The sequence below is a fragment of the Artemia franciscana genome, chromosome 12 (genome assembly GCF_032884065.1).
Source record: "Artemia franciscana chromosome 12, ASM3288406v1, whole genome shotgun sequence".
Taxonomy (NCBI): Eukaryota; Metazoa; Arthropoda; class Branchiopoda; order Anostraca; family Artemiidae; genus Artemia; species Artemia franciscana.
This window is the reverse complement of record NC_088874.1, coordinates 20,244,641-20,383,363: the sequence shown is the minus strand read 5'-3', so window position 1 is coordinate 20,383,363 and position 138,723 is coordinate 20,244,641. Positions and strand designations below refer to the sequence as shown.

At 36.3% G+C, this 138,723-nt stretch overlaps 1 protein-coding gene across 3 annotated transcripts; it reads left to right on the top strand.

Annotated features, from left to right (window-relative positions):
* The first annotated feature begins 47,813 nt into the window (after positions 1 to 47,813).
* On the top strand, positions 47,814 to 138,074 carry LOC136033823 (neurogenic differentiation factor 6-B-like). 3 transcript variants are annotated; one of them, XM_065714753.1, is made up of 5 exons: positions 47,814 to 47,883; positions 55,577 to 55,764; positions 114,029 to 114,182; positions 132,074 to 132,275; positions 137,163 to 138,074. In XM_065714753.1, exons 4-5 carry the CDS (start codon positions 132,238 to 132,240, stop codon positions 137,881 to 137,883), a joined length of 759 nt encoding a protein of 252 aa, XP_065570825.1. In that variant the 5' UTR covers positions 47,814 to 47,883; positions 55,577 to 55,764; positions 114,029 to 114,182; positions 132,074 to 132,237; the 3' UTR covers positions 137,884 to 138,074. The 3 variants fall into 3 exon arrangements, with proteins under 3 accessions (XP_065570825.1, XP_065570824.1, XP_065570826.1); XM_065714752.1 differs by having other exon boundaries at positions 113,053 to 114,182; XM_065714754.1 differs by lacking the exons at positions 47,814 to 47,883; positions 55,577 to 55,764; positions 132,074 to 132,275 and having other exon boundaries at positions 114,011 to 114,182.
* Positions 138,075 to 138,723: the final 649 nt, after the last annotated feature.

Below are 138,723 nucleotides of genomic sequence, written 5' to 3'. Positions count from 1 at the left end.
TCAAAAGATCTAGTCAGGACTTGAAAGAAGAACTCTGAGACATGAGTTCCTTCTAAATATCAAATTTCATTAAGATCCGGTCACCTGTTCTTAGGTTAAACAAACCTCAATTTTTCTGATTTTTCCAAATTAACAATCCCCAGCTCCGTCAAAGAGAATGGATCCGTACCAATTATGTCAATCTCGTATCTATAACTTGTGCTTATTCTTCCCATCAAGTTTCATCCTGATCTCTCCACTCTAAGGGTTTTCCAAAATTTCCGGTGTCCAAGATTTCTGTTTCCCCCTCCCACCCTCTATGTCCCCGGATCCGATTCGGATTGAAAATGGAGCATCCGAGACATAAAATTCTTCTATATATCAAGTTTCATCAGGATCCGATCACCAATTCGTAAGATTCCTCGATTTTCACGTTTTCCAAGAATTCTGTTTTCCCCCTCCAGCTCCCTTCAATGTCACCGGATCTGGTCGAAATTTGAAAAGAGAGTTCTAAAGCACAAGATCCTTCTAGATGTCAAATTTCATTAAGATGTGTTCACCTCTTCGTAAGTTACAAATACCTAATTTTTTTTTAATTTTTCCGAATTACTCTCAGCCCCCAACTCCACCAAAGAGAGCGGATCCGGTCCGCTTATGCTGGTCACTTATCTTGGACTTGTGCTTATTCTTTCCACCAAGTTTCATCCTGATCTCTCCGCTTTAAGCGTTTTCCAAGATTTCCGCCCCCCCCCCAAATGACACTGGATCCGGTCAGGATTTAAGATAAGAGATCTGAGTTTCGAGGTCCTTCTAAATATGGAATTTCATTAAGATACAATCACTCTTTCGTAAGTCAAAAATACCTCGTTTTTTAATTTTTAGAATTAACCCTCCCCCTCCCAACTCGCCCAAAGAGAGCAGATCCGTTCCGGCTATGTGAATCCCGTATCTAGGACTTGTGCTTCTTTTTCCCACCAAGTTTCATCCCGATCTTTCCACTCTAAGCGTTTTCCAAGATTTTAGGTTCCGCCATCCCCTAAATTCTCCTTCACCGGATCCGGTCAGGATCTAAAATGAGAGCTCTGAGACACAATATCCTTCTAAATATTAAGTTTCATTAAGATCCGATCATTCCTTCGTAAGTTAAAAATACCTCATTTTTAATTTTTCAGAATTAACCCTCCTCCCCCAACTCCCCCAAAGAGAGCAAATCTGTTCCGGTTATTTCAATCACGTATCTAGGATTTATGATTATTTTTACCACCAAGTTTCATCTCGAACCCTCCACTCTAAGCATTTCCCAAGATTTTATGCCCCCTCCCCAGCTCCCCCCAATGTCGTCGGATCCGGTCGGGATTTGAAGTAACAGATCTAAGAAACGATATCCTTCCAAAAATCAAATTTCATTAGGATCCGATCACTCTTTCGTAAGTTAAAAATACCTCATTTTTTCTAATTTTTCAGAATGATCCCCCCCCCCCTAACTCCCCGAAATGAGAGCGGATCCGTTCCGGTTATGTCAATTACGTATCTAGGACTTGTGCTCATTTTTCCCACCAAGTTTCATCCCGACCCCTCAACTCTAAGCGTTTTCCGAGATTTTAGGTTTACTCCTCAATTCCCCCCAATGTCGCCGGACCCAGTCGGGATTTAAAATAAGAGCTCTGAGACACGATATTCTTCCAAACCTCAAATTTCTTTAAGATCCATTAACTCCTTCGTAAGTTAAAAATGCCTCATTTTTTTAATTTTCAGAATTAACCCCCCCCCCCCCATCAACTCCCCAAAACAGAGCAGATCTGTTCCAGTTATGTCAATCACGTATCTAGGACTTCTGCTTATTTTTCCCACAAAGTTTCATCCCGATCCCTCCATTCCAAGCGTTTTCCAAGATCTTATGTCCCCCCAACTCCCCCCAATGTCGCCGGATCTGGTAGGGATTTAAAATAGGAGCCCTCAGACATGATATTCTTCCAAACAGCATATTTCATTAAAATACCATCACCCGTTCGTAAGTTAAAAATACTTCATTTTTTCTATTTTTCCGAATTAACTGACCCCCAAATCCCCCCCCCCAGATGGTCAAATCGCAAAAACGACTATTTTTAATTTAATCTGGTCCGGTCCCTGATACGCCTGCCAAGTTTCATCGTCCTAGTTTACCTGGAAGTGCCAAAAGTAGCAAATCCGGGACAGACAGACGGACAGACCGACAGAATTTGTGATCGCTATATGTCACTTGGTTAATACAAGTGCCATAAAAACAAAAATTAAAAAACGAAAGAGTAAGCAATTAAGGATCTAATATCCACTGAAGCCCTCTTTACTATGGACAACGCTTTAGCGTTGCCTCTGACTGGACCGGATACTGAGAAGAATTTAACCTAACATGATTATTCAGAACTTTTGACAGTCTATGATGGCATTCCTTTTGAGTCAAAATTGGAAAGAAAAGGCTTGGGCATGTCACTAACATTGTATAAAATGTAACCAAGATTCCTGCTTCAGTCACTTAGTTTTTTGTCATGGACCGATTTTCCACTCTTTCGAATCGAAAATGACAACTTTGGACGCTTCAAATAATCCGAGCTCAGCTTCCAAGAGTATCTTCCTATTCTTCCAAACTTTTCCCAGCTTTCTTCAACTTCTCTATTCTACTTTTTACATATTCCCCGCATCAACCTGATAATACTTCTGATAATACTTGCCAAGCAAGTGAAGCTATCCACATAATAGATTTTCTCGTTGCTTACCATCACCTTTTCATCCTTATTTTTCACCTTTCACCGTGAAAAGTTAAAAAAATTTTTAAGTCTTCTTAAAATTAACTTTGAAACCAACTCTTGCACCTAGAGCTGTCAAAACCTTCAAAAGTCCTGTTTTTTCCTAACTTTATACAGAACACTAAAGGAGAGTGTAGCCTTCATTTTAAATTAAATAAAAAAACAAGTTTTTTCAACTAAAAATAAGGAACACCACCAAAACCTGAAACAAACAGAAAGTAAATGAAGGTGAGTTACCCCTTATCAGTGTCTCACTCTTCACGCGGAAAGTTTGACTTTATGTTCCAATTGTTTAAGAATGACTCCTGATAGACAAGGACCCTTTAATTAGAATAATACGCTTTTTAAAAAATACTTTAGCATAAAGAGTGAGGTACTCAGGAGGGGGAAGCCCTGCTCATATACATAATACTTTCTGTTCGTATTAAGTTTTAATGCGGCTCCTTACTTTCAGTTGAAAAAAACTTGTTTTTTATTTATATTTATTTATAGTTTCTGGACTAATTCTGGACTAATGTCGGAATTTTACGGATTTTTGGTCTACCAGAACGGAAAACTTGCCATCATGAAGTGGAAACACTGCAGCAGTGGTTGTTTAGTATCTGCCCTTATCTGGGCGTTTTTTACTCTGTCGGTACAGTGGATCACAAAGTTCCTACGTAAGCAATTGTTCTTGAAGTTGAGCAATTGCTGTGGGGGATGGACATGGAAATGAAGGGGAAAGACAAAATTAACTCTCAAAATATAGAGGTAAAATTTAGTTTTTTCATTTTTCCAACAAAAAACGAAAACGGTATATTTTTAAGAAAATACCCAAAGAGAGGTATTTTTTAAAATATACGCAGGGCAAAAAGAGAAGCTTGAGGCGCAAATACTTAAAATTTAATGATTTGAAGAGTATTTCACGTAAATTAGGAATAAATGGGAATATTAAGATGGTGTTAAATAACAAGAAAATTGAAGAGGGGATAGCTTCACATACCGAGTTACTATCATAAGTAAAGAAGCTGGGTATAGTGAAGAGCCAAGATTCAGAATAGCAGAAGCATAATGTTTTTTTTTTCACTGTTGAAAATACTTTTTTATTGATAGGGCTATTACTTTTTAGAAATTGGTTTAGGGTTTTAGAAACAGATACTCCTCTGGTCACTACAACCTCCAAAAGCAGATAAAATACAAACTTAGAACAGATTAAACTAGACATATTTTCCAAAGCATATAAAATTCTGCAGTACCTGTGACCAACATGCCCCAGTTGCACATCATCACTTAAGGCTAAATGTGCAAGGTACAAATTCGTATGTTCCATTTAACGTTTATTGTTTGCAGTTGAATAAGATCGCACCATACAGTGGTAATTTTTGTATTAAGTAGAAGAAACTGAATATTGTTTTTTACTAATACCTTAAGTGTTCCCTGCGTTCATTCGTGTGTACAGCGGTCAGCTTGCGACTGTTAAAGCAAATACTCTCTAAACAATGATATCCGAATAGAGCCCCCGCATGTTAAAGACGCAAGCGATACCTGAGCTGCTGATTCCTACCATATTTAATTGAAATTCTATGAAAATAGAAGGCCAGAATTTAATGCTCCCCCACAGATATTGGAACCTCAATTAAGTATAGACCTATACGTCATATTCCTATTTAGTATAATTCTTTATCACAAAATTCAAAATCTCTAACAAGTAACAATTAAATGGCTTAACAAATGAAAATGTATAGAAAGAAGTCTAATAAAATCAATGAAAATTTAAAAGAGTCTGCCTTTACATTATCATTATCGCGCCAGGTGTGACTTCGATTTTTACTGAATGAGCACAGCTGGTAACAATGGTGCACCTTGCTGAATACCTTTTATCTTTTTAGTCGCGTGCCACCTTTCTATTACAAAGGAAAATTTGGCCTAGTTGAATTGTAGAAAAGTTTTGCCGCATTCTTTAGTCAAGTTTGGGCTCAGAATTACTAATAATTCTACCATCGATACTATTGTTATTCCATCTTGATACATTTCATCGATCAAACACTTGGCGGTAAAGAACTGTGAGTTATGAGTGACTCATACCGAAATAACTGAATCCCTACAAAATCAAGTTTTGATAAGAATATATACATCAAAAGAATGAACTTTTATATTAATTCCAAACAAATACAATTTATTAAGTTTAAAATTATCCACTAAAAGTTACGAGCCTGAAAAAAATTCCTGATTTTAGGGAAGGGGAAACGCTCCGAAAAGGCCCAGTAGTACTAACGAAAATTCCATCATAAAATTCAGTATAATACAGAACCTTATTGCAGACGTTCTTAACAGCAATCCACAGAAAACGATTTTTATGGCACTTGGTATTAACCAAGTGACATATAGAAATCGCCAATTCTGTCGGTCTGTCTGTCTGTCGGTCTGTCTGTCTGTCGGTCTGTCGGTCCCGGTTTTGCTACTTTAGGCACTTCCAGGTAAGCTAGGACGATGAAATTTGGCAAGCGTATCAGGGACCGGACCAGATTAAATTAGAAATAGTCATTTTCCCGATTTGACCATCTGGGGGGGGGGGGGGAGTGGGGGGCCGGTTAATTCGCAAAAAATAGAAAAAATGAAGTATTTTTAACTTATGAGCGGGTAATTGGATCACAATGAAATTTGATGTTTGGAATGATACCGTGTCTCAGAGCTCTGATTTTAAATCCCGACCGGATCTGATGACATTTGGGAAGTTGGAGGGGGGAAACCTAAAGTCCCGGTTTTGCTACTTTAGGCACTTCCAGGTAAGCTAGGACGATGAAATTTGGCAAGCGTATCAGGGACCAGATCAGATTAAATTAGAAATAGTCTTTTTTCCCAATTTGACAATCTGGGGGGGGGGGAAGTGGGGGGCCGGTTAATTCGGAAAAAAATAGAAAAAATGAAGTATTTTTAACTTATGAGCGGGTGATTGGATCTTAATGAAATTTGACGTTTGGAATGATATTGTGTCTTAGAGCTCTTATTGTAAATCCCGACCGGATCTGATGACATTGGGGGGAGTTGGAGGGGGGGAAAACCTAAAATCTTGGAAAACACTTAGAGTGGAGGGATCGGGATGAAACTTGATGGGAAAAATAAGCGCAAATCCCAGATACATGATTGACATAATTGGAACTGATTCGCTCTCTTTGGGTAGTTGGGGGGGAGTAATTCTTAAAAATTAGAAAAAATGAGGTATTTTCAACTTACGAACGGGTAATCGGATCTCAATGAAATTTGATGTTTAGACGGATATCGTGTCTTAGAGCTCTTATTTTAAATCCCGACCGGATCTGGGGACGGGGGCGGGGAGTTGGGAGGGGGAAACCTAAAACTTGGAAAACACTTAGAGTGGAGGGATCAGGATGAAACTTGGTGGGAAAAATAAGCACAAGTTCTAGATACATAATTGACATAACCGGAACGGATCTTCTCTGTTTTGGGGAGTTGGGGGGGCAGGGTTAATTCTGAAAAAAATAGAAAAAATGAGTATTTGTAACTTACGAAGGAGTGATCGGATCTCAATGAAATTTGGAAGGATATCGTGTCTCAGAGCTCTTATTTTAAATCCTGACTGGATCTGGTGACATTGGGGGGAATTGAGGGGGAGGGGGCTAAAATCTTGGAAAACGCTTAGAGTGGAGGGATCGGGATGAAACTTGGTGGGAAAAATAAGCACAAGTCCTAGATACGTGATTGATATAACCGCAACGGATCCGTTCTCTTTGGGGGAGTTGGGGAGGGTTAATTCTGCACAAATTAGAAAAATGAGGTATTTTTAACTTACGAAGAAGTGATCGGATCTTAATGAAATTGGAAGTTTGGAAGTATATCGTGTCTCAGAGCTCTTATTTTTAATCCTGACTGGATCCGGTGACATTGGGGGGAATTGAGGGGGGGATCTAAAATTTTGAAAACGCTTAGAGTGGAGGGATCGAGATGAAACTTGGTGGGAAAAATAAGCACAAGTCTTAGATACGTGATTGACATAACCGGGACGGATCCGCTCTGTTTGGGGGAGTGGGGACGAGGGTTAATTCTGAAAGATTAGAAAAATGAGGTATTTTTAACTTACAAGTTAAGAAGGAAACATGTTTGAGAAGGAAGCATGATAAGAATACAATATGCATAACAATTGTAGCAAATGGATTTTGCATGGAACTCCCCATATTTTACCCCCCCCCCCTTAATGTTCAAATATACAATCGAAATTATATATTTCCCCTCTATTCTCCCAATGCGTCTGTCTTGTTTAATACCTTGTACCTATTAATTGAATTAACTGTTTAAAAGAAGAACCGGAAAACAAGTGATTGGTGACAGAATGCATTGGTTTTATATAATTTGGACTATATTTGCTTTATAAATATTTGGAATATTTGCTTTTTAGGGGAAGGTGGGTTGGCGGTAAAATATAGGGGGGATCCATGCAAAAGGTGTTAGCCACAGCTATTGTGCGTATTATGAAATATTTTCTTAACATGTTTCCTTCTCTAGGCTTATACCCCTAAGCTGTAACTATTGCTGACGAAATTGGAATTCCCTAAGAAGCAAAGTCCTGCGGATGTAACTGTTCCAGTCATCTAAGCAGTCAGCACAGTAAAGGGAAAATATTTTTACACTGTGACAGTCATCAATGATGATTTTACATTCATGAACTTAGCTATTGACTTTTAATTAGTTCCCATGTCCTTTGGGCAGAGACAACGCGGACCCCAGTTATTGCTCACCTGTTTCAAAGGCCGCCTTTTCAATTGCGCAATTTAAATACATATTTAAAACGTTTTCCATGAATTTGATGAGCAGGTCATTCAAAGAATCTATGTCAAAAGATAAGGATAAACTGAAATGTATGAAAAAATTCCTGCCTATAAAGAACGGTATCGATAATTCAAAAGGGCAAGGTAATCATTTTTGATATTATTCTAAAGCCGGGTGTTGAATATTTCGATAGCCTTGCAGACTCAAAGGACTGCAGGTACATACACAGGCTCTTGGTTCGTTTTTTAGTGGGGGGGGGGTGATTAACTTAAAAAAAACGAAAAGTGGTTCTATTAGTCTGCGGCCTTTTGAAAGAAAATAACTGGTACTTATGTATTATACCTAACACACTCAAGAAGTATAGTTACGTTAATCATAATGAAATACACCAAAACATGATGTAAATATAATACTTTAGTTTATACAATAGTATGATTTGGGCTATATATTTGCAAATTAGGGGGGAGAGAATATATCTCAGAAATGGGTTAAAAACCTAACCTTACCCCCACTCCCTGCCTATAATACCCCGAATTTCACGTCTTCCAATATTTCCGGTTTCCCCCTCCAACTCCCCCAAATGTCACAGGATCTGGTCGGAATTTAAAATTAGAACTTTAAAGCACAACTTTAAAGAACTTTAGGCGATGGGCCTAAAACTTGAAAAAACCTAAAACTTGAAAAACACTTAGAATGGAGGGATCGGGATGAAACTTGGTGGAAAAAATAATCATGAGTCCTAGATACATGATTGACATAACCGGAACAGATCCGCTCTCTTTGGGGTAGTTGGGGCTGGGGTTAATTCTGAAAAATTAGAAAAAATGAGGTATTTTTAACTTACGAATGGGTTATCGGATCTCAATGAAATTTGATATTTAGAAAGATATCGTGTCTCAAAGCTCTTATTTTAAATCCTGACTGGATCTGGTGACGTTGGGGGAAGTTTGGGGTGGGGGAACCTAAAATCATGGAAAACGCTTAGATTGGAGGGATCGGGATGAAACTTGGTGGGAAAAATAAGCAGAAGTCTTACATACGTGATTAACATAATTGGAACGGATCCGATCTATTGGGGGGGGGGGGGTTTAATTCTGAAAAATAAGAAAAAATGACGTATTTTTAACTTACGAAGGAGTGATTGGATCTTCATGAAACTTCATATTTAGAAGGACCTCGTAACTCAGATCTCTTATTTGAAATCTCAACCGGATCCAGCGTAATTGGGGGTGGGGGGGGGCAGTTGGGGGGGGACCGGAAATCTTAGGAAATACTTAAAGCGATGAGGTCAGGATGAAACTGAATGGGAAGAATAAAAACCGGTCTAAGATACGTGACTGACATAACCGGATCTGCTCTCTTTGGTGGAATTGGACGGGGATAATTTTGAAAATTGAGGTATTTGTAACTTACGAAAGGGTGACCAGATCTTAATGAAATTTGATATTCAGAAGGATCTTATGCTTTAAAGTTCTTATTTAAATTCTGACCAGATCCTGTGACGTTTGGGGGAGTTGGAGGGGGAAACCGGAATTCTTGGAAAACGTGAAAATTGGGGTATTTTTATCTTACGAATAGATGATCGGATCTTAATGAAATTTGATTTTTAGAAAGAATTCATGTCTCAGAGCTCTTATTTCAAATCCCGACCAGATCGTTTGACATTGGGGGGAGTTGGAGGGGGAAATCTTGGAAAAACACTTGGAGTGTAGGAATCGGGATGAAGCTTGGTGGATAGAATAAACAAATGTCCTTGATACGTGATTGACAGAATCGTACAGGATTCGCTCTCTTTGGGGGAGTTGGGCGGAGGGGTTCAGTGATTTGGTGAGTTTGGTGCTTTTGGACGTGCTAGGACGATGAAAATTGATACGCGTGTCAGGGAGCTGCACAATTTGACTTGATAAAGTCGTTTTCCCAGATTCGACCATCTGGGGGGCTAAAGAGAGAGGAAAAATTAGAAAAAATTAGGTATTTATAACTTACGAGTGGGTGATCGGATCTTAATGAATTTTGATATTTAGAAGGACATCGTGACTCAGAGCTCTTATTTTAAATCCTGACCGGCATTAAGCCTCTTATTTTCCTTTTTAAATCAATCTATTGATTCATAGAATTTTGTTAGAGCTCATACCATATGATCTCTTGGCTCTTAGCTCTTCTCGCCTCGTCACAAGTGCCATATGAGCTCTTAGCTCTTGTTTTTTCTGTGAAGCATGATGATGGATACGAGTGGGTGTTTTTTAAGTGCTCAAGTGCCTTTTTTTAAGCACAAAAAAGATTGTACCACATCGAAGAGTTGCTTTCTGCCATTTTGGAGTGTAATGCAACAATTCAGGCCCAAAGGATTTAAAAAGGCTTTCAAATGAAAATTCCAAGATAGCCAATAGATCTAAATTGATCGAAAGACTACGCGTTGAGCCTTGTGGTTTCAGAGGCCATAATGCTACGCGGTGGTCGAAACTGGTCTCTAATTTCCCTATATTTATGGGAATATTTTTGAACTATGTATTTAATGTGAGTGTTACGGAGAGATTCTCTCTTATTGTGGAATGTCTGTTTTGTAAAATAAAAGATTACATTCATAAACTTACCATAAAAAAGGTTGAAAGGTAGGGAAGGGTTGTATTCACCAAGCTTTATTTTCAAACTTTGTTTTCACCAAGATTTAAATAGGAATGTTTCTAATTTTCTTATTTTTATATATTTCAAAATTCCTAACTGTATTTCATGTTTCCTTTTGGGTATTGCCCTCTCTCTTCTGTCAGCGTCGATAGAGGACATCCCTTTAAAAAGATTCGTTCGGAGAACACAACTTGATAGCATTAGGAATCATGACCATACAATCATTTATTTTTTTACATTTCGAACCAAATCACCTCCTAATGAATATTCGGAGGGGCGAAGTTTGGAGGGATGACTATCATTCTTGAACAATTATAGCATAAATATTAAGCTTGAATGTTAAAAATGTCGGCTGAAGGAGGGAGTATTAGCATCCCTTACATAAAAGAGAACCTGGGTTCAGACTGTTCGTGGTAACGAAATGTAAATAAACAGATACGCTTTCTAATAGAAACCAAAACTCCAAATATAATGTTAGTTACAGAATTGCAACAGCAAATTTTATTGTCTGTACTGATTCTAAATAAGTAAAGCTTATCAGTTTTGAAATTTTCAACAATCCTATTAGCAAATAAAAATTTAAACAGTTTTAGAAACAGGAATTAAGTTCCCCATAAAGAAGCATGATCTTGATGGAAATAATGCAAAGAAATGAGAACCTTTTTGCAATAATCTATAGAACATAGAATATCTTGCTGCAAAAGGTTGTTTCCGTTTTAATAGAAATTGGTATAAGATATAAATAAAAGATTATTTATATTTTGTACCAAATCCCTATTGAATGAAAACTTTGAACATGTTTTTAGTGCTAAATGATTTATCAAAACTTGCTAAATACTTGTTGCAGTATTCAAAAAAGTGGAAACACCTCCAAAAGTCAGGCATTTTTAATGAAAACTAAATGATTAAATTTGCCATATCACAGAGCCCTTCTGTAGAGGCATCAAGTTGTCGGCAACTTGGGAATTTTGCATTCGTTTTTTTTTTCATGGGATGATTGTTTCAAACCAATGTATCAAAATTAATTTTATAGAGCCCTTTTCAAAGTAATCAAATATATTGGAGGGTATTTTGACACGTTAAAGTGGCGTTTTCATTCATTTTGTGGCACCTATTTACGATTTTATCCCAATGAAGGCTAAGTTGCTATCGCTGAAGATTCTGAGATAGCCAATTGATTTAAAAGTGTAAAAGTTATATTCACTGAGCTTCCCATTTGCAGAGAAAATAAGACCGTGCGGTGACACATTCGCTCCTGAAAAGTCACATGGTCCATACAAGATGAATGAATGAATGAATGTTCTTTATTACGCATCTATAAACAAAGATAAGAAAACGAATGAGTACAATAAAAGAAAGGAAAACAAAACAAACATGTCGTAAAGATATACACAGAATAATACCGAATCTAAAATAGTACACCCCTCCACGGGTGAGAAGAGGACTGGTTACTCAGTTTCTGAAACTGTTTATCCCCGGCCTGAACCGGTTCCACCACACCAAAACGGTTAACGATGTGCCTGTTCTTGAACCATCGAGGGGCCTGAAGCAAAAACTTAGCATACTTAAAATAGCACTTTCGCAACGCTCGCCTGTCAGATTCAGTAAAAATGTCCCAAAATGGGGTCAAATATAGATTGTGCGGGGGAGCCACACAATTATACACTCGAGAAAGGGCTTTCCGTTCCAGATTAAGCTGTGATGTAGCCACACTAGTATAAGCGATTCTAAAGTTGCGTTCAACATTCCAAAGAAAAAGCTTTCGTGTATTCTTAATCGAAGACCCAATCGAGAGACCTAAATATGTTAGTACAGTGGTGGGTGCCACCTCATTATCACCTAGACAGACACTATCGGGCACATAACTACCATGTAAATTAAAGAAGAGGACTTGGGACTTCATACGCAGCATTTATACTTAGTCCTATTTTTAGACATCTATTAGATAAATTATCAAAACTCTGTTGAAGGCTATTGACCGGCTATTGACCGGCACGGATTTAACAGATCGTCCGCATAACGAAGCATTAATGTATCCACCCTTTTTGAAATGCACCTAATAGGTTGGCCAATTTGCGCAGGAATTGGTTAATATGTATATTTACCTAAATTTACCTAAATGTAACTAGGTTGACTGACTTGAGTTCATTATGAAAGTATGTTTAGAGATTTATATGTGCACTTCAGGTATTAGAAATGAGGAACGGTGGGCGATTGTACGATCAGGATGACAGTTGCCTAAAAGAGCGTATTTCAATGCCCAAATTGTCTAATTCTTCATTATCCTTCGGATAAATATAGAGTGAGTTATGAGGGGGTTCAGAGTTAGTCTCTAATATCTCTTCATTTAGACTAAGCCTGATAAAGTTTGCTGCGGGGAAACACCTCCCTTCCTAGTGTCGAAAAATGATTCTGATACTTATTTTAAAGCTTCATTTAACTAAACTGATTTGCTTCATTTTAAATAAAACTATAAGCAGTGATTTGTAAATGTACATCATTTATTATGAAGGAGGTATGAAAACAAAGAAAGGAAATATTAAATGAAAAGAGAAAAAACAAATAGTTGAAAAACGAGGATTTTATCAGCCAGTAGCAAAATATGAAAAACAAGCAAATATTTCGACAAGGACCTCCGCCAAGTCGTCCTCAGTGCTCAAAAAAAAAGAAAAAAAGAAACAACAGCAAAATCTAACCTTTTTAAGTGAACTGCACGAGAGGAATAAAGACACTGAATCAAACAGTTCGTGGTAACGAACTGTAGTAAGGAGCGACCCGGCTCAATAGTAACCAAAACTCTAAAAAATGGAATTTTGATACCAATAGCTACAACAAAAGAATTGCATTTTAATGCTGATTTTAAATATATAAGTTTAATCAAGTTTAGTCTTACCCATCAAAAGTTACTAGCCTGAGAAAATTTGCGTTATTTTAGAAAATAGGGGGAAACACCCCCTAAAAGCCATAGAATCTTAACGAAAATTGCACCATCAAATTCAGCGTATCAGAGAACCCTACTGTAGAAGTTTCAAGCTCCTATCTACAAAATTGTGGAATTTTGTATTTTTCACCAGAAGGCAAATCACGGATGCACCTATTGGAGGGCACCTAGGCCCCCTCCCACGCTACTTATTCTCCCAAAGTCAACGGATCAAAATTCTGAGATAGCCATTTTATTCAGCGTAGTAAAAAAACCTTATAACTATGTCTTTGGGGACGACTTACTCCCCCACAGTCCCCGTGGCAGGGACTCCAAGTTACAAACTTTGACCAGTGCTTACATATAATAATGGTTATTGGGAAGTGCACAGGCGTTTTCAGGAGGATTTTTTGGTTGGGGGAGGGGTTGAGAAGAGGGGGGTATGCTGGGGGAACTTGAAAAAATAAATGAAAAAATAAATATGAAAAAGTTTTTTTCAGCTGGAAGTAAGGAGCAGCATTAAAACTTAAAACGAACAGAAATCATTACCCATATGAGGGGCTCACCTCCTCCTAATTCCTCGCTCTTTATGCTAAAGTATTTTTAGTAATGTCAACTATTTATTCTACGGCTTTTGCGATTCACGGGTCATTCTTAATGAATTGGGACAAAATTTAAGATTTAGTGTAAAGAGAGAGGTACTGACGAGGGGGCGAACCCTCTGTAATAAAAACATGAGAATAAAAAGTTCTTTACGTAAGCTAATTTATAAGTTACGTATATCTTTTACTAATAAAAAGATTAGTAAAAAATTAAAAGTACTAGTTACCTTTTTAATTAACCAAAAAATTGGAGGGCAACTAGGCTTCCTCTCCCACTCTTTTTTTCTCAAAATCATTCGATCAAAATTATGAGAAAGCCATTTAGCCAAAAAAAAATAAATATGCAAATTTCGTTTTAAATATTCCTCTGCGGAGAGCCAAAATCAAAACATGCATTGATTCAAAAACGTTCAGAAATTGAATAGAAAAACAAGTTTTTTCAGCTGAAAGTAAGGAGCGACATTAAAACTTAAAACGAACAGAAATTACTTCGTATATGAAAGGGCCTGCTTCCTCATCAACGCCCCGCTCTTACTTACGCTCTTACAACGCTTTTACTGTTTTAAAAAGAAGAGTTGAGAGAAAGAGTCAAAGTTTAGCATAAAGAGCGGGGCGTTGATGAGGAAGCAAGCCCTTTCATATACGAAGTAATTTCTGTTCGTTTTAAGTTTTAATGTCGCTCCTTACTTTCAGCTGAAAAAACTTTTTTTTTTTATTTATCGAACAACAAAAACCAACTTGAAATCAATGAAAGAGAAGTTACCAATTAGATTGAATAAGTATCCTTTGCCTTGTAACTGATTTCGCCTGTCTACAATTTCGGTTTTCATTAGATATGCGGACAGGTTGTCTTAAATTAGACTGGGCGAAAATATTCATAGAGTCTTTTAATATTAAATTATTATAAATTGGGCCCAAGGAAATATATCCCGTGTCTCTATTTATAGCCAAATTTCTATTTATATGTTTTTTTTTATCTCATTTGCCTCTTTAAAAGATTGCGGTAGGCCATTTACGGTAGATATTAAAGTTGCCTCTTCAAAAAGAACTAAATTGTCAGGATTTTCGTATATATACTGGGCCAGAGCTGAATCAAAGTTGTCCTGGATATAGAAAGATCTTATGTCTTAAATGCTCCATTTTCAATTCAAATCGGATCTGGGGACATAGCGAGTCGGAGGGGGGAAACAGAAATCTTTGAAACCGGAAATCTTGGAAAACACTTAGAGTAGAGAGATCGGGAGGAAACTTGATGGAAAGAATAAGCACAAGTTCTAGATACGTGATTGACATAACTGGAACGGATCCGCTCTCTTTGGGGGAGTTGGGGGGTGTTAATTCGAAAAAATTAGAAAACTTGAGGTATTTTTAACTTAAGAATGGGTGACCGGATCTAAATGAAAATTGTTATTTAGAAGGAAATCATGTCTCAGAGCTCTTACTTTAAATCCGGACCAGATCTGGTGACATTGGGGGGAGTTGGAGGGGGTAACTGGAAATCTTGGAAGAAGCTTTGAGTGGAGAGATCGGGATGAAACTTGGTGGATAAACTAAGCAAATTTTGGTAGATAAGTAATTGACGTAACCAGACTGGATCCGCTCTCTTTGGGGTGTTAGGGGGGTCCAGTGTTTTGGCGATTTTGGTGCTTTTTTACGTGCTAGGACGATGAAAATTTGTAGGCGTGTTAGGAACCTGCACAGATTGACTTGATAAAGTCGTTTTCCCCGATTCGACCATCTGGGGGATTGAAGTGAGAGGGGGCTAAGCCTCTGATTTTTCTTTTAAATCAATCTATTGATTCTTAGAATTTTGCTAGAGCTCATGCCATATGTGCTGTTGGCTCTTCCGACCTTGTCACAAGTGCCATATGGGCTCTTAGCTCTTGTTTTTTAACGTTCTAAGAAAATTTACTATAAAGAGAAAGATATTGAAGAGGGAGCAATCCCCTCATATATATAGCAATTTCTGTTCATTTTAGTGTTTAATGTTTCTCCTTACCTTAAGTTGAAAAAACTTTCTATTGCAATTAATTTTAAGAAGTTTTTCCGCAAAACGAGTATTTCAAAGAAACGTAAGCAGCTCCATTAAGCCAAAAATAAGCAAAAATGAAGTCAAATGATCTTCCACGCGTAAAACTATTACAAATCACCGTCGGTAAATACATGAAACTTTAAAACAAACATCAAATAAAGATGAAATTAACATGTGTAGGGATGACAACCCCCATACCTTCTCAAGACCGGAACATAATTTGCACTTCACTGAAAAAAAATGACCCTGGATTTTCAGTTTAATATACACATTCTGATATTTATTCCTAAGAGTGTTAATTTTTTTTATTTATTAAAGAAAAAAGTGGTAACATTTGAAATACATTTATTCTTTTTGAAACCTGGATACACTTGCACTCTTTTGATTTATTTAAATTGTAAGATCAGAAGTAGTGATAGTAGTAACCCCGAAAGTTTCAACTTAACAGCCCCAGTCGTTCTCTACGTATTTCTGAGGTTTCTTATTGGCAACTATACACACGTTGCCTTTTGATGTAGTTTTAAAGCAACGTTTAGTTTTAAAGCATGATGGGCCAATTGCATAATTTTAGGGAAAGGGTTGACTTACCGAGCATCCCTAGAGACATAGTTGCTGGAGTGTTCTACAGTACTTAATAAAATGGCTGTCTCAAAATTTTGACTGGATGTGTTTGGAAATAAATCGACTTGGGAGGAGGGCTGCTTGCCCTCCAATCTCTTTTTATTCTTCGGAAGGGCACTAGAACTTTTAATTCTGGATCGAATTAGCTCCTTTAAAAGTTTTAGTGATAATTCTAAATATTATAGACCGGCACTACCTGTGATTAAATAAAAAAAAACAAGTTTTTTAACTGCAAATAAGGAGCGACATTAAAACTTAAAACGAACAGAAATTATTTTGTATATGAAAGGGGTTGTCGCCTCCTCAACGCTTCGCTCTTTACGCTAAAGTTTACTCTTTCTCACAACTCTAATTTTAAAACAATAAGAAAACTTTGGCGTAAAGAGCGAGGTGTTGAGGAGGGGACAACCCCTTTCATATACGGAATAATTTCTGTTCGTTTTGAGTTTTAATGTCGCTCCTTTCTTGCAGTTAAAAAGCTTTTTTTTATTTAATTTCTGAACGTTTTTTAATTAATTCATGTTTTGATTTTGTCTCACTGCACATGAACAATTAAAAAAAAATTGCATATTAAGTTTTTTGGCTAAATGGCTTTCTAATAGTTTTGATCGGACGATTTTGATAAAAAAAAGGGATGGGGGAGGAGGCCTAGATGCACGCCAATTTTTGGCTACTGAAGAAGGCAACTAGAACTTTTTATTTTTTCTTACAAACGTTTTTATTAGTAATAAATACACGTACCTTACGAATTAACTAACGTAGCGAAATTCTATATTTGTATATTTTTATTACGTATATGAGAGGGTTTTCCCCCTTGTCAATACCTTGCCCTTTACACTAAAGCTTCAATTTGGTTCCAATTCCTTAAGAATGACCCCTGAATCACAAAGGTCGTAGAATAAAATTTTGAAATTACGAAAATAATTTAGCGTAAAGAGTGAGGTATTGTAGAGGAGATGACCCCCCTTATATACGTAATAATTTTTTTTCGTTTTAGGTTCTAATGCTGCTCCTTACTTCCACCTGAAATTTTTTTTAATTTATTTTCTCATTTTTTTAAATAATGCTAGAAAGTTCTGCGGCCCCTTCATGAAATTTTCTTCCCTCATGATAAATTCCTCCATGGAAAGATCCTCCCACATAACCCCTTCTCCCGACCCCCCATTAACGTGAAAAACTTCACCTGAAAACGTCTGAACACGTCCCAATAACCATTACTATATGTAAACAATGGTCAAAGTTTGTAACTTGCAGCCCCTCCCCAGCGGACTGTGGGGGATTAAGTTGTCCAGAAAGACATAACTATTAGGTTTTTCGACTATGTTGAACAAAATGGTTATCTCAAAATTTTGATCCAGTAACTTTGGGATAAAAATGAGCGTTGGAGGGGGCCTAGGTGTCCTCCAATTTCTTGGTCAATATAAAAGGGCACTAAAACTTTTAATTCCGTTAGAATGAGCCCTCTCGTGACGTTCTAGGACCACTGGGTCGATATGATCACTCCTGGAAAAAAAAATTTAAATAAACAAGCATCCGTGATCTGTCTTCAGGGAAAAAAAAATACAAAATTCCACATTTTTGTAGATAGAAGCTAGAAACTTCTACTGTTTGGTTGCATGATACGCTGAATCTGATGGTGTGATTTTCGTTAAGATTCTTTGACTTTCAGGGGATGTTTCCCCCTATTTTCTAAAATACGATGAATTTTCGCAGGCTCGTAACTTATGATGGGTAAAACTAAACTTGACGAAACTTATGTATTTGGAATCAGCGTAAAAATTTGATTCTTTTTATGTAACTATTGGTACATCCATTTTTTAAGTTTCGGTTACTATTGAGCCGGGTCGCTCCTTACTACAGTCCGTTACCACGAACTGTTTGATATTGATTATATGCCCTTTTGAAAACGTGCATGCATACATTTTTTTTTGTTTATTTGAAATTCCACTTAAACACTCCCTAAAAGTTTCATCTTAATACCCTTAGCGTCATTAGTTATAGTGACTGTAGTGATAGTATTAACAGTATATGCACATAGTGCCTTCTCGCTAGTTCAAAATTCCACCGCAGCGTACCCTTAAAGGTCGAACTTAATAATGTAAGCTGTTCTTAAGATACTGCTTTGTCATCGTTTTGAAAATCCACATGCTCATAGTTTGTTTTGATCCTCTTGACAACCTGTGTAGGGTATAATTCGTTTCGCTTTAGTTCCATACAGTTTCAATATATCTAGAATTTTTTTCCTTATTACTCCTAGATTTAATAGCAGCAGTAGTGGTAGTAGAAGTACCAATAGATTTAATAGTCGTAGTCTCAGCTTTAGTGGCAATAGTGGTAGTAGAAGTAGTAATAAAAGTAGTAGTAGTATTAGTAGTATGAGCAGAAGCAGTAACTTTAGGATGCAAATATTTTGTTTTTGTTAGTTCAACATCCCCCATAATAAGCCCTCTTGGTCCCAACTTTATACACCAAACTGTTCCTAAGACGTTGCTGTTACGCCCATTGGAAAAACTGTTCATCGGAAGGTGAGCAATGAAAGTTAACAATAGCTGTTACGCCCTTGTTCACCTTCATTGCTCAAAACTCCTTGAAAATTTAATCTGCATGCCCTTAGGCATAGTTGTAATCGTAGTCACAGTAGCATTATTGTAGTAGTATTAATAATAATAGCGGTAGTACTTGTTGCACCAGTAGTGTTAGCGTATTGCCTTTTTGTCGGCTGAACTTCCCTTTCATCAAGTCCTGGAAGTTTCAACTTAATTCAATTAGCCATTGCTATGACGTTGCTGATATGTTCTTTTGATAACCTGCATGTTCATATACTTCTTGAAATTTTCTTCTCAATATTCTTAGCCTTACAAATAGTTGCAATGGAAGGAGTAATTGAATTAGTAGTAGTGGTAAATGTAGCAGTGATAGTAGTATTAGTAATAGCGTGCACCTTTTCGTCACATAATCTTTCCCTTTTATAGAAGTTCCAACTTAAGACCCAAATCAATTCTTGAGATATACTTTTTTTACAATGTACAAGCACATAACGTCTTTTGATTTAGTCTAAATTTCCCTTCAATATTGTAAATGGAGTAGTGTGGTAGTAGTAGGAGTAACAGTTGTAACAATAGTAGTGGTGGTAATTGTAGTAGTGGTGGTAGCATGCAAATTGTGTTTTTGGTCATCTCCCTTATTTCCTAAAGTTTCCAAATTAATATACTCAGCCATTCCTCAATAACGCCCTTTTGACAATCCATGCACGCATAATACGTTTTGATTTAGTTCAACAATCCCCTCAAATTCTCTAAAACGCTCACCTGATATGAAAAGGAAAATTCAAATATGCATACCTTTCTCAATAACATATACTCTTTGTAAACAATGAACGAACTGCCTTACTTACAGCCCTTGCCCTAAGGAGTTTGGGGAAGTTTACATCCCAAGAATTAATTACTGGACCTTTGAACAATGTTGAACAAAATCGCCCTCTTAAAATTTTGATCACATGTGTCTTGGGAAATGATAGGCTTAGAGAGGGTGACAGGGTTCCCTTTATTCACTTTTCACTCTTAAAAAAAGGATTAGAACCTCAGACTTCCAATCAAATGAACCCCACCCGATCCAAAGTTTATACAACCACCCGTTCCATAAGAACCTTAGATACCCGGGGCAATAAATTACAACCGTTGCCCCTGGACTCTTGAGGGTAGTGTCCATCCTGAAGACATTGTTCTTTGAACTATTAAATGAACTATTACGCTCTTTTGAACTATTAAATGAAAAAAAACAAGTTTTTTTAAATGAAAGTAAGGAGCGACATTAAAACTTAAAACGAACAGAAATTACTCCGTATATGAAACGGGCTTTTCCTCCTCGACACTCCGCTCTTTACGCTAAAGTTTTTTATTGTTTTAAAAAGTAGAGTTGCGAGAAAGAATCAAACTTTAGCGCAAGGAGCGGGGTGTCGAGGAGGAAAAGCCCCTTTCATATACGGAGTAATTTCTGTTCGTTTTAAGTTTTAATGTCGCTCCTTACTTTCATTTAAAAAAACTTGTTTTTTTCATTTAATTTCTGAAAGTTTTTGAATTAATGCATGTCTGATTTTGGCTCTCCGTACATAAATTATTAAAATGAAATTTGCATATTAATTCTTTTTTTTTGCTAAATGGCTTTCTCTTAGTTTTGATCAGACGATTTTGAGAAATAAGGGGAGGAGAAGGAGGCCTAGTTGCCCTCCAATTTTTTGGTTACTTAAAAAGGCAACTAGATCTTTTAATTTTTAACGAACGTTTTTATTAGTAAAAAAAAATACGTTACTTAAGAATTAACTTACGTAACAAACTTTTATATTCTTATATTTTTGATTATATATATGAGGGGGTTGGTCCCCTCGTTAATACCTCGCTCTTCACACTAAATCTTGTTTTATCCCAATTCTTTAAGAATGACCCCTGAATCAGAAAGGCCGTAGAATAAATAGTTGAAATTATTTAAAAACTTTTTAGCATAAAGAGCGAAGTATTTATCTCCTCCTAAATACCTCGCTCTTTATGCTAAAGTATTTTTAGAACCCCTCATATGCGTAATAATCTCTGTTCGTTTTAAGTTTTAATGCTTCTCCTTACTTTCAATTGAAAAAACTTTTTCATGTTTATATTTCCATTGTTTTTTTTTATAGTAATGCTAGAAAGTCCTGCGCCCTTTCCATTGAATTTCTCTTCCCCCATGAAATATTCCTCCAAGGAAAGATCCTCCCATATAGCCCCCTCCCCTGAACCCCACACCCAAACCAAAAAAATCCCCCTGATAACGTCGGTACACTTCCCAGTAACCATTACTGTATGTAAACATTGGTCAAAGTTTGTAACTTGCAGCCCCTCCCCCAGGGACTGTGGGGGGTAAGTCATCCCCAAAGACATAGTTATTATGGTTTTCGACTATGCGGAACAAAATGGCTATCTCAAAATTTTGATTCGTTGACTTTGGGAAAAAAATGAGCGTGGGAGGGGGCCTAGATGCCCTCTAATTTTTTGGGTCACTTAAAAAGGGCACTAGAACTTTTCATTTCCATTAGAATGAGCCCTCTTGCAACACTCTAGGACCACTTGGTCGATACGATGACCCCTGGGGAAAAAAAAAACAAAAAAACAACAAAAAAACAAATAAACACGCACCCGTGATTTGTCTTCTTGCAAAAAATACGAAATTCCACATTTTTGTAGATTGGACCTTTTTTTTTCTATAGGGCTCTCTGATACGCTGAATGCGATGGTGTAATTTTCGTTAAGATCCTATAACTTTTAGGGGGTGTTACCCCCTATTTTCCAAAAAAGGGAAATTTTCTCAGGCTCGTAACTTTTGATGACAAAGACTAAATTTGATGAAACTTATATATTTAAAATCAGCATAAAAATCCGATTCTTTTGATATATCTTTTAGCATCGAAATTCCGTTTTTTAGAGTTTCGTTTACTATTGAGCCGGGTCGCTCTTTACTACAGTTCGTTACCACGAACTGTTTGATTGTGAGCAAAATGGCTATCTCACAATTTCGATCGGATACATTTGGGGAAAATAATGTGTCAGGAAGGGGGAGGGATTAGTTGCCTTTGACCACTTTTGACTCATAAAAGGGAACTAGAACTATACATTTTCCGATCAAATGAATCTCCTCTAAGGTTAATACAGCCACTCCTTTCATAAGAACCTTGTATGTCCCCGAGGCATAACTTACAACCCTTGCCCCCAGATTCTGGGGGTTTGTGTCCCCAAGCTATCTCAAAATTTCTATCTGATACATTTGGGGAGAATATGATGTGGGGAGTTAGCTGCCCTACGATCATTTTTGCTCTTAGAAAAGGTACTAGAACTTCTGATTTTCAATCCAATGAGACCCCTCCGAAGTTTATATGGCCACCAATTCTATAAGAACCTTATGTGCTCCCGGTTTATAACTTACAACCCTTGCCCTTAGGTTAGTGGGTGGTTGTTATCCTTAAAGACATAATTTCCAGACGTTTCAATTACACTGAACAATATGGTTATCTCATAATGTTGATTGGATGTGTTTGGGGAAATGATAGCCATGGGGGAAGGAGAATGGTTTCCCTCCAATCATTTTCGACTATTAAAAAGGCGAAAACCTTCAATTTCCGATTGAAAGAGCCTCTTTTCGAAGTTTCTACGACAAATTCTTCTATAGGAAGTACCTGGTCTAAAAATAAAAACAAACAAGTAATACATTGTAACCACATCACTCTTTACTCAGGCAGGGCTCGTTTTTATATAATGACAAAGAATCCACCTCCTCTCCCAATTCTATGGAAAAATCCCTTTTTCCATGAAAAATTCCTCCCTGGAAAGACCCTTCCACATAGCCCTCCCTCCAGAAAAAATCCCCCCCGGAATATATCTTGATACCTCCAAATAGTCCATATTATAGACAACCAATGGGCAAAATTTATATCTTGCAGTCCCTCCCCTGGGGGCTGTGGGGGGTTAAGTCATCCTCAAAGATATATTATTAGATCTTTCCACCATGCTCAATTAAATGGCTACCTCACAATTTAAATCGAGCGACTTCGATTAAAAAAGGGGCGTGGGAGAAGGGTTAGCTACCCTCCAATATTTTTGGTCACTTAGAAAAGACACTGGAACTTTTAATTTCCGATAAAATGAGTCCTCTCCTGATCTACCAAGATAACTGGTTCAATACGATCATCCCTGGAAAAAAAAACAACAAAAAACAAATAAACACGCATCCGTGATCTTGCTTCGGGAAATAATGCAATATTCAACGTTTTTGTATATAGGAGCTTGAAATCTCTTCAGTAGGGTTAACTGATATGCTGAATCTGGTTATATGATTTTTATTTAATGTTTAGATCATTTAAGATCATTTAATGTTTTGGGGTGGTCCCCCCTCTTTTTCCAAAACTGGTGCAGAGTTTATCAGGCTCGTGACTTTTGATGGATAACTTTAAATTTGATGAATGTTAAATATTTGCAATAGGCAGTTGTGTGTGCATGTGTTTTTTATTAATGATATTTTTTCCACCCAACAATATTCTTTACAAAATCTACACAGACCACACAACAAATAAAGACGATAGGCTAAAAAGGGATGAAACTGAATGACAAAAATATTATGAAATAAAGAAATTTTTAACAAATACGATCTTACCGCATGTAAATCAGAGCTGGTGCCTCAAATTCTTCCAATGACTGCCAATCACTTCTTAGAATTACAATTTGAAATATAGTGAGTCTGATAATTTAATTACTTTAATTTAAGCGCTCAATGGAAAATATGAAATTTCAGAATTCCTGTCATTCTATATCCATTGTGTAATGAAACAACGTTCCTGTGAAATATCTAAGTCAGAATAAAATGCAATGATGAAAGCGTGTTTTTTCACTAATAATGTTTATTTTATCCCTTTCGGAGAGTATTTTTTGCACCTCTTCCTTGGATTAAAAAAAATATTTTTCGTACACAAAAAGATATTTTGATCGAAAAAAAAACAAAACAAATTCGACAACACAACGTTTAGAAGAAAATATTTTGCCCCTTCACCCAGATTTCCATGAAATTTTATCACTACCCTTCCCACTCCCCTACCTCGCCCTGATTATAGTTCCATTTACTGCACGTCTCAATCAACCAAAGATCACCCATATCACAAGGATGGTTACCCATATCAAATCAGTCATCAGAATCACAAATTACTGTACATCAAACATGTCTCGAACGTACGTTTATCGCTATGGTTTCAATCGGTAGATAAAACAGTGGCAAACAAGCGGCTATATTTTTGGCAGAGGTGTTAAGGTGTTACCAAAAACTGTAAAAAAAAGGAGGACGCTCTAAAGTCTAGGATAGTTTCTGCTTTAAATTAAGTTTAATGTATTTCTTTAATTTCGATCTAGGGCACTTTTATCAAATTTGTATATGTCATAGAGCGCTTCCCAATCCGGGGACTAAAATTATAATATTTATGTGAGGTACACCTTTGGCGATCGGTCCAATTGTTAATGCTAGATGATTAATTTTTATTGTCTGCATTCAACTTTGCATTGTTGTTTCGTATCAAAATGTGACTTGAACTAAAAGATGTTGACTGAGTTCACAGAAGCACTAAAAAAAAACAAAAAACTGTTCTTTGAAGGTTATCTGAGAGGACAAATACATTCACCGAAGTCCTTTTCAGGTTACTTATACCTATTTACAATGGTGTATCCAGAGGAAAGGATAAGGCTGAGGGGTTTCTTTTTTTATTGTCAAAATTATTATTATATTTAATTTTATGTTTTGTTACACACAAAAGGCACTAGAATATAACAATTTCCTTTTAAATGAGTCCTTTAACATCTCTCAATGAAGTTTTAGCCTCCCATTAGAGGCGACTAAAAAGAAAGAAGAAAAATATTAGATACGTCACTGAATCCCCTGTCAAGAATGATTTTTCTTATTGCTCAAGATGGGGGACTGTATTTCTCCTTAATGAGATTTAGATTATGATTATTCCAGTAGTGCAGTTTTTATTTAAATCTGATACCTTTTTTGGGGTTTCAGGCAAGACGGTATCCAAGGAAGGTAAGAGGGTTTGACCCCAATGCTTGTCCGACTCGTAAAAAACAGCAAAAATGAATATAAACACATTTTTTATACCTTCTTTACAGTTCTTTGTAACCTCCTCCGAAAAATCCGTTTGTAACCCTCCTCCCCCGAAAAAATCATGGATACGGTCCTGGTTTCAGACTATTCCTACAAATTTGTTTTAGCAAGAAACTTGTACAATTAATCGGAATAATTGGTAGCCTACCTTTCCTGAATCAGCTTCAAAATGCCGTTCCTTCCCACAAATTTTGTGTTAGTATTGGTTAGGGTTCCTTCTTTACTATGTTGCCTCTAAGGGGGTAACTATGATAAGAACAAGTATTTGTAATGCTACTTATCATTTGACGGACTTTAATAATATAATTTTCAAAATTTGTAACTTGAAGTCGCAAATTAGAAAGAATCTAATTTGTTTTAATTCAAAGAACGATATTTCTGATAGAAGAAGAGTTATTTTATCTTAGAAATCTTACAGGTACGCTTGCACATAGAAAAGTTCTTCAAGATTAACTGAAGGCTAAAAAATATTTGCTTTGAGAGTATAATAAATATATTTGATTATCAGAGCTTTGCTAACTATTTATCATCAAAAAAGAACATGTTAATTTCAGTAAAACGGTGCTGAGAATCTTTATTGTATTAATGAATACGACAATAGGGCGAGTAAATATTTTATTTTATGTCCGGGTTTATTCTTTTCATTTATCGAAAAGTTTCATCTTAGAAAGCAAAATTTATTAAATGTTTTCCTTGAAAGTTGCTCCAAAATTTGATTCTATTCAATCTATTTTCAATCTATGTTTCAATAATTATTTCAATAATTTTCAATCTATTTTAACTCTTCAAAGCTATTTTCGCTGGTTTAAGGGCATCTTTGTGTTTTATCTAGCAGCTATTTGTTTTTATTACGGTTAAAATGATAATGCATCATGTAGAGAAATGCATAGATGCTATGACTAATTAATCAACGAGCCTCTCACCATTAGCTTACCCTTACTTTTATAAGACCAAGTAACGAGACTTTAGTTCACATCCTCTTAAACTGCTATCAACTATATTCACAACTTTCACTAACAAGTTCACATTCACCGATGGCAAAATCGCAACATTTGGCATTCACCGCGTGCCTTATGTCATGAATAGCATAAAGGCTCAACAGTGAATACGAAACGGCACGATACAGTCTATTCAGCTACTTCTTTATTCATGTCCGCTTTCGTTGATATTAAACTGCCAAATCTAGAACAAAGCTTGTTTTAGACTTAACAGTGCAGTCCTACTTCTATTGATGCTGGAACTCATCTGAAATGGTTCAGAAATTGTAGATCAGTCCTAATGTCTCCCCCAATAAGCAGCGCATGCTTCCCTAGAACGCTGCTATTGATCGGAAAAAGAGGGTCTCCCATGGCGGTCGTATGTAATCAGGAGAGATATGTGATTAAAGATGAATCGCAGCATGAGAGAAACAAAAGTAAAGGCCCCTCATTAGATTTGGATGCTCCTAGGTTTACTCTGCTATTAATGATCCCTTGTTTCTGTCAGACAATTAGAAACGAAATAATGAACTGTTTTCATGGTGTGCCTACTTACCAGAAGTATTAATAAAGGGGTTAATATTACCCATAAGAATTTTTTTAAAGAAATTCTTTTCATTTGATGTTTTATTGAAAATTCAATCGATTGATTTGTTAAATTGTCATTGTGTAGGATTTATGGTCAATATGAAAAGATGCTCAAAATAATACTAAAACATAAAGTAAGGCCAGTTATTATCCCTCACCTAAGTCAGATTTGCTTTAAGGTATATCTAGTTTTGTCACACCGTGTGTTTTATCGATTGATTGGTTTTACTAATAACTATTTGTAATGACCGAGCAATATTAATAAATTCAAGATTAAAATACATGGTTTATAACCAAGGCATACATAATGACGAAGACCACAATGCCTTTCCATAATACAAAACAACAAAAGGTCAAACAAAGAGAAATTATTTTAAGATAGTGGAAATTTCTCTCCTAAATGACTATTTCGGCTTTATATATAAGAGCCATAATCAGCAAATCAAAGATAAATACAAATAAGTTTTGTTACAAAATTCTATCTATTAATAACACAAATAGACGTAGGCTAAAAAGATTTCTCTTAATTTCAAGCATCTTTTATCGCGTGAAGTTACCTTCAAACACAATCTACCATCCATACATACCAAAAATTACTATACAATAAAAAAAATTGTACACACAATAATAAGTATGTAGTTTTACAAGTTATATAGAAACCATAAATTTCTTTAACTCTTGTAAAGTTAAGACCATGGGCACTGGAAGTGGGGGGAACTATGCCCCCCCTCCTTGGGAAAATGTGTTTTTCCTCATTGTTGGCTGCCTGGCAGTTGATTTTGACCCTTAATAAGAAAAATATAAATTTTAATTTGTGACTGAGCCAACCTTTTCTAGTTTTCTTCAAACATCTTTTCTATATGATTTGGTTGGAGTAACAAAAAAAGTATCAAATTCTTCATAGTAGGCTAACGAATAGTTAGTAAATAACGATCCATGTCAATAACGAAAGTACAAGAGTCTAACTATTGATAACATTAAATCAAAGAATTTTCTTTTTATGGTGATCCTAAATACGTATTTGTTTATTAGTAATTAGTGCAGTTATTATGACGCAAGAAGGTTTGTATAATTATAGAAAACACAAGGAAAACAACTTAATGAAGGGCAATTTTGGTAAATACATGCTGTCAATTTTTACTTGCATTCCAAGAGTACCCATGGGCAGATATATGAAGCTACTATAATCAGAAATGTTGCCCCTGAACGGAATGCTGGGAATTTCTGCATTTTCCCCCTGAACGGATATGTTTTATGTGTTTTATTATCATTCGTTTTTTTTCCAGGAGTTTTACAGTTATGAAGAATAAAGGTTTCAATATATATTGGTTTTTGATATTCAAAATTAAATTAAAAATATTGAATAAAAATGTTTATTTGATTTTCTTAATCTTAGTTTGTCTAAAGGCATTAAATGTTTTGGTGTTTGATACTCAAGTTCAAACTGTCGATATTGTTCGTCCAACGCTTCGGTATTGCTCATTAGAACTGAATGCTGGGAGTTTATATCTCAGTTTTTGCAAGTAGTCTGTTGTTTTGTGAATTTTTTGTAATTACTTACTTTTTTTCATTTTTATATACTTTTTCTTCAACTGATTTACTTTTTCCATTGCCTTTAGAAAAATGTTTGTCTCTAAACTTCATTAAATAAAAAAAAAACATTTTTTCAACTGAAAGTAAGGAGCAGCATTAAAGCTTAAAACGAACAGAAAATATTACGTATACGAGGGAGGTTGCCTGTTCTTCAACACCTCAACACCTTGCTCTTCACGCTACAGTTTTTCGGCTTTTTTTTTAAGATTACTTACTGTTCTAATTTAATGGCCCTTGTGTTTCAGGAGTCGTTTATAAAGAATGGAGACACAATTTAAACTTTGGCATAAAGAGCAAGTCGTGGAGGAGGGTGTAACCTCCTTCTTATGCACAATAATTTATGTTTGTTTTAAGTTTAATGTTGCTCCTTACTTTTAGTTGAAAAAATTTGTTTTTTTATATATATTTAATTTCTGATCTTGTTTTAAATGATGCCAGGATATCTGGCTCCACCTCCACGGAAAAATTCCCCTTCCCACGGAACTATTCTCTTGACAATTTAATCCTGGCGAAAATTTTCCTGGACAATTACCCTTAACATCTCCACGCGTAAAATTGAATTGGTAAAGGGAAAGCAAGACAAATAAAGAAATTTCGTATAGGTATTTTGGCAAATTCACACATTGTAAAATTTCTCCTGAAAAGTTCACCCCCTGGAAACTTTCCTCTCTGTGGAAAATTCTCCCCGTGTAAAATCCTCCCTGCAGAAATTTCATCATCCCCCCGCACCCGAAAAATACCTGCATACTTCCCAATAACAAATACTACGCGAAAACAATGGGCAAATTTTATAACACAAAAACCATTCCCCAGGGGCTGTAGGGGGTCATTTTATCTCCAAATGCATAGTTACTGGGCCTTTCAACTATGCCAAACAAACTAGCTATCTCAAAATTTTGTTCGGGTGATTTCGGCGATTTTGGGGGCCTAGTTGCCTTTCAATTCTTTTTTGGTAACTCAAAAAAGGCAAAAGAACTTTTCATTTCCTTTAGAATGAGCCCTCTCCCGACGTTCTAAGGCCACTGGGTTGATACGATAACTCCTGGAGGAAAAATAATAATAATAATAAACACGAATCCATTATCTTTCTTCTGGCAAAAATTACGAAATTCCACATTTTTGCAGATATGAGCTTGAACCGTTTATAGTGAGGCTCATTGATACGCTGAACCTGACGGTGTGATTTTCATTAAAATTCTATGAATTCTAGGGGTTCTTCCCCTTTTTTCGAAAATCAGACACATTTTCTCAGGCTCGTAGCTTCTGCTGGGTAAGATTAAACTTAATGCAATTTATATATTTGGAATCAGCATAATAAGTGAATTCTTTTGATGTATCTATTGGTATCAAAATTCTGTTATTAAAGTTTTGGTCACTTTTGAGCCAGGTCACTCCTTACTTACAGTTCGTTGCCAAGACGTGTTTGATTACCAATCAGCCAAACAGAGATCATTGAAATGTTGATTGTTTTTATTGCGTTACCCAAAGTATTGTGTTCGTGAAACTTTACAGTTTCATGGAATGTAATCAAACAAATTGAGAAGGTTTTTCAACTAAAGTAGGGAACAAGTTTAAAATTTAAACGAAATTTCAATTACTCTGTATATAAGGGGGACTGCCCCCATCTCAATTCATTACACAAAAATATTTTAGTGCTTTGAAAAATCTTTTTTTTTTCCAGTTGCAAATTCTCTTAGGAAATTTGCACGAAAGCCAAACTTCACAGTAGACAATAAGGAGCTAAGGAGGAGACAGCCCCCTTCATATAAAGAATAATCTGTTAGAATATGTTTCAAATCTGTTTCTTGCTTTTATTTGAAAAGCTCTTTTTTTTATTTAATTTCGGATTGTTTTCCAAATCATACCCAGGCCTAACCAAAATATAATTTGAGGTACCGGTTCCTAAAATCCCTGGTTAAAGGCTTTTAAAATGTGTAAATCAACAATTGTACGTGGAATAGTATCGTCCTACATTTAAATTTGCAATTTAAATTTGGATAAATTTGAATGCTTAAAAAATTGGCGATGAATAGTAATTTTGGTAAGAACTCCTTGTTAATATTACTACTTAAGAATTCCGGTTGGATGAAAAGGAGTATTATTGTTTGTATGGACGGAAATTCTGTGAAGGCTTTTAATCTTCTTCATAACTGAAACCATCACAACCTTTTCAATAGGATTTTCTTAAGGTCCAACCTTGGCTTTCAGCGGCTATGATCGGCATGCATAAAGTTTGTTTTTATTAGTTGTATATAAGTTTAGCTGAACTGTTTATAAAAGAGAATAATAAAAGTAAACTTCATAAAGATTGGATCTTCCGCTAGTTTGGCATTCTCATAAGGAAAGTTGAAGAGATTTATTCGAAGAAAAAGTATTTTTATTGAATTTTTTCAATCCATCTTACAAAATTTCAACTTAAAAAAAGGAAAATTCTTAAATTCTTGCTATACGGATACCTAGCTGTGGGGGCTATTAGATTTCAGTAAAACTTTAGTAAGGTTTCCTTCAGGAGTAAGTTTCATAGTTCTGCCTTTTCGGAGCTCCTGAGCAGTATGACCACTATTGCAAAAGGTGGATTTTAAATTCTGGTCATTTGGATATATAGCGGAATGAACTGTTAGAATCTAATCAAGTTTGTTGAAAAGAAAGATTATACGACTTAGCTGGCTCTTTTGGGAGTTTTTGCCTCACCTGGCCTATTTGGAAGGGGGAGGGGGGAATTTGAAATTCTTCACATTAATTAATTTGCGAGAAGACATTGCATGACCTCAATTAAACTTGGTGGTAAGTAAGAACTGGGTCCTATTTATGCTCTTTTAGACTGCATATCAATTCGTTATGAGTAAATGAAGGGGTGGGAGGGGGATAATTGCTTATGATCAGGACTTTTACTAAAACCAAATACACAAATCTACTTAAGAACCACAGAAAACCATTTCAGAAAGCCATTTCCGTAATTGGAAACATGAACTTTAGGGGCACAAAGAACACTAAAAATTGTTCTTCAGCACTAAGTATCCTGTGTATCTTTCATCCATATACGCTAAACAGGCTTCTATAGTCCTCAAATTCGGTGGCATACTACAAATGTGAAATTTAATATGCAAGTTTTTACCCTAAACACAGTCACAAAAGTTGTCTTGAAGCAGTGAAACGTCAGTTTGGGTTTCTGCAACACTACCCTGGGACTCAACATCAAATAGGACATTAAGGGTTAACCAAAAGGGTGTTACGACTGACATTTGCAGTGAAATACAGTGTGATATTAAGCGCGTTTTCTCATTGGAGACATCCGTGGCATTTATTTTTTCTTTTCTTCTTTAGGATGGAGGTATGATCGGTGGGGATGATTAATTAGAAAAGGGGTGAACTATACCAATTGTTGAAAACCATTTTCAGTAGGTTTATTTTGTTATGTCTGTTATCTATGCTGAAAAACAAATTGTAGGCTGAAATAATTGTTTTTGTTTTGCTGTTTGTTTTATTATTTTATCAAATTGAACTTTTTCAAATAATTAAAAAAAGGAAAAGCCCATTTTCCCTTCCGGAAAACTGAGCCTAAAAGGTTATAACTTCTCAGTTTGTTAACTACATCACTAAAGGTCATTTTTGGTGTAGACAGGCAAAATCTGTTGCAAGGCAAAGAATATTTATTCAATCCAATTGGTAACTTCCCTTTCATTGATCTCAAGTTGGTTTTTGTCTTTTGATTCAGTGTCCTTTCTCTTCTTGTAGAGTTCACTTAACAAGGTTAGATATTGTTGTTTTTTTCCTCTTTCTTATATATATTTTTTTTTTGGAGCACTGAGGAAGACTTGGCGGAGGTCCTTGTCGGAATATTTGCTTGATTTTCATATTCATATTTTGCTACTGGCTGACAAGTTTTGTCAGCCAGTAATCTTCATTTATTATTTCCTTTCTAGTTTTCATACGTCAAAGATCATTTTTAGAAGTTATCAAATCGAATTAAAAGTGTGAAAAAAATGATCATATATTTCTCGCCTGGTTGTCTTTAAGTAATTGTTAACAATATGGACAAAGTATTTTAAGCAACAAAAGGTATAGTAACGATGAATTATTTAAGTTGGTTAATTTTTCTCCTAAATGAATATTTCGGCCCTACATCTAAGAGCAGAGTTCTTAAAAATATGGCTGCTTAGAGTAGATTCCATAGAGCTAGGGACATTATTATAAAGGAAGATATTATAAAGCCTTGGTTATATTATCCTTAAGCGGGTGCAGCGTGTTTCCAAATTTTGATGGGTTCTACCCACAGAGTAATAACCACAGTAACGCAGTATTTGATATATTCTTGATGGGGTCTTATCCAAGCGCGCCTGCAGAAAGTTTTCCAGGGGAGGGCCAGACAACAAAATAGTAGTGGTGGTTGGGTGACAGGGAATATATTTTAGGATTTTTTTGTAGGAATAAGTTTATTTTTAAATGGTTTTAGGAAAAAACTCTCACATAAAAAGAGCAGTTAAAATGCATGAAAAATAAAACAAATAGAGTAAATTTTAAACGATAAGCATTCCTGGCAAAGGGGTCAATTTATTTAATCAAGAATATATTGAATTATTATGTATTTAATCTTAAAACAAAATCAAAGTCAAACCGAAATTAAAGAAAGATTTATTGCTTCCATAGATTATAACAGATGTAGACTTGTCTTTGTGCAATTTCCTAAGCCATAGAATAGTGTACAGAAGTAGTAGAGATACTCAAAAATCATCCTGCCTTCATGGATAACACGTTTTGATTTTATACCGCCCATGTAAAATGTACCTCTTTCTTAACAGTATAATTCTCTCCCTGGAACTTAAATCCCTTATATATTAAGATAGTAAAAAAATAGAATATCAAAAGAAAAACAAAATTTAAACTTACTATCAAGCTGTCAAATTGAACCTCTAAAGATAATTGGATACGAACCAGAGGTTCTGTATTGCAGCTAAGTCTTCAGCACCGGCAAATCTTTTCTGAGGGCATAACGGAAGGGGGGATGGGGAGGACTATGTAACCATGCATTCTGTTATTGATCTTTTGCTCCGCAAATATTTGATTCCTGAATAAGTCAGTGGAAATTGTGGGTATATGTTTTCACTTAAAATTCATACTAATAACTTAGTTTGACTCTTTGCATCATTTCATAATATAGATTTTTTTTTTCGTTGCATATCAACTACCTTAAAAACAAAATCATCTTTTTTTTCTGAAATTTGGTATTGCCAAATCTCACCATTTTCCAGTGAATTTTTAGGTGAACATACTGAAAGTTTCCTAGCCATTTACACTTATTTTGTGGGGGCCGTCCTCGTATACCCCGTCCGGTGATTGTAGCATTGATGCTTCAGTCCGTGGAAGATAAATCTTCAGCATTCAGAACAAAATTGATATTTAACCTTTTTTCCAGGCCTCCGACTGCTGAAAATTTTTTTGAAGATACGTCCATTCCCTCAGAAAAATTTGAATAGCTAGAGCCTTTGGTTCACATCATTCAAATTCTTTCTTTTTCTCTGAGAAAAAACATTATTTTTTCTGGCCATAAAGTAAACGACCAGAAAAGTAATATCTAGGCGTGGTCAGTCTAATACACAAGTCGAGACTTGCCTCGCACGCACACTGGAATTCATTTTTGAAGGTGGGGAGGTCGAAAATTTTTAAAAAGAGCATAATGGGTCGATTACATAAAAAATAATAGAACAAATAGTGACAATAGATTTTAGGAGGGGATTTAGGGTGGAAATGAGCCCATAAAACTTATGTCCTCTGTATACCCGTCAAGACATTGCTTAATAGTTTCAATTTTCACTGACAGATATTTTGCAAGTGAACTTGAACAAAGAAATAGCGTAAAAATAATCCAGAATAAAATAAAAATACTTGCAGAACAACGTCAGCCCCATTGACAGAAATTTGTTCAGGGAGGGAATTCGTTTTCGAAGGCAGGAAGGAATGATTAAAGCATTGCCAAAAAGACAATTTATACGAAAATTATAGGATAGTGGTGAAAAGAAAGACATTTTTTTAAAGCTTTCTCAAAAATAAATTTTATTTTATTTTACTTTATTCGCTGTAGAAAGTTAAAAGATATTGTATTGAGCGTCTGGTTTTTTTGTAACATATGGTATTGAGCGTCTGGTTTTTTTTTGTAACGTCATTCATATAAAAACGTTTTGGTACTTCTTTGTTAGCTAATATACACTCAAGAAATGATGCTAGGTTACCGATAATGGAATATTCCTAAGTATGATGAAAATATAATAGTTTAGTAACAAAAGTATGGAAACTACAACAAAGAATTATGGAAGGCGGGCACCCAGAACACATTATATTAGATACACGACCTAACCTAAACCAAAATACCAACTAAATATTTAATTAAAATATATCTACAATGCGGTTTTCCACCGAGCCAAAGCTAATTGTCTGGTATAAAGACCGTGAAAACCGGTTATTGTCTGAACTTCGCAATCCAAATTCTTGGGTGTGTACTAGCTAACAAGGATGTACCAATGTTTGGCAAAGCTAATTAAAACCCTAACACAATTTCCCAAATTTGTCACCTGTCTAGATCGTTTTTTTCATCCGGAGCACGAACACTTATCTTCTTACAAACATTCTTCTTAGATGAACTATAATCTCCGAGTCAATATTGGTCCCCTCTTAAACATTATATTATTGTAGTTTTACTGCCACAATGTTTAGCATTTAATGCGAAGCAATTAAGAATCCTAGACTCACATAATAGCTATCAAACAGGAATACCTCTGAAAGCTCTGATTCAATAAATGTGCTGACAAAAAAAATGCGTTTTGAAACTCTCAATACTTTTTCTCAAGGCTATCAACCTTCAGGGGTTTCTAATTTCAGTCAGCAGCCCTTCTCCCACAAAGGATCATAATATACGCTTAGTCTAAATACATTCCCCCACCTAAGGTAGGCTAGAAGGTAGATTTTCCTATCGCATTTATCTAAATGATATTAAACAGTTCGTGGTAACGAACTGTAGTAAGGAGCGACCCGGTTCAATGGCAACCGAAACTCTAAAAAACATGACTTTGATACCAATATACACATTAAAAGAACCACATTTTTATTTTTACTTTAAATATATAAGTTTTATCAAGCCTAGTCTCACCTATCAAAAGTTACGAGCCTGAGAAAATTTGCCTTATTTTCAAAAAAGGAGGGAAACATCCCCCTAAAAATCTCAGAATCTTAATGAAAATTCAACCATCACATTCACCGTATCAGAGAATCCTACTGTAGAGGTTTCAAGCTCCTATCTGGAAAAATGGGGAATTTTACATTTTTTGACAGAAGAAAGATCACGGATGCGTATTTATTTTTTTTTTTGTTGTTGTTGTTTTTTTCCCAGGAATGATCGTATCGACCCAGTGATCCTAGAATGTCGCAAGAGGGCTCACTCTAACTCAAATTATCAGTTCTAGTTCCCTTTTTGAGTGACCAAAAAAGTCGGAGAGCAGCTAGGCCCCCACCCACACTCATTTTTTCCCAAAGTCACCGGAACATAATTTTGAGATAGCCATTTTGTTGAGCATAGCCGAGAACACAACAGATATATCTTTAAGGACGATATAATCCCCCGCAATCTCCAGGGGAAGGGCTTTAGGTTATGAACTTAGCCCATTGTTTACATATATTATTGGTTATTGACGAAGTATAATGACGTTTTCGGGGAGTATTTTTATGGTGGGGGTTGGGGGCTACGTGAGAGGATCTTTCCATTGAGGAGCTGATCATGGGGCTAGATAATTTCCATGAAGGGGGTGCTGAATTAACTGGCTTTGTCTAATTAAAGGGCCTTTGTATTCAGGGGTCATTCTTAAGGAACTGGAGCAAAATTCAAACTTTAGTGTAAAGAGCGAGGTAGTGACGAGGGGGTGAACCTCCTCATGTACGTAATAAAAATAAACGAATATAGAAGTTCGTTACGTAAGTTAATTTGTAAGCTACGTACAGTTATTACTAATAAAAATGTTCGTATATAAAGTGAAAAGTACTAGTGGCCTTTTTAAGTAGTCAAATAAATTGAAAGGCATCTAGGCCCCCTTCCCCTTCCCTTTTCTTCTCAAAATCGTCCAATCAAAACTTTGAGAAAGCTATATAGCCAAAAAAAAATTTAAGTTAATATGCAAATTTTGTTTTAATTATTCATGTACGGTGACATAAAATCGACGCATGTATTATTTCAAAAACGTTCAGAAATTGAATAAAAAAACAAAACAAATTTTTTAAACTAAAAGTAAGGAGCGACATTAAAAATTCAAACGAACAGAAATTATTCTGTATATGAAACGACTGTCCCCTCTTCAACGCCCCGCTCTTTACGTTAAAGTTTGACTCTTTCTCCCAATTCTACTTTTTAAAACAAAAAGAAAACTTTACCGTAAAGAGCGGGGCGTTGAAGAGGGGACAGTCCCTTTCATGTAGGGAATAGTTTCTTTTCATTTTATGTGTCAATGTCACTCCTTAGGTTCAGTGAAAAAAAAACTTGTTTTTTTATTTAATATGATCAAAGATTGGAATTAAGTAATGCTGTCTAACCGTTATAGGTGCTTGGAGTATTCCCCACAGAAACTTCCGCAGCTGACCATTCTCAGCGAAGAATTCACCCTGGAATCTCCCCTCCCCTTAAATTCTTCCGTGAAACCCTGAAGAAAATCCCCCCACATGCAAAATTGAGCAATCAAAGATAAATTATGGAAAATAAAACAATGAAGAAAAGAAATAATTTCGAAAGTTTACCAATATTTCATAAGTTACGCAGTATGTATGGTGTAAAATGTTCTACAACATTTACTTTAAGTTTTTATTTATTTTAATTCTTTGTGGTATTTTGGCGGGTTAAGTCACCATAGCAACTGTAGAAGAGTTACTCGATGTTGGAAGTGTACAGACATAATAGAATAGGACTAAGAATGGGGGGGAGGGGGATCGAATTTTGCTGGTCATTGGCTACTGGCTGGTTATTTTTAATCTATTGGTGGTATTACTATTTGAACTACTTCATTTGTGTCCTCGAACAGATCGTGGTAGCGAGTTGTAAGTAAGGAGTGACGCGGCTCAATCGTAAACAAGATACTAAAAACGGAATTTTGATATGAGCAGATATATCAAACGAATTGGCTTATTGTGCTGATTCCAACTACTTAAGTTTCATTAAGTTTAGTGTTACCTATCAAAGGCTACGAGACTGAGAAAATTTTCCTGATTTCCGAAACAGAGGGACCCCCTTCCCCTTAAGTCAAAGAATCTTAATAGCTCCTATCGGCAAAAATGTGGAATTTTTATTTTTTTTGCCACTAGAAAGATAATGGATGCGTGTTCTTTTCCAGCGGTGATTGCATCGACCCTGTGTTCCTAAAATATCAAGAGACGACTCACTTGAACGCAAACAGAAAGCTCTAATGCCCTTTTCCAGTCAGCAAAAAGATTCAAGGGCAACTAGGCCCCCTCCCACGTTCGTTTTTCTTAAAATCGTCCAATTAAAATTTTAGAATATCTATTTTGTTCAACATGGTTAAAAGGCCCAATAACTATGGCTTTGAAGATAACATGACCCCGCACAGTCCGTGAGGAAAGGTCTTTAAGTTGTAACATTTGCCCATTGTTTACGTATATTATTTGTTATTGGGAAGTATGCATACATTTTTGGGTAGGGAGACGAATCTTCTGCTGTGGGGAGTTTCCATGGGTAGGGAAGTTTCCAGCTGGTGCACTTTTCAGGGTTAATTTTACAGTTGGGGAATTTGCCAAAATTCTTATACGAAATTCATTTTATATGTCTTGCTTTCTCTTTGCCGACTCAATTTTAGGCGTGAAGATGTTAAGAGTAATTGTTTTGGGTAAATTTTTACCGGGATAAACTTGTCTAAAGGACATTTCCGTGGGGAGAAGGGATTTTTCCATGAAGGCGAGGCAAGATTTCCTGGTATCATTTAAAAAACGATGAGAAATCAAATAAAAAAACATTTCACCTGAAGTTAAGGAGCAACATTAAAGGTTAAAACGAACAAAATTATTTGTATATGATGGGGGTTACCCTCTCCTCGACACCTCACTTTTTACACTAAATTTGAATTTAAGCCCAATTCTTTATAAATGACTTCTGAGACAAAAGAATCGTTTAATTAGAACAATAAGAAGCTTTTTTTTACAGTACTAAAAATTTTACCGTGGAGAGTGGGGAGGTGAGCAGGGGGCAACCCCCTCGTATAATTATTAATTTCCGTTCGTTTGAAGTTTCAATATTGCTCCTTACTTTCTGTTGGCCAAAAATTGCTTTTTATTTTATTTTCATCTGGGGTTGATCATCAATCGTTGATTCTGTATCAAATTTATCCAGATCCCCATTTTCTCTAATGGAAAATTGATCTAGTAAAATAGTGGGACTTCGTGCCACTATTTTATTTATTCAAACTTATTATTCAAGTGGCTGAGAACATTTGGGAAGGGGCGTTCATACATGAAGCCTCTGTCGACAGCTGTAGTACATAAAACTAGTTGACCTCTTCCAATCGAGAATAAGTTCACAAGGGTTAAACAAAAAGGTTTTCCTGTCTGAAGTACTTTCAAAGGGCTTTTTTTTAATTTATTCTAAATAACATGGAGTCAAACTCTAATTCAGAAACAAGCAAATTTAAAATTGACAGATCTCATTAATCAAATAAGCAAGTAGTGTTTTAAGTGAAGAAAGTTTTCATAAAATCATCAAGTCCTGTGCACAAAAAAGTGTCGTGTATTGCCCACTTGGGATACAAAAGAAGGCATCCCAGTCTAAAGTAACTTCACTTGTACCGACTACGTGACTTTTAAGTAATAAATGCGCAACCCTGCTGCTTTACTTCCTCCATAAGGCTGTCTTAGAATTTTTAATCGATAGCAATTTGGTTGCGCATGGGGTAAAATAGTAGTTTTGGATCACTTAATGGCAAAACACGCCACTTTCCCATGGCACAGTCTTTTTGGTTCCTTTAACAGGGCTCCAGCATTTTCAATTTCCGGACAAATAAGCCCTTTTTCGATCTTCCGGAGATGCTTGTTCGATGCGGTCGTCCCGGGAGAAAAAAATCAAACAAATAAACACGTGTCTGTGATCATCTTTCCGGGGGGGAATGCAAAATTCCATAGTTTTGTAGATAGGTGCTTGAAACAGGATTTTCTGATATTTTGAATCAAATGGTGTAATTTTCATTAAGAGCACTTCTAACTTTTGGATATATTCACCTTTTTTCTAAAATCTGGCAAATTTCCAAGGTTCGTAGTGTTTGATTTTTAGCATTAAACTTAGTGAACTTTATATATTTTGAATAAAACAGTTCCTGGTAGTGAACTGTAAGTAAGGAGCGACTAGACCCAATAGTGACCGAAACTCTGAAAAACGGAATTTTGGTATCAATAGATACATAAAAAATGGCTTCTTATGATGATTCTAAATATAAAATATACTAAGTTTTATTTTACCCACCAAAAGCTACGAGAATGAGGAAATTTGGCTGATTTTTGAAAAATTTTCCTATCTATGGAAATGTGGGCTTTTGTAATTGTTTCCAGAAAAATGATGACGGATGCGTAGTTGTTTATATTTTTTCCAGGGCTGTTCGTATCAAATCAATTACCCTAAAAGATCTGAAAGACGGCTCATTTAAATGAAAATCGAAAGTTCTAGTGTCCTTTTTAAGTGATCAAAAAGAGTGGAGGGCAATTAGCCCCCCTCACACTCCCCCTTTTTTCCAAGACATCTGACCAAAATTATAAAACAACAAATTTGGTTCAGTAGTTGAAAAGTCTAATAAATATCCCTTTAAGGATGATACGACCCCCTGAGTCCTTAGGGAAAGGGCTGTAAGCTACGCAATTTGCCCAGTGTTCACACATAGCATTTGTTATTGGGAATTAAAAACAAAACTTTTGTAGGAATTTTCTCTGGTGGGGGAAATTTCCCATAGGAATAATTTTACTGTGGATGAAAATCTTCTGGGTGGATTTTTCAGGGGAATTTTTACACGGGGAGTTGGGGTTTCCTGATATGATTTAAAGACGGTCAGAAATTAAATAAAAGAACTATTTTTTCACAACTGAAAATAAGGAGCAAAATTAAAGCTTAACGTTAATAGAAGCTATCCAGTACACGAGGGGAGCTACCGCTACCCCTTCCTAAAACCTCACTCTTTACGCTGAAGTTTGATTTTTTGTCAAAATTCCTTAAGAAAAACTGTCCAGATACAACGGCCGTTGAATTTGAATGAGAAGTATTTTTAAAGAACTTTGAGACTTGAATGCAAAGAGCGAAAATTGGGGAAGCAGCACCTCCTCTGACATGCGGAATAATATCTTTCGTTTTAAGTTTTAATGTTGCTCCTTACTTACACTTGAAATACTGATCCTTTTTATTTAATCAGCATAAAAAGCCAATTTTCGGATCCATTAACTGTTATCAAAATTCCTTTTTTTTAGGTTAATTTTAGCTTCAAATCAAAATTGTAAGTTTGATCCCACGCCAAATATTCTACATTCCATATTTTGGAATGTAGGTGGAATATCTTCTCCTTTCTTCATCCTTTTAATTTGTCTCAGTGTTCCCTCTGGCTGCTCAATTTTAAATGTGGTAAGAGATTCCCGGGGGGATATTTTCTACGGTAGAGGGGGGAGGGAATTTTCTAGGGGGATTACAGGGGAATGCGCCAAGCTTTGTTATTACTCAGTTCAGTTCACTCGGGTAAAAAAAATTATAACTGTCATAACATGCACAATCTCTCATCTCTATGCAAAAAATGCATGCTGAGTCCCTTATCGCCTCAAAACTAAATATGCACTATGGCCCCCCTCCACTTCTAGATACGACCATGGCCCCTAACAACAAAAACATCCTTACTAGTCCCCACCTTTTCATACAGGAGCAAACCACTTCAATCCTCACACACACAAAAAAATACTCAATAATGTCTAAAATCACATATTTATTTAAATTCTTTATTCAGTTTAAACTAATTCAAAACAAGATAATTTTTTATTATGGGAATCACATTGTCAAATTAATGAGTTTCACGCATCTGGAATTAGTACTAAAAATCAAAACATTTGATGAAAAAAAATTAAAAACCGTTACTGTAATAAAAAAAAATAGTTTTTTAGTTTCGGTTTCTATTTGCAAGGGCTACTTTGTGCCTACTATTTGTGGGCATTTGTAGGCAGCTCGGTGCACTACTTGGTAAATAGTGTTTGTTTGTGAAATTGTAGAAGCGTCAGCATTGTCAGAAAACCTTATTTTCTTGTTAAAAACTAAATTTCAGATTATTACAATGAGACTTGTTATTTAAGGCTCATTTAAAATATTATTATTTAACAAGTTTAAATTAAAAGTGATAAGGTGAAAAGGGCAAAGGAATTAGAACCAGGTTAAAAAGGGGTAAAAAAATATTTGCCAATGAGGGTAAATAAAGGTTGTTTCCCCAATGGAAATCAATTATACAGGTTCCAAGCTTGTTCACTTTAATTGTTCTGAAAACCGAATTGCGTAACTTTTATCAGAGCTAGAGCATACTTCGCTTCTATCACCATTATTACAATAATAACTATTTCGCTCCTTGCGTGATTTTTGGTATTAATTCTTGCTGAGCCATTGACCTTACTTAGCTGCATTCAAGGTGCTCTGACTTAATGTGTCTACTTCCTGAAGCGAAAAGCTTTCCCAATATACTCATCATGCAAAAGTCCATTTAAATTCGTCCCCCACATACGATCCAGACTCGATACATCAAACAATAGTCTAATCGATATATTGATATTAACGGAAAAGCTTTGATTAAGTAACTGAATGAAAATAGTCAGCGCGTGCTTCAGCTTAATGAGAAACCCTTTTTGCATAACAGGCACAAAAATCGAGGGGACAAGGGATAGGCGATTCGACTAACGGTTGTCGGGGAAAGGTGAGTTTATTAGACGTATTAGGGATGCTGGGTGATCAGTCAATGTTCTTGTATTGTCCCACGAGAAGAGCAGATGTAGTAAGATTAAACAGCAAAACCGTTGGCTACGATTATGTTCCGTTTATTAGTATATCCTTGTTGATAAAAATAGATTCGTACATAAGACTATCCTAAAAAGACCATGGTTCTTGTAAGTTGAAATTAAAATGATCCTGGGAGTTTGAGACGAGAAAATAAAGGGCTCAGTGCGTCTAGGCGACTGTGCAACTTTAGTATTACTTAAAAAGGTCAAAAATGCATTCAAACATGCATCTAGATGACATAATTTGTTTGTATATCAATGCTGCTCTGTATTTGTTTTGTAGCTTATACCAGAAGAAAAACACATATTACAATGAAATAAGTCCTGTGTTAAATAGGACACCCGAAAAAATATTCAGAAACTACTATCGCAGGGTATCAGATTAAATTAAATTGCAAGAATAAGAATGCCAAAAATGATTTTGATTTTAATGGATTTTAACTGTAATTTTATCATTGTACCATTATATCTTTGCTCCCCTCCCAGGAGAAGTGAGATTTTTACTGGGGGGGGGGGGGGTCATAGGCCCCCTAGAAAAATATACAATGACCGGTAGTAACAAACTTCACATTATCTAGCTGTTGTGTAGTTTACATAAAAGCATGCTATAGAGTTTACATAGTATTAAAAAAAAAAAAAAAAAAAAAAAAAAAATCAAACATGCTGTTTATGGGAAAAAATTGAAGCAGCTTGATTCAACTTGATTCAGCCTGGTGGTGGTTTTTATCAGCTTGGAAGAAGCTTTTTTTTTAATACGCGTCAAAGCAGCAGGATTAATTCTCCGAATTTTTTAAACACTATATTACCTTTTTCATTTAGTGAATAAGAAAACACGAAAACGGTAAAATACATGAAAATTATTGGAGTTTTGGGGAACGATGGTAGAAACTTTGAGATTTCTTGGGAGGGGCTGGGCCAGAAAGAACCTTCCACCTTCACGGTTGAAACATTATAGTTTACGCTATAATCTTGGAGCCAAAGTAAAGTGGATACCAAACATACGACATAAACGAAAAAAAAATATCAATTTTAATTGTTATTTTTTCCTAATTTAAAAGTGATTTTAAGCAAGACTATAGATTCAAATAATGAAATGTGCGAAGCCTGATTTGATTGTTTTAAATAAAATCCCGGCAAGCTGTTTTTTAAAAACTTAAAGAGCAACATTATACTTATAACACACACTGAAACCCATCCTTGACGGTAAACATTAGCAGTTTCTCTCCTGAGCAACACTTATTCCTGAAATTTCATTGTTTACAATAATTTAGCTCGAATTCATAATTCGAGCATTTTTGCTACACTTCCAATGAAATTATTATAAATTGTCTGATGCTAAGCCATTTTGTTCGTGGATTGATAATGGTTAAATTGACAACAGCATTGATTTCATCACTTTAATGCATTGAATGCTAGAAGACCCTCTGATAAGTTGTTTAAGACTCCAGCAAAAACGTGAATTGAACGTGTGTGTGGCATTTTGTAACTAATAGTGTCTACTTTCAATTCGAGGTCTTTTACTCGTTCACTGGAAAGTGTGTGTGTGTTTCCCTCACATACCTTATAAGTTAACATAAGCATAAGCTTAGCATAATTTGGCATAAGCATAGACATAAGCATAACTTAGGCTTTGGAATCATGAATTTGTCCTTGTTTTTTTCTTTCTTTTTTGCAAACCTTTCAGAATCATCAAATTTTTTAAGATAAGATAAGTTCGTGAGAGATGTGAATCAGGTCGTTCACATCGTGACAGATATGAAGAGAAGAATAATCAAACCCCGGTGCTGAAACAAGGACAATTTACGTTAATAGACATTATCCTAATAGTTAATGCGTTTAAAGACCACAATACATGACGTTTGACAAAGAACAAAATAATATAATTAAAAAATAACCAAGAAATGAGGGTAATTTACAGCCACTGGACAAACGGAACGAAAATACATAACCAGATATTCATTCAAGGATGTCCCCCAAGCTGTCCTCGGTATTAAGAAGAAAAAACTAACTTTTCGAAGTGAACTCTAACAAAGCAGAAAAAAACATTCTGATTTCTGCGCAGTAATTTTTTTTCTTTCTGAAAGTACCTTAAAGGGCAATAATTTTCTTAGAAATTTATTCCTAAGTGACATGGAGTTAAACTCTAAGTCAGAATCGATCAAATCTAAAATTGAAAGAACTCGTTATTCTAAATAAGATTTGAAATACCTTCAAAAGCTTTTATGAATTTCTTGTGTACTTGGTATGGTGCGGATAACTATAGTAGGCTACATGATACCAGTTCACCCCTTGCGGTCGAGAACGTTCACCAGGAGTACGTAAGAAGGTTTTACTTCCTGAATTACATTCAATAGGCTTTTTATTGCTATTATCAGTATTAATTTAATTCCTCTAACAAGGAGTCAAACTGTAAGCCAGAACCCAGCGTTCTAAGTCAGAACCAAGCTTGCTTGCTTATTCCAAATAAGCAAGCAATAGTTTAAGTTAAGGAAGTTTTTAATAGTCCGCAAATCTTGTGTGCAAGAAGTATTGGTTATCATCCACTAGGTGAGCAACAGAAAGTTTTCCTGTCTGAAGTATGTTTTAGGTTCTTTTCTTTTCTTTTCTTTTTATTTCCTGTGGACTTGGTCTGGTATCGAAAACTATAGCAGCCTTTACTATACAGTAGCCTAACTATAGTAGCCTTTACTATACAGTAGCCTAACTATAGTAGCCTTTAATATACAGTAGCCTAACTATAGTAGCCGATAGCTATAGTGTCCACTAGGCAAATATGATGTGGGCTACCGGCCCCATCAGCCCACGATTTCTTGCTGCTAAATTTTATTTATCGATTCTATGTAACTGAAAACTGATTGGTAGCGTAACACTTTTCCATTTTTTCTGCTTTACGGTTCGCATATTGGATTCTAATTTGGTCGAAACTTTAATATTTCGTCAAAATTTTCGATGAACAGAAGTTTCGTTGAACAAGCTCTTATTATTATTGTTACTAAAGAATTTCAGGTGGATATTAACTGTTCATATGAATGGAAATCCTACGTAATTTTTCACCTTCTACGAGGCTGAAGCCAATCTGACATCTACAATAGAGTTCCATAATGTTTGAATACAGTGTATACATATGTTTAAATACCTTGAAACATTGTATATAAATAGGACAAGAGGCATATTAAAGTGGTTGAAAGCAAACCTTCTGGTAGTTATTACCAAACACAACCCCCACCCAAGAAATTACTTGGTGAGGCTCATAATGCCCCACCTTACGTTTCTACATCTCTGCCGGTAGGCACGTGAATGTTACTTTTTATGCTAAATAGAGATAGATGGCTGCAATTAGAGGAGTGCTATTATCCTTCCCTCCTGTACCAATCACAAGGGCATTGACCAAAATATTCCAATCAATCAATGGGGAATGGATATTAATTTCTACCTCCACCCTTCAATTTCCCCAAAACTAATTCTATATTTACCTAAAGGCTAAATGAGAATCAAGATATCCTGGCATTAAAATGTACTATTTGAGGCAATCTCCCCCTCTTCGTCACCGACAAAATGACCCACTGCCCTTCCTTTGTAAAAGCTGATGTGCACTTACTTGTTATTGTACATAATTTTATGAATTATTAAGGAAATCAGTTTAGTTAAATGAAGCTTCATAAATGTAAGAAACATTTTTACGCCACAAGAAAGGAGGTACTACCTCGCAGCTCCCTTATTTAGGACTAGTTTAAACGAACAAATATGAAAGATTTGTTCTCTTCCACCTCTCTTTTACCCCTTCTCATATTCATCTGGAAGTACATTAAGAGCTAGGATAATTGGGCTTTGAAACGAGCTCGTTTCGACTTCTGGCATCCCCCCCCCCACCTATGTAATAGTCCACGAACCGTCCTTCATAATAGCTGATGCTGAATTATACGTCACTAAACATAATTTCGTGAAATATCAACGTGATTCAGGTATCAAACAGTTCGTAGTAACGAACTATGAGTAGGGATTGACCCGGCTCAATAGTAACCGAAACTCTAAAAAATAGAATTTGATACAAATAGATATATCGAAAGAATGGAATTTTTATGCTGATTTCAAATACATAAGTTTCGTTAAGTTTAGTCTTAATCTTTGAGAAAATTTGCCTTATTATCGAAAAAGGGGGGACCCTCTAAAAGTCATAGGATTTTAATGAAAATCACACCATCAGATTCAGCGTATAAGAAAACCCTACTGGAAAGGATCCAAGCTTCTATCTGCAAAAATGTGGAATTTGGAATTTTTTGCCAGAAGAAAGATCACGGATGTGTGTTCATTGCTTTTTGTATGTTTTTCCCCAGGTGATCGCATCGATCATCCCTGGGAAATATCGTCAGAGGGCTCATTCAAATGGAAATTAATAGTTCTAGAGCCTTTTTTAAGTGACCAAAAGATTGAAGGGCAACTATGCTCCCTCCCCACCCCTTTTCCCCGAAATTGTCTGATTAAAATTTTGAGACAGCCATATTATGCATCATATGGAGAGGGAAGTTTCCAGGAGGTAAACTTGCCAGAGGAAATTGTATTCTGGGGGAATTTGCCAAAGTACCCATAAAAAACTTTTTTTTTATTGTTTGCTTTCTTTTTCCGTCTCAATTTTGCGCGTGGAGTTTTAAAGGGTAAACTTTCACCGGGATTGAATTGCCTAGAAGATATATCCATGGGGAGGGTATTTCTCCATGAGATGGGGTCAGATTTCCGAGGATTATTTAATAAACCATCAGAAATGAAATAAAAAAATGCAACTGAAAGTAAGGAGCAATATTAAAACTTAAAACGAACAGACGTTGTTACGTATTTGAAGGAGGTAGCCTCCTCCTCAATACCTCGCTCTTTACGCTAAGGTTTGGATTTGGTCCCAATTCTTTAAGAACGATTCCTGGAACACAAGAGTCGTTTAATTTGAACAATAACAAGCTTTTTTCAAAAGTATTAAAACACTTTAGCGAAAAGAGCGAGGTGTTGAGAATGTGGTGTTGAGGTGTTGAGAGCGAAGTGTTGAGGTGTTGACACATAATAATTTCTGTTCGTTTTAAATTTTAATGTTGCTCCTTGCTTTCAGTTGAAAAAAACTTGTTTTTTATTTAATTAAATAAAGCTTTAAGAGAAATAACCATTTCCCTTTAAGAGAATTAACCATTTCTCCTGTATGGTCTACGTTACTTTCCAGGAGCAAATGCGTGCGGCACGGGTGGAATCTGTACCTTTTTATATTAATAGCCCTTGGTCAGTGTCTTTTATATTCTTACAACCATTTTGGTCTTATGTATTTTTTTCGAATAATTCAAATAAGTAATTGACTAAATACATTTCATTAATTCATTCATTCATCATAGTTTTTTCATTAAACATATAATTCACACCAGACAAGTTTTAACCTGGATTGGAAGAGCAACAATTTACAATTTACCAAGCAAAACATTCAAACAAAGTGTAGACTATTATAAATTTATTTGTGTATTATGTATACGTTTCAACACCAATATTTAACCCAAATTATGAAAACCGATAGCTAACAGGGTTATTTTTCAAATTCAATAAGTATTAAGTCTCGAAACTAATTCAGTAACGAAAACTCAGTTCACATATAGCATTCATTCAGTGAACATCTTAAACCAGATTTACTCTCACAAAGTTTTGATAAAACAAGAATGCATTTGAGGTAAATACTCCTACTTTGTGTTCATTTAGTGTTCAGCAAGGTTAATTTGCTGTCGAAATTTTTTTGGATAGATTCAGATGCCAATATTACGCAAAGTGAGTAATTAAAGGAGTTTTATGTGGTAGTATATTTCTACAGTCTATTTTTTCTTGGAGTTCAATTATTATTTTGTGTAATGGGAGGAAAGAGAAACAAGGAAAAATCTGACGAGTTTTTTTCTCACATCCAGTAGTATGGAAGGAATCTCATTGAAATCACTAGCTGACAGTTTGAGTCTAGTTTTACAGACTGTTAAAGAAAATTCAACTACGTTAAATGAGCTGAATGTTAATTTTAAAGGATTAAATCAAACGATTTCTAAGATCGAAGAATCTGTATTGGAATCGAAATTGGAGGTGGAAGGTATTAAGCCTAAAGTGATCAGCCTTGAGGTAGAAACCAATGATTTGAAGAATCATATTTCTGTGCTGGTTGATGAAAATTATTTACTGAAATCGCAGTTATCTAGCCTAAGGCATACAATGATGAAGCTGGAAAGTAAGGAAATTGATAAAAATATTCTAGTATGGAACGTGACAGCGACTGATACTGTAAACGCTAAGGCGATTTTCGATAGTATAATTTCGTCATGCCTTGGAATCCATGAGGTACCCAAATACACGATAGCTGATGTTAAGCCTGAAAAAAAGCTGATAAAGTTTATCATGGAGAACAGGGAGCTGAAAGTGGCAGTTCTAAAACAGGCTCGAAATCTTCGTGGAAAAACTATCATGGGCAATCAGAATGTTTTCTATACGATGATTCTCCCCCGTCTGTTCGAGAAGTTCGAAAATAACTTTTATCTATCCGAACCAGTATTCGTGAAAAAACAGGTTTTGAAACTTGGATTGCGAGATCTATACCACCATCTCTATGAATTCGTCACCTTAAGGAAGGGCCAGTGGAAATGTTTTTGTTTGATGAAATCCCACCAGATATTAGTAGCCTGATTCAAACTAAGCATCGGCACTGTTTCTGTTTTTGAGAAAAACAGAAACAGAAAAAAACAGTTAGAAAAAAAACAGAACAGAAACAGGTCAAACAAAAACAGGTGACCTGTTTCTGTAATCTATTCTGTTTTTCGAAAAAACAGAAAACAGCTGTTTTTTTAAGAAAAACAGCTGTTATAACAGCTGTTTTTTCCTGTTTTTCCTTACTTCTTCTATTTCTAATAGGAAAGAAAACATCTTCTTGTTAAATCCTTGTAGTCACATACAAAAGATGAGCAAATTCGTGTAATTCAACACACTAGCGTATTTTTAGGGGGGGGGCGAAATTTGTCATAAAATGTGTCCAATCGGGTGATACCAACGCTATATTCATTTCAAGCTTAAATGTCATTTATAATTGACAATTTACCCTAGTTGCTCTTAGACCGTTGCTTTAGCGGTAAACCATTGCTCAAAGCATATACCAACACTATATTCACCGCTTAACGCACGGATGCTTTCAAGCCGAGGCTACTTAGACCGCTGCTTGCTAATATATACCAGACAGACACAGAGTCATCCCATCTAGCTTATGTCCACCGCTTAAGTTAGAGGCTATTTAAACCGTCGCTATAGTGGTAACCCATTGCTCTAAGCAAATACCAACGCTCTATAACGCTCTATGGTTAGACCATTGCTCAAGTGGTAATAACCCTCCGCTACACACATACCAAGGTGTCTAGGTTCACCGCTTAAAGTACAGATGCCTTCAAGCCGTGGCTTGTTGGATCGCTGTTCTAGCGGTAACCCATTGCTCTAAGTCAGTGGTTCCCAACCGGTGGTACGCGTACCCCAGGGGGTACGCGAAACCCTCGCAGGGGGTACGCGAAGGTCCCAAAATTAATTTAGTCTACATCTTTAAAACTTGTTTCTGACTCAGTTCCAACATTTCCCTCAAAATCAGATAACATAACCCATTGTACGTAATTTAAGACTCATTTTCAAAACTTTCGCTTTCAGTAACCCGCTAATTTTTCTCCATAGCCGTAAGGTCTCGATTTAAACTCAGCGACTTCAGTATCTTGTCATCTGTTGAAACACGAAGTTCGTGAATTGTGGTTGCAAACAAAGATGGATAGATTCCTGATCAGGAATAACAAGAAGCCGAATGATGGTCCCCAAAACTCTGAACCTGCACCTAAGAAGAAGAAATATGACGAATCATCGGTCAAAGTGCGTCGATATTTGTCAGAATACCTAGGGCTCGGATTTAGTGCGACAAAGTCTGATCCAGTGAATGCACAGTGCGTTCTTTGTGGTCAAGTCTTGGCCAACAGTTCCATGAAACCTGCGCATATGAACCGGCATCTCAGTAGTGTGCACCCTTCTCATGTCGGTAAGCCCATAGAGTTTTTCAAGCGTAAACAAGAAGCATTCGCTAGTAACTGTTTGGAAATTGCAAAAGTGGCATCAGTTTCTTCAAAGGCTCTCCGGGCTTCGTATGCTGTTTCATATTTAGTTGCGAAACAGAAAAAACCGCACACCATCGCCGAATGTCTGATATTACCAGCACTAGTGAAAGTCAGTGAAATAATGTTTGACACGAAAACTGCTACTGCCCTTCAGTCTATACCTGTGTCGAACAATACCATTTCAAGAAGGATAGAAGACATTGCAAGCGATATTGTCATGCAGGTTATTGAGCAAATAAAGTTGACGAAGATGTTTGCGTTACAGCTTGACGAAAGCACGGATGTGTCAGGTGAAGCCCAGGTGATCGTCTTTGTTCGATATCAAGATTGTTCTGACATAAGAGAAAATATTCTGTTTTGTCAAAACCTACAGTCAAGAACAACAGGAGAAGAACTATTCAAGGTGATTGACAAATTCTTCGCAGAAGGGGGCATCTTGTGGGACTGGTGTCTATCAGTTTGCAGTGATGGAGCTGCCGCCCTAACAGGGAAGAACAATGGGCTCATGGCCTGGATAAGGAAGAAAAATCCAAAGGTGAAGTGGTTGCACTGCATCATTCACAGGCAAGCTCTTGCATCGAAAAGGATGAACGCACATCTGCACGAGACCCTCAACGAGGCTGTAAAAGTGATCAACTTCATCAAAGCCCGACCACTGAACTCAAAAATGTTCAAGTTGCTGTGCCAAGAGATGGATTCAGAACATCAACATTTACTTCTGCACACAGAAGTTCGCTGGTTGTCTCGTGGGAAGACTTTAAACAGACTTTTCGAGCTTCGACAAGAAGTTCCAATTTTTCTTCTGGAGCAAAAATCTGCATTCAGTTCACTTTTTGAAAACCAGGACTGGGTCTGCAGCCTGGCCTATCTTGCGGATATTTTCGACAAACTGAATGACTTGAATCTGTCAATGCAAGGTTTCCGGACGGACGAACTCTCCCTGAATTCGAAGATGTGTGCTTTCATCAAGAAATTGGAGTTCTGGCTTAAAAAGGTCAAAGAAACAGCGTTAGTGTCTTCCCGACCCTTGACAAGTTTGCGGACGATAGTGAAATTGATAACCTCAACACAATCTGTGATTGCATTCGGGAGCATCTGACAAAGTTGCGAGATGAACTTGTGTCATATTTCCCATCGAGTATGAACCAAGATAGAACGCAGGATTGGATCCAAAATCCATTTGTTGAAGACGTGACCTCAAGCTCCGGTCTTAGTGACAAGCTTACAGAGAATCTGATCGAACTTGCCACTGATCGCGCCTTAGAACTGAAATTCCAAAATGTAACTGTTTCCCAGTTTTGGCTGGAGGTGAAAGGAGAATACAAGGAACTAAGTGAAATCGCCATGTCTGCTTTGTTACCATTCGGATCCACTTACCTTTGTGAAGTGTCATTTTCGGCAATGTCATTGATCAAAACCAAACACAGAAACAGACTGAGTGTACAAAATGACCTTATAATTGCCGTTAGTGACATCGAGCCAAGATTTGATAATATTTTAGCAAAAAAGCAGCCTCAAGTTTCTCATTGATTTTGTAAGTACATTTAAGCACCGTCATATTGGACAATAAATCTCGTGTTTTTGAAAATTTGATTTTAGTTAAGAAAAAAGTAAAACAACGATTCTCAAGAAAGGGGTACGCAAACTTTTTGGGCCTTGACTAGGGGTACGCGGACCGAAAAAGGTTGGGAACCACTGCTCTAAGTAAATACCAACGCTATATTCCTCTTTTATATGGGATTTCATTGAGCCCATGTTTGCCGCTTAAAGCACAAATCCTTAAAGCCGTCAATGGTTAGACCGTTGCTCAAGCGGTAATAGCCATCCGCTACACATATACCAACAGTAGAGACATTGTCATATGGGGTTCCCATCTAGCCCATGTTCACTGTATAGCGTTCAAGCTTCTCTCTATTTCTCTATCTCTCTCTTTCGCTCAGATTTACCCCGCCGTGAATTAGCATGAGAGGTTGACTCTAGTTGAGCATTGTGGAGTGACCTGCATGAGAGGAAAATTTTCAAGTAGTCAACCGTAGTCAACGGGTTGACTCTATTTTGGCATTGTCAAGGGACATGCATGGACGGAGAGGTGTAGCATAAATGGGACACAGTCACAACGGCAATCAAAGGGGTAAAATTAACCTTGACTGGGTTGCCCACTTAATTGGACAATCTGTCTTAGCTTTTTTCTACAATTGGCCATGACTTTGACTTTTCCCACAACTATTCCCTTTTTGTTTAAATTCAAAAATCAACGGTATCATGGTATCATGCCCGCTAGATGTGCGTTCCGGTACGGTAGGCACGGGTAGGTATCATGCGTTTCGGTATCATGCCCGCTAGATAGCGCGGAATTTGAAAAAAAAAAAAAAACAGAAAAAAAAACAGAAAACAGATAAAAAAAAAACAGAAACGGAAAAAAACAGATGAAAAAAAAACAGAACAGAAACAGAAACAGGTAAAACAAAAACAGGTAGCCTGTTTCTGTTTTCTGTTCTGTTTTTTGTAAAAACAGAAACAGAAACAGGCAGAAACAGGCAAGAAAAAACAGAAACAGAAACAGAAAACAGAAACAGTGCCGATGCATAATTCAAACGCAACGACACGACAGCGAAGGCAAGGAAATGGCCGGGGCAATTCTATGGACTGGATTACATGACAAAGTGAGTTTCTGGAAGCCCGGACACTTTTTGTGTTTTGATAAGAAAAAAGTATTGCTTGAATTATTTGTTGAGTTAGTTTGGTCCGATGCAATAGAAATAATAATAGTGACTTATATAGTGGTATCTTCTGCTACAACAAATATTGTGTCTCTTTTATTGTATTGCTATTTTTTTTTGTACCAACAGTATACTATTAGAACAAACCCAATTACTGTGAGTTTTAGTGCTTTTACATTTCAATGGGAGAGGTATGGGGGGAGGATTTCTTAGTTTTTCCTTGTTTTTTTCCTTCTCTTTCCATGTTTTTTCTTATTTATTCTTACCTTGATTTTATTATCATTATTTATCCATACCTTGATTATAATATTTTTTACTCTTCTTTCCTTATATTTTTTTCTTATACCTTAGGTCTGGTGGGCTTGGTCGTGGGGCGGAACTGCCATCCACCATGAGTAGTGGCCAGGCTGGTATCAACTCTTTGGGGGATCGTTTACTTGATTTACAAATAATCCTTTAGATATTGAAAATATTATTAATAATTCAATTGGAAATAGAAATCAGATGAATAATGATTCTAATTCGGCTTTTAAAAGTAAGTATGTTTCGCAATTAAATGGTTCTGCCTCCTCTAAACGAGATGATATTTTCTCTGTGTTTCATCTGAACATTCAGGGACTCTGCTCGTCTTTTGATGAACTGAAACGGGTCGTTAGTGTTGGAACTCCTGATGTTATAGGATTATGTGAAACTTTCCTGGATTCAAAAAAGGATATCCTTCTAGATATTCCAGGGTATAGGATGGAGAGGCTGAATAGGAAACAGATGGCGAGAGGTGGGATTATGCTTTATATTGCTGATCGCCTTGCATATAATGTCCGAAATGATTTGTGCAAAAATGAGGAAGGAATCTTTGAATCCCTATTCATTGAGATTAAATCAATGCTTAAGTGTTTAGTTGTGGGTTTGGTTTATAGGTTCCCAGTGGATCTATTCCTTCGTTTTTGAAAATTCTGGAAGAAGTTTTGGACTCAGTCCGAAAACATCCCTATGAACTAATCCTTATGGGTGACTTTAACCTCAACCTGCTGGATCAAAATTCTGCTTCAACTATTGATTTTTTGTCAATGATGCTCTCTTCGGGAACTCTACCTTCAGTTTGTATACCAACCCGAGTTGCAGTAACACAAGCGTCTCTTATCGATAATATTTTTTCGTCACTAGATGTTTTAGATAGTTTGGTGCTGGTTAGTGATATTTCTCACATCATTTTCCCGCTATTTCACGATATAAGAGTGCTGATAGCAGTAGAATGCAAGCGCAGCGTATAGCATCACCATCTAATCTCCCATTTTTCCGTTATGGTGATACTGAGCTAAGTCTACTTAATTCTCGTCTGGCTGATGTACCATGGGGTAGTTTGGTTTCTGATTCAGATTTTAATTACCCTTTTGATTCCTTTTATGATTTAGTTAAAGAAGGAATCCTGGAAATTTGCAATCGGGGTTCAGTGCCCCATACTTCGAAAAGGATAGGACCACTGAATCCATGGATGAGTCCAGGTCTCCATAGAAGCTGGAAAAGGAAAAATTATTTGTGGAAGCTTTACAAGGCTTCACCATCTTTAGCTCATCTCGAACGATTCAGGGCCTATAGGAATATATTTAATTCTCTGTGTCGGAAGGCAAAGTCTCAGTATTATCATAGGAAATTTTCTGAATGTGGGAAGGATGTAATGAAGACATGGTATTTAATTAATTCAGTTCTTAGACCTACTCCCCCTCTGCCTTCAGTTCCATCAATGCTGAAAATCGATGGTAAAACCGTCCAAGGAGATGTAGGTGTTCAGCTAGAACTTACATCTTATTTTGCTAATATAGGAAAGGTAACTGCTTCCTCTGCAAGCTCTGCAACTTCTCGTTGTGATTTCAGAGCCTTTCTTGGACCCTCGTGTTTGAAGTCGATGGTCTTGAATTCTGTTCCTGAATTTGAGGTAGCTCGTATCGTGAATGCTCTTAAAGGATCATCCTCCTCAGGACCAGACAAAATTCCTACAAGGGTTACCCGTGCTGTTCCGCCTGCTATTCTGTCACCACTGACTAAGCTCGTCAATCTGTCTTTCGAGAAAGGTATTTTTCCTGAATCTCTTAAGCGAGCTTGCTCCCAGGCCTCAGGTATGTTCTCTAGGTTTTTTTTCTTTCTCCTTCTAGTTGTTGCTTATTGTATCCCCCATAAATATATTGCCTGTAAACTGCTATATGTGATTGCCTATATTGAATTTATTGCTTGTATAATAATTTCCTTTTCTTATCCCCCTTGTATCCCTGACCATGAAGCCTTTCAAGGGGAATTATGTGTATTGTAATTCGATTTTGAATTGTATTCTGTAATGTCTTCTATTTAATATTAGTAAACTTCTCTCTCTCTCTCTCTCTCTCTCTCTCTCTCTCTCTCTCTCTCTCTCTTTCTCTCTCTCTCTCTCTCTCTCTTTCTCTCTCTCTCTCTCTCTATCTCTGTAATTACATGCACTAGTGCTAAATGTCTTTAATTTTATTTTAATTTTATTTAATTAATTTGCTAGCGATCTTTTTAGATACAAGAAGAGTCAATTCATTTCGAAAAATTATGGTTAAACAATGTTACAGCCAACTAATACGGAGAAATGAAATTGAAATGAAAAGCCTTTAATGGTTTTATAAGATGGAAGGAGCCGAGAGCCAAAGTCCCCTCCTCCATTCGTTCCGTCGAATAAATGCGTGCGGCATATTTCCTTCGCGACTGGTAAGCTCTTTATATAGTTTTTTATACTTTTAAATTGATTGGGTATCTCAGAGTTTATAATCGATGCTCGATTATTCGATAATCGATCGCTTGAACGACCCCCCTCCAAACATTCTAGGACTATCGGTTAGATACAATTACCCCAGGAAAAAGTATGTATCCCTGATCTTTCTTCGAGAAAACATGCAAAATTGCACGTTGTTGAAAGGAATGTCCCATGTTGGGGTTCTCTAATATACTAAACATAATGGTGTAATTTACATTAATCTCGCTTACCTTTTTGGGGGTTTTTACCTATTTTTCAAAAATCAGGCAGATTCTCTCAAGCTGGTAGCGTTTGACGTGTAAAATTAAGCTTAATGAACTATACATGCTTAGAATCAGCATGAAAACCAGTTCTTTTGATGTAACTAAATAAAAAAAACTTGTTTTTTTTAACTGAAAGTAAGGAGCGACATTAAAACTTAAAACGAACAGAATTTACTCCGTATATGAAATGGGTTGTACCCTCCTCAACGCCTCGCTCTTTACGCTAAAATTTTTAATTGTTTTAAAAATTAGAATTGTGGCCAAGAGTCAAACTTTAGCTTAAAGAGTGAGGGATTGCGGAGGTGACAACCCATTTCATATACGGAATAATTTCTGTTCGTTTTAAGTTTTAATGTCGCTCGTTAGTTTCAGTTAAAAAAGAAACAAGTTCTTTTTTATTTAGTTTCTGAATGTTTTTGAATTAATGCATGTTTGATTTTGGCTCTCTGCACATAAATTATTAAAATGAAATTTGCATATTAATTCCTTTTTTTGGCTAAACGGCTTTCTCTTAGTTTTGAACAGTCGATTTTGAGAAATAAGGGGTGGGGAAGGAGGCCTAGTTGCCCTCCAAGTTTTCGGTTACTTAAAAAGGCAACTAGAACTTTTAATTTTCAACGAACGTTTTTATTAGTAAAAATATACGTAAGTTAAGAATTAACTTACGTAACAAACTTTTATATTCTTATTTTTTTATTATGTATATGAGGGGGTCGGTCCCCTCTTTAATACCTCGCTCTTTACACTAAATCTTAAGTTTTGTCCCTATTCTTTAAGAATGTCCCCTGAATCAGAAAGGCCGTGGAATAAATAGTTGAAATTACTAAAAATACTTTAGCATAAAGAGCGAGGTATTTATATCCTCCTAAATACCTCGCTCTTTATGCTACAGTATTTTTAGAAACCCCTCATATGCGTAATAATCTTTGTTCGTTTTAAGTTTTAATGCTACTCCTTAATTTCAATTGAAAAAAACTTTTTCGTGTTTATTTTTTCATGTTTTTTTTTATAGTAACACTAGAAAATCCCGCGCATTTTTCATTGGATTTCTCTTCCCCCATGACATATTCCTCCAAGGAAAGATCCTCCCACATAGCTCCCTCCCCTCAACCCCACCCCCAAACCAAAAAAAAATCCCCCTGAAAACGTCTTTACACTTCCCAATAACCATTACTGTATGTAAACACTGGTCAAAGTTTGTAACTTGCAGCCCCTCCCCCTGGGACTGTGGGGGAGTAAGTCATCCCCAAAGACATAGTTATTATGGTTTTCGACTATGAGGACCAAAATGGCTATCTCAAAATTTTCATCCGGTGACTTTATCATCCGGGTTTCATCATCCATGTTTCCATCCGGGAAAAAAAGAGCGTGGGAGGGGGCCTAGGTGCCCTCCAATCTTTTTGGTCACTTAAAAAGGGCACTAGAACTTTAGAACTTTTCATTTCCATTAGGACCACTTGGTCGATACAATGACCCCTGGAGGAAAAGAAAAAAACAAACAAAAAAACTAATAAACACGCACCCGTGATCTGTCTTCTGGCAAAAAAATACGAAATTCAACATTTTTGTAGATAGGAGCTTGAAATTTTTGCTATAGAGTTCTCTGATACGCCGAATGCGACGGTGTGATTTTCGTTAAAATTTTGTGACTTTTAGTGGGTGTTTTCCCCTATTTTCTAAAATAAGACAAATTTTCTCAGGCTCGTAACTTTTGATGGCAAAGACCAAATTTGATGAAACTTATATATTTAAAATCAGCATGAAAATTCGATTCTTTTGATGTATATTTTAGCATCAAAATTCCGTTATTTAGAGTTTCGTTTACTATTGAGCCGGGTCGCTCCTTACTACAGTTCGTTACCACGAACTGTTTGATTAAATAAAATAAACAAGTTTTTTCAACTGAAAGTAAGGAGCGAAATTAAAACTTAAAACGAACAGAAATTACTTCGAATATGAAAGGGGCTGCTTCCTCATCAACGCCCCGCTCTTTACGCTAAAGTTTGACTCTTTCTCTCAACTCTTCTTTTTAAAACAGTAAAAAACTTTAGCGTAAAGAGTGGAGCGTTGATGAGGAAGCAGCCCCTTTCATATACGATTTTGAGGAAAAAGAGCGGGGGAGGAAGCCTAGTTGCCCTCCAATTTTTTGGTTAATTAAAAAGGCAACTAGAACTTTTAATTTTTTAAGAATCTTTTTATTAGTAAAAGATATACGTAACTTACAAATTAGCTTACGTAAAGAACTTTTTATTCTCATGTTTTTATTACACATATGAGAGGGTTCGCCCCCTCGTCAGTACCTCTCTCTTTACACTAAATCTTAAATTTTGTCCCAATTCATTAAGAATGACTCCTGAATCACAAAAGCCGTAGAATAAATAGTTGACATTACTAAAAATACTTTAGCGTAAAGAGCGAGGTATTAGGAGGAGGTAAGCCCCTCATATGGGTAATCATTTCTGTTCGTTTTAAGTTTTAATGCTGCTCCTTACTTCCAGCTGAAAAAAACTGTTTCATATTTATTTTTTCATTTTTTTTTAAATAATGCTAGTAAATCCTGCGCTCCCTTCATGGAAATTTTCTTCCCCCATGACAAATTCCTAGATGGAAAGTTCCCCCAGCATGTCCCCCTCTTCTCAACCCCTCCCCCCGACCGAAAAATTCTCCTGAAAACGCCTGTACACTTCCCAATAACCATTACTATATGTAAGCACTGGTCAAAGTTTGTAACTTGTAGCCCCTCCCGCGGGGACTCTGGAGGAGTAAGTCGTCCCCAAAGACATAGTTATAAGGTTTTTCGACTACGCTGAATAAAATGGCTATCTCAGAATTTTGATCCGTTGACATTGGGAAAATAATTAGCGTGGGAGGGGGCCTAGGTGCCCTCCAATTTTTTGGTCACTTAAAAAGGGCACTAGAACTTTTCATTTTCGTTAGAATGAGCCCTCTTGCAACATTCTAGGACAACTGGGTCGATACGATCACCCCTGGGGAAAAAAAATAAACAAATAAACACGCATCCGTGATCTGTCTTCTGGCAAAAAATACAAAATTCCACATTTTTGTAGATAGGAGCTTGAAACTTCTACAGTAGGGTTCTCTGATACGTTGAATCTGATGGTGTAATTTTCGTTAAGATTCTATGACTTTCAGGGGATGTCTCCCCCTATTTTCTTAAATAACGCAAATTTTCTCAGGCTCGTAACTTTTGATGCGTAAGACTAAACTTGATGAAACTTATATATTTAAAATCAGCATTAAAATGCAATTCTTTTGATGTAGCTATTGGTATCAAAATTCCAGTTTTTAGAGTTTTGGTTTCTATTGAGCCGGGTCGCTCCTTACTACAGTTCGTTACCACGAACTGTTTGACAAAAAAAAGAGGGTGGGGCCGGTAAACACTTACGGTATATCTCCCGTTGCAAGAAGATTCAATAAAGTTCATACGTAAATATGAAGGTTAAATTAAACTTGGGTTGAGTTTCAAGAGGATGCAGTTGCATGGGGTTCAGTTACACGGGATTCAGTTCAACGAGGGCTGAGTTGCACGGGGTTTAGATGCATAAGAGTTCAGTTGAATGGGGTTGAGTTGCACAGGGGTCCAGTTTTACGAGAATTTAGATGCACGAGGGTTCAGTTACGCGAGGGTTGAGTTCCAAAATGGTTCAGTTAATCAGGGGCTTAGTTGCTCCTGGGGTCAGATGCACGAGGATTCAGTTACATGGGCTCAGCTGCACGGGGGATAAGTTACGAATGGGTTCAGTTGCATTGAAACCCTCAGAACAGCTTTACGAAGCCAGATTAACTTGGAAGTCAGGTATTATAATTTGTATAGATGGTAATCCGCGTATGACTGGATGTATTAAAAGACGTGTATCCCTTACACTCAACGAAAACCCGAAATCTAAACTACAGACCAACTCGATTGGAATTAGAAAGGTGAATATGTTAAGCCTTGTTTGGACAGAATTACGGATAGATTTGCAGTCAGTATAGTTAGAGAGCCAAAGTGGTTCAGTAGACCCTGCAATATTCACCGTAAACTACATCGCTAAGTTCTCAGAAGAAAGTTGTGTACGTAACACCTTGTTTTGACCGGAAATATGTAAAGCTTGTTGCTGCTCCACTACCATCCCTTTTGCCAAATCTCAGGAGTAATGCTACTGTTTTGAACCAGAATCTAAACGAGCTCTCAACTTGCACAATTAGAGGTGAAAATCTAGTGTCTGACCCTTCCAAAAACCCCTCCCCCCCTTAATTTTGCAAAAAGAGTTTGTTCGTGCATACATGAAACTGACGAGGGATGTATCTTGCCAACAGGACATATAAACGCCGATTTACTGAGGCGTGCATTCCTTCTTCGTCATGTTTGCAAAAGCTGTATGATCTCTACAAACTTAAAGAGGAGGAGCTTCAATGCAAGACAAGAAAAGAGACATATTATAAGACGTATATACCCCATCCAAGCCTCAGTCTCGGAGCTTTGCTCACCTACTAGAGTTTCAGCGGTAAACCTGCTTTCCACAGCAAAGTATCTTAGTATCCTGTTCCAATTAAAATTTCATGAAAAATCAGCTAAGCGATGACATTTTTTTCTAAAAGACTTATTTTTTTTCATTCGGTATGCTAGCAAACTTTAATTTTCCAAAGTCATAGATTCCATAAACAATGAAGCTTTGATGCCTGTTAATGCCTGGTAGGTAAATTTGAGCAGTCTAACATTATTTCGGGAAAGTTTCTTTTTTGGTTTAGGACACCTGTTTATTAAATTTCAAGCATATACTAGCACCCTGGATCTTTCAGTCACTTCTTAAACAATCTACCAAAGGGGTCACCATCTCAGATGATTCAGCTTGGGGAAATCAAGCAAAAGGTTTTTAGATCTCAACTTTTGTCTTTTATGCTTTGATCGAACACCCGCTGGGTCAGCAACTTCGCTGTCTTGCAACTTGACACAAAAATGTCTCTCATTTGTCTAAACCTTTTCTAGTGAATCGAACCCCTGATTGTTACATTCTATAATTGGAGACGAAATGAGGACTTATGGATCCCAAGGCCCCTGCCTCTCTCAGTGCCAACAACTTTGTTTCTTGATCAATATCATTAAAATTATTTTATTTTTATATAACTGCTAAAAATAGAAACTTTATTTTGTAGAGGACAAAACAGAATTACTATCTTTAATTCCCTGCAAATGTATTTATTTAGACTCATTAGTATTTGCGTCTGATCAGAACATCAAAATATTTTTTAACATAAATGATCAACTACAGTAAAGGATGAAATAAGACTCAAGTATATTTACTGTATATTGGCCGGATGGCTCAGCCACCCCAAATCATGAAATTTTATTTTTATAGGATTAAAATTCACAATTTTTCGGCAAAATTATCTTTAAACAATAGTTTCAAAAGTAGGACTAGGAAATTTGTTGATAAATTGTTATTTGGCATTCCAGTATTTTAGTTTTTAGAAGAAGGATTCAGAAAAACATTGTAACTAGTCCTACAATTAACACATAATAAAACAATCTTAATAAAAATTGTATAAAAGCCTCCTTTCAAGTGTTAAGGAAATGAACTGGCTAAACTGGTTAATTTTATTTCTTTGAAGCGTATAGAAAAATCAGTTTGCTGAAAAACTTTCGTTCTAAGCGATCTATTTACCTTTCATTAAAGCATAAATGAAACTGTAGTCTTCTGGGAGATTTGAGGGTAGGCCAAACCTCGCTTTTTATGTTCGTTATGAATTTGGCTTTGTTCTTCATTGTAATTTGTATAGAAATCTCTGCTACTGTTTTCTCATCTCATATTTAAGATGTATTTTTTTTCAAGATTCAGGTTTTCCATAATTCAATTAAAAATTTTTTGTTTAAATAAAACAATATGGCCATGAGCATGTCATACTTCAGACAAACTCATCTTTAAAAATCATGATTTCTCTATTGGCTCATTCTTGACTTCAGGAGACTGCTTAGGTATTAATTATCATTGAAAGTATATGTAGGAATATTATATTCAAAGGAAAAAAAGAAAATTCACTTTGTTATTATTATGATGAAGTAAAATTTTTCTTTGGAGGTTCATAAAAACTCGCATAACCTTAAACATCATACCAAGAAAAAAGAAAAGAAAATGGGAGGAGAAAATGACTGAGGTTTCAAATATATCCTTCTTGGGACACATTCACATAGCGAGTGGATTAACTTGAATCTTAAGTGAATTTACTGGTGACGGTTTATCAGTCGAATGGATCAGTATTATTTTGATACTTGGAATTGTTGAAAAAACTGTAATTTCAAATGATTTTGAAGGACAATGACGTTGTTGTTCTTTTTATCGTTTTCTTTTTAAGTTAACATCCATTTAAAAACTGATAACTAACCTTTAACAGGTGACAATGACCTTGAATCTGAAATAATTTTACACTTCTCATGTCCACTGAAAGTCAAGAGTGGGGATTTTAACAATTTCCAAAGACAAGGTAAAATCATTGATTTTAACTATTGATCCAGTCATGCGCAAAAGACTTTATTCTCCAAAGAGAATAATTTATCCAATTGGCAAAACACCAAAATGAAAACCCTTGAAGAACTACATCTCATGCTTGACTAGTTCTTCGTCGTTTTCTCCGAGGAAATGAAATAAAAAATTAAGGAACCGGTCATGTTCAAAAGTAGAAATAACTTCCCAGCTGTTAGTTGCTTTGCTTATTGCCAATTCTGAAATTTTTTTTCGCATTTTATAAATCACAGCTTCATCAACATTGTCTGTTAAAATTTATTTTCCAAGCTTGAATATTTGAGCGAATTAGATAGCAGGAAAAAAATTGACTATTCATATGATTAAGGCTATAGATAGTTCACTTTTTCTTTATGGAAGGGGTTTGGCTATTCAGGATAAGATATTAAGTGAGATAGAAAAATAAAAGTAATCTTGACTTAGTTTAATAAAAATGATGTATTATTTATTGGTTGCATCGTGGTGTGTCGTTTTGTTTAAGGCTCGTTTTTCATCGAAGTTGTCTGTAAAGAAAATATACTGGATACTTTTATGCAACACAAGTCAAAACGAGGTGATTTTCGTACTATAGTGATGGGGAAAAGTTCCTTTAGCTTTCTGTAGATTTTTTTGGAAGAAATATGTAAGTCAAAGAATATGTCACACATGCTACCTGGTTGCTCGACTTTTCTGCTTACCAGATAAAAACTGAACAGAAAAGAATGTTAAAAATCATCACTTTAAAAAAATTTTCTTCTTTTTTTAAGGAGTGTCTTGAACTGAAAGTGAAGGCAATATATAAATTAAAGCGAACTTACATTGTGTATATGAAGGGAGCTAGAACCCCCTTAACTTCTGCTCCTTAGCCTGAAGTTGCACTGAAAGAAGTTTAGAGTGTTTCACTTTAAGATGCCTTACAAACTTTTGAACTGAGAATTTTTGTTCAAAACAAATTTGGAAAGTTCTCGAGGCATCGTGATAAAAACAAACTTTATACTACACTCTTGTTTGGGATTTATATTCCATTGGAGCGAAATTTGAACAATGACTTACGCTATAATTGACTAAACTGTCCCTTTTAATATTCAAAAGTGATTAGAGGGCAACTAACCCCCCTCCCACGCCCACCGTTTCCCCGAACACATCCAACCGAAACTTTGAGACATTTTGTTCGGTGTAGTTAAAAGTTCCAGAAATTATGTCTCTGAGGATAACAATCCCCCACAGCCCTCAGCGTAAGGGTTTTAGGGGCACATAAAGTTTTTGATAGAAGGGTGGTCGTATAAACTTCGGAGTGGGCTTATTGGATTGGTAATCAGAAGTTCGAGTACCTTTTTTATGACCCAAAGTGATCAGAGGGCAGAAATCTCCCCCCCCAACGCCTCGTATTTTCCTGAAATGCATTTGATAGAAACTTTGAGATTTTCATTTGCTGTCGTAGAAACTTCAAAAAAGGCTCTTTCGATTGGACATTGAAGGCGCTAGTGTCTCTTTTAGTACTCGAAAGCGATTAGAGGGCATCTAGCCCACCTCCCACGCCCAGCATTTCCCCAAACACGTATGATCAGAATTTTTAAGTAGCCGTTTTGTTCAACGTAGTTGAAAAGACCAGAAATAATGTCTTTAAGGATCACAACCCCTCCCCCCTATAGCCCTCAGGACAAGGGTTGTTAGTTATGCTTTAGGGGCATTTAAGGTTTATTTAAAAATGGTGATCGTATAAACTTCTGAGGGAGCTCATTGGATTGATTGCGAGAAGTTCTAGCGACCTATTTAAGGTTTACATTGATCGGATGGTGATAGTCCCCCCCCCCTCCCTCATATTTTCCCGAACTGCATCTGATAGAAATTTTGAGATGGCTATTTGTTGTCGTTAAGAAGGTTAATTTAATTGAGAATTGAAGGGGCTAGTGCCCCTTTTAACAGTTGAAAGGGAATAGAGGTCAACTAGCCCCCCTCCCAAGCCCAGTATTTCCCAAAACACTTCCAATAAAAGTTGTGAGATAGAAATTTGTTCTAATAGCCAGTTTTTATAGAAACAGTGGTCGCATAAAATTAGGAGGAGGTTCATTGGACTGGTAATCAGAAGTTATAGTACCCTTTTGAAGATTCAAAGTACTCCGAGGGCGGATACCCCCCACCGCATGTTTTTCCGAGATGTATCTGATAGAAATTTTGAGATGACAATTGGTTGTCGTAGAAACTTCTAAAAAGGCTCATTCGATTAGAAATTGAAGAAGCTAGTGCCCCTTTAAGTAGTATCTCCTCTATTCGTTTTAAAACACACATAGGGGGTAAACTTGAAGCTAATGGCCCCTCAAGACGTTATTACGTGCACTTGAGTCTTATGCGCGCACCTGTAACGGTATGGTGCACCTACGTAATAGGGAAAGTTTTCTAAAAAGATGCAGGTGTCTCAAACGTGATCAAGCGAGCGAGAAGTGCAGCAGAGGATTGGGCAAGCCAGTGGATCTTTTAACCGACTAAAGCCAGTATGGCGATCGAAAAAGCATTCCCTGAAGCTGAAATTGAGGCTATTTAACAGCAACGTCCTTTCTGCTCTTCTCTACAGCACTGAGTGCTGGAAGTTGAATCAGCAACAAGACAGACGGATCCTAGCCTTCGAAAACAACTGCCTTCGGAGGATCCTGAACATCGACTAGAGGGATCACGTCATAGATAAGTCTCAAAGATACCAACAGGTAAGCCTCTCTTACTATATACACCCTCCACCTACAAAAAAATAAGATAAGCATACACAAATTTAAACTACTATAATTCTCTGTATTTGAATAACAACTAAATAACCCCCCTCCCTTCTGATATTATAAAATTCTATCATTGATAAATTAACCTAGTTTACTGACTCAAAATATTCTTTACTGTAAGAGCCATGTCCCAAATTAAACCGCATATTCCATTTCAAGCATATTCCATGAGCGGCCTAAAATTGCATAAACTAACAGATGTGTTAAGCCATGTTAATTATTACCCCCTCCCCAAGAAAAAGTTGTATTTCAGCTTAAACTATAATTATCCCAGGACATGTACCATACATAGCTTTAAGTAATTGCACAAAAAAATCCCTTTTGTATCACCTGCTGTCATCTGGAAAATATCAACCTTAACAAACTGAATTCTAGCGCATGGAGCCTTGTAGGGGTAGAGAGTTATTGTTGTCCATTTATTTTGATGTTAATAAACTGAACTGAACTGAAACGGCTACATGAATGAATTCTATTTTGGCATTAAATGAGGGCACAGATAATATTCCTTCATCATAATAGCAAGCAAAAGTCTTTTTTTGAAAATAATACCAAATTATTTGTGAGGAATCCCCTCTCCTCTTAATAGGGTCAGATGCAACCCTAGCCAACTCGGCAAAAGTTTACTGATTCTTTAACCTTTTCCTCTAGAGTAGTCTATTATACATATCTCTCATGAGGAATGTAGCCTAAATCCCTTACTTTAGCTACTTTTTGCTATCTTGAATAGGGGTTAGGTTAGGAAAATGAACCTTTCAGAGACGGGACTAAAGTCTTGACCTATGAAGCTATTTTGAAGCATGTACCAGGCTAATTTTACCGTTCCTTAAAGAAATAAGTGTGAATTGAGGAAACTTAACCTCACTAAAACTCTCATATAGTTGCATAATGCCAAATTTTTTGAAGCTTTTTCTTTACTTTTCTTTGAAAAAGTTTCTTTTATCTTCGCGGGCTGTGAAAGCTACTTCTAAGCTTAAATAGTTGCATATAGAGTTGACAGTTTAAGTTGGAGAGCAGTTTGACGATATGTTATTGACAATTATAAAGAAAGGTTAAAGAAGACAAGTACCAGGGGTATGAGGGCAAAGGGGATGTCTTATTCAATTTTAATTTATTCTTTTTTTCAAATTTTTTCTATTACATTTAAACGGCGTTGTATAAATCTTCCATACCTCAAATGCCAAATGGACTGTTTTCTTTTATTATATTATAGAAAGAATAAAAACTTAAGGAAATACTTGGGGTCTGCAATATTCACTAATTCCAATTTTTCCGTAGAATATCCTATTTTAGGCTTATCCCTTTTAAGAAAGTCCCTTTAAACCCAATTAAAGTTTGAATTTTGCCTTAGAGAAAAGGGGTTACGCATCATTTGCCCTCCACACTCCCATAAAATTACGGTATTTTTTGAGGGGGTCCACATTCAAGGTGAGAAAGGGAGCAATGAGGCTTTTTCTTAATGCTAAGATGACTTTTAACCATATATGTCCTTTTTATAACAACTAATTTCCGTAAGATGTATTTTTATTTCATGGTAAATTAAAAAAAATATTGCAGACAAACCTTAGCCAGGAGGAGCTTCGTCCCCAAAAGAGGCTGAGGATATGCGATGTGAACCTTCAGCTCCCAACCCTTATGGCAAGAATACCAGCCCTTCTGCCCTGTGCGAGCAAAATAATGAAGTCACTGGAGCTTCAAGACCTGTTGTCCCATGGCAGTGAAGCTGTCGGCCCATCAGGACTTATGCTCCCGATGCATAACCTAGATGTGGGGCCTTCTAATCCAATGCAAAGTGGAGCTGTCAACTTTAATTTAAGTGTAAATTCTGTTATTCTCTTTCATAAAGCATTTTTATTGTCGCGGTAAAAACTTACCGCTTTTTATAGCTATTCTACATTCTCGTCCAAACTAACAAAGGGAAAAAATAACTTGGATGTAGGGAGGGTTTTTTGCTGCCTCTGAGAGGGTAGGGGTGGTTCAGTGCTACTGTCCCATCCTAAAATTCATCCATATTCTTCAGCCTAATAAATGCTTTGATGGGCTTTTCACCATGAATAGATTCTAAAAACAAAATGTTTAAGCGAAATGAACTTCTCTGGCTACTGATGCAATTTCCCATGTCCCATGTCCCCACACTGATACCATCTCCAATCTTTAAAAAGTAGTGCGTTCCTTTTGGTTTACTATAGAAGGGGGCCTTGTTAATATTTTTGAAGGAAGACCCCAGGGGAATAGCCAGAAATAAGACATTATTTTGAATTAATAAAAGAGTGGAAAAATTAAGGTGTTATTGGTTCTAGAAATGATGCATTTCAATGTTGAAAACTTAGCTTTCTAATGACGACAATATTTTGGAATAGGTAATTTGAGGGTATTAGCCAATAGGTTTTTTCATAACCATGAAAATATTCAGTTTTTTCGGGGTTAATAAAGGTAAAAAAGAGTAGACTCTTGCCGGTCCTAAAATAAATAAATAGAAGGACACATTCTTTTTCAGCTTCATAACGAGCCCTGGTTTGTTAGCTCTGAAGGCTTTGTGGAGTCACTGGGGCCCTTAGTTTAATTATTTTTTTAGTTCAAAATAGGGTTGAAATCTTTTAATCGACGGTTAAAAAATGTAAAAAATTTTATTTGATATTTCGAACACATATACAGTGTCCATCATCAGCATTAAAACTAAAGGACATCAATAAAAACAAGCAAACTTTATACTGAATAAACTAACTATATATAGTTTATTGCTCTTATTTTCTTCCAATGCCAAAGTGGAAGCAATTCTTCTTGACCTTTTTGGTTCTGGTTCGTCAGAATTAGTTAATTATCTGACTCCTGATACGTCAGATAATTGTAATGAACAAGAACCAAAAAGTTCAAGAAGATTTGCTTCCGCTGTTGCATTGGAAGAAAATAAGAGCAATAATGCCCGTGTGACTACTATAGCTCCACCTCGAGACTACGTGAGGAAAAATTACCGCCTATCGAAGTGTTTTATGATTCACTTCACGATGGTCCATGCACTACTGCCGATTATAAATTTACTATAAAAAAATTGGGCCAAGGGGTGGTGTAAAAAGGGGTAGGATTATTTTAAAATTTACCTGGTAAGTGATGTATTTACGTTGTTGGATATTGTCTGTAAAAACAAGGACAAAATTTACAAGGAATTTGGGTTGGATTTTGTGTATTATTTTTCAACTCATCTGGCGATGGATTTAATTTTTAAAATCAGTAGAGAAGAAATAGGTCTGATGATCGACGCAGATCAGTACTAATTCGTAGCGAGATCTATGAGGGGAGGGTCTATTTTTCAAGGGAATCGAATCCTGGAAAGTGACCGGACTGGAGAACTCACCAGTGATGAGTCTAATGTGGTTTTTTCCGGATGTGAACTCACTTTGTCTGTTGGCAATGTCTCACTTCTCTTTGCCCTCTGGTAATTACAAAATGACTGGAAAATCCTTTTGCTCCAAATTTCCCTGACATATACACTGTAGAGGAGAATGGACCATAAGGATGGTTTTTTGAAATTGATAGTGAAATACCAATGAAACTTCATGACTCAGTAAGGACTTAATTTCCCCGTTCATAAGCAGATCGATGCCTAGGGATTCATTAAGTTCCTATAATTTATATTTGTTAGAGGACTGGGGTATGCACTGGACCTCTTCAAAACAAAATCGTATTGCCAACTTTCACCCAAAACAGAATATCCTTGTACATCACGTAATTTTGAGGTTGATGCTGGCCAACGGTTTCAAGGTTACAAAGATTCATAGAGCCGTCCAATTCAAATAAAAGTCATATATGAAGATGCTTATTGACAAATTTGTCAGTAAACTATCTGAGGCAAAAACGAAGGTTTAAAAAGAAATCTTTAAACTCATTTAAGTTCAGCCTTCGGTAAAATGTGCAAGAGTGTGCACAATAGAAGTCGTTTTGACGTTTTAAGCGACCCAAAAGAATGTGTCCGAATAATTGCAGATCTGAATTTCATATTGTTCATGAGCGATGACTCCAATATGGTCATTTTACATAGAAAAAAGAAGTGTCGTTTTAAATAAAAATATTGCTGCTGGCAGTGCCATATTCGAAATTTCCAAGAAACTCATGTTGGACTTTTGTTACAATTTGTGTAAGCTCCAATGGCGGGGGAGGGGCAAGTTCAAGTGTATTATGGAAAAACTGATTTATTCCTGTTAAAAGTTAGAACAGAAAATCTGTTGGACGATTTGAAAAATGGTACGCACATTAGCTCTCGAATATACTACACCAACTGGTACGAGTCCATTTGCCCAGAGCTGGTGAGGCGCCAGGCCCCAAATAAGCTGTTATTTTGAAAATCCAAGACGGGGTATGACTTTATATCCCACGGTGTGCTTGAAGGTCCGAACGTGTTTTGTGTGCAAACGTACAACGAGGATATCAAAAAAGTCTGCAAACTATATGAAGGACAATTTCGACATGAGAGTTTATAGGAACTGTTCTGAGAGTAATTTAGTTCCAAGAGCGAAGGTCATGGTGATTCACTCTTTAATATTTTAGAAGTATACAGCTGGAGCATAAAATAATGTCATGTACGCCATAGGGCAAGGTGTATGTGCACGTGGACGGCTTGAGAGTGCTACAAGACGGTCATTACTTTACTTCAGATCGAGACGTATGTATAGAAAACTCGATGGCTGGCGGGAGTAGAGTTCCTTTTTTCTATCCTTACAGTCAGTCTCTAGCTCAGCAGTGTTTTTCTAGTAGAATTCTAGTGTTTTAATAAATAGTGTTATTTATATGTAGTGTTTTTTACATGTTTTAATTTATCTATTTAAGGCCAAAGCAGAATCCCCATATTTTTAAGAAGTGCCTAATATTATACTACGAATTTACTATCATCGCCCCACCCCGCCGCACCTTTCGGCCAACGTTTTGGCTTCCACGTCCTCCGGAGGGATCCGGTCGTGTCCGCTCCTCCGAGTGGTCATTTCTAAGTGGTCTTTTAAATGATGTTTTTTAATGTCCATGTAAATATATTCAAGTACCTATTTTTAGTGTCCAGGTAAATATGTTTCAGTGTCATATGTAAATATGTTTTCAAAAATATTTGTTGTGCTTTTAATTTTATTAAAGAAACCATATATTTTATTTTTTGAATATTTAATCAACAGATTGACGTTAGGTTCGGTTAGTTGTATTTTAACAGCGAGAAGAATAATATGCATCAATTTAAAACTCTATTCAGATTATTTCTTTGTGGAGTTTCAATATCTAGCAAAACAACACGTTTTACAAAAATAATACAAAATCATAATAAAATGTTTTAGAAAACCCAAAAATATCTGTTATTGTTCTAGTGGGTTGCCAGAGTCATATGATAAAATGAAAACTATTGCAACAGACATAAAATTCATACGGGCACTTGACGTGTTTAAAATTAGTGAGCCAAAACTCGTGGTTGACTATTGATGATTTAACTGAGTCTATTGAAAAATAGTTTCAGGAGATGTTACAATTATTCACCATTCGGTCTCATCACGAAAAAATTTCCGTAACCATTGTTCTCTATAATCTCTTTCATAAGAGCAAATATATGAGAACACTTTCTTTGACCATTAGGTAAAAAACCGCTCACAGTAAATGTCATTGATCAAGCTCCAACTTCTGAAAGCTCTGAAGTATTGAAATGGCCTAAACAAGAAGAAGATTTGTGTAAAAGCTTTTCAAGTGTTGTAAACCTAATGCCTCAATCTTATTGTGAGCAAAGTAAAAAACTCTTAGCCTATCTCACTGAAAGTGAACATGTACAAATTGATGATAAAAAAGTGAGGCTATAAACCATTGCAAGAGTTATAAATTAATCGATTTGGAGTAAGATTTAATTGCAAATCGTAATAAACTCGAATCATTTGATAGTCACTTGTTTAAACTGATCAAGGAAATATGGAGAAATATCAAAAGATAATTCATTTTCGGATAGCACGCCAATTGGTGGTGATGATTTAAAAGATATTAAACGAAACCATTCAAAATAGCTCATTTTTTGAAAGGTGTTTATAAAAATAGTGGCTGTGACAGGAGTTTAAGTTCCCCAATACACTTGCTCGACTCACTGGAGTTGCAAATTAGTTGGTGACAGAGTAATTAGAGAATGAACCAATTACACTCTACATCAAAATCATAGTTTTCACGATAATAATTATCAAAAAATAAAGGCTTTTGTCCAATTGAATTTATTACAAATAGATCTTTTGACTTTAGACGAGATTCAAAGACGCCATAATAACCCATACAAGTATAATTCACTTGCAATCAGTGTGTTTAGTCGCTATGCATATGCCGTTCCATTGCGTTCAAAGAGAGGCAATGAAGTTGCTAAAGCTCTTGAATCTATCTTTGAACAGGATTTATCTAGAAAAATTCAAACATATTGGGTGGTAAATTTGCTTAGCCACATGTAGAAAAGGTTTAATTGAAATATAATTCTTGTTCGATTTTAGTCCTCTTGAAGTTCATCATAGTAATAGTACACTCGACATTTTTCTTAAACAATATTCCAATGAAAAGGTTGTGAACAAGAAACTTAATGTTGATTATACATTTCAAATCATTGGAACAAATAATATTTTTGAAAACAGGAACTATTTTTGGTCCATAAGTCTTAGACACTAAACCTGTGACCTATCATAAACGTGAAATGATGGATGACGAGATTCTTCGTAGCTTTTACAAGTATGAATTACAAAAACTTAGCAACCATGAAATGTATCAAATTTAGAAGATTTTAAAGAGTCAAATTCGCAGAGTAAGAGATAATTGCTTGTTCGCTGGCTAGGATATAACCCTTATTTTGATTTTTAGATTGCCACTGAAGACATTCACAATTCCCAATGATTTTAATCTGACATTCATGTCCAATGTTCTGACCCTCTCTCTCATGATTCGAATAAAACGAGTGTTCTGGAAAAAACTCTCCACCGCTATCAAATTCGAGCAAAGGTCTGAAGTTAATCCTGTTTATTGTTTTCTTAAACATGCATATGATATCCTGAGAAAAGATCGAACAAATGATATAAAAGTTAGATCTCATAATTGGCCAATCGTTACCGAGGGATGGATAGAATCAATGAATTCGGGTCAATATTGCAGATTATCCTCCCGACATCTCATTAGACAATTGTGTATTTCTTCATGCATCTTTTGTCGCGACATCGAGAGTGTCGCGACAATACCAATGTTCCCCTCCTACGTATTCTTGAGTGAAAAACCACTCATTAACACATTCATCCCTATAATATAAAGCATCTTCAATATATTCCAATCAACACTTCGTATTTGGAGCTTTGTTAATTAAGATTAAGAAGTGAATTTGGTGATCCTCTAGCAATAATAAAGGTTTGGCTGTGATTACATTTCATTTTTGACCCATTCAGTGAGATGGCTGTTAGACAAAATACTTATGCTTGTCCTGATATTGATTGCTATGTTACTACTCTTGGACCATGACAATTGGGCCATGTAATAGACTATTGCAAGGATCGTTCTTCCGTTTCAGGCTACAGTCTCGACAAGTGGTTGGCTAAGCTGTTTCGCTCTGCACTATCCCTGGCTAAAAAATATATTGTACCGGTTGACGCGGATTTTTGTTGTCCTCTACGCTACATGATTAAGGCTGTGGGGAGGATTTTAAAGAAAGTGTTTCATAAAATATCAGGTTCAGTGCACGATCCCTCGGCGAGCGATTCAGATCACGACAAAGCGGAAAATGTTTAAAAAGGGAAGAAAAATCGCATCACTCACCAGTCGTCAGGTCGGAAGACCGAAGCATCCCTCTTGCCAAAGAAGAAACAACCCACAGCAAATATTTTTAGATCGAAAAAGGATTGCTTTTCCTAGAATAGGAAAATAGATTTTCCTATTTTTCCTATTGTCTATTAATAGATTAATAGACCTTCTTATAGATTTGCATGTGATTGTAAAAACAATCTAACAATGAAAAATTAAGGCTGCCAAGTACACGATTTCCTATTAAAATTGTGTACTACACAATTTGTTCAGACAAATCAGTGTCTACATAAATAATAGAATGATGAGCACAAGCGAAAATCTTTCAAATTATGCCAATTATATGCAATCCATGTTAATAACTCCAATTTTCTATGAGCTATTGAGAGGTAACAACTAAAGAATTACACTTGGTTGGGAAACTAATTCATTAGATATGTAATATACCCCAATGGTTGCCTCCCAATGTTAAGATTGATATAAAGCTACAACTTGCTCTGTCCAATTTTATTTTGCTAAACGTGGCGGTCTTTGCACCTGATGTGACAGTCTCCCTCAACTTGGCAATGTTTTATGTAAAGAAACAACAGTTTATGAGTTATGTTGCATTGGCAATTGAAAATTCAAGACCTAGTGAAAATAACATCAAAGTGCTCGTTCCGCATACAATCAAGAATCAACGCCGTATTGCCACTTGTACATGGGCCTACACTTATTCATCATTCACTAACGGTGAAATTCTTTCAAAAATTGCTTTGGCTTTTGTAAAAGTGCCAGTGCTGTTGGATCATGGACATATTCTTTAGAAAACATCCCCTATTACGTAGGGTACTAAGTCATTACAGCTGCACCCATAAGATCCAGGTGCGCGTAATAACATCTTGAGGGGTTAGTAGATTCAGGATTACCCCCTGTATGTGCTTTTAAAAGCATATAGGGGATACTACACTTTTAAGAGTCGAAAATGATTACAGTGCAAATAACCCCCCTCCCACGCCCACTATTTCCACATACATATCCAATCAAAATTTTGAAATAGCTATTTTCTTCAGAGCAGTTAAATAATCTAGTAATTATGTCTTTGAGAATGACAACCCCTACACCTCAGGGCAAGTGTTAAAAGCTATATTAATACTACACCTTTTTTAATAGTCAAAATTAATTAGAGGGCAACCAGCCCCCCCACCCATCAATTTTCAAAACGTATCTAAGGAAAATTTTGAAATAATCATTTTTTCAGCGTAGTTGAAAAAACTATAAATTATCTGGGGGGATGACCCCCCCACCCCCACAGCTATCAGCACACGGGTTGTAAGTTATGAACTGAGGTTTTCATGGAAACGGTGGTCGTATAGACTACGGAGGGGGCTCATTGGATATGAAGTCAGATGTTCTAGTTCCCTGTTTAAGAGTCAAAGGGATCGAGGGCACCCGCTTCCCCTCCCCCTACGTCTTGTGTTCCACAAATGTATCCGATAAAACTTTTGAGATAGCCATTTGTTCAAAAATAGTCCAAAGATCATATAACAAGGACTTTGAGGTGGACAGAATCCCCCAGAGTCAGGGGGTAAGGATTGCAAGTTATGCCTCAGGCGCATATAAGGTTCTTACGGAAGGGGTGGTCACGTGAACTTTCGAAGAGACTGTTTTGAGTTGAAATGTATAGTCCTAGTTCCTTTTTAAGAGTCAAAAATAATGGAGAGCAACTAGCCTCTCTTCCTGACATCCTCTTTTCCCAAAACACATTCAATTGAATTTGTGAGATAGCCAGTTTGTTACCAACATGAAACAATCATATAACAATGTCTTTAGGGTAGAGAGAATCCCCAAGAAACCTGTTAGCAAGGGTTGTTGGCAAGGGGTAAGAACAAAATTTCAAGAAGTATAGGAACATACAGGTTATCAAAAGGACATATCAGCAATTTAATAGCGATTGCTAATTGTATGAATATGAAACTTCTAGGACTTTATGACATGGATGTTCTACCGACGAAAGGGCAATAAATTGATACTACTGTTGCTAGTAGTATTACCGTTATTCAACGCTATTGTTAGTAATATTAATACTACTACTATGGCTACTATTAAAACTGTTCCTAAGGGTATGAAAGTGTAATTTTCAAGAAATTTTGAGGGGGAAAGATGAACTGAATCCGAACACACTCTCTGTATGCAGGTTGTCATCCTAATGCTACGGCTTCTACTCATACTGCTACTGCTGTCACTATTATTACTACTTCCATTGCTACTTCTGCCACTAAAGCTTAGGCTACTACAATCAGTTTTACTGCTATTACTAATACTATCACTGTTAAAACTAGGGATATTAAGGCAAAAAATTGGGGAATTATAGAAACTGTGTGGAACTAATCCAAAGTACACTATGCCCACACAGGTTGTCATGCCGACGCTTCAGGAATGCTTCAGGAACAGACGATGGTATGTATTAAGCTGAAAATATCAGTGTGTGTTTAAGGGTATATTTAAGAAACCAAAGGTGCTATGTGCATACTGCTACTACTACTGCTAAAACTATTGCTACTGCACAAGCTAAGGGTATTAAGGTGAAGCTTTTAAGGAATATTTAGCTGGATTTTGAATTAAACCAAGACAAAGTATGAATATGCCGACTTTCCAAAAATTAGCAAAGCAATATTTGAAGAGCAACTTATATTATTAATTTAGACCTTTAAGTGTAAGTTTTTGGGGTCTTTCAACTAGCCAGAATACACTATCTGTATACTTTCAATGCTACTACTACAGTTACTGTAACTTATGACGCTAAGGGTATTAAAGATAAAATTTATAGGGAACGCTTAGGAGTTTCAATTAAACAAAAAAATTGTATGCATGCAGTTTTTCAAAGGGACATATTAGCAATATCATAGACAGCACCACTCTATAATAGCTAGAAACATCATTGAAACTTTTAAACGAGAATATTCGATTCAAAATTAAAATTTCGGGTGCCCTTTTTAGAGTAAAAAGAGATTAGAGGGCAAGCAGCCCTTCTTTCAAACCCTTTCATTTTGCAAATGCATCCAGTCAAAATTTTTAGACAACCGTTTTGCTCAGTATAGTATAGTGGTCCAGTGACTATGTCTTTAGAGATGTTAAGCATGTCAACCCCCCACAATTATACAATTGGCCCATTATGCTTTAAAACAAAATGTTTCTTTATAATAAATCAAAAGGCATTGTGTTTAGAGTTGCCAATAAGACACCTCAGCAATATATCAAGAGCGACTGGGGGGTATTAAGATGAAACTTTTGAGGATACTACTATTACTACCTATGCTCTTACAATTTAAATAAATAAACAGAGTGTAAAAGTACCCAGGTTGTCAAAGAGAATAGATAGAATTTTCTGGGAACGATATTAAGTTTTATTTTCCAGGTCAGCTTCAGAAGCTATAAATGGAATTTAAAAATACTGTTTGCGCCACATTAATAATTGTTAAAAAAGTCTCCCCAACATATGAATAGCAACCTACACTATGGATTCTTATGGAAAAAATTTAAAAGATGTAAAATATTATTTTTTCCATGAAAAAGACTACGTCAATAAAAAATGAACAAAAATTAATTTATAAAACTTTTTCCACAAAACAAGTTTCTCAAAGAAAAGTAAAGAGCTTCATTAAGCCAAGATGAGCAGAAACAATCTTCAAATAATCTTCCAAGCGTAAAACGACGACAAATCAATATCAATAAATAAATGAAACTCAAAACGAACAGAAATTATAATAGATAGCCGAGTCAAACTCAAAACGAGAAAAATTAACATGAGCACGCCTGATATCCCCCATGTCTTCTCAAGAACATTACATAATTTGCGCTTTACTGGAAACAAAATATATTTTAAATGTTTTCACTTCCTACTTTTAACATTTTTCTTACAAAATTTTAAGGAACAAATATTATTATATGTTAACTGAACTGATAATCCACGGTCATTTTTTTTAATAAAGCCCAAATTAACTTCATTTAACTTCAGGTTTTCTGTTTTTAGTTGTATTCGCCTATTCATCAACGCCAAGGAGTAATAACTCTTATATTTTTCTTTTTGATTTTATTCGTAATTAAGCTTCCCTTTCAATATCGTTCTATTCTTTCAGTTTTTTAACTTCCATGATTTTGTTTTCATCTTCATGTTAGCTCTACTTTACATTCTGCTTTCTCTTATGCTTTTTTAATAATCAATATGTGATATATTGCGTTCCCTGAGAGAGATTTACGATACAATATGCTTAAATCTAGGTAGCAGTATAAGCGCCACGCAATTTCTGATCTTTTTTGTCTCTGTCTTAGCTTTTACAGCAACACTGTTGAAGAATTAATATATCTACAGTTCATTCATAGTTTTACTATGGAAATTACAACAATTTTGGAATCCCGAAAGAAGGGCTAGTTTATCTTCACACTAAAATCATTTTATTTATAATAATGCACTTTGCTGTTCTGATTTTGTTTTCTCTAAATTAGCTATGGCTTTGTATGCCCCCCCCAAAAAAAAAAGTTAACTTAAATTATAAAAATTTATTTTTATAACAAAAACCTTATAGTTAAAAGAAACAAATGGAATTTGATATTTTAGCATAACTGCCGTTAAAAGTTTATTTTGGAACATTTTAGATTTTAAGCTTTATGTTAAAAAAACAAGGAAGTGAAGGTCTTTGATCAGTAATTTTATATTATTCTTCTTAAAAGCGTATATATTTGATAAAAATGTAGAAGGTCTTAACTTTTGATTGCTGGTGCATCAGTAAATCTTATTCATGAATAACTAAGCTGTGCTACTTTTGCATATAATCTAAATCGATTTCAAAAATAAAATATCTTCTAAAGTTTCAGTTGGTTACTTAACATAGTTTAATAGGCCAGGAAGGACTGTAGGGCAATTTCACTGAAACCATGGATGCACATACAAAACTACACCAACTTATTCGAGATTAAATGCTCGTTGACTAATACAAAGACAACCAAATCAAACCTAGAAAGGTTTTGTAAGGGTGGGAGGCTTTATCCTAGAAACAGGGCTGCTCATATCAGCTCAATTGTTATTTAGGCTGCTCAATTGTTATTTACCTCGCACGAGCCTCTGTTATTGTCAAACTTCATATCTTAAATGTTCTGGACTCCATTACTGGACGGTTCTGCAGATATGGGAAAGAATAGTTACAATATTAACGTCATTAAGTCCTTTTTTGTTTTATCGGTTGAAAGAAAATGTTTTCTAGGAAAACGTTTTTGCAATCATAAGTAAAGCGCAGTATTAAAACTTAAAACAAGAAAAAAAGTGTTCATGCAACAAGCCAAGCTTAGAACAAACTGTAATTACTTCATATTATTTATTAGATTCAAACTAACAGAAATCAACTGATTAATTAGATCTAACTAAATGCTAAAGAGAAGATTTTACCTTTGGCTTTACTTTCGCTTGTAATTCTTTACTAAAACAAAAAGTGATTATATTTCAAACAGTTTTATTTTACCACTGTAGGCTTAAAAATCCTAAAAGCGATCCTAAACCTTCCTGGAATTCTCCCTTTTCTAGTGACGGTTTAAACCATAAGCCCATTGGGTCAGTTGTTTCATCTCTTATCGATTTTTCCAATCCATTTTTAACATTTTCACTGAATTCACCCTCTTTGCTAATAATGCTACCCAGATAAGTCAATCTATCAACCTGATCGATCTTCTGGTTACCTTACATCCCCTATTTATCTCTATTTACTCTCATCCTAAGTGATTTAGTCTTCTTAGCACTTACTTTAGTCTTTTTAAGGTCTTTTCAATTACTCAGTCTTCTTACGTAGTGCTACTCAGTTTAATATATTTATTTCGTGGATAAACCCTTCGATAAGGATGCTATATCGCCTGAATGAAAAATTAATTGATAATGTATAAAACTGTGAACTAAAGGGATCTGATGGCTCAGATACTTCTCAGACTGCGTAGAGGCGGCTGCTAGCAACCTAGTAAGTCCCAAAGAGACGATTACGTCCCAAAGTAAAAAGTAAAATAGCCCATAACACCTAAAAAAAGTCAAATAATAACACAAAGTACACTATTAGAATTGCCTTGTCCAAAAACCCTAAATAGGAAACTTACAGCTCATTGGATTGAATGACGAGGAAAATCCATTGACCTGAAAAACAAGAGAAGTGGCTGCAAGCACGGTATTCTGCATCGACGGCATCTTTTTTTTTTCTTTTCGCTTTTATTTTCTCCGCAGCTAGCGGGGCACTGGAAAATCATAGAGAGCTGCTTAATGGCTCATTTGAAAGGAAATTAATGTATTCAGAGACAAAATTTTTTTTAAATAGAATCAATTTCTTACGAAAAACTGAATTTTTCTATAACACTGGAGTAGCAAATGTTAGTAACATCTATTTGCATTCGAAGATCAAAACATGAGTTTTTACTTTATAAAAGGCATGTAGATATGGTTAATGTAATAAATTTTTTATAGTTTTAACAAAAAATAAGATTTGTGAATCGAAACTTGACTAACTCCTGAATATTTTAAATCAAATAGTTTTATTTCATCTCCAAGTTCAAAGTTATAATTGTCTTTTGAAGTCAAACATTTTATGGCTTAACTCCTAAAGTGCACATCTCCATAACGTTGTTACTGTTCCATAACAATGAAGAAAATTTCTTAATAAATTCTTATTTATATTGGTTTTCAGCTCTGAATCGCTAAAGTTACTATGTAATTATATAAAAGACCGGTATTGTTAATTATAAGTGGGGATTATCTAAGTTTCCTTTGTGTCATGGCTCTAGAAATTGCTGACACCTAAAGAAGAACAAACCATGGCACATATTGGACTTAGATTATTATAATTTTTTAGATCATACTTATAGTGAATAACGTTACATACAGGATCGGTATAGTTTATTATAAATGGGGCTCTGTAGCTTTCATCGATATCATGGTTTTGATATAGCTGAAGCCTAGTAAAGAAAAAACAGCGGCATATTGTATTATAGTAAATACTAAATCCTAAATCACAGTTGCAAATGTAGCTGAAACCTAGTAAAAGGTGAATCAGGGTTTCAGCGTTAGTTAGCAACCTAGTAAGAGAAGAGCCGTCCTGGCCGAGTGGGCTGGTGCGCTGGATTCGGGATCCCTTGTCTGAGAGGACGCGGGTTCGAATCCCAGTGTACCCAATTCTTCAGTTTCGGACGGGGGTCAGTGGCGTGATTCTGTAAGCTTAGCCAGAGTCGACCCAGCTCTAAATGGGTACCTGGAGAAATCTGGGGAAGGTAAACAGAAAGGGTGTGCGAAAGCACAGGATGGCTGGCCCCCAACCCCCCATTGCACTTCCTGGCTGAAGGGCCAAGAAACGGAGATCAGCACCGCCGGTACGGACTGTAAAGTCTAATGCCGTATCCTTTACCTTTTTTTTTACCTTTTTTAGTAAGAGAGGGTTACGTCCCAAACTAAGAAATACAGTAACCAATAACTCCTTAAAATAAAGTCAGAGCAAAAAAGAAGTACACTATTATAACCACCTTCTCTGAAAGCCCTTTATAGGAAACTTACAGCTCCTTAGGAAAAAACTGAAAAATAAGCTAGAATAAAGGTAAAAACCAATAAAAAACTAAAAAAAAAAAGGAAAAAACTAATAAATGACGACACTCAAAGAGAAAGCGACCAGGACAAAAACTAAAAAAAAAGGCAAAAACTACAAAAAAACTAAAAACTAATAAAAAAAATAAAAAAGCTAAAAAACTAAAAAAACTAAAAAAAGGTAAAAAACTAAAAAAACTAAAAACTAAAAAAAACTAAAAAAGGTAAAAACTAAAAGAACTAAAAAAGAAAAAAATAAATGACGACACTCAAAGAGAAAGCGACCAGGACAAAAGGAATGTTCGATTAGCAATCAACAAAGCACCGGGACACAGGAAGTATAAATGACGACCAGGACACAAGTAAAAAAAAAAAAATTAACAAAACTAAAAAGAAGGTAAAAACTACAAAAAAACTAAAAAGAAAAAAAAACTAAAAACTAATAAAAAAACTAAAAAATCTAAAAATCTAAATAAACTAAAAAAGAAAAAAAAAAGGAAAAAAATAAAGGAGAAAAACAAAACTAAAAAACGAATGTATATACAGACCGGTACACCGGGATACAAATGACGACCGGGACACAGGGAATATAAATAACGACCGGGACACAGGGACACAACTACAACGGGGACACCGGGGGAAACAGGGGGATATAAATGACGACCGGGACAAAAAAACTAAAAAGAAATAAAAACTAAAAACTAATAAAAAAAACTAAAAAATCTAAAAATCTAAATAAGCTAAAAAAGAAAAATAAAGGAGAAAAACAAAACTAAAAAACGAATGTATATACAGACCGGGACACCGGGATACAAATGATGACCGGGACCCGGGACACAGGGAATATAAATGACGACCGGGACACAGGGACACAACTACAACGGGGACACCGGGGGAAACAGGGGGATAACCTGACAATCTATTTATATGCAAAGACAATGGGACAGCAAAGAATGTTGTATATTCGCAAGTTTTACGTAGTTAAAACCATATATATATATATATCTATATTCACAGGTGGGACATAGGGACACAACTACAATGGCGCGTAACTATTATGGCGCGTAACGACTTACGCGCGCGGGGGGGCTTGGGGGGGGCGCGAAGCGCCCCCACCAACTAGGTGTTGGGGTGGCGCGAAGCGCCACCCCAACAGCTAGTATATAGATATATATATATATATATATATATATATATATATATATATATATATATATGTATATATATATATATATATATATATATATATATATATATATATATATATATATATATATATATATATATATATATAGTATATTTTGGTTTCTTGAACATCCCCCATAACATGTACTGAAAGTTTCAATTAAAACCTAAACTAACCAAATACGACCAAATTGTTTCAACCTTTTAATCAGCTACATCCACATAATGTGTTTTAATTGTGTTGCGAGAGCAACACTTTGGTTTTGTCCCGGTTTTTTTTTGTTTTTTTTTTCCTATGCCGCCGATCTCAGGTTATTCCTGGAAACTGGTAAGGGTCTAACCTGTGCGGTTTTTACGGAAAGTGTGGACCTCAGGCTGGATTGATGAATATGACATTACATTTTGGAAAGCTCCGTAGAACTCTTGCCTGGGGCCAAAAAGGATGGTTTTTGCTTGTCCTCGAGCCAGAGCCTATGGTATGCGAAGTGAAGTGGAGTTATATAGCCTATGTCAGAGAGGAGTATCTGAAGTTGTGCAGCCAAGCTTTCGTTTCATCAAACCATGTTTCTGCTTTCGAGTGGAAAGCTCCGTTCTAGCAGGCAAGCAGGCAGGCACCAGTTTCAAATTGAAGATGGACTAAAATGTATAAGTGTTAAATATATGCGGTAGTTCCCCGGCCCCACAGCCAATATATCTTCTTTGAGTGATAAATAGAAAAATTTACAGAAACAAAAAAGTGCGATTTTCCCACGGGTCCGAAAGTGCTGCCATCTATTGTTTCTAGCCATTTCTGTTCGTGATTTCAGCTGACTTTACCATTCTTTTTTTTCTACTTGGGATTGCAATAGAGAAATGGTATCAGATATACCTCTTAAACTTTAAAAGTTCTCTCATTGCTAAAGAAATTAGAGCTTATCCTTTGCTCCTTTCTAAGTGGTGGTGTTAGAAAGTTGGCCTCCGGCAAAAAAGTCAACTTTTGAACTAAGACAGATAGAATTTTTTTTTCAATGACAATCGATAGATCTTGATGAGCTGATCAAAGTATATGTCATCCATTTTTTGTTACAAAAATTCCTTCATGACATACACCAGTTTGAAAGTTACAAGGGGTTGACAACTTCAGTGGTAAGGTACACGCTTGAACCAAAAATAGGCAGATACCAATTGTGAGATATGTAGGGGACTTCCAAGCAACAGTCGATTATTAGCTTATAATCATCTTTGGCAATGAGGGGTTTGCAACTTTTGCTGATTGGTGTACCTATTATCTGTTTCTGGTGTAATTGATGGTAAGAACAACTTGGTTCCCGATTGTAAGACATGTAGGGGAGTTGTAAGTAATAATCGGCTGTTAGGCTACAATGACTTCAGCGACAAGGGGTTTGCAACTTTTGCTAGTTGGTGTACCCATTATTTGTTTCCGGTGAACTTGGATGTATATCCCGGGAGAGGGACTTGTAAGTAAGAATCGGTTGCTAGAGGAGGCTCACGAGGGGCTACAAATTTGTGCAAATTGGTACACATCTATGGAATCAGGGACCCATAAATTTCCTGTAATGACTCGCCATCCAATAATAAGCGATCCTGGATGGCGAGTCATTACAGGAAATTTATGGGTCCCTGATAGTATTTTGATCCTGAAAAGTTACAAATAGCTTTATAATACCAACTAGATTACATAAGATAATGTTCCAAGTTTCCATCCGTCACGATGTCTACGATTGAAAAGGATAAAGTTCAACCGGCTGCAAAGTGACATTTAGCGGCCTAGTAAGTAATAATCGGCTGTTAGTGTGGACCTCGGGCCGGATTGATGAATATGACATTATATTTTGGAAAGCTCCGTACGACTCTTGCCTGGGGCCAAAAACAATGGTTTTTGCTTGTCCTCAAGCCAGAGCCTATGGTGTGCAAAGGATAAAATTCAACTGGCTGCAAAGTCAATTTAGTCCCTTCTTCCAATATTTTTTTTTTTTTTCAACCCTGAGGAATAGCCTTTGATCATCTGATTACTGATTGTGTTATTCTTTGTCTCTCACGGAAGAGGGACTTGTAAGCAAGAATGGGTTGCTAGAGGAGGTTCATGAGGGGCTACAAATTTGTGCAAATTGGTGCACATCTATGGTATTTGATCCTGAAAAGTTACGGATAGCTTTATAATACCAACTAGATTAAATAAGATAATGTTCCAAGTTTCCATCCGTCACGATGTCTACGATTGAAAAGGATAAAGTTCAACTGGCTGCAAACTCAATTTAGTCCCTTTTTCCGATATTCTTTTGCTGTTGTTTTTTCAACGCTGAAGAATCTGATCATGTGATTACTGATTGTGTTCTTCTTTGAATATGCCGTTTTGAAAGCTTTGATAATTTTGACAACTTCAGCATTTAACCGATAGCGAAGAAACAAAACCAAAGTGTTGCTCTCGCAACACTTTAATCGGCAAAGCCGAACAAAGGTTGCCGCAACACTTCACGTTGACCAGGCAACGTAGGTCTAGTTGTGTTGCGAGAGCAACACTTTGGTTTTGTCCCGTTTTTTTTGTTTTTTTTTCCTATGCCGCCGATCTCAGCTTATTCCTGGAAACTGGTAAGGGTCTAACCTGTGCGGTTTTTACGGAAAGTGTGGACCTCAGGCCGGATTGATGAATATGACATTACATTTTGGAAAGCTCCGTAGAACTCTTGCCTGGGGCCAAAAAGGATGGTTTTTGCTTGTCCTCGAGCCAGAGCCTATGGTGTGCGAAGTGAAGTGGAGTTATATAGCCTATGTCAGAGAGGAGTATCTGAAGTTGTGCAGCCAATCTTTCATTTCATCAAACCATGTTTCTGCTTTCGAGTGGAAAGCTCCGTTCTAGCAGGCAAGCAGACAGATAGAATTTTTTTTTCAATGTTTTTATTGGTAAAACTGTAGAGGTTTCAAGCCCACGGATGCGTGATTTTCTTATGTTTTTCCTTGTCTTCACCAGGGGTAGTCGGTAAGTGCCACCAGGAGCTTTATTATCAGGGATTTTACTGTACTGCTATTACTAATAATTCTCTGCAGCACAAAGCCACCTGACGCCAACACAGGTACACAAGCTACTCATAGACCTTGATGAGCTGATCAAAGTATATGTCATCCATTTTTTGTTACAAAAATTCCTTCATGACATACACCAGTTTGAAAGTTTCAAGGGGTTGACAACTTCAGTGGTAAGGTACACAGTTGAAGCAAAAATAGGCCGATACCAATTGTGAGATATGTAGGGGACTTCCAAGCAACAGTCGATTATTAGCTTATAATCATCTTTGGCAATGAGGGGTTTTCAACTTTTGCTGATTGGTGTACCTATTATGTGTTTCTGGTTAATTGATGGTAAGAACAACTTGGTTCCCGATTGTAAGACATGTAGGGGAGTTGTAAGTAATAATCGGCTGTTAGGCTACAATGACTTCAGCGACAAGGGGTTTGCAACTTTTGCTAGTTAGTGTACCCATTATTTGTTTCCGGTGAACTTGGATGTATATCACGGGAGAGGGACTTGTAAGTAAGAATCGGTTGCTAGAGGATGCACATCTATGGTATTTGATCCTGAAAAGTCACGAATAGCTTTATAATACCAACTAGATTATATAAGATAATTTTCCAAGTTTCCATCGGTCACGATGTCTACGATTGAAAAGGATAAAGTTCAACTGGCTGCAAACTCAATTTAGTCCCTTCTTCCGATATTCTTTTGCTGTTGTTTTTTCAACGCTGAAGAACTTGATCATGTGATTACTGATTGTGTTCTGCTTTGAATATGCCGTTTTGAATGCTTTGATAGTTTTGACAACTTCAGAATTTAACCGATAGCGAAGAAACAAAACCAAAGTGTTGCTCTCGCAACACTTTTATCGGCGAAGCCGGACAAAGGTTGCCGCAACACTTCACGTTGCCCAGGCAACGTAGGTCTAGTTTAGTTTACAGTCTTCTTTAAGATTTGCTGAATGTATCAATGGAATGCCCTTAGCTTCAGCGGTAATTTTACCAGTAGCAGTCGCAGTAGTAGTTGCAGCTATACTTGTAGCATTAGTAGTGTTAATAGTTGTAATAGTGTGCACATTTTGCATTTTGCCTAGTTCAATATATCCCTTATGACTTGAAAAGTAAATGTCTTTGGGTATGGCTGATACGCTCATTTGACAACCAACTTGTGTGTTAGTACAGTTGTTTGTACGGTGTGTGCTTTTATTTGGTAGACGTAGCAGCAGGATGCCCAGCATTTGGTTAGTTCAACGGTCCTCTCAACATACCCTGAAAGTTGAAATAATACTCTAAGCTATTCCTGAGAAATTACTCAAACATACTTTTGGCTTTCAACACTCCCCTAAATGTTCCCTCAAAGCTTCCTCTTAATATCTTTAGCCTCAGTAAAAGCAGTAGCCGAAGCTGTCGTAATAGTACAAATATTGGTAACATGATATAGTGCCTTATGGTTAGTTCAACATCCCCTTCAAATTGCCCTTGGTAAACTGATCATTCCCCTCATCATTCCCTTAAGGTTTCAACTTTGTACCATCAGCAAATCTTTAGGTTCTCCCTTTTGACAACCTTTATGCACATAATATAATTTGATTTAGTACAACACTCCTCTCAACTTTCTCTAAAACCATCGCTTTAAAACATTTGGTCTTTTTGGCCACCGGGTCCTCAACATGACCTCTATCCAAATAAGAAATACTATATATTAATAATGGGCTAGTTGTATAGCCTACAGTATTGCTCTGAGGGCTGTGGGGAGCTGATATCAACAACATCTCCAGAGACATAGTACCTAGGCTTTTCAACTATACTGAACAAAATGGCTATCTCACCATTTTGATTGGTGTTTTTGGAGACTTAATGGGTTTGTGAGGGGTGCCTTTGTGCCCTTCAATCACTTTTGACTCTTAAGAATGGCAGTGGAACTTTTAATTTTCAGTCCCGTGAGTTCCTTTTAAAGTTTCTATAATAATACTACGGTGCCTATGATATTGCGTGTATTCTATTTTGAAAATCTGCATGCATATACTTTTTTCATTTGATTGAAGCTCCCTCTAAATGCTCTGTGAAAGCTTTATCTTAATACCCTTCGCCTCATTGTAGTGCAAATATTTCGCCTTCTGGCTAGTTAAAAATTGGCCTTGTCCCTTTATCACTGTCCCTAGTAGCCGTAGCCTGAGTAACATTAGTAAACGCATCCGAACGGCTGCTGAGTAACAGCAGCCGTTCATAAGATGTTTCTGATCCACCCTTTGACAACCTGCATGCAGACAGTATGTTGTGATTCAGTTCAGTTTCACCCCTCAGTATTCCTTGAAAATTTCAGTTTCACACCCTTAGCCATAGTTTTAATAGTAGTGGTAGGAGTACTAGCAGTACTAGCTGTGGGAAAAGTAATAGTATTGACAGTAATAGCACTAGTACTAGTAGCAACAGTAGCATTAATATATTGCCTTTTGGTTAATTGAACATCCCCCTCATCAATTCTGGAAGTTTCAAATTAAATAATTAGCTACTGCTACTATGTTGCCCATAAGCCCTATTGATAACCTACATGTTCATAGTGTGTTGTAACTTAGCTAATTTTCCCCCTCAAAACTTCCTGAAAATTTCTTCTTAGTACCCTTAGTGTCAGAAGCAGTTGGAATTGAAGTAGTATTTGGAGTAGTGGTAATAGTAGCAGCAGCAGCAGTGGTAGTAGCATTAGTATTAGCGTACATATATTGCCTTTTCGTCACTTGAACTTTCCCTTTAAATGTTCCCTGAAAGTTTTAATACCTTAATCCGTTCCTCAGTAACACCCATTTGACAATCTACACGTACATAGTATGTTTTGATTTAGTTCAAACTCCCCCTCGATATTCTTCCAAATTTCACACCGTTAGCCTTAATAGTGCTAGTATCATATTAGCAGTGATAACAGTAGTAGTAAGAGTGGTGTTGTATTAGTAGCAATAGTAGCAGCATTAATATTTGTAATAGTATGCACATGTTAAATTTTGGTCTGTCGAACATCCCCATCATGATGTCCTGGAAGTAACAGCTTGATAACAGCTTGATTGGTAAGTAGCTCCAAAGATATGGTTGATACGCCCTACCACTGAAAATATGTATACACATAGTATGTTTTGATTTAGTTCAGCTTTCTCCTCAACATTTCCTCAGATTTTCACTACAAAATCTTTAACCTTGGTAGTACTCGCTATTGAAGCAGTATTTGCAGTGGAATTAGTGGTAGCAGTAGTATTGGTAGTAATATTTATAGTAGTAGTAGTAGTAGTGTGGAAACACTGCCTATTTCACTTATTGATCATCCCCCATCATTTTCAGAAAGTTCCAAGTTAATACATTCAGTCATTCCTCTTGACAATCCGTAAGAACACAACGTGTTCTAATTTAGTTCAACTTTGAAAGGTTTATTTTAATGTCCTTGATCGTTATGTCAAGGGTCACACTAAGGGTCACACAAGCCCGCCTTTCTTAAAAAAAAAATACTATATGTAAAATAATGGATAAATTACATGTCTTACAGTCCTTATCCCGAGTGTTGTGGGGGAGCTGACATCCCAAGAGACATAGTTACAAGAAATTTCTATTACATTGATAAAATGGTTATCTTAAAATTTTATTGGATGTGTTGGGGGAATTAATTGGCATGGGAGGGGGGCTTGTTGTCCCCAAATCACTTTTAACTCTTAAAAACGACACTAGAACTTTCAACATCCGATCAAATGAGCTCCTTCCAAAGTTTACAAAGTGTCTTGAGATGAAAAGTTAAATAATTTGTTGTACCCACATCACACATTAAATCCATTTGTAAGCTTTCACTAATATATATAGACAAGTGTTTTTCTTATCTTTTAAATATGAAAATCCACTGGTAAACTTTTAACTAATATATCTAGACAAGTTTTTCGTATCTTCTAAATATAGAATAATATTTTCAGTATATTTATATTGCTCTGCACTGAAGGTAGCCATTACACTCAGGGCTTGTAGATGCAGGTCCCAGTCTCCATTTCTTTCAGCAAACACAAATTGAAGATTAGCTATTACAATTGGAATATACATAAGCCATAAACAAGCTGCTGGATTTCTTTTCATCAAGTCCTCATATTGCTGCATAGTAGACTAAATTTTTCTCCAATTGGTAAAGAGCTGCTTGGAATTTTGCACCAAAAAAAATAGAATACTTTATCTGCAACAAATAAATTAAGTAAAATCTTAAAATATACACATTTTAAAAGGTGATAACCGTTGATCTCAAAGGTTAGAAAATCTACATAAACCAACTTTGAATTAGTTTTGAACTGGATTCATATAAAAAACGAAGTTTATACACAAAAAAAAAATCTGTAATAATCCTATTTCTTCCTCTGCCAAAGATAACTAGCAAAAATATTGGTTTTATCTCTCAGGGAAGAAGTAGATTAAAAACTTATTCGGTTTTGGCAAAGAAATAGCTGTTATAATTTTTTAACACAAACTTATTCTTACAGTCATTGAATCATTATGAGCTTTTTTGAACCCTTTTTTTTTGAAAAATCTCAGATTACACTTAAAAAAAATGTTTCCATAATCAATGAATATATTATTAGAAATTTACTCAATATATTTTATTGGACTGTCCAATAGCTGGATTCATTGAGCGTACATATAACAGTTCAATAGGGAAAAATCTTTATATTATATTTTATTAAATTAGACGATGAAAAAAATAACAGATCTCTGGATATTTTGATCACATACAGTGACCGTCCTAAGCAAATAAGCGCAGATAAGCAGATCCTCAGCAGATATGCTGAAAATGGGTACTGTGTATATAAACGAAATATCCAAAGATTCTGTTTTTGTTTTCACTATCTAATAAAAGGATTTGTCCCTATTTAACTGTTATTTTTGTGCCATGGAAAGGGAGTGTGGTCATCGAAAATATCTACGTCATCGAGCGTATCCAGGTTCTAGCAGGAAAAAAAATACAATGCAGGGCAAAAAAAGGAAGCTTAAATAGAAATTTTGCGCTATAGTCACTGAACCACAATGAGATTTTTTTTCTTTGCAAGCATAGTGTTAGAAATACAAGCCTTACTTTCAAATTGACCGCTTTTAGGTTTAAATCAAAGTGTATTGGCTAGTCACTTTATTATAATATAGTCTTACAAGCTAGCTTATAGTAGCCATTTTTGTATATCTAAGGTGCTGGTGGCTGGGATTTTATGTCCCACCGCCATCGTTTGTTCATTAAGTGTTTTAATTCGGCCAGCCGAGCTGTATTTGACTCGGGGTATGCTCTGTGTATGAGTTTTATCCTTGCTTTCTGTGACAAAATCTAATTAATGTTTACAGTTTTTGTTATGCAGGGCAGTAACTTGAATATCATCTAATAGTATTTGAAAACATGAATTTCAATACGTCCTTCGAAGTATTTACTAAAGATTATAAGCATTTAAAAGCATTATACCAGGGTGTATTGATCAGTTTTCTCTTTACTGTAATTTATCTGTCACAAATATTATCAGTACGGTTCTAACTTGTCGCTATTATTGTGCATATTTTAGTATATGAATTGAATAGTCTCCTATGTTTTGTGCGATTTTTCATATTTTATGTCAAGTTTTTCCTGCTTTTTTTCTGTTTCGTTAAAGATCTTCTTCTCTTTTAAAGAAATTTGTATAGATAAATCTGATACTTGTTTTTATTAAAAACTAGCTGTTGGTGTGGCTCTTCGCGCCACACCAACAGCTTCCCGCGCTTCCCGGTCTACAACATCATTTTATAATGGCGTCATATACAAAGCCTTATATACTTATAATGACGTCATATGCAAACCCTCTTTTTACAAAAAAAAACATACAAAAAAACAAACATGCATAGAACTTATTTTTACATATATATAGATTGGGTATACTCACTGGCTAGTCAAAGAAGTTTGTACCCATTAAAATGTTCGTATATTTTGTAAAAGTTAAGTTTTAAGACTTTTTATAGCATATTTGGAGATCTTTATTTAACTTTCTTTCTTTTTGAAAACGAAATATTATGTTTATTCACACATACAGACATGTACAGACCAAGACATTGGAGACAGTGAAAATTTTTAAAATTTGAGTAGTTGAAACTAAACAGATTTAAGTTTGAGATATTTACAACCTTATTTAGTATTATCTAAATCCTAAAAACTTTTTCTAAATCTATTTTCTTTGGAGCCCTTCTTCACAATCTCACGGTGGCACCAAAGTTAAAAAAAAAACTAAACAAAATTTTTTTTTTTTGAACCACTAAACTTTGGATTCCCTTCTGCTTAATTTATTTCGTAGTAGCCGAAATTGAATGAAATTCTTGTCTTTACAGGACAGAAATCTCAGAAACAAAGCTTATTCTTACACACTTTTCAAACTTTAAATTCAAGCATTCTCAATCAACCCGTTCTGACTACCCGAACATATAAAAAAAAATGAAAGGAAAGATAAAATATTTGAAGTATAATATCAGATATTCAGTGCAAGTTGTTACTCGTTTTTTTTTTACTAGAAATACCAAAATTTTCATAAAAAATACAAGTTCAGCAATAATGAGGAAAAACTTAGGCAGTCTCATCTTTTAGCGCAAAATACACAGTGGCAAAATATTTCTGTGCATAGCTTAATTCAATATTGACAGAGTTTAACTTATATTAAACAATTCAAGAAAGCATCCTTAAAGTATTTAACTTTAGCAAAGGCCAATTAGAGGTGGAATTTATATTTAACCCTAATTGGATTTTATTTTAATATTCCTCATTAGGTACAGATGTATCGTTGGTGGTAATAAAATTTGTGGATTCCGGAAACCTCTTTTACAGCCTTCAATGATTTGGAGCTAGTAAAAAGGATGGGTGGCATTCTTAATGTAAAACCAATATTCCTAGACATAAATACAAATCTTCTACTAAAATTATTTACACAGAATCTTTGGTTGTCTGTCTTTCAGATATCAAACCCTTTGTCCATAAACATGCTCCTTATAAACTAATATATTTCTTTACAGTTAGGTAAAAATAATGTCAGAGTTTTCTGGCTTCTTAGGATCGTTTTCAATTTGAATGACAAAGCTATTCCAAGAGGTTTATTACAAGAAAAAATGAGTATGGAATAGCACCTATGAAATTGTCGAAAACAAAATAAATGATGGCGCTATTTAAACTTACAATTTTCTATGAGTCAAACTACAAATGGCAGATGGCCTCAGTGCGGCAAACTTTTTTTTAATGAGGTGAATTTCCATTGTTTAATCTTTTGATCATCATTTTCAAAGCTTCTTTACAGAAGAGTAACAACTATTATAAAGAATAGTGGCTGCCATTCTAAGGTTAGGACCCACTTGAATATGATATTCACAACGGACAGATCATAAATGACAACAGCAGTTTTCCTGTAAATTAAAGTCGATTTACATTCACCTTGAAATAACACATGAGGGAAACTTCTACCTCCTCAGTCACCTGCTATTTATGGTAAGGTTTCATCGTAATAAAAATTAAGAATAATCTCAATAAAATAAATTACAGTGCGGGTGGCTCACAATTTACCTATAGGATGCATAGAATAGTTTTTTTTTTTGGTTTTAAGTTTTAACGTCAATCTTTACCTTCATTACAATAAAATTCTTTTTTTTTTTTTGTTTAATTTGATTTAAGTATTCATATATTTGGTCTTACGAGAAAAAAATTTAAAAAGGAGATCGAGCCAATTTATTTTCTGCAGATTTTTTACTACTATCTGATATTTTTTTAAAAGAATTTCCCCATTAATAGTGGAGGTTTTGTCGAATAATAAGGACAGTTAAAATGAAATCAAATTGTTGATTAGGTTAAGTGGAAACTTACCCAACTATGTATCTCCTAAAATACAAAAAAAAATTCAGAATTACATTTTAAATCAAAAAACCTTCACATAGCATTTATCCAGTTTTTGGTATTGTGGGTTATAAAAAAGAAAAAAAAAGAAAAGTGGTTAAAATAATTAGCAAAGTATAAGGTAAAAACAAATGGCACGAACCAGCTCAAGAAGGTGTAGCTTTTTTGAAGCTTTAATTGAATTTAGAAATCAACAAATTGTTGATATTTGAATTCTAACTAAAGTAACAAGCGAAATGGGCTTCACGTGTGACTTTTATATTTATTTGTTTCTCCAAAGCACTTCGTATGAAAGGAGGTGTCATAGAAACTTCGAAATGGGCTAATTCAATTTAAAATTGAAAGTTCTAGCGTCTGTTTTAAAAATCAAAAGATATTTAAGGCTACAAGACCCCTCCTACGCCACTTTCCCCCAAATCCCGCCGATCTAAATTTTAAAATAGCTATTTTGTTCAGCATACTTGAAAATCTTATTAAATATGCATCTTGGTATGACAAGGCCCCCACCAGTCCCTTGGGAAAGGGCTGCAAATTGTGCATTTTACCCATTGTATACATTTAGTATTTGTTAGTGGGAAAGAGGGGCAAGCTTTATCCTTCGTCTCCAAACAGTCAAAGGGTATTCAGATAAATCTTTCAGGGAATGTTGGGGGGAGTGTTGAACTAAATCAGAACACTATATGCTATATTTTGTTTGTCAAAAAGGTATCTCAGGAACGGCTTAGGATATTAAGTTGAAATTTTCCGGACATAATGACTGGGAGGTTCAACTGACCAAAAGGCAATAAGTATATGTTATTAATGATACTATAGGTACCACTACTGCTATCACTACTTCTAATGCTAATACAACTACAGCTACTAATGCTACTGCTACTAATACTATTTCTTCTGCTACTGCTACTACCACCACTACTACTATTACTATTAAAAGGAAGCGAAATTACCATAATGAAGAGTAGTGTTCTGCCCCCTTGAACTTTTCCAGAAAGTAATTTGTACTTTACTAAAAAAAAACGTTTTAAATGTTTTTTTTTATTGCGCTAATAAATCCAAAATTGTTGAGACTTTCAGAAATGAAAGATTGCATGTATTAAACTCTCATTCCTAATTCTTTTGCGATTTCGGTAATCTTGGTTATTTAATTGATTTTTGTTTTCTTGGTTTTATAAGGAATAAGTACACATTGATCGAAAACAATTGCTTTCACTAAGTGTAAATTGAGTTCTGATCTTTTGAAGGTACAGGTGGCTATAGCTTTACATCTTATTTTTTTAGTTTCTGCTTGTTTTAGGTTCGAATTGGTCATTATTGCAATTTTTTCGTTTTGAATTTCAATTATTTGTCGATAGTGATTTGTTGTCGTTCGAAACATTATCGAATCTACGAAAAGATATTGAAATACACGCTTAAAATAGTATTTAACCTTATTTCTACTTGTCTTTGATTTGATATAACTCTTTACTTTTCTTCAAAAACCTTGTTTTGTGAAGAAGTTCTTAAAATCAATACAGTTAAACAACCTATTTTATTGTCTAAAGCATACACAACTTATGTGTTCAAGAATTGTTGGGAAAATTAAGAATTTTTTTTACTGTTTCGGTGTCATTACAATCATTCCTGAAGAAGTGAGATGAAATAGCAAATGTTTAGCGCAAGAATTGGGATAAAAGGGAGGAGGGCCACATATATTGGATGATTTATTTTTGTTTGAAGTTCCAACGTTGCTTCTTATGCTCATTTGAGACAGCTTTTTCTATAGAATTGTATTCTAATTGTGAATGCCTCATAATTAGAATTATAGTAAATGAAGGGGGTTGCTCTACTCTTGACCCCTTAACCCACCTTTTACACTCATTTTTAACTCTTGCTTAGCAGTTTGGAAAATAGGCACTCACTTAAGTGAATTTGCTTAGAATATTCCGAGTTATAAGGGGGAATTTCGCCTGCATCGAACGATGCTTTATATATATATAAAGATAATAATATATATATGTCCCGGTGTCCCAGTCTGTAATTTCTCTTTGAGTGTCCTGGTCGTCATTTATATTCCCTGTGTCCCGGTCATCATTTGTGTCCCGGTGCTTTGTTGATGGTGATTGCTAATCGAACATTCCTTGTGTCCCGGTCGCTTACTCTTTGAATGTCCCGGTCATCATTTATATTCCCTATGTCCCGGTGTCCCGGTCGTCATTTGTGTCCCGATGTCCCGGTCTGTAATTTCGTCAGTCGACAAACATGACGTCAGTCGACACACAAACATGACGTCACTCGACAGAAACACAGACAACTTATTTTATATATATATATACTAGCTGTTGGGGGACGCTTCGCCCCCCCCCCAAGCCCCCCGCACGCTTAAGTCGTTACGCGCCATATTAGTTACGCGCCATTGTAGTTGTGTCACTGTGTCCCACCTGTGAATATAGATAAAAGAGAAAAGATTTCTCTTTTGGTTATAGATATATATATATATATGTTTTTAACTACGTAAAACTTGCGAATATACAACAATCTTCGATGTCCTATTGTCTGTGCATATAAATAGATTGTCAGGTTTACTGACTCTTGAACATGCAACATATAATTGTAAATGGGAAAAACAATCCGTATTCAGATCTATACCCCATTATTCTAATGATGTGTCCCTGTGTCCCGGTCGTCATTTATATTCCCTGTGTCCCGGTCGTCATTTGTGTCCCGGTGTCCCATTTTGTAATTTCTCTTTGAGTGTCCCGGTCGTCATTTATAATCCCTGTGTCCCGGTGTCCCGGTCGTCATTTATGTCCCGGTGTCCCGGTCTGTAATTTCTATCGAAAAATCCCTGTGTCCCGGTCGTCATTTATATATCCCGCCTGTGCCCCCGGCGTCCCCGTTGTAGTTGTGTCCCTGTGTCCCGGTCGTCATTTATATTCCCTGTGTCCCGGTCGTGATTTGTGTCCGGGTGTCCCAGTCTGTAATTTCTCTTTGAGGTTCCCGGTCGTCACTTATATTCCCTCTGTCTCGGTCGTCATTTGTGTCCCGGTCTGTAATTTCTCTTTGAGTGTTTTTTCTTTTTAGTTTTTTTTTTAGTTTTTTACCTTTTTTCTTTTTTCAGTTTCCTTTTTCTTCTTTATTTTTCAGCGTCACTATGAAGTACATATAGACGAACCTTTGTTTTTTTAACTTAAATCTGGTAGGCATTGATGACCTTATCCAAGTCAAAATCCCAAACCCAATCATCATCGCTATCATTTTCAGTTTTGATATGTTTTGACTCTCGCTGTCCAGGTGGATTTTCATCTAACTTCGCGGTTTTGCGTTCTTTAGCCGCAAGCCTGTTTTCTTGCTGTTCTTGTGATTCCCCGGCACGCTTTCTTTTCTTACTTTCTCTATCAGCAGTAAGTTTTTTGGCATAAACTCTTTGAGCAGCTTCCTCGGCTGTTGCCATTGTAGGTTCTTCAGTCATTTTACAATTAAACATTTTTCCGTGAACAAATGTCTTAAATACCGTTAATGACTTCACCGTCATAGCAAAAATGACGACAACTAACTTCATGACGTCAGTCGACACAGAAACATGACGTCATCTGACAGACAGACACACAGACAGACAACTTATTTTTATATATATAGATAAATATATATATATATATATATATATATATATATATATATATATATATATATATATATATATACATATATATATATATATATGTATATATCTATATATATAAAAATAAGTTGTCTTTGTGTGGATCTGTGGATGGATCAGGTGACGTCATGTTTCGGCTGACGTCATGAAATTAGTTGCCATCATTTTTGCTTTGAAGGTGACGTCATTCAAGTTATATAAGACATATGTTCGCCGTCATGTTTCGGCTGACGTCATGAAATTAGTTGCCATCATTTTTGCTTTGAAGGCGTGACGTCATTCAAGTTATATAGACGTATGTTCGCGTAGAATTCTATTAATGCTTAAGTTTATAATGACTGATGAAGATGCTCAAAGAGTCTATGCCAAAAAACTTGCTGCTGATAGAGAAAGTCAGAAAAGAAAGCGTGCCGAGGAACTACCAGAGCAACGCGAAAGCAGACTTGCTGCTAAAAGAGAAAATGAAAAAAGAAGGCGTGCCGAGGAACTACTAGAGCAACGCAGAAGCAGACTTGCTGCTAAAAGAGAAAGTGAAAAAAGAAGGCGTGCCGAGGAATCAAAAGACCAGCAGGGAAACAGGCTTGAGGCTGATAGAGAAAGAAAGAACAGAAAGCATGCCGAGGAACTACCAGAGCAACGCAGAAGCAGACTTGCTGCTAAAAGAGAAAGTGAAAAAAGAAGGCGTGCCGAGGAACTACTAGAGCAACGCAGAAGCAGACTCACCACCAGAGCCATTGAAGACTTTCCTTACTGGAACTACGTCAGAATCTAAGCGTTTTTTGTCAAAAATCAGACAATACAACTCATGTTTCCAAATGACGTCGTTTGGAGCCCAAATCGAAAATCCAGATCAATTTATGTCTACTTTCAAAGTAAAAGGGCAAATTTATCATAAAGCAGGGTCCCTTCTACCATTCTCAGGCGAGAATCATAAATTTTTACAATTGTACTTCATCAGTGATAGAAATTCTGAATTGAATGCACGTTGCGAAATTTCTCCCAACGTTGAAAGGACAATCGTTTCCCAATTGCAACATCTTTTCCACGAAAATAATAAGTTAGTGCGTCTGTTCAAAACAGCCATCGATTTGATGCCTACTGATACTCATAAAATTGTTATTTCCGCTGACAAAACGCCTCCTGGCCAACATGTGCGTAGATACAATGCTCCGACTATCGACGAAGTGGCAATCGTTATGGTCGGTGATCAGTTTTTACCTCGAGATATTATTCTACATAAGCGAAACGCTCAGTTGTTAAGAATTGCTGAAACTCATCGATGCTACGATGCCCTACAATATCCTATCATTTTTTGGGATGGAGCCGACGGCTATCACTTTAATATTAAATTGATGAATCCAGCCACTAACAAAGAAATGAATAAGAAATGCAGTGCAATGCATTATTATTCCTATAGACTAATGATTCGGCAGGATGAAGAAAATTATATTTTAAAATGCCGTGAATTGTTTCACCAATTTATGGTTGATATGTATGCTAAAATTGAATCAGAACGTTTGCTATATATCCGCCTGAATCAGACCAAGCTCCGCTCTGAACAATACATTCATTTGCGAGATGCAGTTATAAATGACGGTAATACCACAAACGTGGGAAGATTAACAATTTTACCTTCGTCATATGCTGGCAGTCCCCGTCATATGCATGAATATGCTCAAGATGCTATTGCGTATGGTCGTCCAGATTTATTTATTACATTTACATGTAATCAATCTTGGGACGAGATACTGCAGCTTTTACTTCAAGGACAATCGGCGGTTCATAGGCATGACATTACGGCACGTGTATTCCGGCAAAAGTTGAAATCACTGATAAACTACCTTGTAAAACATGAAGTGTTTGGGTCAGTGCGATGCTGGATGTACTCAGTGGAATGGCAAAAACGAGGTTTGCCACACGCACATATACTAATCTGGCTACATAAAAAAATTACTTCAAACGAAATTGATGATGTGATTTCCGCTGAAATACCTTATAAAAATGTCGATAAGGGGTTGACAGGGCCTTTTGAGGGTGAGGCTGTTCTTATTCCTCGCATTCCCATGATTCCAACAGATCTGCCTTTTCAATTTAAAAGATTGCAATTCCCAATTCGATTAGCATTTGCAATCACCATTAACAAAGCTCAAGGTCAATCATTAGAAAAATGTGGTATTGATCTTAATACTGATTGTTTTTCCCATGGACAATTGTACGTTGCATGTTCGAGGGTCGGTAAACCTGAAAATCTATTTATATGCAGCGAGAATTGGACAGCGAAGAATGTTGTATATTCGCAAGTTTTACGCATTTAATTTGTATTTCGGAACCAAATGAAGCGGTTAATTATCCATCTGAATTTTTAAATTCCATAGATCCTTCAGGGTGTCCACCACACGTGATACAACTAAAAATAGGCGTACCAATAATACTTTTAAGAAATATCAACCCACCAAAGCTTTGCAATGGCACGCGACTTGCCGTAAAAAAAAACAATGGAAAACCTAATAGATGCCACAATCTTGACAGGGCCTTATGAGGGTGAGGCTGTTCTTATTCCTCGCATTCCCATGATTCCAACGGATCTGCTTTTTCAATTTAAAAGATTGCAATTCCCAATTCGATTAGCATTTGCAACCACCATCAACAAAGCTCAAGGGCAATCACTAGAAAAATGCGGTATAGATCTTAATACAGATTGCTTTACCAATGTACAATTGTATGTTGCATCTTTGAGGGTCGGTAAACCTGACAATCTATTTATACGCACAGACAATGGGACAGCGAAGACTGTTGTATATTCACAAGTTTTACGTAGTTAATTTGTATTGTATCTATCTATCTATCTATCTATATAAAAACGAGTTGTGTGTATGCATGTTTGTTTGTTTGTAAAAAGAGCGTTTGCATATGACGTCATTATTAGTACATACGGCTTTGTATATGGACAGACAATGGGAAAGCCAAGAATGTTGTATATTCGCAATTTTTACGTAGTTTGAAACACATATATAAATCTATCTATATTCACAGGTGGGACACAGGGACACAACTACAATGGCGCGTAACTAATATGGCGCGTAACGACTTACGCGCGCGGGGGGGCTTGGGGGGGGGGGCGCGAAGCGCCCCCACCAACTAGGTGTTGGGGTGGCGCGAAGCGCCACCCCAACAGCTAGTATATATATATATATATATATATATATATATATATATATATATATATATATATATATATATATATATATATATATATATATATATATATATATATACATATATATATATATATGTATGTATATATATGTATATATATATATATATATATATATATATATATATATATATATATATATATATATATATATATATATATATATATATATATATATATATATATATATATATATATATATATATATATATATATATATATATATATATATATATATATATATATATATAGAACCGGGTCCCGGCACTCGGCACGTGCCAGGCTTCTATATAAGGATTCTCACTGTCGCTTGTCTTCTTAATGCAGACTATTTGAGCCTTTTCTTAATGTCAAGACGTCCGAGTGGATTTTAAGTTAGAAGTAGTGGCTTTGTAATTTTTTTTTTTGTATTGTACCTTTAAATTTTGCCTCGGCTTGTCTTTTGTTATTATGAAAGACACATCATCGAGCCTCTGTTTCTTTTAATTGTTCAGATGGTGGGACAGAAACTTCTTCTTTTGCCTCGGCTTGTCTTTTGTCATTATGAAAAACATGTCACCGAAACTTTTTTTCTTTTAATTGTTCAGGTTGCGGGACAAAAACTTTTTTTTCCTCTAGTGATTTATCTAATCCAGGTTTTTTATTTTCAACTGTACGGTAGGCATTGATGACCTTATCCATGTCAAACTCCAAAGCCTAATAATCATCACTATCATTTTCAATTTGTTTGGTTCATTTTATATCGGCTTGTCTTTCGTCATTATGGAATACATATCGCCGAAACTTTGTTTTTGTAACATAGGTATGGTAGGCATTGATGAGCTTATGCATGTCAAAATACAAAACTTAATAATCCTCACTAGCCTTTTCAATTTGTTTGGTTTATTTTATTTCGGCTTGTCTTTCTTCATTATGTAATAAATACATATGGAATACATATTGTTTTTGCAACAAAGGTATGGTAGGCATTGATGTGCTTATGTATGTCAAAATCCAAAACCCAATCATGATCGCTATCATTATTAATTTTGACACGTTTTGATATTCACTGTCCAGGTTGATTTAGATTGACTCACTCACATGTTTGGTGTCGCATGTCTTCTAACTGCGCGTGTCTTTTGCTCTTCATTTTTATTTTCCTTTCTTATAGTGATAAATCGATGGAGAAGCGTTTGCAAATCTGAATAATCTAGAGTTAGAAGCGCAATATAGAAAAGTAGGGTTAAAATTATTAAAAGGAAGTGCATGGAATAGTATAATAGCAAGAGATGGGTAGAGGAGTGTAGTTAGATCTGAAAAATCTAACCATAGGTAAAAGGTATAAATCAAATATACAAAAATATGGTTTGAAAATGATAAAAGCAAGGCCTTTGAATAGTATGGTGGTAAGAAATCAGTGGAGGAGCGTATCTAATCTGTCACTCAGTAATGGGAGACCCGGAGAGGCAAAACATTATTGGGATACAAGAATTACTCATGTCAGCACGAGGAACCAAAGCTGGGACTGGGCCCTTATGTGGGCGTATTGAGAATGTTTCTGCAATATGTGCACGTGAATTATGAAAACTATCTTCTGTCTAAGATTCCGTCTAATATGGGAGGGAGAGTTCCAACTTTGGTGTATCAATGGGCTTGCAGGAGCAAGGGTATACGAGGGTATATTACGAGGTATAAAGCGGAAAATCAAAGGTTTAATTTAAATGTGAAAGTCAGAGGTTTACCCTTTGATGGTTTTATTCCGTAATGGTCTGAAAAATGTAGATAAATGCTACGGTAGACGGGTGTATGTAAACCTGAATAATTTTAGCTGAGAGTTATGGAAACGGCCCTTCACGAGCGATATAGTCGCGACCGTTTGCAATGAAGAAATGTAATATGAAAATTAAGAATGTCAATCTGATGAATCAAAGCTTTTAGTAACTTAAATGCGAATTTGGGTTTTTATCCTTATATTATCATTTTGTACTTCTAGTTATTTGCCTTTAAGCTGGTTTGTATTAGTTTCAATTTTGATTTTGATTTACGCCAGATGGAATATATCTTCTTCCTTGAGCTGTCTATCTGAATTGTCTATTTAAAGATAAATATGTCATTTGAACTAATAAGGGTAGATACGGATGAATTCGATAGATGTAAATATCAAATTTTATATTTGTTAGAAACTTGTATCTGACTGTGCTAAAAAAGACAAAATATAATCGGAAATTTAGAAAAAAAAATCACATAAAACACTTCCCTAAGAAGTTAAAACTTAAAGTAATGTGTTTAAGGGGACGATTGGAAGAGAAGCACAAATCATTTTCATGTATGCGGCTTTAAAAGGTGGTCCATTAAATATACTAGTTTATTTAATAACCTTTCTATTGAAAAAAATATGGGTTATTTCGAAAATGATGTAGATAACATGTGAACAAAACATCTAAATAAAATATGTATTTATTTAGATAAGGACGGGAAGGTTTTGACCCAGAATTAAGAAAAGATGTCAGTTCGTCCTTATCCAGCTTAGATAAAAGAAAAAAAGGCCAGCGTGTCCGTATTTGAGGTATCTGATGTGTCCAGAAGCATTGTCGTATGTACTACTCGCTTCTATAATAAACATTTTATGGTCACTAACATTACTGTATAGTTAGTCTATAGTAACCGTTTTGTATGATATATTTTTAATGTACAGCAAGATGTTTAGGGACAAAGGGTCCACGGTGAAGGTATATAACCTATGAAACTGAGAGGCTATATAAGCAGCATTTCATTAGTTTTAATCTGTTGGCTGTCTCATAATTTTAGGTAGAAAGCATTCGGGCCCCATTGAGGAAAAAAAATATCGTGTTGTGTCTAAATGTAGCAAATACCAGAGAATCGCTGGTGCACGACCATGTTTCTCATAAGCCAGGAGCACTGGTTGTATTTGATACCCTCTGGAAACCACCCCCCAAAACCATGATTTCTTCGCAATCCTCGCTTGAAAAAATGCACAGTTTCATGTTTTTAATACAGGGTATAGCAATCTCTGCTCCAAAGCTCTCAAATGTGTTGAATTTGACCTTATGCTTTTTAACTAAAATGGCACCCCGTTTTTGTACGTTATCTCTTTATTCTAAAACTGCTAGAATTTTTTTATAGGTAACTATTTTTGATGGGTATATTTTAAATTTATAAATTCTACCATAATTGAACAGAAGAAGTTATGGCTTTTTAAAAATTGTGTGTGTATTGACAAGGGCCGCTCTATACTTATTGTTCATTATTATTAACGGTTTGATATGACTCGAAGATGTCTCTTTTCATTCTTGGATCTTTAGTCCACGTTTTACTTCAAACCCTTAATCGGACTGAAGACGGTGGAGCTGAAAACTTTTGCTGAAATATTTAGTCTTTTCTATTTTTTTTTACTAAGTATAAATTTATTTCAGTTCTGTGACGTTGTCCCTTTTTGTCTCGTTTTTTAGCTCATCTGGTTTTAATTGCCAAATTCTTAAGATTGCTGTAACTGACTTTAGTTGAAAAAAAAAAAAACATATCTAAGCGAAAATCCCGCGTGAATTTTTTTGTCCTATTGGACTATCGATTTAAAAGTATCCAACGTAGAACCGCCTAAAAATTTACCTTCTTTCAATTCACTTGCTGGGAGTTTGAGATGGGTAGCAGCCCTCATTTCAGTGAATAATTTAGAAACTAAGAGGGTTTATATAAATAATAAGGACAACATTAAATTATTAATCAAAGGCTAATAGTGTGAAATTAGACTTGGAAATAAACTTGGCCTGCGTTGATGCACTTTGGAGAAAGTGAGAGACATCTTCAGTTATGAGAAGAAAAAACAACTAAATAATATAACTAAAAACATATATAAACTGGGTTAAAGGAAACTAGCTTTTTCGAATGACTTTAAAAGATAAAATGAACGGAAAATACCATGAATATGGCAGGGTAGTCACCCTTTTCGACTTTATACGCTGAATGCCACCATCTATTATGCACCATATTAGAACAAAAACAGAATTTTAAAGTTTGTCTGCTTTTTTATTTATTTTTTATTTGCTAGAATACTTCCCAGAAAAACATGGATTTATTTATTTCTATTTGGAGTAATACACCGGGTTTCAGTAGTTCATGTTTTGAACTGCTAAATTTTTATCCGAATATGCCGAATAAATGCATGTAAATAAAGCACTTTCACATATCAGCTAACAATTCTTATTGAATTCCGAAAGCTTTTCAGTTAAATGCAAATTAAATCTTAGCGTAGCGGTGGTTTAGGGGATGGCCACACCCCTCCTATTTAGGCTGATTTCAGTCAGTTTAGATTTTTACGTCTCTCTATTACTTTCACGTGAAAGGCGAGTTTTTTAACTGGTCTTGGATGCTCGAATGGTACACGTATAAGAAAGCAAATGATACTTAAAAATTATCTTTAATGCCCAAGCCTTATGATAGAAGTTACCTATACGCTATTATTAATACTCATTCATCACTAAGTTAGTGTCTATGTTACTTGAGAACTGTAAGTAAAACACTATACCTAACCTTTTTTTCCACAAGAAAAAAGAAAAAAAAGGAAAGAAGCAGACACAACTTCAACTTACAAAGTTTCTTAATTTGATATCAAACTTTAAAAAAAGAACTTCTTTTATCAATCTGTGGAATCTCCAATCCCTCAAGTTATGCATAAACTTTAGCCTTGGGCAAGTAATACGATTAGATGCGGCGAATATAAAGCAGTAATAATACTTGATAGCGAAGGGATCCCAGAACGAGGATTTATGATCGAATGGAATAGCTATATTTCTCAGTATAAGATAAATACAGGAAGGGTGGTTTAGGGAACATTTTGATTTATCTTGAGTTTCTGAATGATAAGGAGTATCACAATTGGGTATGAAAGAAATTTGCAAAGCAAACTTAGACACATTCCAAGGAACCGGGAGATGGATATTGGGTTGGAGAGGTATTGTTGGGTAAAAGGGGATGAGTCCCTTTAATATTTAAAGGACAGAAAAGGGTGATCTTAAAGCGATGAAACGAAACTTATTGTAACAAATTTATTTATATTAAGATTTTGTTTTGCTTGGAATATTGAACTGTACAAGTTAATTGACTGTTTTTTTTGTCCATGACATAATGAAAAGAAAAATTTACTCAAAATTTATTGCACTTACATAAGACTTAAATGACACTAGCATTAACGGACAGCTTAAGGAGGAAAGTCCAAGTATTCTCCCTTTCCAGTTTTATTTTTATAAATTCAGGACGGGGTAAAAATTTCATTCTCTCTTTCTCTCTCCCCCCCCTCTCTCTCTCTCCCCTGGCAACTTAGGAGTTGGAGAAATGTAGGCATATGGTTCTGGAAGCTCTCAAAGTTGTACCTTCAAAGAAGGATTACTTACTGATATTATCCTTTTTCCTTTTATTTTCCTTTTTCACATTTCACATTTCCGTTTTCACATTATTTCCTTTTTTACTATTTAATAGACAGATTAAAACTATTTGTAATGTATATAGAGAAATCATAGCATTAAGAATCTATTAGTATTTTTTCATTCTTTGATATTTTTCTGGATGTAAGGTTACTTTCAAACTTTTTCTTGTTTATTGCTATACCATACCTGTATGTCTAATGTTTTTTGGTGTTTATCAGGGGGGAGGCGGTGATATTTAGTGAAATAAGTTAGACATACAAAAATTGTGCTTATTCTTTGAAAATCTTAAAAATCTTCATTAGAACAATAGTTAGGCGACTCTTTCGTATCGGTCGAGGTTGCCCATCTTCAAAAACCGTGTACACCATTTTGTGTAGCATGGATTTCTTGGCATTCTTTGAAAAACGATCAGAAATTAGATATTTTTTTTTTCAACTGAAAGTAAGAAGTGACATTAAACTTAAAACGAGCAGACGTTATTTCGGATATGAGGGTCCCCCCCCCAAAAAAAAAGCATTGCAGTGTTTCTTCTCCATTAAATTTAAATTAAAAACGGGCAAAGATTAATTTAAAAAAAAAACGTTTCTTGAGGGAAGTAAAGAGTAAAGTTGGAACTTCAAACAAACAAAAACTATTGCTTCGCAGTCTACCTAACATATATCAGTAAATGAAGCACAAATAAAACAAATAATCACATTTCCCTATGTGTATGATTATAGAAAACTAGCGCTTTACACAAAACGCAAAATAATATAAGAGTTTTGGTACTGTAATAGTATACCGATTAATGCCACTTTTTACAGTATACAAATAAAGTAATTTTTTTAGTAATACTAAAGTGTATTTCTTACAATTTAAGATTTTTTATTAATCACTATTGATGTTGTAGCTGGTAACAAAATTTTACCTGATAAATCAATCCAACATTTCTGTATGCTGCTCAGTGACTTTGCAGTTATTAAAAAGGGTTTATTTTTATGCTTAAGTTTCTAAGATAATTTTAATTGTATATAAAATTACTGATATCACAGCTGGTGTAAAACTATGAAAAGCTTTATAGATTTGCTTATTTTTGTCAGGCTACGTACTCACTTTTAACTAATAAATCAATATTTTTTTTTATACTTGGTTTATGTGTGTTCAGTAAAGTGATAGTTTTCTATAATCGTACAATCACAGGGAAATATGTTTTTTGGTTTATTTGTACTAGCTTTATTGATAAATGTTAGATGGACTGTGAGGCAATAATTTTTGTCCGTTTTAAGTTTCAACTTCGATCTTTACTTCCCTAAAAAAAAACTTTTTTTTAATTAATTGTTAGCTAAAAGCAATCAAGAGACGGTCTCAACAAAATGAACTGAGGAGCAACAAATCAATTTCTTTCTCTCTCCAGTAAATCTTGATGATCCGAGGGAAATCATAAATTTATTATTCAGAGAGGGGTTCGCTGTCGCCAGCTCTTTAACTTTAGAGAACAACATTATCGTTATCCTGTCATCCAATTGTATAACTTGGTGTAACAAATTCGCTCACAAAGACGAACCTGGCATAATAGCGTTATGATTGCCCGACCATGGGGAAATATGGAAATGAAATTGTATATATGAAGAATTGATACGACCTGGTAGAATAAGTAATAATTCAAACACTTATTGTTATAATTGGCATTTACAAATAATAGCTAATTTACCATGCAGTGTTGTAGCCTTGGAGAATATTGAGGATAGTTTTCGGTAACCCATTTAAATGCCTAAACCCAGAGTAAATGCGTAAATTTTAGACGTGAAATGAATCGCCTAATACTTCATCCTGCGTTGATTTTCTATCCCCCTCCACAAAAGTCATTTAAACCTTTACTTGCTTAATATTGGTTGGGGATTTATTATCAAACGTGTAAACTTCATATAAACATGTTTTCTTTCGCAGGATTTGATATCAAAGCGGACAAATACTTACAAAAACCAAAAACAGCAAAAAAAACAGCAAATTAACAGCAAAAAACCAATATAGAAAATTAATGTAGGTAAATCAAGACGTGATCATAAAAACGAAAAAGTCTGGGCAATCCGGTGTCTGAAGTCTCTTTTCTTTTCAAAGGGCCTGGTATTAAAGGAAAAGCTATTTAAAAAAAAATACTCTTCTCTCAATTTGGACCAGATTTCAGCGATCGTAACTTTAAGGCCTAGCCGAAGTCCAAGCATTTAACCCCCTAGTCAATTCTTTTTCTTAGGCGGCAACTCGGTCAAATACAAAGGTATCGACCCCCAGGTCCCTCAAAGAGAACGGATCCGTACCAATTATATCAATCTCGTAGCTATAACGTGTGATTATTCTTCCCATCAAGTTTCATCCCGATCTCTCCACTCTAAGGGTTTTCCAAGATATCCAGTTTCAAAGATTTCTGTTTTCCCCTCAAACCCTCTGTGTCCCTAGATCCGATTCGAATTGAAAATTGAGCATCTGAGACATAAGATTCTTCTATATATCAAGTTTCATTAAGATCCGATCACCCATTCGTAAGATACCTCGATTTTCATGTTTTCCAAGAATTCCGGTTCCCCCTCCAACTCCTTTCAATGTCACTGGATCTGGTCGAGATTTAAAATGAGAGTTTTGAAGCACAAGATCCTTCTAGATATCAAATTTCATTAAGATCTAATAAACCGTTCGTAAGTTACAAATACCTCATTGTTTCCAATTTTTCCGAATTAAACCCCCCCCCCCCAACTCCATCAAAGAGAGCGAATCCGGTCCGGTGATGCCAGTCACCTATCATAGACTTGTGCTCATTCTTTCTACTAAGTTTCATCCTGATCTCTCCGCTTTAAGCGTTTTCCAAGATTTCCGGTCCCGCCCCCCTAATGACACTGGATCCGTTCGGGATTTAAAATAAGAGATCTGAGTTTCGAGGCCTTCTAAATATGAAATTTCATTAAGATACGATCAATCTTTCGTAAGTCAAAAATACCTCATTTTTTCTATTTTTTTCGGTTTAACCCTCCCCTAACTCCCCAAAGACAGCAGATCCGTTCCGGTTATGTCAATCCCATATCTAGGACTTTTGCTTATTTTTACCACCAAGTTTCGCCCGATCCCTTGACTCTAAGCATTTTCCAGGATTTTAGGTCCCCCTCCCAACTCCCCCCCAATGTCACCGGATCCAGTCGGGATTTGAAATAAGAGCTCTTAGACACGGTATCCTTCCAAAAATCAAATTACATTAAGATCTGGTCACTCCTTCATAAGTTAAAAATACCTCATTTTTTCTAATTTTTCAGAATTAGCCCTCCCCCCCCCAACTCCCCCAAAGAGAGAGGATCCGTTCCGGTTATGTCAATCACGTATCTATGACTTATGCTTATTTTCCCCACCAAGTTTCATCCCAATCCCTCAACTCTAAGCGTTTCCCGAGATTTTAGGTCCCCCCTCAATTCCCCCTAATGTCACCAGATCCAGTCGGGATTCAAAGAAAGAGCTCTGAGACACGATATTCTTTGAAATTTCATTAAGATAACCCCCGCCCAAACTCCCCCAAACAGAGCAGATCCGTTTCGGTTACATCAATCACGTATCTAGGACTTCTGCTTATTTTTCCCACCAAGTTCCATCCCGATCCCTCCGTTCTAAGCGTTTTCCAAGATTTTAGGTCCCCGCCCCAACTCCACCCCAATGTCACCAGATCTGGTCGGGATTTAAAATAAGAGCTATGAGACACGATATCCTTCCAAACATCAAATTTCATTAAGATCCCATTACCCGTTCGTAAGTTATGTATTATGTTTAAATGTTCGTATTAAATTTCATTAAGATCCCATTACCCGTTCGTAAGTTATATATTATGTTTAAATGTTCGTATTATGTTTAAAATGATCTTCATTTCAAGTAATGCTAAAGTATATTTTAAGATAATTTTAATTGTATACTGAAAGTTACTGATATCATAGCTGATGTAAGACTATGAAAAGCTTTATAGATTCGTTTATTGTTCTGTCGCTACATACTCCCTTGTGACTCCCAAATCAATATTTCTGTTTTTTATACTTGACTTTTATGTTTTCAGTAAAGCGCTAGTTTTCTATAATCCTAAAACTATAGGAAAACATAATTAATTAGTTTATTTGTACTAGTCTTATTGATATATATTAGATAAACTGTGAAGTAATAATTTTTGTGCATTTTAAGTTTCAACTTTGCTCTTTACTTCCCTTATGTTAACTTTGTTTTTCTTTAATTAATTATAAGTAAAGACAATGTGTGCAGTGAATGTGATAAAAGTAGAAAAGCCAAGGCCAAGGGTATTTTTACACAGTTGAAAAAAGTTTGAAAGATTAATAAGTCTGTGAACTAAGATTAGAATATTGAAGGCAACAGTGATGATTGTGATCGAGTATGGTTCTGAAGGGTAGACACACCAGGAGACAGAGGAGGATTTGTTAGATGGATTCCAGGGAAATTTTACATGAATTGTTTTGAGTACCCGTCTAACTAACTGTATTTCAAAAAGTAAGCTCTGCAAAAACGGGGTTCATTCGGGCTTTCTAGGACTATAAGGAGGGAAAGGTTAGATGGCTAGTGCGCCTTCTATGGATGAAGGTTGACAGATGGCCAAAGATTGTCCTTAAAGCAGGTCGTCTCCGAATGTTTGGGAGAATGTTGCAACTTTGTAAGAGAAGATTCAATAGAAAGTCTTGAGAGGGTGTGTGGAGGAAGGCTTTGAGTTGATTGAGGCGAAGGAGGAGCGTGCGTAGCTATGTTGGCCTTTGGTGGCCTGGATCTGCAGTGACTTATAATCAGCAGTAGCAGTAGTACTCATAATATTTTATAACTACTGGTTTATACAATCCTCCGTGATCAGTCTTCTCCGGGAAATAAAATGCAAAATTGTGTGTTCTGTAATATAGCAAATAAGATGGGAAATTGAAACCTCTAGTATAGAAAACTTAAATATTTTTAAAGCAACGGTGTAATTTTGGTCACCTGCGTCATTTTTTTAGGAGTGTCACCCACTTTTTTTTTTAATTCAGGAGTATTTTCTAATAGCTTTAATTGGTTAACTTTCTAATTTTGTAAACTTTAAATGTTGGGGCTCAATGTAGAGACCGGTCATTTGATTGTGTATATTAAATTTTTGGTTACTATTTGCAGGGGTTGCTCTTTGCTTATAGTTCAACCACAAACTGTTTGCCTCTTCTGAATTTGTAAAACTGCATAGTCAATGTGCATTCCCTTTTAGCACAATCAAAAAGATGAAAAGATACCAGTATTAAAATAAGTCAATATAAAAATATGTTTTTGCCTTACAAAGAGGACCAAAACAACCGGAATCACTTTCTAAACTCGTAATAAGAATACCAATTTCACAATCATAGAGGTAAGGGATCTCAAAAACAACACCTAAAAGACGCATTGTTTGCAATCACTAACAAATTCGGATTTTGAAAAATTCAGAATGATGCTCTTGTATCGAGTCTTAAACGGTTATTTAAAGATGACAGAACTAGATATTCTAATCTCGAGATAGCTAAAAATTGAATGTTACGCTTCAGAATCTAGAGCGCATTGAAAAATTCATTGAAAGTCTGTCTTGTATATTACAGTCATTAGTATCTATGCCAACTATGCCAGTGATAACTATTATATGCCAACAAAGTTTAGCGTGAGTAAAATCAAAGCCGGAACAACATAAATTTTGGAAATATTTTTACTAAAAGGCTGTAACCACAAAGTTTCGAAATTAGCTTGTCTTCCAAGCAAAATAACTAATTTTAAATTATGTCACTTGTTTACTCCAGGATTTCCAAAATAAAACAGCAAAATTTTGTTATATTCATTGAACAAAAATACTAAATCTGGCAATTTTAGAGAAACTGCCGGGGATTTTTACTGAAACAAATTATTAGGTTTTATTAAAAACTGATCATTGTCATCATAAGTAAAGAAAAAATTTGTCAATGAAGAAAAGACTGGAATCTAAGACTAGAAAGCGTGGATTTGACTTTTCTACCAATTTTTCAATAAAACAAACTAAAAGACAAAAAGATGTGATTTTTGTTCACTTATTATTCAAGTTTTTCAAAGGACAGAAAAATACCTTAAATATAAAGGACTCATTTAAAACTAAATACATAAGTTCCCTTTTCCTTTAAATAACACTATAATGTTTATTTTTCTTAGAAAATTGTTTAAAAACAAAATAACTATATGGTGAATTGAGAACAAAAAAAAGATGATGATACATTTGCATCTGTATATAGCTATGGAACCAGACAAGTGCGCGGGGTGGTTTTTTTTTATGAACTCCTACGTTTATCCGAATCTTTGCTATTGCTTCCATAATATTTTTTTCGTTTAATATTTTCATTTTTGCCCTAGCTGCTTAGCCCCCTCACCCCTTCCAAAGAGGGGCGCAACTTAAGCACTTAAACCCATTTATCCGTTCTTTTATAAAATACTTGCAGAAATAGTCCTATTGAAAAGCATGACTCTGTTTGATCCTGTATAATACAAATTAATGACAAAATGAGGAAGAAACTTAAAATAAAAAAATATGAGAATGTGCTCTCGATGAAAAAACCTCCCTTATTGCCTCTGGCAAAGATCTCTTGCAAGTTTTCAGAGAGGCAGTTGATATTATGAAACATATACACCAAAAACTAGCGCGTCATAGAGATTCCAGAGAAACATATTTTAGCCTCATTTATAATAAATTAATTCATTCAGATTTTCCTTTTTTAGATAATAACATTTCGCAACCTAATACAATGTCAAATGATTCCAGAACTGGTAAGGGAATAGATTTTAAAAACGAATTAGATAAAATGAACTCAAATTGATTTTCTTGAATTACCATTCAGTATCGGAGTTTTTATTCAGTTACCCTTTCACCGTTGCACGGAGAGGAACGTATTTAAATGAGTGGTTGATTTTTACCATTTGTTTTTATTTATTTTAGTGTGTGTGTGTGGGAAGGGGGCTATGGTCTGCTTTTGTTTTTGCACTGTTAAATTTAGGTCATATTTTCACTAGTTGGAAAAAAAAATTTTTTTTACTCATTTTTAGTACAAAATAAACATTAATCAAGCAGATATTTATTAAAGAAAGCGAAAACAAATAGCATCTGAACTGGTTATTCGTGTATTCTATATGGACATTGCCCGTTGTATTCAAATATTGCTACTTGCTTAAAATACGGAACATGCCCAAGAAGTGAAGTTAGGTTAATCCTAATGAGGCATCGTCATATAGCCTAAATTTTATACGAGGAGTTAGGGGAGTGAGATGGATGTGAAGTGTTTGTACGGTGCCCCAAACATAAATTACCCCCCCCCCCCTTAACTTGCAAAGATATAGCCCAAGTTCTATAAGTCCAACGCATCGTATCACCCTTCACTTGTCTTTTTAGCTATGACACCGGTTTTCTGAGATGTAACCGAAGCGTAATTCTTGAGTGTGTTTCGTATAATTAACAAGTGCCCAAATATTTTACACCCTTTTTTTATGCTAACGACGTTCCTTCTCATATGTTTTTAAGTTTAAGAAAGGGATCTTTTGGGGGATGAGGCAGCACAAAAGGAATTCCTATCCCCTAAAGCAAAAACGGAAAACGACCGTCTAAAACAACTATGAATACTTGGCCATCCCCTTTTAAAAACTAAGACACTTTTAGTTAAAAAGTTGTTACGGCTCATCTCTGCGGTCTGAATTCCCAGTGAGCATCTTGTCGCCAGCATTGGGTACAGAATATCATCCGCTAATTAAAGAGAGATCCGCGTTGCAAGAAAATTACTAACTTAAAAGCGCTTTTGTGACCTGATGAAACCTCTGTCGTGCTGTAAGCACAATCACAAGTAATTATCTTGGGGGTGGTTCTGACCCCCCTAAACCTCCTATACACAGGTTGGTACCTATACCAGCAGGCTCAGACATAGCATTGCTTTTTATGGAATAGAAGCGGATGAAGGCCTCATAGCATCTTTGATTAGTAAATGGATACATTTTCCTGATAGATTATGGGACATAGAAACAAGTAGCCAATCAGTTCTACATTCAATGGCGGAGAGGTCCAGAAAGCAACGAAGAAATGGAAGTTAAAATAGTACAGATAAGTTGTTTTATTTTCACTTTTAATCATTCTGATTTTTGCTTTGTGCCTTGTCCATAATATAACATAGAATTGCAGTGCATGCTACGGTTTTGTAATAGTTATTCTCGCGTCTACAACATTTTGCTGCCATTTTTTATGTTCATTGTTTAGAATGGAGCAAAACTTAAAAAATGTCCAAGTTCATATCAGCATGAACTGTGCACCCAAGGGAAACGCATTGTTGAATCAAACAAGACAATTTAGTACCAATGCACTACATTGGAGTTTGAACTAATAGCAAGCTGTCATTGCATAACACAGGGCCTGCAATAAATGAACTCTTTCTCTAACTGAAAGTTCTTCATTTTATTTGCATAGTTTAAAATATCCCGTTATCAAAAACACTTTTTAATTCAACCATCTTAGATTTCCCACCGTTATCTAGGATATTGAAAGCTCATATATCCAGAAGATTCCAATCTATATCTATTCGGATCATTTAAGAAATCTTGGGTTGTCCCTCGCGAGTACAGGCCTCGCATTCGACTCCAAGAATGCTCTCTTTGACTCTACCTGAAGTTTTGCACAGAAGGGAAAACATCGAGTAGACTTGGAATTTTAAACGACTTTGAATTCAATTAAGGTTGGTACCTTTACCCTTTAGTCCAATGGTAATTTATGGGGTGACAAATTTAGGTGACTGGTATATTTATAAGTTTTTTTTTTTACTAGGGTTACGTTTGTAAGCTTGTAGGGAAGTAAAAGGGGATAATGCGCACTAGATTTTTTGGATTGTCATACTCTTTCTACCAGTTTTAGCCGTATCTTGAAGTTGAAAACTAATATTTGCGGTGTTCATTTTCACATTATATTGGTTTACTTTTCCTTTTACTGCGCAGGGCGGTACCAAAATGATGGGCTGATTTGATTGGTTCAAATGGAAAGTCGATACTGCTCACGAAAACCGAGTTACTGAAGTCCTTGTCAGCAGTTAGAAAAACAAACTTACATACAAGAGGCTATTCTGGGACTTAAGGAAATCATGAATGAGAGGTATCTATTTCATTAGAATTGTTGGGAAAAATTTAGGCCCAGTTTTTGCAACAAAGAGATTACAGCGTTCTGCTCCATTTTTGTTGACAATAAAAGTGTTCAGATCTTAAAGTTCACCGATCTTGATCAAAAGTGCTTAAATCCAATTTTTACTGCTCGATAGGACAATGAAAAGAGGGCTTTTACGGAAGTCGCATCAAAATCTGGAATGGGGTAAAATTTTTAGTTTAGTGACTTCTTGCTATCTCGGAAAGGGGTTAGGTTAGGAAAATGAAACTTTCGGGTACGGGTCTACAGGCTGAAGTATATCCCGGCAAGGTATTTTAAAGTACCCACCCCCACTCCTTCTCCCTCTAGAAGGCCCTAAAATTCGCCTACAAGACAGGTCTATACCTATTGAAATTTTGACAAAACAACAGTTTGCCTTAATTTTCAGTTACCTGTTGCTTTTTCTCTGCCTTTAGTTCTGAAAATGCAATTCCTTTTATTTGAGTAGAATTCTGAGCCATGTCAATGTTTTTTTTTTCAAAATTTAGGAAATGTATTTGTATATCTTTAAAACCTTATAAATTGGGATTGAGCAAAGTTGTTAAGCTGAAAACAATTTTGTTTTACTTCATTCAAGCTGAAGATCTATTTTGCGAGGTTCCACTTTTATAACACATATTTCTAAAGGTCATCAAAGGTCAGGAACCTCTAGAGGGAGAGGGAGTGGAGGTAGGTTCTTCAAAATACCTTCCCGGGACATACTTTAGCCTGTAGACCCATCCCTGAAAGTGTCATTTTCCTAACCTAACCTCTTTCCGAGATAGCGAGAATTCACTAAACTAGAATTTCGCCTAAACATTTTTTGCTTTTGGAGGGGGGGGCATAAAACCAATATTATCGGAGAAGTTAGATCAGAACAAATTTCAGTCTTTGCCCTATTCTAAAGGAAAATTGTAATAACCAAAGGATACTATCATTTGATTCTCAGATCAAGAAGAAAACATTCCAGCAGGCCTATAAAGTTCTTAGGGCCTACTTTAAATTATATACAAAAGTCCTCCTATTAATCAGATTTTCATATATCCTTCTATATTTATCCGCATTAAAAATCATTTTTAAGTAGAATATTTATCCAACTGTTCTTTCCCTTTCACAATGAGGTCAATAAATATATTGTTATGGACATATGTGGCACCTTCAGGTGGTTGGACTTGAGAGAGGACACATTGGTGGGGGGTTGAAGCAATTTTGATTGGAGAGTCGTATGGTACTAGTCCTTTGTTATAATAGTATTTTCTTCAGAAGATGGCATAGACTAGAGCAGTGGTCAGGGCTGGCCTTTGGGGTAAGCGTACTATTGTTCGACGCCCCTTTCCCTGGTAGACCGAAATATAATTATACGCCCTTAAAGTGGTGTGCAGGATTTTCTAGTAAAAAGGTGTAACAATAAAAATAAATAAGCTTATGTCGTATAAATCCAACTTAAGTTTTAAATTGCAATATACCAATAAACAACAATGTGATTCATTAAAAATGGGGAGTTAAAATATGATTCATAATATATCAGTTGAACATACTACTTATAGAATAATTCAACATACATCTTTTTATAATGAAAAACAAATTTTCCTAACTTCCATGTTTGAAAACTCGGTAAATATATGACTGTTCATTTTAATGACTTACAAATAAAGTGAACCTACCACCCGATGCTTTTTTTTATGCTCTTTACGAATAAAATAATCGCTTCTATCGTAAGTTCGAATTTAATCACTTTGTGTTTTTTAAAAAGTAGAAATTTCAATTAAAGTATGAGTTATCGGTCGCTTTTCGACAAAATAATACTACGTTTTCTCAGTGCTGTTCTCTCGGTCGTTTTCGAAAAAATAATACAACATTTTGTCAGTGCCAAAATTATTTATAATAAGGTTAGTTTAGGTTAGATTAGGTTTGGTTAGGTGAAAAAGTGCTTAAATTTGAATTTGCGATACAAGCGATTATTATACTAGTAAAGAGTATAAAAAAGACATCGAGTGGTATGTTCAATTTATTGGTAAGTCATTAATATGAACAGGCGCCGAAAACTCATTAACAGTCTGTCCGTATTGAATTCACATAGTAAACACATAGAAATTATCATTTCAACAGAAATGATTAAATTAATATACAAGTGATATGGAAATAAATATCAAATTATTTTTTTATTTTTACAAATTTATTTTTTAACGGATGAGCATAGGATAGAAAAGGTTCAGAGAAGGGCTACTAGATTGGTCCCATACCTTCAGCGCCTTTCCTATCTGCAGAGACTTTTTAGGCTTCAACTCCCGTCGTTGAAGTTTCGTAGACGTCGTAATGACCTTGTAAATGTGTTTCGTATAATTAAAGGAGTGGATGATGTTGATCCAAATTTATTTTTTAAATTTAGCCATTATCACTCTACTCGTCAGCATGATTATAAATTATATCCCCCAAAACCACTGAAAAAAATTGGTCAGTTATCTTTCGTTGGTAGAGTTGCCGGACCATGGAATGGTTTGCCTTTGGAGGTTGTCGAGGCAGAGAGTGTTCGAATTTTTAAGAGTGCATTAGTAAATACGCCTTTTTATTTAGACGCTTTTGTTGTGTAGTGTCGCGTTATTTAGAAGTTTTTGCTGTTTAGTTTGTCGTTGCCAATTTACTTTAGATTAGTATTATGATTTTGTGTTTTTGTGTTTTTGCGACAAGCATTGATGCTTACCGCTATTCGTAATAATAAATAAATAAATAAAATGAATAAAAACCTGCATTAGTTCAAAAATCCTCAGAAATTAAATTCAAAAATATATTTTTTTTAATGAAAGTGAGAGGCGACATTAAAACTTAAAACGAACAGAAGTGATTCGTATATGAAAGAGTCTATCCTCTCCGCAACGCCAGCCTCTTTATGCTAAAGTTTTTAACAGTTTTAAAAAGTAGAATTGTGAGAAAGAGTCAAACTTTAGTTTAAAGGGCGGCGCGTTGAAGAGGGGACAGCCCCTTTCATATACGAAATAATTTGGTTCGTAATAAGTAATAATAAGAATCAATGATAGAATATTTGCACTGTTCATAAAACTATAGGCACTGGGAAATATCAGCACAATTAAATGAAAAAGCATTTGCCTTCCATTTACCTTACGTACTCCATCACATTCCCTCAAACTGAAACGATTCTTTTCAGACGAAAAAACTATTTAACTCACTTCTAAACTCATTCGGTATATTTTTTGACATATTATAAACTGCGTATATTTCATTCAGAAAGCAAATAATCTTCAATTTGCGTATGTAACGATGTCTAAACGCGTACCGTCAAAACTCATTTAAGTTGATAAGTATTAAATGATATTATAGGGTAGAGGTTTGTTTGGGTCCAGGCGGATTTTGTGACGTCAAACTGCCATAGTGTATTCCCTCCAAAATCCAGAGAAATCATAGCTAAACAATTGGGCTGTGACCTCTTTGAGCTCATCTAAATTTAGTCGTCGACACTATCGAAGTGCTTCATTCGATTTATCAGTGAACTTGCCCTACGTAAACACGACTCTCCTTGAGAAATTTGAAATTAGTGCTATAAAACCACTAGCAACTGACGTGCGTTCCACCAAGAGGGCTTATTCAAGTTGAGGCAATTTCATGCCTAAAAATTTACACCATTCCTTAGGTGAAATAAATCGGTTTTGGAGACTCTGTAATCATCTCATAGTTTTGCCTCGATTAAGTAACATGGCACATGGTGGTGGTCTCTCCCTCTGACACAGAGTGCTCCTCTAACACCCTTTGCCACTGAGGACGCACCTTCCACTCGTTGCCCTATTTGACCCCTTACTTCGCTCACCAAGACTCCAATACTCCAAATCCAACTACAAGTCAACTTACTGACTTCAAGAGCCAGCCCTGCAGTGGTTCCCAACCTCTTTTGAGCCATGTGGCACCTATGGATTCTTGAGAAGCATGATGTCCCCTTGTAATAGTAAAATTTTATTATTTAGAACTTCGTTCTCGTATTTTGCTTTATGTTCCCTTTGTAATATTAAATTTTATAATTCAAAGCTTTTTTCTTGTTTGTTGCTTGTTTGTTATTCAAAACTTTGTCCTTGTGCTTGTTTTGGGTTTTCGTCCCTACAAAATCCTCACCTTCCCCAAGCTCGTGCCTACATACATTTTGCATCTGTTTTGACTCACGGTCTTTCGACATTTTTTAGGGAATGGTCCCTTACAAAAGTAATTCAAAAACATTGACATTGCATCATGACTACTACTAACAACTCCCCGCAGTATCAAGCCGCCTGAGGCCAGCACAGCTACGCATGCTTCTTCTCCATCCAAATTTATTCAAAGCCCCCATCTTCACACCCTCCCAGGAAGTCCCTGTTTTCTTTAAATCTTTATTTATGATATCCTCCCACCTCAACCGCGGACGACCTACTTTCCATTTAACCCTTGACAGTTGGCCGAAAAGGACAATCTCCGACATTCTGTCATCCTACATCCACGGAACGTGCCCTAGCTATCTAATATTTTCTCGCTATAGCCCTAGAAAGCGAAATTGAACCACACTTTTCGTACAGCCTACTGCTCGAAATACGATCAGTCAGCAGAGTATCTGGAACAATCCATCGGCGATTTCTCTGGAAAAAATCTTGCAAATCTTCATCCGCTTGTCGGAGCCCCCACGCGTCAGAGCCATAGGTGCCCACTGCCATCACTGTGGCTTCCAAAATTGTAATCTTGGTCTGCAGGCTTATCTTCCTATTCTTCCAAACATTTTCTAACTGTGAAAATACACCTTGAGCCTTGGCTATTCTACTTTTAACATCTTCACCGATCCCACCGTCTTTACTAATAATACTACCAAGGTAAGTGAGGTTGTCCACCTGATCAATCTTTTCGCTACCCAACGCCACCTTTTTATCTTCCCTTATTTCTAGTCTTAGTGACTTAGTCTTCTTAACATTAATTTTTAGACCTATTCTAGCACCGTGAACTCGCAAAACCTCCGAAAATTCATTAATTTTCCTTTCATTCATTCATTCATTCAAGTCCAGGAGATTTTTTTCATCACTATTTCATTCCGCGGTCTCCCGTTACCTTACATGTGCTCCTCAAGATAAATTCCAAAAAGATGGTCCATATAAAGTGGGATAGAACACAACCCTGCTTAACTCATGATTTAATATGAAACCAGCTGTTAACCTCATATTCTACCTTGACTGCAGCAGTTCTGTTCTCGTATTAAGCACTACTAATCACTTTAAATAGCCTTAATCACACAAATTTAAACACACTTAGTTCGTGTTTCACAAATGGCATATGAATTTCTTGCAAAATTCGTTAATACTGAATTTGGGTGAAGTTATATATGAGGGGCTCTTCTGTATCTCAGAAAATAGTTGAGTTGGGTGGGTCAGTTAGCGTCACATAGGTATTTATGAGGTGTTCCCGGAGATTTTATAATGTAATATGTTTGATTTTGGTCGTCTTTCAAGGGCCAACACTAAATATAAAAATGACAATTTAGATGAGTATAAAATTAAAAGATAATATTTTAATAAAATCATGACTAACCCTGTAGTTGAAAAGCCTAACAAAAATTAGGTAGAAAAAAAATATTGTTAGTATGTTCGTGGAGGAACTGGGATTCTTGATTCCCAAACCGGGTTGGGACGTCCTTCCAATTGTAGTTATTAAATTACAGGAACTAAATTACTCGTTTGATGATATGGAGTTCCTATGTAGGAGTTCGTGTCCTACAGTAATCGGCCTATGTGAAACATTTTTGAGCAATGAGAATCAAATGCTTAAGGATGTTAAATTAAAGAAAACTAAGTATTTTCAACTAAAATTAAGGAGTAACATTAAAACTTAAAACGAACAGAAATTATTACGTATATGAGGGTAGTCGCCCCTCCTCAATACCTCGCTTTTTACGCTAAAGTTCAAATTTTGTCCTAATTCTTTAACAATGGCTCCTAAAGCCTCTTTTAGCTTTTAGATAGAAACCTCTTTTAGCAGTGCTAAAAACAACTTTAGCGTAAAGGGGAAGGCATTGACGATGGGTTGACCCCCTAAAAAACACAATCATTTCCGTTCGTTTAAGTTTTAATGTTGCTCCTTAAAAGATCTCCCTCATAGCCTCCCCCCTTCCCGCTCTACCAGAAAGGTCCCCTCTGAAAACGTCTGTTTACTTCCCAATAACCAATGGGCAAAAAGTAAACAATGGGCAATGTTCATAATTGGCAGTCCTTCCCCAGGGGACTGCGGGAGGTTAAGTTATCCTCAAAGACACAGTTATTAGATTTTTCGACGATGCTGAAAAATGGCTATCTCAAAATTTAGATCAGGTGACTGATGGAAGAAATGGGCGTGGAAGGGGGGGGGGTCGAGTTACCTTCCAATATTTTGGTCGCTTTGAAAGGGCACTAGAACTTTTGGTTTCCAATCAAATTAGCGCTCTCTCAATCTTCTATCTCAAAATTCTATCTCAAAATTTAGATCAGGTGACTGATGGGAGAAATCGGCGTGGAAGGGGGGGGCGAGTTACCCTCCAATATTTTGGTCGCTTTGAAAGGGCACTAGAACTTTTGGTTTCCAATCAAATGAGCGCTCTCTCAATCTTCTACGATCACTGGTCTGATACAATCATCCCTGAGGAAAAAAAAAAAAAAAAACAAACAAACAAAAACATAAACACGCATCTGTGGTCTTTCTTCTGGCAAACAAAAATACAAAATTCCTCATTTTTGTATATAGGAGCTTCCAACCTTTGCATTAGGGTTGTCTGGTATGCTGAATCAGATGGTTTGATTTTCATTAAGATCGATTTATGTTTGGGGGGGGGGTCTTTTTTCAAAATTGGGCAAATTTTCTCTGGCTCGTAACTTTTGATGTGTAGCCTACAATAATTTTACATAATTTGAAAAAACGTCAAAATTCGATTCTATTGATTTATCTATTGTTATCAATTCTCTGTTTCATAGATTTTTTGTTACTATTTAGCCGCATCGCTCTACAAACTGTTTGATACCTGAATACACGTCTATGTTTTTGAACCGGCACAAAAACGGGGGGACTATGTTTTTATGTTTCGTATAATCTACCAGCTATCCGTAAACGTGATTTATATGCAAACAATGAAAAGGTTTCTAAATCATTTTCTTAGGAATTAAAATTTCTAAGAATATTTTCACTCGGTGAAATGAATAAATTTCCAAGTGGACCGACGAAGGTTTTCTTCAAATTTGAGAAGATGTCCTTTGGAAAAAATCATCTGAAGAATCAGAAATAATTCTAATGGGTGACCTCAATATTGATTTAAAGGATATGTCCTCTTGTTAAACGTCCGACCTTTCGTCACTGGTAATTTCATTCGGACTAGTTCCTTGCATAAACTTACCGACACAGATTTCAAATCAATCAGCAACTTTAATTGATAGCATTTTTCCAACAATGCTTTCCGTGTAAATAAAGTGCTGCTCTCAGACTTATCGAATCATTTCCCAATTGGAGTCCTACTTTGACTTCCCCGGATTTCTAAATGACAAAAAATTCACGATATCCTAATCCAGTAATCGAGTGGGTATACCAGTAACCGTAAACCAGTAATCGGGATATCCTACTTCCTTCCGACGCCTCGGTGCTTTCAGACTTTGGTCTTGTCGTTGCTGTGGGGCATGCCTTGAACTCTACTCCTGTTTGGGTTCGAGACTCCAATGCCCTTGGTTACTTTAAAAAGTTAGATTAAAAACAAGTTTTTTTTTAACTGAAAGTAAAGAGTAACAATAAAACTTAAAACTTAAAACGAAAAGAAATTATTCTGTATATGAAAGGGGCTGTCCCCTCCTCAACAGGTTAAAAAAGCTTGTTTTTATGGCACTTGGTATTAACCAAGCGACATATAGAAAAAATAAATGTATGGGGAAGAAAGCTCCTGGCGTTTTGTGGGGAACATGGTCTGATGATTGTGAATGGTTGGTTTGGAAATGATAAGGGTTGGGGCGGGTTCACTTGCCTTTCGGGGATCTGGTGACATTGGGGGGGGATTTGGGAGGGGGAAACCTAACACTTGGAAAACACTTAGAGTGGAGGGATCGGGATGACACTTGGCGGGAAAAATAAGCACAAGCCCTAGATACATGATTGCAATAACCACAACGGATCTGCTCTCTTTTGGGTAGTTGGGGGGGGGGTTAATTCTGAAAACTTAGAAAAATGAGGCATTTCTAACTTACGAACGGGTGATCAGACCTCAATGAAATTTGATATTTAGAAGGATATTGTGTCTCAGAGCTCTTATTTTAAATCGCGGCTAGATCTGGTGACATCGGGGGGGGGAGGGGGAAACCCTCCCAACTTGGCAAACACTTAGAGTGGAGGGATTGGGATGAAACTTGATGGGAAAAATAAGCATAAGTCCTAGATACATGATTGATATAACCGGAACGGATCCGCTCTCTCTGGGGTAGTTTGGGGGGGGGGGATTAATTCTAAAAAATTAGAAAAATTTAGGTATATTTTAACTTACGAACAGGTGATCGGATCTCAATGAAATTTGATATTTAGAAGGATATCGTGTCTCAAAACTCTAATTTTAAATCCCGACCGGATCTGGTGACATTGGGGGGAGTTTTGGGTGGGGGAACCTAAAATCATGGAAAACGCCTAGATTGGAGGGATCGGGATGAAACTTGGTGGGAAAAATAAGCAGAAGTTTTAGATACGTGATTTACATAATTGGAACAGATTCGCTCTATTAGGGGGGGTTAATTCTAAAAAATTAGAAAAAATGACGTATTTTAACTTACGAAGGAGTGATCGGATCTTCATGAAAGTTCATATTTAGAAGGACCTCGTAACTCAGATCTCTTATTTTAAATCTCAACCGGATCCAGTGTCATTGGGGGGGGGGGACAGTTAGGGGACTGGAAATCTTAGAAAATACTTAAAGCGGCGAGATCAGAATGAAACTGGATGAGAAGAATAGAAACCTGTCTAAGATACGTGATTGACATAACTGGACCGGATCTGCTCTCTTTGGTGGAGTTGGGGGGGGGGTAATTTTGAAAATTGAGGTATTTGTAACTTACGAAAGGGTGACCATATCTTAATGAAATTTGATATTTAGAAGGATCTTTTGCTTTAAAGCTCTAATTTTAAATTCCGACCTGATCCTGTGACATTGGGGGGGAGTTGGAGGGGGAAACCGGAATTCTTTGAAAACGTGAAAATTGGGGTATTTTTTATCTCACGAATAGGTGATTGGATCTTAATGAAATTTGATGTTTAGGTGGAATTCATGTCTCAGAGCTCTTATTTCAAATCCCGACCAGATCTTTTGACATTTGGGGGAGTTGGAGGGGTAAATCTTGGAAAGCACTTGGAGTGGAGGAATCGGGATGACGCTTGTTGGATAGAATAAGCAGATGTCCTTGATATGTAATTGACGTAACCGTACTGGATTCGCTCTCTTTGGTGGAGTTTGGGGGAGGGGCTTAGTGATTTGGCGAGTTTGGGGCTTCTGGACGTGCTAGGACGATGAAAATTGGTAGGTGTGTCAGGGAGCTGCACAAATTGACTTGATAAAATTGTTTTCCCAGACTCGACCATCTGGGGGGCTAAAGAGAGAGGAAAAATTAGAAAAAATTAGGTATTTATAACTTACCAATGGGTGATCGGATCTTAATGAATTTTGATATTTAGAAGGATATCATGACTCAGAGCTCTTATTTTAAATCCTGACACGCATTAAGTCTCTGATTTTCCTTTTAATCAGTCTATTGATTCTTAGAATTTTGCTGGAGCACATACCATATGAGCTCTTGGCTCTTAGCTCTTCTTGCCTCGTCACAAGTGCCATATGAGCTCTCAGCTCTTGTTAGCTCTAGAAAGGTTAGGTTTCATAGCTTCAAAACGCGTAAAATTTTCAGCTAGAATGGAATTGTCTGGGAGGAACTGGAATCTTATTAATTTAAAAAATTTTTTTCCATAAAACAAGTTTGTTAAAGAAGAGTAAAGGGCTACATTAAACCGAAAATAAGTAGTAATATGAGTAATTTATCAATAAATAAATCAAACCCAAAACAAACAAAAATTACAATAAATAATCGAGTCAAACTCAAAACGAACAAAAATTGACATGAGTAGGGCTAAAAGCCCCAACGCCTTCTCAAGGCCAGAACATAAGTTACACTTTACTGAAAAGAAAGATATATTTTGAATGTTTTCACTTTATTGACTTTAATAAATCAACAAGTATTGAGACTTCATGGAATAAATAAAATAATGTGTATATTAAACTTACAATCCATGATTATTTCTTTGCTTTTTTTTTAGTAAATTGCTAGTTATGTTCTGGTCTTGAGAAGATATTGGGGTTTTCAGTCCAATCCTTTTAATTTTTGCTCGTTTTTATTTTGTTTAAGTTACCTATTTTAATTTCTGTTCATTTTTGGGTTTTGTTTATTCATTAATGGTGATATATGTTTTTTTACACTTGGATGATAAGAAAAATTTACTCGTAGAATTTGAGAACGCTTTTATCCGTAAGAATTTAAATAATAAGAATGTTGTTTCGTAAAGCCAACTATGCTTTCAAAAGAAAGCTAAACATTCTCAAACTTTTTAGTGCCATATGATTTCAGCTTAATTTTGATGATTTTTCGCTTCTTTTTTTGTCTTCTTCATTTTTCAATTTGGCACCCACTACTGCCAAAAAGTGCAGAAGCTCATAGAATTTCTTTCAACAAAAATGGATTTGGGATTTTTTATTTGTCAGTTTTTAAGATATTTATGGTATGTTAATTCCTCTTTTTCCCTTTCCTCAGCACTTGTCAATGAAACTAAAAATAAAAAGCACAACTTGAATGAATTATTGTTACTTGTCGATTATTGAAAACACACCCAAAAAGAGAAGTTAAGTTAGTCCTAATGACTAATAATAAACCACCATCCCCCGCCCCTAAGGCATAAATATTTAGCCCCAAATTATGCAAGTACGATCTATTCTGTCCAAGTCCAATGATTGTATCATCCATCACTTGTTTTAGCTATGAAACCGGTTTTCTTAGATGTAACCTAAGCGTAATTCTTGAATTTGTTTCCAATAACCGACAAATACCAAATTCTCATATTTGGAAAACCCTATTTTCCGATGTGCGTGTGTGTGTGGGGGGTATTTTCCGCGGGAGTATATTCTGTGAGGGGGCATTTTCTGCGTTGGGTAGTTTCTGTGGGGGGGGGTAAAAACCTAGAACCCAACCGTTATTCATATCAATTCATCCTGTAGACAACCTTTAATATTTACATTCCTTAGTCCGCTGTTTTATTAAAATAATATTTTCGTGTTTCATTTCAATACATCCGAAATAATAAAATTTTGATAACGTCAAAATAGGACGTTATGAACCAATACAGTCAGATTTGTTTCTCAGCTTGTTACCGCAATAAATCAATGAATAATGTTGAAGCTCTTCAGGTCTCTTCAGTCTTCGGGCATAGAATTACCGACAGGCTACTTTGACCGATTCTAACCGATTTACCATAGAATTACTGACAGGCTGCTTTGTTAAAGAAAGCTTCTAACCGATTTTCACAGCATATTCCAATTCAAAATACTCCTGTCTAGCTGTAGATACTGTGTTGATTTGCGTAAAAAATCCTTCTTTCCCTTGAAAAATAGGTGTTTGTTTTAGGAACCCATGTGAAACTGACCTAGATGAAACTCAGGATAGGGTCTAGAGCCTCAGCGATCGTTGAGAAGCAGCGGTGTAATTTCGTAAAAATCCTTGGGGGAGGAAGCAAATTTGGAGCCAATTTTTCAAATCGAGTGAAAATGACAGTGAAAACTGAAACATAGGCCAGATAGTACAATTAAAGGGAAATATGTACAAAAGAAAACTGAACCCTTTTTGTTGATGCTTGAATTGTGCAGGCTTATCTTAGTTTTGAAAAGATTTTTGAAGAGACTAAAGTTCAGCTGGCGAGGCAAACTAGGGTGTTTGGGGAGCAGGCCGAGGTCTGGGAGGGGTAGTTGCTTCTCCTACTCCATAGCAAATTACACCCCTGCTGGGAAGTTAATTTGAAATACCTAACTCTACCCCTTCCCGTCCAAAGGGCACTGACCCTTGATGACCTATTACAATCTTTGTGTTATAAAAACAAAACCTTGAAAAAAAATCTACTGTTAAAATGAGAAAAAAGGAAATTGGTTTGAGCCTCATACCTTTGTTCAATCCTAATTCGTCAAGGTTTTGAAGATTTGCATTTTTCTTAAATTTATGAAAAAAAAAACCTTGATACAATCCTACTGAAATAATAGGAGTTGCATTTTCAAAACCTCGAGGAAATGAAATAGATCAGGAAAACCCTAAATTAAGGTAAAACGATTTGTTTAAAATTTAAATAGGTTTTGAACCAGCAATATTTTGCAATCTTTCAAGCAGTCGCAACGAGGAAAAGACAAATATTGTTGCTTGACAACACCATCCTGGAGTATATTTTAGGCCCTGGATTTGTTCCCGACAGTGTCATTCACATAAAGCAACTACTTTTTAAGAAGGCAAGAAGCCCCTTAATTAGGACTTAACCTAAATTTGTGAGCATGCTAAATATAAACCTGACAACTCCATTCCGGAGTATATATTGGGGCCTGGATTCATTCCCAATAATTTCATTCACCTAACACAAGTACTTTTAAAGAAAGTAAGAAGCCCCTCAACTAGGACTTAATAAGAATTTGTGAGCATGCTAATTACAAACCTGAGGCTATTATTAAAATGTAGACGTCTACAATAGATACATGTTAAGCACATGTCTCTGTCATAAGCACATGTTATGTCACAATTTTTGGAAATGAAGAATCAAATAATTTTGTATCAAAAGCATTTGCTACTACCAGAATTTGTTCAAGGCGATATTTGAATCCCTGGAAGTTAACTCAATGCGACATTCAGCTAGTATTTGACATTCAATGTTTAATATAACATTCATTTAAGACAATTGGGTTCAATAAATCTCAAAATACCCCTTCTCCCTTGCTATAAGAATGATTGGTTTTTAATTATGTTTTACATCACTAGAAGGGAATTTTCCGTGGAGGTATTTTCCACGTGGGAGGGTTCTTCTCAGGTGGAATTTTCCGCATAGGAATTCTCAGAGGAGGAAGGAATTTCCCTTTTCTTTCTTATGACACTGTAGTTACGCGTGACGGGTAAGCCAGTTATTAATAAGAATTAGGATCATAAGAATAAGAATACCACTCTAAGTCAAAATGTAATTAATATGTGTTTCCCGCATGGAGCTTAATTTCCAAAGGCATTGATTTTTAATGATTGCAGAGCTAAATGATTATAAATACGCGATTAAAACCTAATTTATCGTAATCAAAACGAATGCACAACAACAACGTAAAAATTGTAACAACTATATTGCAGAAGTCAAGAAGGAATTAGCAGGGCTCCCAAATTGGATTTAATATTTTGGAAGGCAATTCGTATGACCACATAAGCTTTCATCTGAGTTTCCAACACCAAGAATTTTTTAAGGCTCCTGTGCTGGGAAGGTATATATGTATTATTTTAAATAATAGTAGTGGAGGCTCAATGAATTTGACAAGGCCCATAGCTGATACTCTTTTCTTCATTAATGATTTAAGATCACGAAGAAGTTTAACGGCGATTCCCTCAATACACAGATGTTAATAATTTTTCTTCAAGATGCAGGTGTTTGTTACGTAATAGGGAATGTTTTTCAAAAGATGCAGGTGTATGTTATGCTTATTTCTTAAAAACCCGCGAGGGCCAAGAAAAAAGCTTCAGGGGGCCCCGCCAAATCATTATTTTTTTGGTAGTTACGTAGCAAGACTTATTAGAGCTCAGGGGCCGTCAATAGAGATCCTTAAAGATACCTGGTCCTAGCAGTCAACTCCAACGGGGCGCTAGCATCCAATTTCACTGGGTCACCAGAAATCAATTCCAACGGGGGCCCTAGCAAGAAATATCAATGGAGCCCTAGCAACCAAATCCAACGGGAGCCCCTAGCAGCCAATTCCAATGGTACTTACTTGTACTTGTGGCGGGAATCAGGCGTTTCCACCTCGCCCGGCATCGATGATCTTAGAGACCTTCTTGGACCATGTTAATCGATCTTGTGCCAGCTGCTCTGCAAAGGCGAGCCACTGTGTTGACCTTCTGTGACCGAATTTTCAGAAACCCCCGATTGGTTCAAGGTCTGACTTGGCCTTGTTCCACCAGTTCTTCCTCTGTCCTCCTTGGCGTTTCTTCCAGTAGCTAATAGGCTCAACTAGAAGTATTTGGCGAGGCAGGTACTCTGGCGGTTTCCGTAATACATGGCCCAACCATTTCAAACGGCGTTCTTTAATAGTGAGCACAACATCTCTCTGAATATTGCACATTCGACGTATATTCACGTTGGAGATACGGTCACGTAGCTGTACTCTGAGAATTCTTCGTAGACAAGTATGCTCAGACACCTTAAGTGTATTCTCTTGTTGTAGTTTTGCCGACCATGTTTCGCACCCGTAAAGTAGAACGGTGCGGACTAGTGCCATGTAAATTCGAACTTTCGTTTGGACGCTGATTTCACGGTGATTCCATAAGGGTTTCCGAAGGGAGGCAAAGACTGTCTGCGCTTTCTGTATTCTGTGTTGGATATCAGCGTCGGAAGATCCGTCATTACAAAGCTGGGAGCCTAGGTATGTGAAACGGTTGACTTTTTCCAGCTGAACTTGGTTGACAGTTAGTGTGAATGGTCCTGTGTCGTGGTTTATAGCCATGAATTTCGTTTTCTCTGTGCTGACTTTCAAGCTGATCAGATCTGCCCAGGCCACAACGCTGTCAAGCATGTTTAGGGCTTCTACAGGTTCTGACAGGAGGCCAACATCATCCGCATAATCGAGGTCAGTCAGTGAGAGATTCTGTCCAACCTGCGCTCCTGGATAAGACGATAGAGCATTTACAAGCACCCAATCGATACAATAATTGAACAGAGTCGGAGAGAGGACACATCCTTGTTTTACTCCGAACTCAACCAGAAATTCTTCGATTTCTTCGCCATAGATTCTAACTCGGCTCACTGAAGCGTCATAGTATGCCTTCATCAGTTCAACAAACTTCAGCGGCATTCCGTCATTCTCTAGGATCTTCCAAAGTTTCTGGCGAGTGACAGAGTCGAAGGCAGCAATGAAGTCCAGGAACATCAAGATCAGGGGTAGGTTGTATCTTTCAAACTGCTGGATAATGAGGCGAAAAGCGAAGATATTATCAGTACATCCTCTACCTGGTCGAAAGCCGGCTTGATTTCCTCGAGTTCTTTCCTCCCTTGCCCCTTTGAAGCGGCTCAAGAGTATGATCCCGAATATTTTGACGGCAATGTCTATGAGACTTATTCCGCGGTAATTTTTGCATTCGGTTTTGTCTCCTTTCTTATAGTAAGGGAGGATGACTGATGTCTTCCAGTCTTTTGGAAAAGTGTTGGTCCTCCACACTTCTTCGAGAATGCCATGGAGCTGTTCAGCAGTGAACTCAGGGCATTGTTTGTATAGTTCCGGGGGGACGCCGTCTTCACCTGGGGCTTTGTGGCTTTTTAGGGTTTTGATCGCTTTTAGTATTTCGGCTCTGGTCGGTGTATCCAGCTCGATATCGTAAGGCTCTTTAGAGACGGAAGGTGGGAAGGCATCATGAGCAGATGAAGGGGATGGGTTCAGAGGAGCTGAAAGTGATCCTTCCATCTTGTTGAACGTTCCTTCTGACAACTAATGATTTTTCCTGATCTGTTTTTGATTATTTCTGAGACAGCAGCTTTCTTACCAACGGATTCCTTCTGGATCTGGTAAAGCTTGCGGGTGTCATGTAAGCGTGCTGCTTTCTCTAATGACTCGGCAGCATCTTCCCACATTTGGCGGCGGTCCAGCCGAACAGAGCGTTTTACCTGTCTGCGTAACTCCTTTGTTTCTTCTTTAAGGCCTCCCGTCTTTAGTCTTCGCTCACCGACTATTGACAGGGTTCTAGCGGTTATCCTGTGTTGTCGTTTGATTTTTGCTCGGCCTAGGATCTCATCGGCAGTCTCTGTCATCACGGTTTTAAAGGTCTCCCATCTCTTATCGGGGGTTAGGTTTTCATCAGAGCTGAGGGCGTCAAACCGGTTAGTTAGTCCCAAATTGAGGGCCTGCCGCACTTCTTTGTCTTGAAAATTACCGATATCGAAGCCGACCTTGGACTTGTTTTTTCTTCGAATTGCAAGACGTAGCAATATTTTTGCTGCGACGAGCCTGTGGTCAGATCCAGACTGTGAGCCTGTGTCCGCGCCGTTGTAAGAGCGAGAGTCCTGCACGGAGCTTCTCCAGCGCTGGCGTACGAGAATGAAGTCAATTTGGGCCTTAGTGACACCGTCATTTGAATGCCAAGTTAAGAGGTGACTAGGTTTGTGTTGAAATATGGTATTGGTGATAACAAGGTGGTTCATCAAGGCATAGTTTACCAACCTCTGCCCATTCTCGCATCTGTGATCCTGTCCAAATTTTCCCAGGATTTGTCTTGTGGTCTGGTCAGATGGACCAACTCTTGCGTCGAAGTCTCCAGCAACAATCAAGTAATCACGTGCGGCTATAGAAGAAGACAACTGCTGCAGTTCACCGTAGAAATCATCCTTGGTCGTTTCAGTAGCGTCACGGGTGGGGGCATAGGTAGAAATTATGGACACATTTGCAGGGTTTCCTTTTAGTCTGATTCTAGCAAGTCTACAGGAGACTGGTTCTCATTCTAGGAGAGCGTTTCTGGTTCTTTGGTTCATGATGAAACCAACTCCGGGGAGTCCTGAATTATCTTCTATTCCAGAATAGAAAAAGTGGAACTGATGTAGTGTTTCTGGAGCCGTTATAACTATAGAGCCAGAACCGGAGATTCTGGTCTCGGATATGCAGAGTATGTCTATGTTGTACTTCTCCATCTCATGGACAAGAAAAGCTTGTGTGGCTTCTTGTTTAGCGGATCTTACATTCCAGCATCCAACATTTATTCTGGATTTTGCCTGTTTAATGACTGTGGTAGGTTTTCCTAGATTTATGGCGTTGAAAAGATTTTTCGACTTCGCCGCCATATTCAAAGTCGCGTCGCTTGCCGGGAACGCCGTAGTATGGTTGGCTAGTTTACTTCTCGACACCCGCGCCAATACGGGGGCCGCGTCGCTTGCCGGGGACGCCGTAGTTGTTACAACTTTTCTTCTAGGTCTCAGATCCAGCAATGTTTCTTGGGAATAGAGTTGACCGCAAGGAATCTCTAATTCCAATGCTAGAATTCCAATGGTGGCCCTTAGCGAGCAATTCGCTTCTGTCCCTAGCAGTCAATTCCAACGGGTGTCCATAGCCACCAATTCCAACGGGACCCTAGCTTCCAATTTCACCGGGGTCTCTAACAAAAAATTACAACGGAGGGGCCTAGCAAGCAGTTACGATTAATTCCAGCGGGGTTCTTGCATTCAATCCCAAAAAGGGTCCAATCAATGGGAGCCCCTCTCAGTCAATTCATATGGTGCCCTAGTATTCAATTCCGAAAGGACCCTCGCAGTCAATTCTAACGGGGCCCTGCTAGTCAAATGGGGGACCTCCACTTGTAAAAGACATGATTTAATCTCGCGTGACTTGGTAGATTTATTAAAGATGATGCATTCTCGTGTGACTTGTTTCTTCAGGCGCTGTGGGGAGCCTCCACCTGTAACTGAAGAAAGCACACACGTGGAATGTTATGTAATACGATGCTTACGTGGGATATTACATAATACTCTAAGAGATTTTTTTCGGGATTTTATTTTTCTTTCAAGCCGTTTTTTTCATCAAGGTGTTTTTTCTTTGAGGTTTCATTTTTTTCTAGATTTTTTTTTCTCTGGAAATCTTTATAATCCAAAGAAGTTGTCCACTTTAGGAACCAAAAGAGATGTCCCCCTAATGGAATCGAATGCTGGATAGCTGGATCAAGAGCCTTTCCAATATTTTGATTCGGGGAATACTTCCTAATGGAAATGTTTCGAAAAATCCATGGATCGTGTGCTTCCTTTATCTGGAATAATTGACATGTAAAATACCTCTTTATTTTTTTTCGACCGTCCATTGCCTGTGTCTGTGTTGGCCTTTGTGTGTTTGTGTGTCTTGCTCTGTGTATTGTGTTTATTATTTCTCTCTCTCTTTCTCTTTCTCTCTTTCTCTCTTGTTCTTTCCCTCTCTCTCTCTTTCATCTTGTCTGTGTGTTTACCAGTCTCCGTGTGTGTCTAAATGTGTCTTTGCCTGTCTCTGTTTCTGTGTGTTTGTGTATATATTTGGTCTTTCTCTCTCACCGTGCCTGTGTATCTGAGGGTGTGTTTGCCGATCTGTCTGTGTGTTTAGAAGTGTAGGTTTGACTATCTATGTGCTTGCCTTTGTGTGTTAGTGTACTGACTATGTTTTTTTGTGTGTTTTCTATCTCTCTCTCTGTGCCTGTGTGTCTGACTGTATATATTTCTTTCTCTGTGAATGTATGAGTGTGTGTTTGACAGTCTCTGTGTTTTTCTTTGTTTTTTTATGTGTTTTCCTGTCTCTGAGTTTGTCCTTTTGTGTTCACGCTAGGAAGTGCCATCGAGGGGGGGGGCGAGGCGAAATGTGCCACTCTGGCGTCAACTGCGTCGATTAATCAAAAGAAACGTCATGGGGAATTTTCATATAGTTTTAAATGATTGATTCTAGTTTAAACGGTTATTTTTGTACGAAAATGTCTAAAAATGCTTTAGGTGTGATAATGAACCCCAGAGGGTGCGATATACCAATCATTGACTGCCATGCTGGTGTCAGTTGCTTGGAGTCATCAGAATAAATGCTGTTGGGAATTTCCCTTTAAGTATAAATGATCGATTCTAGTGTAAACGGTGATTTCTGTAGGAAAATGCCTGAAAATCCTTTAGATGTAATAATGCACGCCAAAGGGTGTCTTTTGCTATCCATAGTTTGCCACAGTGGTGTGAATTGTCATGAGAGAGAGAGAGAGAGGCACAAACACACAGAGTCATACACACAAACACTCAAAGAAAAACACGAAGACAGGCAGAGACACACTCAAACACACAGAGACAGGCAAACACACACTGACACCGCTGACCCAGGTACACACTGACACAGGCAATCACATAGTCAAACAGACACGGTAAGAGAGGGACAAAAAACACACACAAACACAAAGAGTCAGACACAGAAACACACAAAGACACACACATAGACAGGTAATGCACACTCAGGCGCACAAAGAGCGAGGCAAATACTTAGTCAGACACAAAGGCATGCTGAGAGAGACAAAAAATACACACAAACACACAGAGTCAGACACAAACACACAAAGACATAAATGGAGACAGGCAAGCACACCCAGAAACAGGTCAACAAACACTCAGACACACAGGCCAGGTGAAAGAGAGACAAAAAACAAACGTAAACATACGAAGTCAAACACACCAACACACAAAGACAAACACAGGGACAAGCAAACACACACTCAGACATATACAGAGACAGGCAAACACACAGTCAGTTTCACAGATAAGGTGAGAGAAAGACCAAAAATACATACAAACACACAGAGTTAGACACACAAACTCACAAAGACGAACACAGAGACAATCAAACACACACTCGGCATACACAGAGACGTGTGCCCAAACTCAGACATACAAACAGTCAGACACGCAGTCATGGTGATAAGAGACAAAAAACACACACAGAGTCAGACACACCAACAAACAAAGACAAATACACAGAGAGGTACACATACGCTTGGACACACACAGAGACAGGCAAACACATAGTCAGACAAACAGGCACGGTAAGAGAGAGAGACGAAAAGTATACACAAACACACAGACTTAGACACACAAACACACCAAGAAAAACAGACACAGGCAAACCTTCGCTCAGACGCACACAGAGACAGGCAAACATACAGTCAGACACACAGGCACCATGAGAAAAAGAGACACAAAGTATACACAAACACACAGATTCAGACACACAAACACAGAGACAGGCGAACAAAAACTCAGACATACACGGAGAGAGGCAAACACACAGTCAGACACGCAGGCACAGTGAAAGAGAAACGAAAAGCAAACACAAACACAAAGTGTCAGACACACAAACAAACACAGATATAGGCAAACACACACCAAGACGCGTAAAGAGACATGCAAACACGCAGTCAGACACAGCGTCATAATGAGAGAGAGACAAGAAACCGACACAAACACACAGAGATGTACACACAAACACACAGAAAGGCAAACACACTCATGGAGACACACAGAGAGACAGGCAAACACAAACACACAGAAAGGCAAACACACTCATGGAGACACACAGAGAGACAGACAAACACACAGTCAGACATGCAGGCATGGTAAAAGAAACAAAAACTAACACAATTGAACAGAGTCAGACACACAAACACACAAAGACAAGCACAGAGACAGGAAAACACAGACACGCAGAGAGACAAGTAAACACCCAGTCAGACACACAGGCACAGTGAGAGAGAGCCTTATACTTTTGCATCTACGCTACATGGGGTCCGAAGCAATAACTTGTTCATTTTAAGTTTGAGTTTCTTTTTCAATATGTCTGATTTAGCCAATTGTGCAAAAAAGCACGGTGATTTTTTTCATAAGGGCACCCAAAATAGGTTTCAGTTCCTGCCTTTCTCTAACTTTCTTGTGAAATGTATCCCAAGAGGTATATTGTCACCGTTTTCTCTTAGATGGCACAAATATAAAATTCAGTTTTTAAAAAATTACCAGCTGTAATTTCTATCAAATTTTTTAAGCAACATAAGGTTCACTCAGTTAGTTTGTCATATATTATTAGAAAATTTTGCACTATAACGTCACTAATATTTATGTTTGCCCTCCTGGATTTGCTGTGCAGATTTTTTACTAAAAACCACATGCTTCAGTTCTTCCAAAAAAAGACTAATTTTGCTTTTATGGCTGTAAGTCCTTTATCAAGCAAATGAAATGGGGAAACAAACTGTCAAGGCGGCAAAAAATGGCATCGTTTAGTTTAAAAACAGTGAACTAGTTTAAAAACACCTAAGAAAAAGGCTCCTCCCCTACGTACAGCACCCGTCCCTTAAATGAACAATGGCGTTTCGGAACAACTGTCCTTCATATTTTTAAGGAAGTGGTAAAGTCAGGTGAAAGAAACTTTCTGTAGTTAGGTTAAGTAACCTTAGGAAAATCTTTGAAAGTATCGTATTCTGCTTACCATAATCACCTACAAAGACATTTATCTTTAATAAGTTGGTTCTTTCTGTTCATTCTGTCTAAAAATTCTCTTTACCAGACCCCTTAACAAACAGAAAGGTATATTTATTTCTTGCGTATCTTCTTATGGGCCTTTAGCCCACCCCCCGCAATATCACATGTCCTAGCCTGAATCGGATGCTTATGCCTGTATATTAATATTAAAATATATGAAACTTGCGAGACTCAAAAATGAATTTTAAACAACAAAATTGTCCAAGGCCAACAAGGTCCAATTCCCTGTAGAGGTTGGACGAGGTGGCACTACTTCACAAGATTGAAGTCTGTTTTTAGGAATATTGCCTGGACCGCACGTAGGAGGAAAATTACAAAAAAGTGGAAGGATTTAGGTCCCAGGGGATGGCTGAACTCTATATACCTCTATTAAATGATTTTGACAGATTGGCTATCACAGAATCCTTCTTCAGTAGCATTTTGGCTCTATTTTGGCAAATATCGTTGTTTTACAGCAAGAAAATGGAAACATATCTGCGGCACAATATCTTTTGTGACTTAAGAAGATGCTACAATTTCCAATTTTCGTTCAAATATGCCATCTAATGATAATCTACGAACTGTTTCGGTTTGGTACTAGGAAAAAAGGGTGCCATAACAGTCTTGCTGCGCCGTGGCACAAAATGGCAGAAAATAGCACTTTTCTGTAGCACGAAAAGTATTTTGCTTCTGAAAAATTGCACTATATATTTTATTTTGTTCAAATGAATACGCTCCCGAATTCTGTGACCTCATGTTTCATACAATTTACCTCTGAAAAAAGGCCAACCACCATATTTCAAAAGGTTATCGAAAATGCTTTGTTACATTGTCACTAGAGAGTTTCCTTGAAGCTCATTTTTGAAATTTTGGCTACTATGAGTGATTTTCACTCCTTATTGGGCTGCAGCTAGTACAGCAATCACGACACTGCAAATGAAATCGCATATTTAATCATTGTCAAGCTTTGCTATGAATCAACAGCATTAGTTTTGAGCTAAGGATTCAAGCCGTGAATTTAGTTCTAAGTCATTAGCGTTCAAGGCAAAGGAGAAATAGCACAACAGCAGCATCATGCACACAGAAGGGATGGCAGAAAGAGGTCTCCAGATCTAGAGGTATAAACGCAAAAAGCAAGAACAAATTCGAAGCCACCTGTGCTAGTTTTAGTATAAAGTCGTACACAATTGCGACAGAAGTGAACAGCCTCTTTCTGTCATGTTATCGGTGGGTCGGGAACTTTAAATATATTTAGAAGTTGCTAAAGTTGAGTTTATGCATTTGCAGTTTTATATGTGTAAATTATGTAGTATATAATCTTGTAAACAACAAACAAGGTGCAATGACAATCAATTGAAAAAGAAAAAATTATTGAACCATTAGCAAAAAGCTTCGTTGTTGCAAGGTTGCTGAAGAACGTGTAAGATAGCCACATCCGAACAACTGGATATACCAAGTAGGGCACACAATCTCTGCTCTGTTCCGTGATGTGAGTTCAAGTATTTTCTTCTGGTAAGATAAGTAAAGGTTTTTTTTTCTCTTGTTGAATTAGCGAAGATTCTGTCAATCAGTTAGTTTTGAGAAGCAAGTAAACTACTTTCTTGGAATTCAAGTAATTCTTTAAAACGTTAGTGACAATTAATTTTTTTTCAGGTCTAGCCAATTAAACCCAGTGCTATATACTTATGAAAATATCTCCATTCCATGTCAGGGGATGGCGGAAAAGCACCATGGAAATACTTCAAACGTCATAAGCCCATTCCTTTTCGAATCCCAATCACAGATTGCCAAGTCATTTTTAGAACGACGCATTAATGAAACAAATATGTTTGGTCCCTTTCCAGCGCGCCAGAATGAACTGCAGCAACCAAAACGAGAGATTACAAATGATGAAAAAACTGAGAAAGAAAATTTATCTGATCGTTACCCAAAAACATCAGATGATTCAGATACAGAACAAGATTATAATTCAGGTAATATTCAAAATTACGAACTTGGAACCAGAAAAACAAAAAGTGGGAAAACACTGCGATTAAGCATAAACGCCCGCGAGAGAAGAAGAATGCATGATTTGAATGATGCTCTCGACGAGCTTCGTAGCGTCATACCATACGCACATTCCCCGTCTGTCCGCAAACTCAGTAAAATAGCAACTTTGCTTTTAGCAAAGAATTACATAATGATGCAAGCCAACGCGATCGAAGAGCTGCGTCGTGCCGTAGCTTACATGAATCAACAGTTTGCCCTTCAAAATGGTACTGCATTGATGAATACGGCTAATCTACTGGGCCCAGGGGAACCTAGTTTATCAGCTGTTCAAATAAGCAACTTCGGTTTACAAAACATCCTAAAGCAGCAGGATCCGCAGACTTAAGACGATACTTTTGTTGTAAGTTGTTGAGAATTCAATTGTGCCAAAAGACCAAGTGAACCAGAAGAGAAAACATTAAAACCACATTATTTGGTAACAAAAGTGTATAAATGTCGAAGATTGTTTGATTATTTTAATCTTTATCATGTAATATGTGTTTCTAGTCATTACCCATATAAATACGTTCCTTTTTACTCTGTTGTTATTTTCCCAAAATCCATAAGAATAGTTTGTTACTGACTTATTCTTTGTAGGAATAGACCGAGTTCTCATTTAAAATAGTAATCTGCTCAACGTGATCATTGTTTTATAATTTCTTAGGCCAAATTAGCTTTTCAATTTTACATTAAATGGAAATCTAGAAGTATACAACAACGGGCAAGATTCTTAATCGTGTGTGTTATCTGAAAGAGAGAAAAAAACAACTAGTTTAGAACTCTAAAACATACGAGAAAAAACAAATAAATAATGACGAAAAACTTTATAAATAAATAGAAATCGAACGAAGCAGAATAGTACTTCTTGTTTTAAATTTCATATAAAGCCTAGTTCATTACAATTATAGCTAGTTAATCTTAGTGCAAGTTAAAGAATTTTGATATAGGCAAATGTGAACATGTGAATGAATTTCTTCGCTTGATATCCTCGCAGAAGATCTTTGACTTCGTATATTAGCATTAACAATTGATATTAATCGGAGCTAGGCTGTTAATATTAAGGGCGTTAGGGGGTACAACTGTTGGTCCAGCAATACTTTTGTTTCTAATAAAGTTGACTCTCTTAGGCATTAGGGTTAAGTAGACCATGAATATTTATAGAGAGGGAAAGGATATTTAAATTTTA

What these genes read in the sequence shown, in the direction of transcription:
- LOC136033823 (XM_065714753.1), top strand. Translation starts at nt 132,238, where the DNA reads ATGGATCGTGTGCTTCCTTTATCTGGAATAATTGACAT. An exon ending in TTATCTGGAATAATTGACAT is followed by an intron (nt 132,276 to 137,162) that starts GTAAAATACCTC and finishes ATTTTTTTTCAG; the next exon opens with GTCTAGCCAATTAAACCCAG.